This window comes from Hordeum vulgare, chromosome 3H (assembly GCF_904849725.1).
Source record: "Hordeum vulgare subsp. vulgare chromosome 3H, MorexV3_pseudomolecules_assembly, whole genome shotgun sequence".
NCBI lineage: Eukaryota > Viridiplantae > Streptophyta > Magnoliopsida > Poales > Poaceae > Hordeum > Hordeum vulgare.
In genome coordinates, this window is record NC_058520.1 from 292246180 (window position 1) to 292390358 (window position 144179).

Consider the following 144179-nt stretch of genomic DNA (forward strand, 5'->3'; position numbering starts at 1 on the left):
TATACCTATAATATCATATAGTCTGTCATGCTTGGTCTTTCTAGCATAAAGTCTAAATAATGAGCACCCTGGTTTCAAACCAATCAATTGATTCATACTTCTAACACGCTTCAGCATTTTCAACTTCACTATGAGTGTGAACCATGGATATAACATATCAGTGGAATAGAGTATGACGGTAGAGATCAAAAGGAGTCAAAGTGGAAAGAAAGTCACACATCAACTAGGCGTACTAATGGGCTATGGAGATGCCCATCAATTGGAGGAGTATGGATTACCATGCAACAGATGCACTAAGAGCTATACGTGTATGAAAGCTCAAATAAAACTAAGTCGATGTGCATCCAACTTGCTTGCTCATGAAGGCCTCAGACATTTGAGGAAGCCCGTCATCGGAATATACAAGCCAAGTTACATAATGAAAATTTCCCACTAGTTATGAAAGTGACAACTCATGAGACTCCCTATATGAAGAATATTGCGCTACTTTGAAGCACAAGTGAGGTAAAAGGATAGTAACATTTTTCTCTCTTTTTCTCTCATTCATTTTTTTCTCCTTTTTCCTTTTTTCTCTTTTCTTTTTTCATCTTTTTTTCCTTTGTTACTTTTTATTTTCTTGGTGGGCTCATTTGCCTCCCTCATTTTTTCATTTTTCGTCCAGAGTCTCATCCCGACTTGTGGGGGAATCTTAGTTCCATCATCAGTTATCAAGCTCTTTTTTAACTTTGGTTTCGATACACAATAAAGAAGAAGAAGAAGAAGCTTTAACGGTAAAAAATAAGTAGATAGTACCATATAATGTGCATATGTATGTTATATGGCACAATTGATGTGGAACCATCAGTATATGTATGCCCTCGTGGCAACATACGAGCAATATGTATGCCCTAGTAGTGAGGATTGCTGGAATCCACGCATGTTCCACCCTACGCTATCCATATTAAGGTGAGATGCTTAATACATTGTGAATTGTGCCCTCGTAGTGAATTGTGCCGAACCTAACCGCATCTTTCAAAATGTAAGTTTTATTGAGTTTTCAGCCACCTTTAAGTGGGAAATGATTCATCTTTGACTCACCATGGTCACTGCTGCAAAATGAGTAGTGAATAAAGTTCACTATCCATGTTAAAGGGATGCACATAGTACAAGGTCATCCTGTGAAAGTGATTGCAACTGCGAACACACTTTGTGTACTCGAGATAACTAAAGAGGTAAGAATAACGAGAACATGGGAGGACAAATACAATGTCTTGTGCAACCGAGGAGGCACTTGGACTTGGAGCCATAAACAATTTGAGATGTAAGAAGAACGTGAACTTGAGAGGACAAATACAAATCCTTGGAGGGTTGTGCATTTGAGGAGGCACTTGGAATGAAGGAAAAAATTGAAGGGATGTGATGGCGACAAAAATGAAGCGAGAAGGTGTCGACATTGTTTGCCCCCGTGTCTTAAATTGCACGATCCTTTGCACTTGTGGTGGGGGAACCGGTGCATGCCCCCCCCCCCCTTGATGGTAGTGGTGGATCAACACGAACACATGAGAACAGGATCAGTGCAAAGAGTGGGTTGGAGAGGCGGGGGAGTCCTCCTTGGCGGTTCGTGGGAAAGTACGGTGTGAAGGAGAGAGTGCACCATGGCGAAAGTGAAGTGGGAGTCATCCGGTTTCAAAGGAAATGGATCAAGTGAGAAGTGTCGTGCTATAGTGAGAAACAGAGAGAGAAGGCGATGGTGTGGCAGGAAAAGGAAAGAATGTGTCATGAGGTTTTTTTTGTGTTGGACCGTGTGTTGAAGATAACATGGCGGATAGTGATCTTCGTAGCTTCAATTCGAGATAAGCTCTACACAAAAAAGATGCACATCGATGTTGTGGTTCCATTTTTGCGATCGGTTCATAGTTCTGTCGATCGTAAATGGTTAATTTGACGTTCATGTTAGAAGTTGTTTTAGACAAATTTTGTCAAATTTATCGCGTATGGTTGACCGTTTGAAATTTTCTTTGACCGTCATCTTCATCACGCAGTTCCACACAACATTTGTGTTGCAAGTTTTCTGTTACAACGATCGTACTCCATCGTCGACGCAATTATGCACACACTATATTTTTTCTCTATCATCTGTCTCACAGCTGTAATGCCCCAAGTGTGTAACCTTCCCCTTTTGGAACCTTTTTATGTGGGTCCACCTTGTCAATGACAAGAGAGCTATCAATGCATGTGATTTCATGTGATGTCCCTTGTATTTCTTCCTTGCATGCATACATATCATATCATATCATGCCCATGTCTTGTGATGTTGCATTGTGTTCTTAGGAGTTGGTGTGATGACTTGTGATGATGTGCTGGTGATGAGTAGCTTGTGTGGAGTGATGCATGTGATAGTAATTTGATTAGGTTTCAAACCATCCTCACTCCCTCTCTATTTCTTCTCAATGTCAAGATTCACTCCTCCCTTTCCTGTTTTATAAAATGCCCATGGTTTAGCAGGTTTTGTGTTGGATATGGAGTGGTGTGTTTGCTATTTTTAAAACATGTTTTAAAGGTGCATATAATTACAAAACAGATCAAGCTAATGTTGTTTTGTGAAATATTTACTTGCTCCTAAACTCTTGTTTCTATTTTCATTAAATAGATCTTGATTTTTCATGTCCACGGATGTGCTAGTGTTATTTTTAGCACTTGTAGATTTCTTTGTGCTTTTCTTTTCTTTCCTGTCTTTTCTGTAATTGGAAAATGCCAGGGAGTGCTTTCCAACTATCTGCCGCCACCCTGTGGGCTCCCTCCCACATGGCCAGCCCATCTATCTCCTCTCTCGTGCACAGGAGCCCGGTAAACGTCCCTCTTCTTCCTCCCGGCGACGTCACCCTGTACAAACCACCCTCAGCCTCCCGATCTCCCTTACCTCGATCTTGCGGCTCCAGCGCTTCCCCCAAGGTTGATATAAGCTGCAACTCATCTCCCCCTGCAGCTAGGGTTCCTCCTCCCCCTCCTCTTCTCCTTCCAGCGCCGCCAGAAGCCTCCTCAATGTCCCCATCGCCATGGGTAGCTTCGGGTCGAGCTCGACACCGGCGTAGCGTCAACCTCGTCTCCTCCCCGTAGCTGCGCGAGCAAGAGGACCCACGAGGGGTTCCATTTTCGCGCGGAGCCATAGCACGGGCTTCCTCCTCGACGTCCACGATGAACATCGTCTTCTTCGACTCCGGCAGCTTCTTCCTGCAGCGGATCAACGACGCCTCTGCTTCCTACAACGTCGTCGTCCTCCCCTCTCCTTCCCCCTCGGTGAGCAGCGCGTAGACCCTTCTTTTCCCTCTCTAGCGCGGCATGGCCCCGATCCATCGACGAGGTTCTCTGTTCTGTTGCAAAGAACACGGTGCAGCGCAACGTTAGTGCAGTAGTTCGTGCTTGGTGCATGTTTGGGTGTGTGCTTGGGTGCGTGCTCGGTAGTAGTGAGGCAGCCTGTAGGCTAGTGAGGCATAGTAGTAGCAGTAGGGAATCGCCTTCCTAGCTCGGCGTAGCAGCAGCAGCACAGGATGCCCGGCGGCCTCCCTATCGCTGGCAATCCTGTGTAGGCAGAGCGGAGCTCATGCTAGTTTTCCTTGCTTCAGTTCCCTGTTATGTTAGTCGTTCGCATCGTAGCGCAGTGGTAACAACAAGTGTTTGTTCTCGAGAGGTTGTGGGTTCGATTCCCAGGGGATCCCTCCCCCCTTTTTTTCTTGATTTTACTTACGGTAGCATAGTAGCGAAGCAGAGCATATTTTCCTGTGTGGAGGCCCTCCTTTGTCGAGTGCATGGTTCCTAGCAGAGTGGTAGAGTGTACTGTGGTATACCAGGGGGTACAGGGTTCGAATCCTCCCCCCCCCCCATTTTTATTGTTGCTGTGCATTTTGTTCCTTTGTTGTTTTTCCTTGGATGTGTAGCTGGAGGTTGCACTAGTTGATTTGTGCCATTTATTTTTGCATCTATCAATAGCATGTGGCTCCTATTCCTTTTGCTCCAAGTCATTCTTTGTTGTTGCCTATTCCTTGTAACTAGTGGTGTAAGTAGTTGATGGTGCAAGTTGTGTTTTGTGGTGTGGGAGTGTGATGGTGATGGTAGATATGTGTGTGGTAGAACACATTGGAAGAGTGCTTGATATAGGTGTAATGTGGTGGAGGCCTTGTGCAAGCATGCGTATGTGTGTGGAAGGGTTCCCCCCTCACCACATATCATGTGTGTGAGTGAGTCCTATCTAGTGTCTATGTTTGTGTGTGTGACTGTGATCATGTGTGTGTATCTCACCCATGTCATGGCAAGATATGACTTGGGGAGCACATGTGCAAGATATCTTGTGTAGTGCAAGTGCTTGTGTGAGAGCTATGTAGGAGTTAATTCTATCTAGCTTGTCTAAGTGTAGTTTTGCATGTGCTAGTGTTGTTTGTGTGGGAATGGTGATGTGCTATGGCACACATGCATGGGTATAAACCCTCATGTCACCATTGGCCTTGTGAGATAGTGCACTAGCTTGGGTAGGAGTTGTTCTAGTGGTTTTCACATGCGATGATGCACTATTCACTATATAGGATTCTATGTAGTTTTTCTTTCTAATTTGTGCTCACTTGTTCCAAGCAAGTGCATATGTTTTATATATGTTTTTGGGGTAGAATCATCCCCTGAATCCATTGGTGAAATCATTTTTGCCATTGGAACATTTTCTGGAGATGACTTATTTCAGATTTGTTCCATGTTTAGAGCTTGGTTCCATGTGATGTGGTGAGCCCAAGGGTTTGTTTCTTGGTTGTGGTAGTAAAGGGTGACCCCCTCTACCATATGTTGGTTTCATTTCATGTTTAGGAATCCATATGTGCAAGTTGTGCCCAATCAACGTAGGCATGTGGCTGAAATTCCAGATTAGTGAAAATCTGAGATTTTCACAAAGTCTGATAATTTGTTTATATTTTCTTCTCCTTTTGATGAGGTTGTGCAGGTCAATGTGTTGTGATTTAGTCTTAGCTTTCAACTGGAAAGTTAAAACTTATATATTTTTCTAGCTCCCTGTAAATTTTCATTCCATTTGGAGTCCTGTAGATATTGTTTTGGCTGCTGTCAAAATGCTTCAGAGCATAAACAGATAGTGAGAATCTGGAATTTTCACTAAGTCCCTAAAATCTGATATTTTTGGGCAAGTTTGCAGCTCTGTAACTTTCTGTGTTAAACTCCTTTGTGGGAGATTCTTGCTTATGCTTGTAGTACTCTTGGATAGCTACAGCCACATATCTTATTTGGCATGTTTAGGTGATGTAGGTGCTTTGCATGTCGCTCACAAAGTGCTATGATGCAGTTTATGGCAGATTGTGTAGTTTTGGCATTTTGATGATTGTGAGTGCTTAGTTGATGATGTGGTGTTATTATTTGCTCCACCCCATCCATGTTGGTTTGTTTTATGTCTTGGCTACCTGGAAATACCAGAATTGAGCCATTGGAGTGTGTGGTGATGAATTTGACACGTAGGGCTTCATATCTTGTTTCGTTGATTCCCGTTGATCCGTAGCTCCGTTTGTAATGTTCTTTATATGCTTTTGCATTGTTTTCACGAGATGCATCTGATCACGTCATTCTAATGCATGTCAAGATAACTTAGGATGCATTTCTGTCCAGGAACATGTATATACGTCTCATGCTTGTGCTAGTGATAGAAATAGTGATGCATGTTCATATTCATCTCATGCATCGTGTGCTTGTTGCATCTTGAGGTGCTGTTGTTCATTGGATGTTATTCTTATGTTGGGTAGTACCGGGATCAGAGAACGAGTACGTGGATTCGGGAGAGTACGTGCAGGACGAACAAGAACAGTTCCAAGCTGAGGATATCACAGGCAAGATGATATGACCATGATTCCATCTCTAGACTTGTTATGCTAGATTATGTTTCCTTTGTAATATGCTCATTGCCTACAACTAAAATACATTGCCTCCTGATATGCCATGAAACCAAACACTTATCCCTTCCTAGCAAATCTTGAATGGCTAAGTAGGCTTGCTCAGCTACTAATGTTAGCGTTGCTAGTTGGAGGTGCTTGTCTCATGTGATAACATGAGTTTGATATCATTATGCTAAATCTGTTATTTAATTAATGCACCTATATACTTGGTAAATAACGGAAGGCCTAGCCTTTTGCCGGGTGCTTTGTTCCGTTATCGCCGCTATAGTTACCGGCTACCGGTGTTTGATTCCATATTGATCGCTCCTAACACGTTCGGGGTTGTTATGGGGACCCACTCGATAAAGCGCGTAGTGTTAAGACTTGTCCGGCAGGACCCAACATTGGTGTTAATTTGCTAATCACTTAATAATAATTTGCATAGGGAATAGCTACCCCGAGGAATTAATCAACAACCCGGGCCAGTGCTCCTCATGAGTGTTGGTCCAAACTGGGCAGACTATGGGGCCACCACAGGGCAACCTGAGGTTGGTATACCTATAGTGTGACTCATTCGTCGTGTCCTGAGACTGAGATACGCGGCTCTTATCAGGGTCGTCGACACGACGGGAGGTCCTACTAGTCTTGTCTTACCTTAGCGATATATCTTGCGTATAGGAATCCTGGTGAAGCTTTGGTTCTCCCCAGGGTTGAGGTTTTCCTCTAAGGAATCCGACGAGATCACGAGATTCGTGATAGAGGATTACTTTGCGGCCCGTGTATGTTTGTGATGGACTAGTTGGAGCACCCCTGCAGGGTTTAATCTTTCGGAAAGCCGTGCCCGCGGTTATGTGGCAACCTGGAATATTTTGTTAACATCCGGTAATAGATAACTTAAACATATGCTAATAAAATTGCCAACTGTGTGTGTAACCATGAGTGTCCCCTTCGATGATCTCTCTTCGATCGGGAACACGGTGGGGTTATGATTGACGTAGGTAGGCGTTCAGGATCACTTAGTGATCATCTATCATCGACCGCTAGTATAGACCACCTTCATACAAGTTCTACGTAAGCTAGCCACCATATAAAGCTTAGGATGTTGCAACCTAAATACTCCACCTTCCCAACCTCATAACTTGACTAGTTCTGGCACCGAGGTCATAGATTGTTGATTCCACGTGGCTCACAGATTCCTTCACAACACCAACAGGTTCAGGTACCCCCGAGACAGGTGATCTCGACGGCACGCAGCTGGCGTGGCAGTACGATGAGGAGAATGACCGCGTGTACGTGAACTATCCAGAAGATTGAGGCGTGGTCGTGATTGTGGGCTAGCAGGCATGGTAGCATAGTCATTTCCCATGTTTTGTAGTCCGTAGCGGAACTACCTTGATTGTATGCGTGATGTACTCTGATATATTTATGAGATGGCAATTGAATCCCTTATTGTCATTCTGTTGATATTATGTATGTGCTATGTTACCATGTTTGCGAAATGCTTAGATGCGCTCCTTTCCAATTCGGGGCCTCGATCCCCAGATCGGAAAGGACCGCATCTTAGTCGTTACAAGTTGGTAATCAGAGCCTTACGACCATAGGAGCCTTTGTGTGATCGTACTTGGCCGAGTCGAGTCTAGTTAAATGTTTTTAGTCTTAGTTATATCGGAGAGTAGGATTATTTTTTCTCCTCTTCCATGCTCTGGTGAGGTTCCCGACTTAGGAAATCTTAATTCTACTCCTTTTCTCGCTCAAAATTTTTTTAGGATCACGCGGGTATTTGTGAAATCTATATGATTTCAATGTGACGGAGTTCTGTCTTGGTGCCTCCTGCCTGCCTTGGTTTCTTCCGGGGAGTTGAACTCCAGGGGATTCTTGCACACATCGCCATCATTCAGATTTCTGAGTATCTAAGAACGAAGGATGTTCGTAATTGCTTCAATACTAGTAGTGGCGAGATAACCCCGATGTCCCCAGTACTGGTGCAGATTGTTCGGAGTACTGCCATACTTGGTATCGTTGTGATCACGAGGGTATGTTGTAGATGAAGGTCCGAGATGCTGGTTGTGTGTTGACGGATGTGATACAGGTGACGGGTTAGTATAGGAGTTGTGTGATATTACTCCTTGTATCCGTGTACCAGATTGCATGACCAGTGATTTCCAGAATTCATAGGTGGGATATCAAGTAGTATCTTATAGGACTATCTTCCTACAGATGCATGATGGAGGTTGGGATTCGATGTTCAGTGGGTGTGTTTGTTCACGGTCGTCTTACAATGGTTCTCGTTGTGTCTTAAAGAGTCCTTGTAGCTCGCTACGACTCGGGGATACTTCGTATGTCGTGTGCACTACCTTGCACAGGATGGCCACTGTAAATTCGAGCCCGTGCGATCTTATCCACGAAGATATCAGATGAAATCTCGATCATATGTTTGTTCCGAGCAGTTCTAGCTCATACTTGTTTGCAGTGGTCTTAATCAGAATTTTGTCGACCTTCACTTTGAGGAAGCATTCTTAATATTTTGTTCGAGTGCAATTTCTTTATTCCTGTTCGGAAATTCCTGTCTTTTTGATTCAGCAATATCTTCAATTTATTATGTGGGCTAATGTGTTGTCCGTCTTCAGGATGGCTCCACCAACTCGTCAGAACCCAGGGCGTGAGGATGTGCCGCCGCCACCTCCTCCTCCGGAGAATCCTCCTCCGCCGCCTCCTCCTCCTGTAGAGGCCTGGCAAGCGGTGATGGCTGCTACTAATGGAAACACCCAGATGCTGCTACAGTTGTTGCAAGAGAGGGCTAACCAGCAACAAGGCAATGTCCAGCATGGTGGCAATCAATTTGCTAGTCTGAGTCAGTTCCTGTCGAATCAACTAAAGACTTTCACTTCCTGTGACCAGCCATTTGATGCAGAGGATTGGATCCATGATATGAACAAGCATTTCGAGTGTAGCAATGTTCGTCCTGAGGATTTTTTCAAATTTGCAACATTCCAGTTGAAGGGCAAGCTTCTATCTGGTGGAAACAGTTGAAGGATTCTAGAGGCGCTAGAGTGATCACTTGGGATGAGTTCTGCCGTGACTTCAGGTCCCACTACATTCCTTCCAGCTTTGTGGAGGAGATGCGTGAGAAGTTCAGGCGTTTGAAGCAGGGTGGCAATTCCGTGTACAAGTACAACGTTGAGTTCCATGAGCTAGCCCGATACGCCTTGCATGATATCCCTGATCAAAAGAGCAAGATTTATCAGTTCAGAGCTGGCTTGAAAGAAGATTTGCAGTTAGCTCTTGCTTTGCACGATCCTGAGGAGTTCGACAAGTTCTACAACTTAGCTCTCAGGGCAGAGGCAGCCTTGCTCGGGGTGGAGAATTCTAAGAGGCGCTTAAGAGATTCCAACTCTTCCTCTACTCAGGTGGTTCAGAAGCAACAGAAGTTTTGGGTGTCTCCTCCTCCTCCTCGGCACTCGCAGTAGCTCAAGCACTCTGGTGGTCGTGGTTCTTCCCACCCACCCAACCCTGTCTTTCAGCAGAGATTCCAGCATCAGAAGCAAGGGCCTCCTCAGACTCAGTACCGGCAGCCAGCAGAGGTTACTTGTCACAAGTGTGGTCAGAAGGGTCATTATGCCAACAAGTGTACTTCTCAGCTCCGACTGCCGCCTCGTCCTCCAGGCAAACCTCCAAGCAATGCTCTTGTCAAGTTCAACCCCAGATCAGCTCGAGTCAACATGGTGAATGCAGCTGAGGCAGAAAACTCGTCAGATGTGATCATGGGTAACCTCCTCGTCAATGATATTCCTGCTGAAGTGTTATTCGATTTTGGTGCATCGCGTTCTTTCTTGTCATATCCTTTTGCGGCAAAGCATGATTTCCATCTTCAAGAGTTGGCTAGGTCTTTGGGCATTGTTTCTCCGGGTATGCTTATGAGTTCTCGTTGGGTTGTTCCGGATGTTTCTGTCAAGATGGGTGCTTATGCTTTTCTGGCATCTCCTATTGTCTTGGGCAATTCCGACATCGACTTGATCCTTGGTATGGACTAGCTCGCCATGAACAAGGCATCGATTGGTTGTGAAGCTAAAGAAGTGAAGCTTGCCCACTCTTCGGATGACGTGATTATATTCGCGGCACGCGATGATACAATCCATCTGTTCTCTTTGAATGAAAAGGGTGAGATTAATCCTATTTCGCAAGTCCCAGTGGTCTGCGAATATGAAGATGTTTTTCCTGAAGAGCTGCCAGGCATGCCTCCGCACAGAGAAGTTGAGTTTGTGATTGAGCTTGAGCCAGACACCGAGCCGGTGCGCAAACGGCCATACAAATTGGGTCCAGAAGAGTTGAAGGAACTTAAGAGGCAACTCGATGAGCAGGAGCGTTTGGGTTTGATCAGACCGAGCTCGTCTCCGTGGGGTTGTGGTGTTCTGTTTGTCAAGAAGAAGGATGGCACGGACCGGTTGTGTGTCGATTACCGTCCATTTAACAAGAAGATAATCAGGAACAAATATCCACTTCCGAACATAACTGAGTTGTTCGAACAGTTGAAAGGTGCTAAGGTCTTCTCCAAGCTTGATCTCAGAATGGGCTATCATCAAATTCGCATTCGCGAAGAAGATATTTCGAAGACTGCCTTCAGGACTAGTTTTGGCTCATATGAGTATACGGTCATGTCTTTTGGTCTGGCAAATGCTCCTTCGACATTCTGCCGATTGATGAACTACATATTCTCTCCGTTCAAGAATGACTTTGTCTTGCTCTATCTCGACGACATTCTGGTCTTTGCTGAAACTAAGGAAGAACATGAAGAACATCAGATTGGTGCTTGATAAGCTGAGAGAGTACAGGTTGCATGCCAAGTTTTCCAAGTGTGAGTTCTGGCTGAAAGAAGTCGTCTATCTTGGCCACATTATCTCTGCCGAGGGATTAAAGTTGATCCGTCCAAGGTGCAGGCCATTGTTGAATGGGAGCCTCCGCAGAACGTGAAGCAACTTCGAAGTTTTCTCGGGATTGCAGGCTATTGCAGAAGGTTCGTTGAGAACTTCTCCAAGATCGCCAAGCCGCTCTCAAGTCTTCTTCAGAAAGGTGTGAAATATGCTTGGTCTCGAGAGTGTCAGTTGGCCTTCGACACACTCAAAGAGAAGCTCACCTCCACTTGAGTCTTGGTTCCTCCGGATGATTCCAAGCCTTACCAGGTCTTCTGCGACGCTTCTCTCAAGGGTCTTGGTGTAGTCCTGATGCAAGACAAGAAGGTGGTTACTTATACCTCCACGCAGTTGAAGCCAGCGGAGAAGAACTATCATGTGCATGATCTTGAGCTAGCAGGTGTGGTACACGCTCTGATGACTTGGAGACACCTCTTGTTGGAACGTAAGGTTGAAGTTTTCACCGATCACAAGAGTCTCAAGTACATCTTCACTCAGCCTAACTTGAATCTTTGGCAAACACGTTGGGTGGAAATGCTCTAGGATTTTAATCCGAGTGTTGAGTACACGCCAGGCAAAGCTAATGTCGTGGCAGATGCCTTGAGCAAGAAGGCGTACTGCAACAGTCTGATTCTGCAACCTCTCCAGCCCGGTCTTTGTGAGTCTTTCAGGAAGCTCAACCTTCAGCTAGTACCTCAGGGATTTCTTGCAAACCTTCAGATCTCTCCTACCTTGGAAGATCAGGTCCGAGCAGCACAGCTTCTTGATGCAATGGTGAAGAAAGTCAAGATTGGCGTGGCAAAGGGTCTTCCCAAGTATAAGTGCTTCACTGTTGATGCCAGAGACACATTGTTCTTCGAGGATCGCCTTGTCGTCCCGAAAGGTGATCTCAGAAAGGTAATCATGGAGGAAGCTCATAACTATGTGCTCTCTATTCATCCTGGAAGCTCCAAGATGTACCACGACTTGAAACAGACCTTCTGGTGGACTTGTATGAAGCGTGAGATTTCTCAGTTCGTAAATGAATGTGATGTATGTCGAAGGATGAAAGCAGAGCATCAACGTCCAGCAAGTATTTTTCATCCATTGCCCATTCCCGAGTGTAAGTTCGATCACATTGAGATGGATTTTGTCACCGGGTTTCCGAAGTCCAAGAAGGGTAATGATGCCATCTTCGTCGTCATCGACAAGTTGAGTAAAGTGGCTCATTTACTTCCAGTCAAGGAATCCATTTCAGCAGCTCAGCTTGCAGAGTTGTACACCTCCAGGATTGTGTCCTTGCATGGTGTGCCTATGATGATCTCTTCGGATCGCGGAAGTATCTTCACTTCCAAGTTCTGGGACTCTTTTCAGTCTGCTATGGGCACGAAGATCCGCTTCAGCACAGCGTTCCATCCTCAGACTAGTGGTCAAGTGGAGCGAGTCAATCAAGTTCTTGAGGATATGCTGAGAGCCTCTGTTATCTCTTTTGGCATGAAGTGGGAGGATTGTCTGCCTTTTGCGGAGTTCTCGTATAACAACAATTATCAAGCTAGTTCTGGCAAGGCTCCGTTTGAAATTCTCTATGGCAGGAAGTGTCGTACCCCGCTCAACTGCTCCGAGACCGGCGAGCATCAGATCCTTAGGAATGATTTGATAGAAGAAGTTGAGGAGATGTGTCGAGTCATTCGCGACAACCTCAGAGCAGCTCAGTCCCATCAGAAGAGCTACTATGATAGCAAGCACCGTGACATGTCTTATGAGCTTGATGACTTCGTTTATCTCAAGGTGTCGCCTAGGAAGGGTATGCAACGCTTTGGCATCAAAGGCAAGCTTGCGCCTCGTTTCGTTGGTCCGTTCAGAGTGGTTGGCAAGAGAGGCGACCTTGCGTACCAGCTCGAGCTTCCGTCAAACTTTGCAAATGTCCATGATGTGTTCCATGTTTCTCAGCTTCGGAGGTGCTTCAAGACCCCCGAGCGCACTGTTCATCTTCAAGACATCGACCTTCAGCCTCACCTATCTTATCGTGAGCATCCAGTTGCGGTTCTCGAGGCGACTGAGCGCAAGACCTACAACAAGACCGTCAAATTTCTGAAAGTGCAATGGTCACACCATTCCGATAAAGAGGCTACTTGGGAACGCGAGGATCACCTCCGTTCTGAATTTCCGGAGTTCTTTCAGGCGTAGATCTCGGGGCGAGATCTTTTTGTAGTGTGGGAGAGTTTGTAATGCCCCAACTGTGTAACCTTCCCCTTTTGGAACCTTCTTATGTGGGTCCACCTTGTCAATGACAAGAGAGCTATCAATGCATGTGATTTCATGTGATGTCCCTTGTATTTCTTCCTTGCATGCATACATATCATATCATATCATGCCCATGTCTTGTGATGTTGCATTGTGTTCTTAGGAGTTGGTGTGATGACTTGTGATGATATGCTGGTGATGTGTAGCTTGTGTGGAGTGATGCATGTGATAGTAATTTGCTTAGGTTTCAAACCATCCTCCCTCCCTCTCTATTTCTTCTCAATGTCAAGATTCACTCCTCCCTTTCCTCTTTTAAAAAATGCCCATGGTTTAGCAGGTTTTGTGTTGGATATGGAGTGGTGTGTTTGCTATTTTTAAAACATGTTTTAAATGTGCATATAATTACAAAACAGATCAAGCTAATGTTGTTTTGTAAAATATTTACTTGCTCCTAAACTCTTGTTTCTATTTTTATTAAATAGATCTTGATTTTTCATGTCTGGGGATGTGCTAGTGTTATTTTTAGCACTTGTAGATTTCTTTGTGCTTTTCTTTTCTTTCCTGTCTTTTCTGTAATTGGAAAATGCCAAGGAGTGCTTTCCATCTATCTGCCGCCACCCTGTGGGCTCCCTCCCACATGGCCGGTCCATCTATCTCCTCTCTCGCGCACAGGAGCCCGGTAGATGTCCCTCTTCTTCCTCCCGACGACGTCACCCTGTACGAACCACCCTCAGCCTCCCGATCTCCCTTACCTCGATCTTGCGGCTCCAGCGCTTCCCCCAAGGGTGATATAAGCTGCACCTCGTCTCCCCCTGCATCTAGGGTTCCTCCTCCCCCTCCTCTTCTCCTTCCAGCACCTCCAGAAGCCTCCTCAACGTCCCAATCGCCATGGGTAGCTTCGGGTTGAGCTCGACGCCGGCGTAGCTCGACCTCGTCTCCTCCCCGTAGCTGCATGAGAAAGAGGACCCAGGAGGGGTTCCATTTTCGCGCGGAGCCGTAGCAGGGGCTTCCTCCTCGACGTCCACGATGAACGCCGTCTTCTTCGACTCCGGCAGCTTCTTCCTGCATCGGATCGACGACGCCTCTGCTTCCTACAACGTTGTCGTCCTCCCCTCTCCTTCCCCCTTCGTGAGAAGTGCGTAGACCCCTCTCTTCCCTCTCTAGCGCGGCATGGCCCCGATCCATCGACGAGGTTCTCTGTTCTGTTGCAGAGAACACGGTGCAGCGCAACGTTAGTGCAGTAGTTCGTGCTTGGTGCATGTTTGGGTGTGTGCTTGGGTGCGTGCTCGGTAGTAGTGAGGCAGCCTGTAGGCTAGTGAGGCATAGTAGTAGCAGTAGGGAATCGCCTTCCTAGCGCGGCGTAGCAGCAGCAGCACAGGATGCCCGCCGGCCCCCCTGTCGCTGGCAAGCCTTTGTAGGCAGAGCAGAGCTCATGCTAGTTTTCCTTGCTTCAGTTCCCTGTTATGTCAGTCGTTCGCATCGTAGCGCAGTGGTAACAGCAAGTCTTTGTTCTCGAGAGGTTGTGGGTTCGATTCCCAGGGGATCCCTCCCCCCTTTTTTTCTTGATTTTACTTACGGTAGCATAGTAGCGAGGCAGAGCATATTTTCCTGTGTGGAGGCCCTCCTCTGTCGAGTGCATGGTTCCTAGCAGAGTGGTAGAGTGTACTGTGGTATACCAGGGGGTACAGGGTTCGATCCTCTCCCCCCATTTATATTGTTGCTGTGCATTTTTCTTCCTTTGTTGTTTTTCCTTGGATGTGTAGATGCAGGTTGCACTAGTTGATTTGTGCCATTTATTTTTGCAGCTATCAATAGCATGTGGCTCCTATTCCTTTTGCTCCAAGTCATTCTTTGTTGTTGCCTATTCCTTGTAGCTAGTGGTGCAAGTAGTTGATGGTGCAGGTTGTGTTTTGTGGTGTGGGAGTGTGATGGTGATGGTAGATATGTGTGTGGTATCACACATTGGAAGAGTGCTTGATATAGGTGTCATGTGGTGGAGGCCTTGTGCAAGCATGTGTATGTGTGTGGAAGGGTTCCCCCCCTCACCACATATCATGTGTGTGAGTGAGTCATATCTAGTGTGTATGTTTGTGTGTGTGAATGTGATCATGTGTGTGTGTCCCACCCATGTCATGGCAAGATATGACTTGGGGAGCACATGTGTAAGATATCATGTGTAGTGCAAGTGCTTGTGTGAGAGCTATGTAGGACTTAATTCTATCTAGCTTGTGTAAGTGTAGTTTTGCATGTGCTAGTGTTGTTTGTGTGGGAATGGTGATGTGCTATGGCACACATGCATGGGGTATAAACCCTAATGTCACCATTGGCCTTGTGAGAGTGTGCACTAGCTTGGGTAGGAGTTGTTCTAGTGGTTTTCACATGTGATGATGCACTATTCACAATATAAGATTCTATGTAGTTTTTCTTTCCTAATTTGTGCTCACTTGTTCCAAGCAAGTGCATATGTTTATATATGTTTTTGGGGTAGAATCATCCCAGGAATCCAATGGTGAAACCATTTTTGCCATTGGAACATTTTCTGGAGATGACTTATTTCAGATTTGTTCCATGTTTAGAGCTTGGTTCCATGTGATGTGGTGAGCCCAAGGGTTTGTTTCTTGGTTGTGGTAGTAGAGGGTGACCCCCTCTACCACATGTTGGTTTCATTTAATGTTTAGGAATCCATATGTGCAAGTTGTGCCCAATCAAAGTAGGCATGTGGCTGAAATTCCAGATTAGTGAAAAAGTGAGATTTTCACTAAGTATGAGAATCTGTTTATATTTTCTTCTCGTGTTGATGAGGTTGTGCAGGTCAATGTGTTGTGATTTAGCCTTAGCTTTCAACTGGAAAGTTGAAACTTATATATTTTTCTAGCTCCGTGTAAATTTTCATTCCATTTTGAGTCCTGTTGATATTGTTTTCGCTGCTGTCAAAATGCTTCAGAGCATAAACAGATAGTGAGAATCTGGAATTTTCACGAAGTCCGTGAAATCTGATATTTTTGGACAAGTTTGCAGCTTTGTAACTTTCTGTGTTAAAATACTTTCTGAGAGATTCTTGCTTGTGCTTGTAGTACTCTTGTATAGCTACAGCCACATATCTTATTTGGCATGTTTAGGTGGCTGTAAGTGCTTTGCATGTAGCTCACAAAGTGCTATGATGCAGTTTATGGCAGATTGTGTAGTTTTGGCATTTTGATGATTGTGAGTGCTTAGTTGATGATGTGGTGTTCTTCTTTGATCCACCCCATCCATGTTGGTTTGTTTTATGTCTTGGATACCTGGAAATACCAGAATTGAGCCATTGGAGTGTGTGGTGATGAATTTGACACGTAGGGCTTCATATCTTGTTTCGTTGATTCCCGTTGATCCGTAGCTCCGTTTGTAATGTTCTTTATATGCTTTTGCATTGTTTTCACGAGATGCATCTGATCACGTCATTCTAATGCATGTCAAGATAACTTAGGATGCATTTCTGTCCAGGAACATGTATATACGTCTCATGCTTGTGCTAGTGATAGAAATAGTGATGCATGTTCATATTCATCTCATGCATCGTGTGCTTGTTGCATCTTGAGGTGTTGTTGTTCATTGGATGTTATTCTTATGTTGGGTAGTACCGGGATCAGAGAACGAGTACATGGATTCGGGAGAGTACGTGCAGGACGAACAAGAACAGTTCCAAGCTGAGGATATCACAGGCAAGATGATATGACCATGATTCCATCTCTAGACTTGTTATGCTAGATTACGTTTCCTTTGTAATATGCTCGCTTCCTACCACTGAAATACATTGCCTCCTGATATGCCATGAAACCAAACACTTATCCCTTCCTAGCAAATCTTGAATGGCTAAGTAGGCTTGCTCAGCTACTAATGTTAGCGTTGCTAGTTGGAGGTGCTTGTCTCATGTGATAACATCAGTTTGATATCATTATGCTAAATCTGTTATTTAATTAATGCACCTATCTACTTGGTAAATAATGGAAGGCCTAGCCTTTTGCCAGGTGTTTTGTCCCGTTATCGCCGCCATAGTTACCGGCTACCGGTGTTTGATTCCATATTGATCGCTCCTAACACATTCGGGGTTGTTATGGGGACCCCCTCGATAAATCGCGTAGTGTAAAGACTTGTCCGGCAGGACCCAACATTGGTGTTAATTTGCTAATCACTTAATAATAATTTGCATAGGGAATAGCTACCCCGAGGAATTAATCAACAACCCGGGCCAGTGCTCCTCATGAGTGTTGGTCCAAACTGGGCAGACTATGGGGCCACCACAGGGCAACCTGAGGTTTGGTATCCCTGTAGTGTGACTCCTCTGTGTGTCCTGAGGCTGAGATACGCGGCTCTTATAGAGGATTACTTTGCGGCCCATGTACGTTTGTGATGGACTAGTTGGAGCACCCCTGCAGGGTTTAATCTTTCGGAAAGCCGTGCCTCCGGTTATGTGGCAACCTAGAATATTTTGTTAACATCCGGTAATAGATAACCTAAACATAAGTTAATAAAATTTCCAACTGTGTGCGTAACCATGACTGTCCCCTTCGAATATCTCTCTTCGATCAGGAACACGATGGGGTTATGATTGACGTAGGTAGGTGTTCAGGATCACTTAGTGATCATCTATCATCGACCGCTAGTATAGACCACCTTCATACAAGTTCTACGTAAGCTAGCCACCATATAAAGCTTAGGATGCTGCAACCTAAATACTCCACCTTTCCAACCTAATAACTTGACTAGTTCTAGCACCGAGCTCATATATTGTTGAGTCCACGTGGCTCACAGATTCCTTCACAACACCAACAGGTTCAGGTACCCCCGAGATAGGTGATCCCGACGGCACGCAGCTGGCGTGGCAGTACGATGAGGAGAACGACCGCCTGTACGTGAACTATCCAGAAGATTGAGGCGTGGTCGTGATCGTGGGCCAGCACGCAGGGTAGCATAGTCATTTCCCATGTTTTGTAGTCCGTAGCAGAACTACCTTGATTGTATGCATGATGTACTTTGATATATTTATGAGATGGCAATTGAATCCCTTATTGTCATTCTGTTGATATTATGTATGTGCTATGTTACCATGTTTGCGAAACGCTTAGATGCACTCCTTTCCAATTCGGGGCCTCGATCCCCTGATCGGAAAGGACCGCATCTTAGTCGTTACAACAGCCCTCGTTCTCGTCCCTTTCGATACCGACATCGTTTCTCTTGACATTCTTGGCCGCATCCTACTACTCCGGAGTCGTCTCCGACGTCGGTCATTTTGGCAGACTCTCTCTCGTCCTATTGCAGTGACGCTGCCATGATGCAAGCACTACCTTTGTCCGCCTATGTCCACTTTATTTGTACGGACTATCTGTGCGACGACGAGGGTAGCAACTAGTTCGCAGCGTCGTCGACAGGGTCGCTCGCGCATGGCTCCGTGCATGTCGTGTTGGATGTGGCGCCACGACCACCTCTCAACCGCAATCGCCATGGCCCAACACACATTGCGTTTCTCCTCCCCCGTCCTGTGCATCAGACTCATCCGCATGAATTTCTGTGTGGTGGTGACGCTATAAACTAGTTCACCGCGGCGCTAAGAGAAACGCTCGTCCAAGACTCATGCTCGTCATGGCGGACGCGACGCCGCGGTCACCATCCATCACACTCGCCATGGTCCGACACACCGCATTTCTCCTCCTCTGTCCTCTGTCTCAACACTCCTCCGCATGGACTTTCTGTGTGGCCGCAACGCTAGCAACTAGTTCGTCATGTCGCCAGTTGGAACGCTCGTCCGGGACTCCGTGCTCATAGTGTCAGTCACGGCGCCGCAGTCACCGTCCACCATAGTTGCGAGGCACTGTGTAACTCTATGTATTAAGTACACGTGTTAGCTCTTAATCATATCCCGCGTATGCAAACAAAACACCGTGTAGTTGCATGAACCAAACCAATGCAGACAACCAAACACTATGCTAAAATTGATCTCCTACGGACAACCAAATGACTCTGTAACAGTAGACCTTCCCTTGCAACGGCACCAGAAGAATGCTGCTAGCACTCTCCGGCAATCGAAACTAGAAGAATGTTGTTGGCGGCCCACCAGCGCATGGGATCGTAGCAGTTTTCGAGGGTAGAGTATTCAACCCAAATTTGTTGGTACGCCTATAGGAGGTGAGAGGGTACTCTCAAGTATTAGCAGCCGAATATGTCAGATTCAACCACACCTGAAAGATTAGTATCTGCAAGCAAAGTATCAGTACCAAAGTAGTATGATAACAACGGTGTCAGAAACGATCTGTTGACAGGGCAGACTATTTCTAACGATTGTATCAATGGCGCCAAGTTGCCTCGTTGACGAAAATTGTCAGTTCTCGTCAACGACTAGTGAACCAAAATTGTAGCACATAGCAGAAGTGTAACGAGTAATAGCAGCGGCAAGGAACAACAATAGTGACAGCAGTAGCAACAGTAGCAAGCGACAGTAGTAGCAGAGCAAGACAAGTAACAGGAGTAGCAACAGTAGTAACAGCAGCAGAGCAAGACAAGTAACAGCAGCAGTAGGACAAACTCGTAGGCAATGGGTCGGTGATTTGTTTGGATGATATTCATCATGCAACAGTTATAACACGGAGAGATATGTGGCTTGCTCTCGTTCGTCAATGTGATGTAGGCATGCATTCCGTGTGTCGTCATACGTGCTTAGGGAAAAGAACTTGCATGACATCTATTGTCCATCCCTCCCGTGGCAGCGGGGTCCAAAAGGAAACTACGGGATATTAAGGTTCTCCTTTTAATAAAGAACCGGACCAACGCATTAGCACTTGGTGAACACATGAACTCCTCAAACTATGGTCATCACCGGGAGTGGTTCCGGTTATTGTCACTCCGGGGTTGCCGGATCATAACACATAGTAGGTAACTACAACTTGCAAGATCGGATCTAAAACACACATACATTGGTGACAACATAATAATTTCAGATCTGAAATCATGGCACCCGGGCCCTAGTGACAAGCATTAAGCATGGCAAAGTAGTAGCAACATCAATCTCAGAACATAGTGGATACTAGGGATCAATCCTCATCAAAACTAACTCGATTACATGATAGATCTCATCCTACTCATCACCGCCCAGCGAGCCTACGAATAGATTACTCACGAACGACGAAGAGTTCATGGAATTGGAGAGGGAAGAAGGTTGATGATGACGATGGCGACGATTTCACCTCTCCGGAGCCCAAAACGGACTCCAGATCTGCCCTCCAGATGAAGAACAGGTTGTGATGGTGCCTCTGTATCGCAAACGCGACGAAATCTTCTCTTTTTATTTTTTCTGGGATGAAAGTGAACTTATAGACCTCAGGTTGGGGGCGACAGAGACGTGTGGGCCCCACAAACTTGCCCACCGCCACCAGGGGGTGACGGAGGCAGGGCTTGTGGCCCACTGGCCCACCCCCTCGGGTGGAACTTGGTGCAGGTATTTTTCATATTTTCCAAAAAAGCTCCCCGTAAATTTTCAGGACGTTTGGGGAACTTTGATTTGTGCACAAAAATAACATCAAGGCAATTCTGCTGAAAACAACGTCAGTCCAGGTTAGTTCCATTCAAATCATGCAAATTCGAGTCCAAAACAAGGGCAAAAGAGTTTGGAAAAGTAGATACAATGGAGACGTATCAACTCCCCCAAGCTTAAAACCTTGCTTGTCCTCAAGCAACTGAGTTGACAAACTGACAGAGAAAGAAAAACTTTGACAAGCTCTGTTTGATCTTGTTGTTGCAACTATGTCTAACTCATAACCAGAATTTCAGCAAGATCACAAGTTAACCACATAAGCAAATGACAGAAAAGTCTCACGGTAAACTAATATCAATGGCATAATCAGCTAACGAGCAAATAATAATGAGTTTCAAATACCAACACTTCAATCAAAACAAGCATGAAGCAATATGAATAAGTGATATCTCGCTAGCTCTTTCTGAGACTGCAAAACATAAATGCAGAGCACTTTCAAAGATCAAGGGCTGACTAAACATTGTAATTCATAGCAACGAAGATCCAGTCATAGGCATACTCAATATCAATCAAAAGCAAAGCATAAAAATGACAGAGGTGCTCTCTAATTGGTGCTTATATAAGAAGAGGATGACTCAACAGGAAAATAAATAGACAAGCCCTTCGCAGAGGGAAGCATTGATTTGCAGAGGTGCCAGAGCTCAAGCTTTGAAAACAAAGATAATAATTTTGGGTGACATGCTTTCATTGTCAACACAATGACCAAGAGTTCTCAATATCTTCCATGCTACTCATGCTATAGGCGGTTCCCAAACAGAAAAGTAAAGTTTTAACTCCCCCACCACCAATCAATCACACTCCACGGCTAGCCGAATCCTCGGGTACCGTCCATACTAACATCAATCCGGGGGGAGTCTTGTTTTATAGTTATGTTTTCGATTTAAGCGTGGAATTGGGCATTCCAATTACCGGTCCCTTTCTCGTGAATGACAGTGAATAAACACATGTCGAGGATAACACTCCTAGCATGGAAGATACCAATAGCCCCATGTCACCACATGAGCGGTTCGGGCAAGCAAAACAGATTATTTCTTGAAGGTTTAGAGAGTGGCACATGCAAATTTACTTGGAACGGCAGGTAGATACCGCAAATAGGTAAGTATGGTGGACTCTCATGGAAAAACTTTTGGGTTTATGGAAGTGGATGCACAAGCAGTATTCCGCTTAGTACAAGTGAAGGCTAGCAAAAGACTGGGAAGCGACCAACTACAGAGCGACAACAGTCATCAAGATGCAATGAGTTGGACTAACATTGAATGCAATCATGAACAAGATATAAATAACCATGAACACGAACATCATATAGGCTATGTTGATTTTGTTTCAACTACATGCATGAACATGCGCCAAGTCAAGCCACTTGAAACATTCAAAGGAGAATACCATCCTATCATACTACATCATAGTCATTTCAAAATCTATGTTGGCATTCAAGACAAACCATTATAAGCTCTGAGCTAGTTAAGCATGGCATCGGAAACTATGATCTCTAAGTTGTCATTGCAAACATGGTTCTCTCACAACAAAGCTAAATCTGGGTCGACAAGCTAGTCATATTTACAAAAACAAAATAGATAGAGTTCATACCAGCTTTTCAGTCTCAGTCACTTCATCATATATCATCATTACTGGCTTTCACTTGCACGATCGAACGATGTGAACAATAATAAGAGTGCTCGTGCATTGGACTAAGCTGAATCTGCAGGCAAACACAAAGGAGAAGACAAAGTAATATGGCTCTTTTGAAAGCTAAACAGGTAAGCATGCAAGAACCACTAAACATTGAAACCAATATCTTCTACCTTGACCCAAAGAAAAAGAAAACTATTTACACGGGAAAGCTCCCAACAAGCAAAAGAAGAAAGAAAAATCTTTTTGGGGTTTCTCAAAAGGACACAAAACAAGAAAACAAGAAAACAAAAATAAACTAGCATGGATGATACACTGGCAAAGTGTGAACACCGGCTAACAAAGTGAAAGCATAAGTGTTAGAGCATATATATCCATATGTGGTTTTGGTAGTTGATGACAATTCCTATGGACTAATGATTGCCTTAAGTTATATTTATAGGATTTGTCCACATGCACTTCTTGAAGTCCATCTGTTGGGTTCAAGGAGTTTATATGATGACCAAGGTGATATTCAAGGTATTATCCAAATAATGGTCATAGAGACACAAGGTTGATCAATATCGTCAGACAAAGAGTAAATCAAGATGATCAACACACAAAGCGTACAAGATGTACCGAGAGGGATCAAGTGATCCCATGGTATGGTAAGCATTGTCCATTACGTATTTGTGTACTAACCCATGGTCTTCGTGAGAGTTCTATGTGGGGTTAGGTGTGTTTCCATGGGCTTGCGTCAAGAGGAAGATCTCATACAACCCATGGAGGATGACGTCAAGTGGTGGAGGATGGTGGCAATGAACTTGTGAAGATATGCTGAAGAGCGGCTCACCCATAGTGTGTATGGGGGAGCAATCAACTAGTATTCATCAAGCCAACACAATCAAGAAAGGTGGTCCATCTTGAGGAAGCCAAGATCATCGTCATCTAGCTCAAGAGGACGAGGTGCAAGGTATAGGTTTGCCCTTGATAGGTTTTCTGTTTGAGGATAGATTGTCGTACTGTCAAGGGGGGCTCTCAAGTGAGTAGCTTGATCGTATCGTTCGTTGAGAGCTCAAACCATTTGCATCCTTGCATCATACTTCTTGGTTCTTGTTTGGTGTTTCTCTTTGTGAGTTTTAGAGCTTATGGTCATCTTCATGACAAGCTTGAGTTCATAAAAAACGGAGTCCATATGCATCTTCTATGATGTTTTCGATGTTGGGAGTTTTTACCGGTCTTATTCGAAGAAGGGTTCTCACCATTTTCTTATGGGAATTTTCTCACTTGCTTCTTATTGATATTTCTATCAATATTGTGTTAGCCCATGTCGTTAGCTTTCCAAAAAACTTGGTTTCGTTGCATTCAGAGTCCGTATGTGAAAGTTAGAGCAGTTTCAGTATCCAGAGGTAGTACCGCTCCTGGTGCGAGCGGTAGTACCGCTCCTGTAGCGGTAGTACCGCCCCCGGAGCGGTAGTACCTCCCCGGGAGCGGTAGTAATTTTTTACTACCGCTAGGGCTCCAGGGGCGGTAGTACCGCTCCGTCGGACTGTTTTTTGGCATCCTTTTTGGCCTGGTGAACCTACCGAGCGGTAGTACCGCTCCCATGAGCGGTAGTACCGCTCTGTGCGGGCTGTGAAGCATAACGGTTGGATTTTCCTCACCTATAAAAGGGGGTCTTCTTCCCCATTGAACCTTATCTCTTTAGCTCGTGTTCTTCCCCCATTGTTGACCTTCTTCGAGCTTGCTAACTCTCAATCCCTCCAATGATTCTTGCTAGTTCTTGAGGGAAAAGAGAGAGGAGATCTAGATCCACATTTCCACCAATCACTTTCTCCTCTAAGTGAGGGGAACCCCTTGGGTATAGATCTTGGAGTTCTTCGTGTTCTTCTTCGTTCTTCCTCTCATTTTCCTCCCTAGCATTAGTTACTTTGGTGGGATTTGGGAGAGAAGGACTTGGGAACTCCGTGTGCCCTTTCCATTGCATTAGTTGCATCATTTGAGTTCTCCACGGTGATACGTGGAAGTGAAGTTCGAGAAGCTTATTACCTTTGGTACTTAGTACCCTAGATATTGTTCTTCATGGATGTTTTGGCGTCCTAGAAGCTTGGTGGTGTCTCGGAGCTCAATCATTGTGGTGTAAAGCTCCGGGCAAGCGCCGGGCTCTCCAATTTGGTTGTGGAGATTGCCCCGAGCAATTTTTACGGGTATCGGTGACCGCCCCCAAGGTTTGCCATTTGTACGGGTTCGGTGACCACCCTCAAGGGTCCCTTAGTGGAATCACGACATCTTGCATTGTGCAAGAGCGTGAGGAGATTACGGTGGCCTTAGTGGCATCTTGGGGAGCATTGTGCCTCCATACCGCTCGAACGGAGATTAGCATCCGCAAGGGTGTGAACTTCGGGATACATCATCGTCTCAGCGTGCCTCGGTTATTTCTTACCCGAACCCTTTACTTATTCAATTTACTTTGTGATAGCCATATTGTTTATTGTCATATATCTTGCTATCACTTAGTTGTTTATCTTGCTTAGCATAAGTTGTTGGCGCACATAGGTGAGCCTAGTTGTTGTAGGTTTTGTGCTTGACAAATTAAACGTTAGTTTTATTCCGCATTTGTTCAAGCCTAAACCGTAATTATTTTAAAGCGCCTATTCACCCCCCTCTAGGCGACATCCACGTCCTTTCAATAAGCATGAATGTAAAGTCGGTGAGAACACGTACTCCCCCAAGCTTAGGCTTTTGGCCTAGCTTCGTCTACTCCCATGGTGGGAAATCACCAGCTCCAGGATACTCCGGAGCAGACTGTGGATGCCACTGTTGTGTGAGCTCCTATGGCTCCCACTGATAAACTGGTGTCTGGTACTCAACTCGCGGCTCAGGCACGGGCGCCTGTGGTTGGGACAACCCCAATATGCGTGGATGTCCGAGGGCATAATAGTGTACCTGCCTGCATGAAGATCGAACAAAGAAGGAGCAGGCAAAGTAATAGTCTCTCGAGTACCCTGACTAAATACCAGGTTATAAATCATCCGTCTACTAGCATCTCTATCCAGACAATCATGGCGAACCATGCTGCCATAATCCAGATATTTCTCAGGGAGAAGCATCTCTCCTTCCTCTCCCAGTCTAATGGGTATCTCAAAGTGTCTGGCAAGACGGGCAGCGTAGATACCTCCATAGGCGACACCCTTGGAACGGATGATGTTCAACCGCTGGGCCACTATAGCACCTAGGTTGTAAGTCTTATCATTATAAACGCCTTCGCGCAAAACCGCAAGGTCTGGAGAACTAAGTGATCCAGCCTCCCCATGGCCAATCAAACATTTTCCCACAAATAGTGAGAAGTACCGAAGCACAAGAAAATGTATGCTAGCAATTCTAGCGCGAGACACTCCTCTCTCCTCTCCAACAGCAATAGTACCAATGGAATCCTCCAAGTCCCGTGGACGAGGGTCACGGATATCCCCAACATAAGGTAATTTGCATACATTGCAAAAATCCTGTAGTGTCATGCACCGGGGAACATCGTATATCATGAACTCAACCATGGGAGGATTCTTCCTCAGATAAAAGTTGAAGATTTGAATGAAAATATTGGTGAGGAGAAGGTATTGTGAGCACTTATCTGCAACGAACGCAGTAAGACCTGCATTCTCCACCAAGTACTAAAAGTCTTCATAAAGTCCGGCGGCGCGCAAAATTCATCACTTGGCCACTCGCACGCTCGAACTTCTGTGACTCGAGGGACTACGTACTTGGGGTGGTTCTTCTCATCCTCCTTGGGGTTACGGCTTGAAGAGCCTCTCAAGAACCTCCTCATCTTTTCCTTTCTCTAGCTCTGAAAAATTCTAAAATTTGTAGAGACTTCGAAAGAAAAGTGAATAAAGATTAACCCAACTTGTAGCAACTACTCCTACTAGTGCCTAGATACCGTATCACGCACTAAAACTACTTGGGACCAGCTAAAATCAACCTTTCTAGCTCAAGAACAGGGTTACCAAGGTAGCAAGAATACGCGAAGGATAAAGCACTAGAGCAAAAACTAATTGGACCAATGGAGGAGTCACTTACCAAGGAGTAATTTCTCCAAAACGGTTCGGAGAATGGTGCTTTGAGCAAGGAGATCGAAAATCACAGCCAAATGAGCAAGACCACAGGTTTGAGCTGCGAAGCAATTTTTTCTGGAGGTGGAAGAAGAGGCTGGGAGCTGGAATGAGTGGAGGGGGTCCCTGTGGGCCCCACAAGCTTGCCCTCCGCCACCGGGAGGGGTGGCGGTGGCAGGGCTTGTGGCCCACTGGTTTGGCCCCCAGGCCAGCTCTCAGGCCCAGTAATTTTCAAAAATTCCAGCAAAAATCATACTAAATTTTCAGGACCATCGGAGAACTTTTATTTTCGAGGTATTTTTCTCCGGGACGCTAAAACAGAAAACAGGAAAAACTAAACTAATTCTATCATTTTTCTTCTAAGCAACAGAAAATGAAAGCTCAAAACAGAGGTATGTGACTCTTTGATTCATCCGTTTCATGGTCATCGAAAGAAATCCGTCAATGGGGTTGATCAAGTGCTCATGAAAAAACCTTCTCGAATCGCAAGAGAGAACGGAGAATTTTCAAATAGCCACTAAGTCACCTCAATGGGGATATGTATCTCCCCAACAAGCAAATCATACTTCATCTTGACACGAGGAATAGGGCATTCAAAGCTCCCAATAAGAATTGATGAAGTCTTTTCGATAGCATTGATGCAATGTACTTGATATCGTTTCTTCGGAAAGTGCACTGTGTGCTCATTACCGTTGACATGGAAAGTGACATTGCCTTTGTTGCAATCTATAACAGCCCCTGCAGTGTTTAAAAAGGGTCTTATGAGGATGACAGCCATGGCATCGTCCTCGGGAATATCCAAGATAACAAAGTCTGTTAAGATAGTGGTGTTAGCAACCACAACAGGCACATCCTTGCAAATGCCGATAGGGAAAGCAGTTGATTTGTCGGCCATTTGCAGAGAAATTTCAGTGGGTGTCAACTTATCCAATTCAAGTCTACGATAAAGAGAGAGCAGCATAACACTAACACCGGCTCCAAGGTCACATAAGGCAGTTCTTACGTAGTTTCCTTTAATGGAGCAAGGTATAGTGGGCACTCCGGGATCACCAAGTTTCTTAGGAGTTCCACCTTTAAAAGTGTAGTTGGCAAGCATGGTGGAGATCTCAAGATCTGGTATCTTCCGTTTATTAGTCAGGATATCTTTCATGTACTTGGCATACAGAGACATCTTGAGCATATTAGTTAACCGCGTCTGCAGAAAGATGGGTCTTATCATCTCAACAAAACGCTCAAAATCCTCATCATCCTTTTTCTTGGATGGCTTAGGAGGAAAGGGCATAGATCTCTGAACCCATGGTTCCCTTTCTTTACCATGCTTCCTAGCATTGAAGTCATTCTTATCATATTTCTTAGGTTGTGGGTTATCAGGATTAACCGTAGGTTCAATCTCCACATCCTCATCATTGCTAGGTTGAGCATTATTATGAACATCACTGTCCATATTGTCACCAGGTTCATGTTCATCACCAGATTGTGTTTCTGCATCAGACGCAGAAATATCATTAGGTTCTTCAGGTGTGACAGTATTTGGTGAACTAACATGCATGCTTCTATCATCCTTCTTCTTCTCCTTAGGATGACTAGGTGTATCAGCATTGATTCCTTGACAATCTTGATCAATTCTCATAGGATGACCTTCAGGATACAAAGGTTCCTGAGTCATTTTGCCTCCTCTAGTAATGACTCTGACAGATTTGTCATTTAATTCATTGAGCAGGTCATTCTGAGCTCTAAGTACTTGTTCTACCTGAGTAGTAATCATAGAGGCATGTTTACTCAGAAGCTTCAGATCATTGACATTTCTGTCTACACAAGCACTTAAATGGCTAAGCATACGAGTACTTTGTTCCAAATGTCTGCTAACATAATCATTGAAACTCTGTTGTTTGGCAACAAAGTTGTCAAATTCATCAAAGCATAGGCTCGCAGGTTTGTCAAACGGAATATCTCTCTCATCAAACCTACGCAGAGAATTCACTTCTACTACTTGTATCGGGTTATCAAGACCATGGATCTCTTCGATAGGTGGTAGATTTTTGACATCTTCAGATCTAATGCCTTTCTCTTGCATAGATTTCTTGGCTTCTTGCATATCTTCGGGACTAAGGAATAGAATACCTCTTTTCTTAGGAGTTGGCTTAGGAGGTGGTTCGGGAATAGTCCAAGCATTATCGTTGATCAAGATATTATTCAGCAGGGTCTCAGCTTGTTCTACAGTTCGTTCCCTAAAAACACAACCGACACAACTATCTAGGTGGTCTCTAGAGGCATCGGTAAGTCCATTATAGAGGATATAAAGTATCTCGTTCTTCTTAATAGGGTGATCAAGCAAAGCATTTTGTAGCTGGATGAGCCTCCCCCAAGCTTGTGGGAGACTCTCTTCTTGGAGTTGAGCAAAGTTGTATATTTCCTGCAAGGCAGCTTGCTTCTTATGGGCAGGGAAATATTTCTCACAGAAGTAATAGACCATATCCTGGGGACTACTCACACATCCACGAGCAAGAGTGGTGAACCAGGCTTTAGCGTCATCCTTTAGAGAGAAAGGAAACATCTTAAGGATATAGTAGTGGTGGATCTTCTCCTCATTAGTGAAAAGGGTGGCTATATCGTGTAGTTTGGCAAGATGGGCTACGACCGCCTCAGACTCATAACCGTGAAAAGGATCAGATTCGACTAGAGAGATTATCTCATGGTCGACAGAGAATTCATAATCCTTATTGGTGATAAAGATAGGTGAAGTGGCAAACTTCGGGTCATATTTCATCCTAGCTTTCAGAGATTTTTCCTTCCACTTGATAAGTAATTTCTCAGCGTCATAGGCATCCTTACACGCAAGAAAATCCTCAGCTATCTCTCCCTCCATAACGTAACCCTCACGTATATCAGGCAATTCATATCTAGGAGAGCTAGATCTAGCAGGAGCAAAAGCAGGTTCTATCTCAATAGTATCGGCAGTTTCAGAAGCATCACGAGCATTGGCAGTAACTCTAGCAATATGAGCATCAAGGAATACCCCCAGTGGAACGTCAGGCAAAGCAGTATCAGGCATAACATCATCAGGCAAAATAGCATCTCTAGCATCATCAGGCAAAGCAGTATCAAGCATAGCATCTCTAGCAGTATGAAGCATATCATCTCTAGCAGTATCAGGCATAGTATCAAGCATAGCATCATAAGCATCATCAAGCACATGCGACATATCAAGATTTCTAGCAGGAGGTGATATCGCAAACTTACTCATAACTGAAGGTGAATCAAGTGCAGAGCTAGATGGCAATTCCTTACCTCCCCTCGTAGTTGAGGGCAAGAATTTGGTTTTTGGATCCTTCAGATTCTTCATAGTGATCAGAAGATGTAAATCCCAAGTAACTCAGAGAATATAGCAATACCTCCCCGGCAACGGCGCCAGAAAAATGCTCACTCCGTAACAGCAGACCTTCCCTTGCAACGGCACCAGAAGAATGCTGCTAGCACTCTCCGACAATTGAAACTAGAAGAATGTTGTTGACGGCCCACCAGCGTGTGGGATCGTAGCAGTTTTCGAGGGTAGAGTATTCAACCCAAATTTGTTGGTACGCCTATAGGAGGTGAGAGGATACTCCCAAGTATTAGCAGCTGAATATGTCAGATTCAACCACACTTGAAAGATTAGTATCTGCAAGCAAAGTATCAGTAGCAAAGTAGTATGATAACAACGGTGTCAGAAACAATCTGTTGATAGGGCAGACTATTTCTAACGATTGTATCAATGGCGCCAAGTTGCCTCGTTGACGGAAATTGTCAGTTCCCGTCAACGACCAGCGAACCAAAATTGTAGCAGGTAGCAGCAGTGTAACGAGTAATAGCAGCGTCAAGGAACATCAGTAGTGATAGCAGTAGCAAGTAGCAACAGTAGCAAGCGACGGTAGTAGCAACAGTAGCAGTAGAGCAAGACAAGTAACATGAGTAGCAACGGTAGTAACAGCAGCTGAGCAAGACAAGTAACAGCAGCAGTAGGACAAACTCGTAGGCAATGGGCCGGTGATTTGTTTGGATGGTATTCATCATGCAACAGTTATAACACGGAGAGATATGTGGCAAGCTCCCGTTCATCAATGTGATGTAGGCATGCATTCGTGCGTCGTCATACGTGCTTAGGGAAAAGAACTTGCATGACATCTATTGTCCATCCATCCCGTGGCAGCGGGGTCCAAAAGGAAACTACGGGATATTAAGGTTCTCCTTTTAATAAAGAACCAGACCAATGCATTAGCACTTGGTGAACACATGAACTCCTCAAACTATGGTCATCACCGGGAGTGGTTCCGGTTATTGTCACTCCGGGGTTGCCGGATCATAACACATAGTAGGTAACTACAACTTGCAAGATCGGATCTAAAACACACATATATTGGTGACAACATAATAATTTCAGATCTGAAATCATGGCACTCGGGCCCTAGTGACAAGCATTAAACATGGCAAAGTAAGTAGCAACATCAATCTCAGAACATAGTGGATACTAGGGATCAATCCCCATCAAAACTAACTCGATTACATGATAGATCTCATCCTACTCATCACCGTCCAGCGAGCCTACGAATAGATTACTCACGAATGACGAAGAGCTTCATGGAATTGGAGAGGGAAGAAGGTTGATGATGACGATGGCGATGATTTCCCCTCTTCGGAGCCCAAAACGGACTCCAGATCTGCCCTCGATATGAAGAACAGGTTGTGGCGGCGCCTCCGTATCGCAAACGCGACGGAATCTTCTCTTTTTATTTTTTCTGGGACGAAAGTGAACTTATAGACCTGAGGTTGGGGGCGCCAGAGCCGTGTGGGCCCCACAAGCTTGCCCACCGCCACCAAGGGGTGGGGGAGGCAGGGCTTGTGGCCCACTGGCCCACCCCCTCGGGTGGAACTTGGTGCAGGTATTTTTCATATTTTCCAAAAAAGCTCCCCGTAAATTTTTAGGACGTTTGGAGAACTTTGATTTCTGCACAAAAATAACACCAAGGCAATTGTGCTGAAAACAACGTCAGTCCAGGTTAGTTCCATTCAAATCATGCAAATTAGAGTCCAAAACAAGGGCAAAAGAGTTTGGAAAAGTAGATACGATGGAGACGTATCACCAAACAACACAAAGATGTTAATTTTTGACATACATTCCCTCAGCCAGCCCGCCTCTGGTGAGCCCAGCTTGCACGAGAACGGTCTGCCAAACACGCCCTGCCAACCATTTCCATTGTATCCTAAAAGAAAAACCCCATTTCCATCGTTAAGGCCTTGTTCGGTGCTGGTGTTTTTTCACACCCAATAGGCTTGGGGATCGGAGGGGATTTGGTGATCCCCTCCCCTCCACCAAATCCCCTCAATTCCCGAGTAATCCCCACCCCATGCCTTGTTTGGTACTAGAGTTTTCTAGTTTTCTGTGTTGGTACAACAACATAGCACAAGTTGCAATAGATGTCCTACATTCTGATAAGATGAAAAATAAAAATCAAAACTTTTAGCAATCCGGTCAGCTGTGCCAACGACAACAACAATGCACATATCAAAACGACACAACAACCACAAGTATAATTGGATAATCAAAATAAAAAAGTGATCTTTGCGGATCATCACATCAACAACTTAATTTTGCATGACTTAGAATCACTATCTCATCATAGCAACAATAGCCTCACAGTCATGGCACAATTTTGCAAAAGTGATAATGCAATCATTATGGAAGAACCCCACATTGTTTGCTCTAAACAAAACTTCAAAGTGTTTTTCTTCTAAATCATTTAAGCTTAGCACTCTCTTCCGCTCTAGTAAATGCATCAGTGAGCACATCAACGTCCCAATCCTTGGCATCCTCCTGCAAGGCAGAGATGTCAAGATAAGACTTAGCATCAAGGTCTAAAGCGCAAGGTAGGTCCAACCTTAGAAACTTATGCAAGCTGTGACTCTACCGAGTTAGACAAGGACACGTGTAAAATCAACGCAATAGAAAAGAGACAACTTTAGCCACAAGTTCGGGTTCTATACTTAACTTATGACATCATACTTACAATTAACACAGGTAATATGTTCTCCATCCTGGTGCTCTTTTCAAGGGCTTTACTTATTTCCTGATCTAACTATCTTAAACAATCGAAAACAGACTGTTGATCAGAAGTAATGCATGTCTGTGTTTTTTGAATAAGCCAGTTTGGACTCAGTGGCTGCGAGGCCATGTTCCAAGCTTAATAATAATAACACATTTGTATACATACATATTCCAAGACGGGTAAGAATGTTTCGACACTGATCACTAGCACTAGCTCAGGCAGAGAAGACTATTCCGAGGATTCAGGTCCTTGAATCTGTCAGTTTAAAATTGCAAGTGTTGTTTCTCTAGTGCTCCACTATGCTAGGGCTGGCGTACATGACCCGTTTGGAAGCACGAGGAGCACAGGTTCCAAATCGGAGTGGCATTCATCCTCCAAAGTCACTTAGAAATTTCTACCCTCAAACATATGTTTGTTGTCTGAATTTCAACTAGTACACCTATCAAATTCAGCTACTCATGGGTTATACACAACAACACTTTTACAACAGCAACAAAGCTAGCACGCCAAACAAGGACCCTCTTGGACGCGACTGCGAAACCAAACAAAAGACAAGCAACTGCAGTTTCCAGGCTTAGAAAAAATGTTTATAACATAAAAAATTGCACTACAACGACTTTAGAAAAATGTTTGTGACCGGTTTTAAGTCCAAATGAGAAATCACAGAATGGGACAGAAAAATAATGAGATCTGCTGGAAGGGGAGGAAATGCATGTTTACACCAAAATCAACCTGCGACATTCCTTTTAGACATATGAATCATCATGGAGATTAATTGTTGTTAAGAGTTATGAATACAACAAAAATGCTACCAGTGAATCAGTGGAATGGAAACAACCAAGAAATAAGATGAAAAGGACCATCTCATCATCATCTTCCTCTCTTCTCTTCCTAATATGATCTAGACCCCGTGACTTCATTTCAAAACTAATACCGAAGCAATCAAGAAACAATGACAAGAATTAGAAAGCTAACAAGAATTAGAGAGCTAACAAGCCCTAGTAAATACAAGGCATACCAAACTTTGACGTCTTAACGGGATCCCACGAAGGTGGCGGCTCGTCCACTCCCACTATAAACCAAGGCTCGGGTACCTATAAAAACCCAAAACAACTGGTCTAAGGTTTAGATAATCCAAGTACAACTATCCAAGGACAACTACAAATTGGAGAATGTTAATTCAGAATAAAACAGAACATCTCTACATTTTCCTTCCTTTTATTTGATGACAAAACATCATTATCAAATTGCACAGAACTTCTCTACATTTTCCTTCCTAAGAGTCCAACTAAATTGCTGTGTTGCAGCTTGGCTATTAACAACAACATCTTGTCCATGGGACTAAATTTGCATCACTAGTTGCTTGGCTATTAACATCAACATAATTGAGAAAGCATGTGTCGACATGTAAATATATAGCATCTTCTCTGACTAAAAGAAAGAGGGTGACCCTGGCAACACAAGTCTCAACTTGGCTTTGGTTTTTATTCGATGTATGTATTTGGAGAAATCATCACCTACAAACACAAGTACTAGAGCCACCTTGCACCCACTCTACAATAATCAAAGAAAGAGGGTGACCCTGGCAGTACAGACTCGAGTCATTTTGCACTGTAATGCATGTGAACTTGTCCTCCTCCTTCAACTCCAACATTTTAAAAAAAGCTGTTGTTGGTATTTCCATGGCTAACAAGTGGAGGATCTTGTAACCCATGCTTCGGTATGTACACCCAGCTTAAACTTCGACGCGTTCAAAATGAACCTGCTTCAGCTTTCACACACATTTCAGGGATCCTGCTCCAGCTTCCCAAGAGCCACACGAACGTGCTTCAGCTTCCAACAAAAAGGGATAAAAACCGCTGCAGATTAACTGTTCTCAACCCTGAATTACTCAGTCATATCATGGGTTCCAACGTTCAAAGCTTCACCTGAATTACAAATTCAATCCCTTTCGAGGTTCATACTACCATGCCTACAATAGCAAGAATGCTAGCATGCCAACGAGTGAAACCCTAGAAAAGGGGGAGGAGAGGGGAGGGATGAGATGGAACCAATCCTTACCGGCGAAGATGCCAGGTTACCGGAGCAATGAGTTCTGGCGTCGGAGGCGGCAGGGGCTGAGGAGGCAGGACCGACGGACAGGGTTGAGGAGGCCTGGACGAAGCCGACGAACGACGGACGGAGGGTGGAGGGCGGACGACGGAGAACGGAGGGCGGACGACGGAGAGGGGCGAAGGGGCAACGGTGGAGAGGAGCGAAGGGGCGACGACGGAGGGGGCAGGCGGCGCCGTCACGGAGGGAGGAAATTCGCGAGCTGCCCTTCGCGTCTGCTCTTACACGGGTATTGAGGATTTCAGACTTGTAAATTTAGGGATAGGCCGGTCTAATACCAGTAACAAACGGGCTATGAAGAATTTCAGAGATTTTTTTACCGAGCATGTAAAATACTCTAGATAAGGTGCAAATACCTGGGTAGCAAACGAGGCCTAAACGAGAGAACACGCACCGGCCAGAAGACACGCATCCAGCGAACGACGCATCCGAGGCAAACGCGCCACACGACCGCCGCGACCCTCGAGTGCTGCTGTCCTGCTGCGCACACACACATAAAACCCCACGCAACGCATCGCGACGAACACCGAAAACCCTAGCCTCCCCCCTCTCCCCGCGCCGTGGCGTTGCCCTACCACTCCCCGGCTCCGCACGGTAATGCCATCGACCTCCCGCTAGTCCCCCCTCCATTCCAGAAGGAATACCTCATCCAGAGATGGCCGCGGACTCTGCCGCGGCCTGCGTGGCGACGGCGATCTCCGCTGTGATGGACTGGCGATCCTCTCCCGACGCCCGTAACGCCGCCTTCGCCTATCTCGAATCGGTCCGTGCTTAGCCCCGTCCTCCTCCTAATCCCTGTTTCGCGCACATGTCTGCTTGTTGTTGCTTCCGTGTCTGTGGTGACGTTGGTGGTGCTGCCAATGCACATTTCTTCTGTTATTACTAAGGAAAAAACTTTTAGTACCCTTTCTAATCTTCCGTAATACCAAGAAAAAACTTGGTACTGTAGTGCTCCATTGCTAAAAATGTAATGCTGTTCGGGGCCAATGGCATGACAATGAGACCTGCCAATTGCAGGTAAAAAGTGGAGATGTCCGAGCGTTGGCGGGCACATCTTTTCTATTGGTTCGGAAGCATCAGGCTTCAGAGATCCGGCTGCATGGGTTTAAAATGTTGCAGGTGAACTCTGCATCATATAAATCGCGATCTTAGTGATTGATCTTGTCCTGACTGCTTTAGAAACCCAAACTATTCGACCATTTTTTTTTTGCTTCCATGCACTGTTCATCAGTCAGCATGCACTTTTACGTAACGGGGGCAATTGCATTCCTATTGCAGAAGTTAGAAATAGTGTATATGCAGACTTGGAAAACACACATTAATATACCATAGAAACATGTTAATCTATTAAAAAGTTGTAAACCCTTTCTATCTATATTATTCTTGCGTATGTGAGTAGATTTGTTGCAAGTGATTGATGTAGTAGGTGTAAGAGGAATAGTGTGATGCAGATTTGGCTAAGTGACTAGTGATCTCATATAATGCCGACAAGGCAAAATAGGAAAATATCTGCAGAGTATGTCATGAAATCGAAGAACTATCTTGAAAATATAGAATAATGGAATACCATTCTTGGGTACAAGAAGTTGTGCGTAAACTATTTAAATGCAGGACTATTGTAAGTTGTAAATGTGAATTCGTGCAGCTTTTACTACCCTCTGATGTTTTCTGATGGTGGTGCTGTAAACACCTGGTTCGGTAAATATTTACTTGGTAACAGTTTTTAGTGGCAAATATTCAAATGTTTGCACAATGAGCCAATAAGGTATGACTAAATTTGTGGATTTATCACTGTAATGCAATAATCTGGAAATGGTGTTGCTTTGAGTGTGTTCTGTTCTGATAGTCAAAATAACCAAGTGGAAAAAGCAATGTAGCATTTGACGTTTTAAGAATCGGTGTTCTGTTAGTGTGTATGCTGCCTTAGAAGCTGTGTATTGATTTGAGACATCAGAATTTCTTTGATTATAATCAAGGAAAGAACTTGACTCAATAGTTTACTTCCAGATATTATTTTATATTTCTGTGCTTGCTGGCATGCATCGTAACCAATGTTCAGGATATCGGTAACTGGTACCATACCGGTCGGGTGCTGAGTAGGGATTAATCGGTGAATCGGCCATTTAACTTAATTTATTGGTAACCCATTTATCGGGAGGTTAACTAGGGCCATATCTATATGCCCTAGTCTATATAGCAATATGCTGCATACTAAGTGTCTAGATATGCAATCCTAGGCTACATAGCAACAAGGAAAATTGTTGCCTTGATGTTCTGATGATGTTGTAGCTGATCTGGAAGGCAATAAACCTGCACATTGAAAAGCAGGGAGGGAACAAGTTACCTATTATTTGAAGTTAGCCGCCATGGTGAAATTGGTAGACACGCTGCTCTTAGGAAGCAGTGCTCAAGCATCTCGGTTCGAATCCGACTGGCGGCATTCTCACGCCAGTTTTGGGCTAAAAAAGTGCCTAGCAGTTAATTGGCCCATCCGATAATTCAGCCTGACAGCTGATAAATCGGCTTGTCAGACAAATTAATTGGACCTAACAGCTAATGGCTCGAATAGCATGTTAATTTAGACTCAAAATGGACGAATGTGTAATAAAGGGCATAAAATTTAGACTCATTGCTAGTGACGCGTGAGCCCCATGTGTTGAAAGGGCCTGACCTGACAACGTATGTGGCATGCTTCTGGCCCAGGCCCGGGGGCTAATGTCGGTACCGTGACGATTGGGTTCACGGACCCAACTATGCACATACCACGGTTGCCTCTGGACCAAACTGGTCCAGGAAACGCAGGGAGCCGCACATCACTGGTTCTCCAATCTGGACCCGTGGTGGTATGCAGATCTTCGGGAAGATCATGACAAACAAGACACACCAAGAAAAGCCTAGGCTCAACGGTGGCATGCAGATCTTTGTTAAGGTCTCCACGCTCGCCTGCCTGATGAGCCCGCTTAAGTCAAGGAAGAACCAAGATCAAAGAGCCCGACAACACCTCCCGCCGGCTAAGACTCGAGAATGGCCTTACCCGGCAACAACCACCTACTCCGGCCCGCGCTCAGCAAGTCTTCGACAACAAGCTATCGGTTCACCCACGCGCGACGCATCCGTTTTGCGCTCGCAAAGGTTTTGGGCCACGCGAACGTTGAGCAGGCGGACCGGATGTTGGACAAGACATGAGGGATGAATCACCCACCCTCGCTACATGGCGCACACCTGTGCGAAGACGTGTCGCGCCTTGTGCAGGTGTCACCATTGTAGGTGGTGATTGGACAGGCGTTCGTTCCTAGAAGACAGAAGGCATCGACACTTAACCCAAGCATTTAATGCACTCACCTGCCTAGATCAATCCGTGCTGCTTCCTTAGCCTTGAAGCCATTGTGGTACCCCTTGAGATATAAAAGGAGGACCGGGCTTGGGGGGAGGAAGGAGGAAAAAAGAGAAGAAGGTTGGACAGTTGGTAGAAGACCAATAAGATTACATTGCACTTCCCCTTCCCAGGAAGGACTTGTAGCCTACAATCCACCAGAGATTAACACACACAAAGCAGGAGTAGAGTATTACGCATCCATGCGGCCGGAACCTGGGTAAACCATCGTGTCAGACTCATCCATTGTAGTAGCGTAGATTCTCACCTTTGCGCCCCCAGCTTCGAATCATCAGGGGACATTTTCTTGTCCACGGTATCACGCGCTGCCGACATTTGGCGTGCCAGGTAGGGGGGCGTTTGTGCGGATCTACATTGAGCAAGCCGTCGACGTCCTTAGGGACGCGTGATTTATTGCCATCATCGCCAGCTCCTCCCTTCACCAACCAAGGATGGCTAGGGTCCGACTGCCTAAGGCTGCAGCCCAACGCCTTGGGCCTCCGCGGAAGCTTTGCCCTGTTGGTGAAAGGAGGGTGCCCTGCCTCGCCTTCAAAAGGATAGCTTGTCTGGCCGTTCCCGGACTGTGCGGTTCGCCCCCACAATAGGCAAGGTGGGACATCACTCGCGGTGTCCGCTAAGCTTCGGCTCCAAAGAAATGGTCTCGCGGTGGCTCAGTCCACATACATCTCGTTTTGCTACCTCAAGCAAAAGCCGGGCGAGCCGCTTTGAGAGTATCAAGAGTACACTCGACGTTATCGTTGGATGGAAGGTGCAATCCATGGTTTGCCTGCCACGTCCATCATAACGGCTTTCTACTTGAACGCCCGAAACGCTCGGGTGCACGAAGCAATGGCAGGTCACTTGGTGCACACCGTGGTAGAGCTCTATGACCATGTGTGCCCGAGCAGCGGAAGCCAACAACCTTTGGGGGGTTGGTGGATGTTGGCTCGCCTTTTCAAGACCCGAGATAGCACTGCCGCAGATGTTCATGGGGCCCGGATTGGTTGGAAGGCCGGCTTACCCGAAGAGCTGCTTTGTCATCAAGATTGGTCGGAAAGGAGATGGGTCTCACATGGTTAGTGTGGACCTGACTTGTCCGGCGTCTGATCAGCAAGCACCGAAGCACCTTGTTGGGCCAAGACCGATGCCATGTGTGTTGAATAAGCTAAGTACTTCTGTTAAAAAGCCATTACCTCATGCTAGTACGTGCCTAGAACGCTCGTCCCCGTGTTTGGAGTGTGACCATCCTGTTAAACCACGAGTCCGAAGAATTAGTATGGTTGTTGTATTTTTGGTTTTCCAAAATACCACATAGATCCGCGGCTTAAGTGGGGTGCACATCCTCAACACTCCCGTTTCAGTTGGATACTTTTTCTTTTCTGTTTATAGTTTAACTTGATGTGTCCCCTCTCTTTACCTCGGGTAATGATTACTGAAAGGGCCGTCCACTTCTGCATAAGCCTGTTTACAACCTCAAAAGCATCACATCTAAACGTTGTGTTCCTCCTCTTTCAAAGCATCGAGCGTGGATCCGGGCGACGTAACGTGACCAGTAGCACCTTCGTTACCCTTGTTGTCGAATCATGCTTCATGGCATGGGTCCTATGGGAACAACTCTACTGCAAAACTCCCCCTCAAGACACGTGACACCGCACGTTTTCGAAGAGGTGGGAGGTATCCTCAAAACATGGTGCGCTCGTCGTAATCCCGGGATCTAGTGCTCCCGACTTCGCCAATTGCAACACAATTTTGTCCTTGAGGTCTTCGCCTTTGTGCGATCTCAGGGATGAAGGACCATTCAGCTAGCTCTGGAAGCATTGTTGTTGAATCACGGGATTACGCCTCGAGCAACCCAACTTTTTGGTACTTCCAAGAGAATTGGAAGCTCGTTGCCTAGGAAGCCCGGGATAGCCGTTCGACCGAACATATGCCATAACCCTCACAAGATGGGTGTCTCAGCAGTTCGAAGGTAACGATGGAATGATACTAAAGCTACACCTATGTGCGTCTTCTCGGTGGAGAACGCCAGAAGATACGCAAGAAGGGTTTTTTGACGGGTCAAAGATGGCTATTGATGGAGCTTTCTTCTTATGAAAAAAGGCCCGATGAGACCACCACCCGAAGAAAGCCTGGGGGAACAAGCGTCGTATTAGTTCCCCCCAAGAATGCTATTAGTCGGCGCAGGCCCCGTTGCAATCCCAGCCCTCGTCGCCAAGCATGGTCTAGGCCACCTTGGTCAAATACCCCGTGCTATCGGGGGCTTCAGGCCTCAGAGAAATGCCGATTGCCTGTAGTGACCAAGGGTTGGGGCCTGTCATGAAAGCCACCGTCGGTTTGCAATCAAGTTCCGTAGGGGGCTGAGTCACTTCTGGTTCACACAATAGTGCCAAAACCTAGAAGAGTGCCCAACCCCCGAGTGACTTCTCTCTCAAATACACGGTAGGCGCCGATCTGATGAAGGGCCTGTTGCTCCAGGGTTCCTCGAAATGATACCCAGATGAGCAGCAGGAAAATACCCTCCTTGCTTCCTCCTGTGGAGCAGCAGAGGTAACCCCTGTCGAGCCTACGTATGGTCCTTCCTTAAGGTATTCGCCCAATGCTATATCGCGCCCGAGCAGAAGTGAACACGACGATGCTAACTTCCTTTAACGGGATCGTTCTCGGATTGTTCCCCGTGCACGTGCAACCATGCCTAACATGACATGCCTACTTGCTTCGCATGTTTTTGCGGATTTGGGGGGGGGGGAGGTGGTCCCGTCCTTCGCCTGAATTCGTCCGGAAGGAAAACAATGAGGCGTCACCGATACAGGAAGGCTCTTCCAGGGTAGCTTCCGGCACTAGATCGATCGTCGGGTCAATGGCCAACCAAAAGTAGCGAATTCGCACGCCCCCAATAAGGCATTGGGGGTTTGGCAAAACACCATAGAATTTCACCCAAGAGGGCTAACCGGATCCGTTCCGAGAAGCAAATATCAAGGGGTTTGGCAGAACACTATCTCTGCAAGAATTTCACCTGAGAGCGCTGACCGGATCCGTTTCGAGCAGCAAATATCATATTCAATCCCATGCTCGGAACCCGGGGGGACCGGAAATCAACGAGTTGGCCACTTGAAGGTTTCAGGAGGAAAGTGACGCAAACGAAAACAAGCGACTCCCGCCTTATTCCCGTCCTGGAAACGCTTCACGTGTGGCATGTGTCTGGCATGTGTCGCGAGCTGAATAGGGTCTTCCCGGAGTATGTAGTACGCACAACGTCCGCGGCATGGGTACAATAACACCGGGGGCACATGTGTTCCGGAGGGCGCAATCCCCACTAGCAGTGCCTAAAGACAACACTTCACAACTGGCTAGGAAGGGCTCCCTATACTCCTTTCTTCTTCACTTTGTCGTGGTTTTTCAATGTGGCTCGCCTTCAAGTGTATTTGGTTGTGCTGGGACTACCATTTACATTAATCAAAAGGGAACGACAATTACATATCTATTCTTCCGCTCTAATTTCACTTAGGCCCCCCTAGTTCCCTGTTGTTTGCTCTTGCTCAGTAGGACAAAAGGAGTGAGTACTACGCCGGTGCGCCTATATGGGGGCAAAGTCCCTCTCCTCCAAGCGCACCACTGCCTCCACCAGTGGGTACACCGCCCTCAACTCCCGTGTCCTCATCGCAGGTGCCAAGTCATCCAAGATGTCGGTCGTCGGGAGGAATGGATCCCTATAATGAAGATTGGAGAGGATTCAGGACGCTATTGCAATAACGGCCTGAATCCCCTCCCAGTGCATCACGTTCTTCACGATGGCACGAAGGCGCACCAGGTCTTCCGCGAGGAAGGAGAAGAAGGACGCCAGGTCGGACAACCGTCGCTCGTCGAAGTCAACGCAACGATCAAAGGAGTTCATGCCAAGGGCGGGCATGACCATGCTGGCCTGATGGCTGGCGTGGCGCAAGCGCTCCACCTGCGGACCTACGTTCAACAGCTCCTTGCCCAGGTGATCCTCGACCGCGTCCCGCCTGGCACGCTCCCGATCTAGACGCTGCAACATGGAGGTGACCTCTTAGTGGAGGTCCTCTGCTGCCTTCTGCAAGGCGGCCTCCGCCTTCTCGAACCTCTCAATGGAGGACTTGAACTCCCTCTTGAGCATCGCGTTCTCCTAACGGAGACCGCGGAGCTCATCGTTCGTCCTCCGCCTGAGGTCTTCAAGCTCCGCCTCCCGGGCCATAACCTCCCCGTCGACTGTTCGGAGCTTCGCCTGCGTCCTCTCCTTGAGCGATGCCAGCTCCTTGGCCCGGAGCTCTCTCCTATCGGCTCGGACCTCCTCAGCAAGCTGCTTCGCCTCAAACTCATTGCCGGCGCCGCCATTTGAGGAGGAAAGGGGCTGGAGGAAGATGCAGAGAGGGGACAGCATAAAGAATCCCTTGCCCCTCCTCGACATTTATAGCCTAGGAGGCAAGATGGATTGACCTCTTGGCCGCGACAATCTTTGGCCTCCCCAATGCTCCGTTGGGTTCCCAAGACGAGCCCAGACGGCGCGTCACATCTACTAATGGGAAAGCACTATCTTTACCCCTCCTGTCAATGCAAGAAGCGAGGGGACTTGACGACTGATCATTCACCTGCGCACGCTAGTCCCACAAGACCAGCAGTCAAAGCATCACCCCCCTGACTTGGTAGGAGCTGAGCGCCGTGTGTCAGAAGGACACCTCGGTCAAGTCACACAACTGTGCAAGCGTGGGGGAACACAAGGCTAACAGGGGCCGCTTGTTGCAGATATCCGCCCGTGTGCCTTCTAGGCTGTTGATGCCACGCGCACCTTCCCTTGCAGGTTTGATTTGACCAGGCGCTAGGGCCCCGTGTGTTGGAAGGGCCTGACCCTGATGGCGTATGCGGCATGCTTCCGGCATAGGCCCAGGGGCTAATGTCGGTACCGTGACAGCTGGGTTCACGGACCCAACTTTGCACATACCATGGTCGCTCTGGACGAAACCCAGGAAAAGCAGAGAGTTGCACATCACTGGTTCTCCTCTCTAGACCCGTGGTGGTATGCAGATCTTCGTGAAGATCATGACAAACAAGACACACCAAGAGAAGCTTAGGCTCAGTGGTGGCATGCAGATTTTTGTTAAGGAAGATCCATGCCCGCCTGACGAACCCTCTTAAGTTAAGGAAGAACCAAGATCAAAGAGCCTGACAACGCCTCCCGCCGGCCAAGACCCGAGAATGACCTCACCGAGCAACAACCACCCCCTGTGGCCCGCGCTCAACAAGCCTTCGACAGAAAGCTATCATTCCACCCACGCGTGGCGCACCCGTTTTGTGCTCGCATAGCTTTTGGCCCATGCGGCCGGCGAGCAGGCGGAATGAATGTTGGACAAGACATGAGGGATGAATCACTCACCCGGCTGTTGCATGGTGCACACCTGTGCCAAGACGTGTCGCGCCTTGTGCATGTGTCACCATGGTCGGTGGTGATGGGACATGCGTCCGTTCCCGGAAGATAGAAGGCATCGACACTTCACCCAAGCATTTAATGCATTCACCTACCTGGATCAACCCATGTTGCTTCCTTAGCCTCTAAGCCATTGTGGTACTCCTTGAGATATAAAAGGAGGACTGGGCTTGGGGGGGAGGAAGGAGGAAAACAGAGAAGGAAGAAGGTTGGACACTTGGTAGAAGACCAATAGGATCCCATTGCACTTCCCATTCCTAGGAAGGACTTGTAGCCTACATTCCAACTGAGGTAAACACACACACAAAGCAGGAGTAGGGTATTACGCATCCGTGCGGGCCAAACCTGGGTAAATGATCATGTCAGACTCATCCATTGTAGCAGCATAGATTCTCACCTTCGCGCCCCTAGTCTCGAATCATCGGGGGACATTTTCTCGTCCATGGTGTCACGCGTGTCTTCTGCACACGCGCGCCACCGATAGGAATTGGTTCTAGTTATAATCGACGGCAGCGGTGAGTAATTATTGTTAGAGGCGCTCAACATTGGGCAGCTTTGAACCATTAGATTTCATGGTTAGCCGGCTGAGATAGTGATTTGGATCCGCCCTTTCGTGCTTTTATAGGGGTAGTAGATACTTTATGTAGATGGTCAAAGTGTGTGTCAAAAACGAGGGGGCCCAATAAATCCGGATGGAGGTAGTAACACTTGTATACAAGTTGGTGTCTATAGTTTCCTTCTCTTTGCTTTTGTGTGTGCACGCACGAGTCATGAGGAAGGTCGTAGCTACTCGTTCCTATTGGCTATTGGTGCCTTGCTTTAGATTATTGATGAGGCAACTTTTAACAGAAACCATGTCAGGTCAAATGTGAACGCTTTGAGATCTCACGGTGGACATGTATTGGAAACAATTAGGATGAAATCCAAAGATCTAACCATGTATGTATTGGTGAGTTTGATATGGTCTAGGAGAGTGAGGTAACCAGAAGCTGTGTGCCTAGCCTATATAATTTTATAGTCCAGTTACACTGGCCCTAAATGATATTTTTTATGTAGCTGTAAGCTCAAACTAGGGAACTTTTCAGTCTGGGGCTTTTCTAGGATAATGAACTGGTATATGTTAAAGATTTATACCTATATAAAATATGAACGTCATTTTTTTCCCTGCACATATGTACTGTGAGCACATTTGTTGCATCTGTGGGGCATGGCAATAAGCTGTTGTCCCAACTCACAACTTTATCTTATCTTAGTTATGGTGTCAGGCTAGGAGCTTTTTTGTAGGGGAAAACCGCGTGTATGATCTTCTTAGTGATACAGAGTAAATATTACTCTAAATATGACTCAAACAGGCCCACTACAAGTTTTGCCTAACCTCATCAGTCATTTCCATTGCAATGATTGAATTAGGGACAGTTTCCACTGCAGTTTTTTTACATAGGAAGCTGTTTGTCTCTTGCAGCTATTCTTGTCTGATGGTTATCTCGTTGATGTGTACAGCACTTGGTGAGATTGAGATGGGAGGAACTCAGTGTTGCAGAACGAAATGAATTTGCTAACTTGACCATCAATTTGTTGTCAGAGGTTATTGGTCCTCATGAGGAGTGGGCTTTGAAGAGTCAAACAGCTGCATTAGTAGCTGAGGTTTTTCATGTGTTCTTTTCTCTTCTACCTTTGTTGTACTTCAGTTACTATATCTTAGCAATTATCTTATATCTGTAGGTAGTTAGAAGAGAGGGGGTTACTTTGTTAAATACATTACTTCCCTCTGTTGTTTCTCTGTCTAACACCGGCCCTGTTGAGGTATGTTTCTCAACAGTACTGCAGCAAAAGATTTGTGCTTTGACCACCCCATTTTTAAATTTGGATCTTGTAACTGTATTGTCTATAACTGGTAGGCTGAGCTATGTTCTATGATTCTAAGGTGGCTTCCAGAGGATATCACTGTTCACAACGAGGATTTAGAAGGTCAGTTTTGTCTTTTTTGGTTTCTCTGCCGTCCTTGTTTGAATATGAATATATGTATTTGGTTTCTCTGCCGTCATTGTTATATATATTATATATAGGACAAATGTTTCCTACCACCAATGATAGTTACCCTCACGTGAGTTTTGTATGTTGTATGTAGTATCTGTCAAAACCGAGAGTATGTACATGTAGTATCTAGTGTATAAGAATCTGTCAAAACCGAGAGTATGTACATGTAGTATCTAGTATATAAGAATATTTGGGTAACATATATCCTACTTTCTAGGTAGTATGTACTATGTTTTTAGTAGATTATTTTATACGTACAAATATGAAGGTATCTTCAAAATATACAAAAAACTATGGACTCACATACTGTTGAAGCGGTATGGGCCCAAGCCCATCAAGCTTTGTCACTTAGGGCCCAAGCCCATGTGGAGGTGCTGACCTAGAAGGGGCATCAGTCCTCCCGTTCCCATGAGAGGGGCCACACACACACAAGACATGAGAACTCGCGCGAGCTACCCGACAAGAGGCCTTGTCCCGTCTGGAGGTACTCCTCTCTCCCCCTCCCGATTCAACATGGTATCAGAGGCTAGGTCGCCGGCTGGTGGCGAGGTCTGGCGAGAGGGGCGATGACCTGTGTACGCGTGCGGGACCTGGTGGCTGGCTACGGCGTGCGGGACGTGGTGGCTGGCGATGACAAGGCTAGGAGGAGTCCCGACTGGCGCGGGAAGACCAGTGCGGCTGCGCGAGCTGCTGTTGGTGCGCGGGAGGAAGCAGACGAGCTGTGGCTGGCTACAGCGTGCTGGACGTGGTGGCTGGCGATGACAAGGCTAGGAGGAGTCCTGACTGGCGCGGGAAGACCAGTGCGGCTGCGCGAGCTGCTGTTGGTGCGCGGGAGGAAGCAGACGAGCTGCTGTTGCTGAGCGGGAGGAAGCAGACAAGCTGCTGTTGCTGGGCGGGAGGAAGCAGAGGAGGTGCGGCTGGCTGCGGTTGCTGAGGGCTGCTGCTGCTGACTCTGCTTTCCCCTCTCGGTTGCTGATTGCTGCAGATTGGTTGCTGCAGATTGGTAAAGGAAGGAGAGGTGACAAACTGCTGTTGTTCTGCTGGAGAAGGGTGTGGCTGTGGGGTGGTGGCTGGTACTGGTCTGCTGTGCTCACTGCTGCTGTTTGCAGAGGAAGGAGGAAAAGGCTGTTGTTGCTGCTTGCACTTGACTGCTGCTGTGTGATGTTGCGGCTGGAGCTGCTGCCGGGCATCTGAGTTGCTGGTTTTACTGCTGCTGAAAGTGGACGAGGTGTTGTGTGTTGGAGGTGCTGCTGCTGATTGTAGAGAAGGGCTTGAGGGGGAGAGCCTCATGCTCAAGGGGAGGCTCTTCCTGATGGAGCAGGAGGTCGGCAGGGGATGCCGTCTTGTGACCATCGAGGCACGTTTTGTAGGGGGCGATGGTGCTGCTGGCAGCGCCAAGAATGCTGTTGTTCTGGAGATGGGTGATACCATAGCTGGGGCTGGTGCTCACCATGCAGTCAAGGAGTATCTAGGGAATGATGACATGAGAAGGGGTGATGTGGAGCCAGAGAAGAGTGGTGAGGACAATGCAGAGAAGGCCAGTGCAGGGTCAGGGAAGGAATACAACATGACTGTAGCAGAGGTTGAGAGGCTCATGAAGGAATTGGAAAGCCTCAAGACGAAGGTGGAGGAAATCCAGGCTGGCAAGGAAACAACCGAGGGGGCGTGAGAAGGATGCTCAGACCGTTAAGTTCAGGGCTGAGTTGGAGGAGCTTCACGCTTTCATATCACAGCTCCAAACCGCAGGCTTGAATGCTTGCTTTGGAGACTGTGCTCACTGGACCTCCACTGATGAAGATAATCAGGAAAAGGCATCTCTTGTTGCTAATGAGAATGCTCCAGAATGGGTTCTAGACTCTGGAGCATCTAAGCATGTTGCGGACAAATCCTGCGTGTTCGAGTCTTACAATAAGCATCCTCCTCACACGGGCACTATACAAACTGCTGATGGCATGAAACAACCTGTCATTGGGGTTGGTACAGTAAAGTGTACTCCGACCATCTCCCTGTCCTCAGTTTTACATGTGCCAACTTTTCCTATCAATTTGGTCTCTTTCTGTGCTCTCATTGATCAAATAGACTGTTGTGTGATGTGATCCTTGACAAATTTAGTTGTGAGATTCAGGAGCGAGAGACAAGGCAGACGGTTGGGACTGGCACCAGGCGTAGGGTGCTCTGGTACATGAACCAGGGGTGCAGCCAGCCTTGGTTTGTGCTGCGACCATGGAGGACAAGAAGAAGCAGGCGATGATCCATCACTGTAGGATGGGACATGTCTCGTTTGATAAGATGAGTAGAATATTTCCGGATGTTATGTGTGGAATAGGCAAGGGCAAGCTGACATGTGATGCTTGCGAATATGCAAAACACACAAGAGCTACATATGTTAGTAAGGGGCTTAGGAGCATATCTCCTTTTCTGCTCATTCATTCGGATGTATGGAAGATCCTAGTTGTGTTAGTGAATGGAATGAAGTACTTTGTTACCTTTATTGACTGCTATACTCGCATGACTTGGATTTATTTGATGTGTCATAAGGATGAGGTGTTCAACTGTTTTCAGGATTTCCATGCCTTGGTAAAGAACCAGTTTAAGGTGCATGTGCAGGTGATCAGAACTGAAAATGGCACAAAGTATGTGAGCAACACCTTTGGTGCCTTCTTGTCTGACCAAGGGATTCTTCATCAAACTTCTTGTTCGGACACCCCCTCAGAATGGAGTGACAAAAAGGAAAAATCAACATATTCTTGAGGTTGCTCGGTCGTTGATATCTACCATGAATGTGCCGTAGTTTTTGTGGAGGGAAGCAGTTACGGCAGCCAACGTATATTGAAGTGGCTAGGACAAAGAAGGGAATATCTTTGTGCCAACGGATATACACCTTAGATCTCTTGAGTGACATGGGCATGATGGGATGTCGTGCATACCCTACTCCGATTGAACAAAATCATCAAGTGACAATACAATCAGGAGAGCTGGTGAATAAGGAAGATTATCAGAAACTGGTTGGGAGATAACTTGTGTCATACCAGGCTTGACATTACGTATGTCGTGGATGTGGTGTGCACATACATGCATGAACCAAGGAGTGGGCATCTTGATATTGTGCACAGAATTCTGAGATACTTGAAGGGGACTCCGGGTAAAGGGTTGTGGTTTGCGAAGAGTGGACATCTTGAGGTGGATGGCTATAACGACTCTGATTGGGCCAGTTGTCAAGATGGCTATAGCGACTCTGATTGGGCCAGTTGTCAAGATGATAGAAGATCAACTTCTGGCTACTGTGTGTTTGTGGGTGGAAATTTGGTGTCGTGGAGAAGAAAGAAACAGACGGTTGTGTCTAGATCAACAGCAGAAGCTGAGTATAAAGCATTATCTCAAGGGTTGTGTGAGATGCTCTGGGTGAAGTACCTACTGAGTGAGTTGAAACTTCTGAGAAAGGGACCCCTGAAGGTGTGGTGTGACAATCAGTCAGCTATAGCTATTCCTAATAACCCAGTTCAACATGATAGGACAAAGCACATGGAAATCGACCGCTTCTTCATTAAGGAGAAACTTGATGCTTGGATCATTAGCCTTACTCGCTCATGTCAGCTCTAGGCAACAGTTTGCAGATTGCTTGACAAAGGGACTGGGAACAAAGGATTGTAACTTGGCATGTGACAAGATGGGAATGATAGATATCTACCACCCATCTTGAGGGAGAGTGTTGAACCGGTATGGGCCCAAGCCCATCAAGCTTTGTCACTTAGGGCTCAATCACTAGGGCCCAAGCCCATCATGCTCTGTCACTTAGGGCTCAATCCCATGTGGAGGTGCTGACCTAGAAGGGGCATCCAGTCCTCCCGTTCCCATGAGAGCCGCCACACACACACACGAGACAGGAGAACTCGTGCGTGCTACCAGACAAGAGGCCTTCTGATTCAACACATGCAAATTTTTTGTATAACTTGCTTTGAAAGATGTAATATATGAACATATTTAGAATGATAAATTAGCATATATACTAAAAACCAAACAAACATGCTCATTTTACTTCTTATAAATTGCCACTTACATCCAACAGGTGATAAACGACGAGCACTGTTGCGTGGCCTTACTGAGGCACTGCCACAAATTCTACCTCTGTTATATTCTGTAAGTTTGTCTTCACTTTGTCTAGCAAACTTGGTGCACCATGTTACAGGGCATGCTAACTTAAGCATCTTCTGATTTCTCTTTTGTAGCTAGTTGAGAAACATTTTGTAGCCGCTTTAAGCGAGCACACGAAGCAGCAAATGGAGTTGGCTAAACATCATGTAGGGACAGTAACAGCTGTTCTAAATGCTATCAATGCATATGCTGAATGGGCTCCTGTAACAGATCTTGCCAAATATGGTTTAATTCATGGGTCTGTTGGCTTGAATATCTGGTTCTCAAGGTTTCATTACATTCTATCTCATTTATCTCAATTGCCTTCCTATTTTGCAGATGTGGGTCCTTACTTTCTTACAGTGATTTTCGCCTCCTTGCCTGTGAGTTCTTTAAAATAGTTTGTCAGAGGTATAGTAACACCGATGCATTCATAAGTACAAGTTCGTTCTATGGGTGCCTTTTGTGACATATTCTTTGCTCGTGCAATGCAACCTAGCTCAGAAAACGACCTGCAGATGTCGCAGTTTGCGAGTATGATGCAGCAATGAGCAACATTTTCCAGGTGTTGATGAACATCTCCCAAGAATTTTTAACCAAATCTAGGATGCAGCCCACTGCTATTGATGAAAGTGAATACGAGTTTGGAGTTTGTATTTGCGAGACAGTAGTTGCTCTAGGCTCTTCTAACATGCAGTGCATACTGGTTGATGGAGCTAGAACTTCACACTTCCTACAACAAGTGAGCATTTCCAAATTCACCTCTTCAAATGATTAGTTCTGCGTAGCATCTTACCTTCAAATTTTGTCCAAGTGCTAGCAGGCTTGTCACCAGATGACTAGTTGGAATTTGTATTGAATTTGTGCATGTCTTCAATACTCATCAACACGAAGATCTCCACATGTTACCAGTTGGTTATCACTGTTCACTTTCTTGTGTTTAATTTGTTTTGGTTCCAAACAGATGCTGGAATATTACCAACATTACAGGATTGCACTCCATTTCCAATCTTTGTTGTTTTGGCTGGTATACACCTGGTCTCTTGTGTAGTTCAAACGCGTGCCAGGTTGTTCTGTAACTCTGAAGAAGTTAACACAAACTTTATATAGGTGGCATTGAGGGAACCATCGAAAGCTAAGTCTGTTGCTCGTGTTTCTGGTGACACCTCACATGCTGGAAATTTGTCTTCTGTTGGTGTCAGTGCAACTGAAAAGGAGAAAAAAGGGGTGTCGTTATTTATTACCGATGAAATATACAGTACACTATTGGACGTTTCTTTCAAAAGAATGCTTAAGAAAAGTGCGAATTCATCTTCAAGTCTGTTAGAACTATGGAATGAAGAGCTTGAGGGGAAGAGTGACTTCAGCAACTATCGTACCAAATTGGTATGTCTTGTTTTCTCTTGGCATCTATATGGCCCTTGCCCCTTGCCGTCAACGATTTTCAGCATTACCTTCGCCGTATTTGTTGGGACAATTAGTTAAAATCTGATAGAAGTTTTTTTTTCTGTGTCAATTGTTAATATCACTGTGTACTGAAACATATTCACTTGGTTTACACTTATGTATGTCCATTAACCCCAATGGAGGATATTGTGGAGTCCATGGTACCACCACCAGTAGATAAGTTTGTGATTGTAACATCTATCCTCTGGGTAGAGGATGTCCTGGCCTCATGGGTGTCCAGTACTGTTGCTCGCACGTCGTTTTCTCCTCTTCTTCTCCACCTGCCATTCTCTCCCTCTACCCGCTCAACCACTGGCTCATCTGCCACCATATTGCCACCAGCCAAGCCATGATACACCACCTTCCTGTTTCCTTTATCTGATTTCTTTCCAAACCCTAGATGCAACTCATGCTCGACTGTAGCGGAACTGCCTTGCTTCTTCCCTGGTGCCGTTAATCCCCCTACATGCCCCCTTGCTCTGTTGCACTGTGGTGTATCACCTTCCAATAGATGCTCCCGTGCTCAGACCATCAATGTCCACACATGACTTCAGTCCTCTGGGTAGAGGATGCCATGGCCTCGTGGATGTCCAGTACTGTTGCTCGTACGTTGTGTTTTCTTCTTCTTCTCCGCCTTCTCCTCCTACTTGCTCAACTGCTGGCTCGTCCGCCCCCATGTTTCCAAGGTGCACCCCCTTTCCTATTTCCTTTATCTGATTTCTTTCCAAACCCTAGGTGCAACTGCCCACCTGCCATATCCTCCCTTTAATCTGTTGCAACATAATTTTTGACCTCTGCCCTTTTGTGGGCTATTCGAAGCTAAACAAATTACCAGGCGAAACCGAAGTTTTCTGTTTGAGAGCTGAATTTTGAATTGAAAATTTCGTAACCTAAAAGTCATTATTTCAGTTAAATGCTGAATTACTGCAATTTATAGTTGATTTGCTTGAGTTCAAAGTAAAACAATTATCTGGATGAAATCAATTCCATTTTCCTTTACGTTAGAAGTGCAGAATTTCTACAGTTGCAAATTGATCTGTTTATTATGAATGAGCAAATTCCTTCCATGTTAAAGATGGAGCTCAGGAATCAGAATTTATTTTTCATAAAATGAATGACGGGTGGCATGTTAGTGTCTTCTCATCGAGACACTTAACATAAGGTCATGGGTTCCATAGGATGCCTATTAAAAAGACATGGTTATTAATAGTTATCAGCTATACCTTGTACATATGCCAAGGCATGCTAGTTGTAATCATTTACCTTCGAGCATATCATATTCATTTGCCTACTGCCTTGTTATCGTTCTTCATCCTTTCAGCTTAGTCTTGTAATTTGTGGTAGCAGCAATATATTTGCCACAAGAAGTCTACTTACTGTATGTTCTGATAAAACCTGCATATGATGCTTTTTACTAAACAAGTATTTTGATTCTTCTTGCAGCTGGATCTCATGAGAGTCATTGCTTCTCAAAGGCCTGTTATTGCTGCAGCAAACATTGTACAGAGAATAAATGTTGTTTCTGGGGATGCTAATCAAACAACAAAATCCCCCCAGGTCGAATACCTGCATACATTTACCATTTCAACTCAATGATTTGTCTTTCGCCACTTTATGTCAAAGAAAGTAACCTTCTACTTAATGTTTTTATCTAATTATCTGTTTCAGGATCTTGACGCTATGGTAGGTGCCCAGCTGGGGCTTGAAACAGTTGTTAGTGCCATATTTGATGGCTCAGGTGATTATGCTAAGACTGACCAGGAGGCAAAATTCCAAATTCACAGGACTTTTGAAGGTTTGATCTGTGTTTTATGGTTGATTTATTGTTGGTTCTACAGCACTCTTACTTTCTTCTGCTTGTGAACCAGGCTTACTTCAGCAGCTTCTTTCTTTGAAGTGGACAGAACCTAGCCTCTCAGTTATTCATGGTCATTATTTGGATTCTCTGGGTCTGTACTTGAGACATTATCCAGATGCAGTTGCTAGTGTTGTGAACAAGCTTTTTGAACTATTGACATCTCTCCCGATTACAATTCAGGTACTTTGTCATTTTGGTCCTGGCAGTGAAATAAAATGAACTACCCTGATGTTGTTATTCGGTGAGGCTGTTATGCTGGATGTAAATCCTTCACTCAGTTCAATCCTAATATGCTGATGCGATATTGAGCTCAACAATTATCTCCACGTGCGACCATTTCATGCATTTTATCTCCCTTCTGTTCACCCTATTTAAATTGTTTTTACAACTCTATGTTTTAATTCCAGTTTTGTGTCATTTGTTGTAGCAACAGGGCGCATCGAATAATTCCCGGCAAGCTAGGTTACAGATTTGCTCATCATTCATTCGCATATCAAGAGCTGCTGATAAAGCACTTCTGCCTCATATGAAGGTTAGGCTCTGTTCACAATTGATTTCTATTACTCCCTCCGTTCGAAATTAATTGGAGTTGTACTTTTGTCATAAGTCAAACTTATTTATGTTTGACCAAGCATATAGAAAAATGCATCAACATATAGCAAATAGAACATTCATTATATTAGACTAGGGAATGCATCAGTAGTTAGTTTAACATGAGTGTGCGTGCGTGTGTGCTCTTAGGGTCAACACATACGATCATCACCTCATGTACATGTAGTATGTGGTCTAGCGCATGTCCTGATGATCGTGTGTGCCCTTTGTAACCTCTATATTATGGAAAAGCTGTGTTGGATCCTCTTCTCTGCTTTCATCGTATGAGACGACCAGACCAGTTCATGCACAACCCATTCGCTTTCGCTCCCATGGACTCCAACCCCGTCCTCTCTCCCACCTCCTCCCATGATGGCGACGCGGCTGCCGACGGAGATCTTCCTGCTGCTCCTGCAGCCGCCGGCGTCCTTGGCACCGGGCTTCTCTCTGCTGCACCCATCCGCGCGGTCGCTGCGGCGGCCCCGATCCGTGCCTTCCCTGCCTCGGTGCTGCAGACGATTGACATTTGTCATCATGTTCCGGTCGTCCTCGACTTCCATGCCGGCAACTTCTCCCAGTGGCGGCGTTTCTTCCTCACCGTCGTCGGCATGTTTGGCGTCCGCTGTCACCTCACCGCCGAGGCTGCTAGGCCTTCCCGCGACTCGGATTGGACGATGATCGACAACTGCGTCGTGCACTGGCTCTACGCCACCGTCTCCGTGGAGCTGCTCGACGCCGTCATGCAGCCGGAGGACACCGCCGCGACGGTTTTGGGCCGCAGTTACCACCATCTTCCACGACAACCAGCTGTTTAGCGACATCTACATCGATGTTGAGTACCACACTCTCGTCCAAGGCGATCTTACGATCATGCAATAGTGCACGCGCCTCAAGTCCATCGCCGATCAGCTAAGCGATCTCGGGCAGCCTGTTACCGAGACCCAGTAGTTGTTCAACATGTTGCGTGGTCTTGGGCGACAGTACCGCGGTGCTATACCTCACATCACCTCTCGTACTCCATTGCCCACTTTTCTGCAAGCCCGTTCCTTCTTGCTCCTTGAAGAACATCGTGCGGAGCAGGCGGCTCGCCAGCACACTGCTCATGCGCTTGTTGCCGCATGTTCGCCATTGCACGTTCCAACGCTTGCACCGGTTGCTGCCCCGGGCACCGACGTGTCGTCTCTCACGGGTCGAGGCCGTGGCCGCAAGCGCTGCCGCGCTGGCAAGGCCCCAACGCAGTCTTCCTTGAGCTAGCCTCCGGCTCCCCGCCCGCCGATGTTCACCGCCCCTGCACCAGGCGCCAACTCTTGAGCCGGCATGGTGCAAGCCTGGCCTGCCCCTGGTGCGGGCGTCCTCGGCCCGCGGCCTGGCACTCCTCCGTAGCAGGCTTTGCTAGCCCAACAGCAAGCTGCGTACGCCCCGTACGGCTACACCGCACCCTCGCCTGGGTTCTACTACGTCTCTCCGAGCGCCAGCTCCAGCACTGCGACCGCTCCACCACAGCTGTGGGGCGTGGTGCTGCTGCACACTGCCCTCCAGAGCGCCTCCGCCACGTCCGGCGCGCCGACCGGTACCTCTGATTGGTACCTTGACTCTGGCGCCACCGCCCACATGATGTCGAACTGTGGTAACCTTCGTGCTGTTTTTCCCTCTCCTCCTCTCATATCGTGGTGGGCGATGGTTCTTGCCTTCCGATCACCCACACAGGGGCCATGGGTCGCTCGTCACCACATCTTCTCCCCTCCAACTTCACAATGTCCTTATCTCTCCCAAACTTATAACAAGTTTAATATCTGTTCGTCAGCTTACTCGTGACAACTCTGTTTCTGTTGAATTTGACATGTTTGGCTTCTATGTGAAAGACCTCCGCACACGCCTGGTGATTCTCCGATGTAACTTGGACGGCGATCTGTACAGCGTGACTCTTGACTCGTGCACGTTCTTCCCGCAACACTTCGCCGGCGTGGCCTTCGTTGATCTCTGGCATCAACACTTGAGTCACCCCGGACATGCTGCGCTTCGTCAGGCCATGGAGCTTCTTCCCTTCACCTGTCAGTTGTCCGCCCCACATACTTGTACCGTGTGTCGCCTCGGCAAACACACGCGGCTTCCATTTCAAGCATCACATCATCATAGCTTTTTCCCCTTTCAGTTACTCCACTTAGATGTTTGGACCTCACCCTTGTAAGCGTATTTGGTTTTCAGTTCTATCTAGTGCTCATCGATGATTGTACTCACTATATCTGGACCTTCCTTTGCGTCATAAATTTGATGTTCTTCCTACACTTGTTGCGTTTTATGCCTACGTACAAACACAGTTTGAGCGCCCCATCCTTGCCCTTCAGACCTACAACGACTGCGAGTTCGGCAAACTTGCTGTTCGCTCCCTCCTCACCACCCACGTCACTGTGCTTTGCCTCTTGTGCCCCTACACCAGCCAACAAAATGGGACACCGAGCGCACTCTCTGCACGCTCAACGACAACATGCGTGCGCTCCTCTTCCACGCCTCCTCCATGCCACCTTGCTTCTGGGCCGAGCCCGTGAGTGTCACCACGCTCCTCATGAACTACAAACCATGCCATGCCAGGTCGCCGTGCACCCCTCATGAGCGCCTCCTCGGCGTCGTACCAGATTACACTCTTCTCCGCGTGTTTGTCCGTCGGTGTTTTCCTAACACCACCTCCACCTCTCGTTATAAGCTTGATCATCGCTCTTTCGAGTGTGTGTTTCTTGGCTACCCGCCTGACCACCGTGGCTATCGCTGCTACGACTTTTCCTCTCGCAGCGTCGTCACCTCGCGTCATGTTTGTTTTGATGAGGACATATTTTCGTTCGCAGCTCACCACCCTCCTAACCCCGCCGCTCCGCCTATGCCTTGGCTTGTTCCCGCTCCTATGCAGGTCTGTACACCTTCAGGTGGTGATGTTCCCAGCGCTGGTCCACCGTTGGTGCCATCGGGCGACTCGGGCGGCCCCGACTGGTCACCTCGACGCGTCATCGAGCATGGTAAAATGTCGACTGCTGGATCACCATCGGATGGTTCTACTTTAACTTCCTCGAGCGCGCGCTCCCGACTTTCCAGTGGTGCCGTTGCTTCCTCATGACGCGGCTCCACGCTCTCCACCGACTTGGTGCGCTGTGCTGCTTCAAGCTCGTCCGTTGCTGTTGCCTCTGAGGGCTCTTGCTCCTCATCTTCGACAACATGTGGCTCTTGCTCCTCATCTTCGACAACATGTCGTTCTACTCACCAGGTCGTCACGCGCGTGCGCGCTGGTGTGTTATGCCCTAGCAAACGTTATGACGACGACTACGTGCAAGCCGCGTCTACAGCACCCTCCGCGGCCATCTCGCCGCTGCCTCACTCGATGCACGCCGCCGTCCGTGACCCTAACTAGCTTGTCGCCATGCGTGAGGAGTTCGCGGCTCTCGTCAGCAACCGCACTTGGGAGCTTGTGCCTCGCCCGCCGTGCGCCAACATCATCTCTGGGAAGTGGGTCTTCCGCCACAAGACCCGCTCCGACGGCTCACTAGAACGCTACAAAGCCTGATGGGTCGTCCGCGACTTCCGTCAACGGGCCGGCGTTGGCTACAGTGAACTTCCTCATGACTCTCTGGTTGTGAAGTTCGCCACGATTTGCGTCGTCCTCACGCTCGCCGCGCCCCGCGCATGGCCAGTGCACCAGTTGGATGTCATGAATGCATTCCTCCACGACACGCTTGAGGAGGAAGTGTTTTATCTCCAACCCGTCGGCTTCGTCGACGTGACGCACCCCGACCACGTCTACCACCTTTCCAAGTCCTTGTATGGCTTGAAGCATGTATTGCAGGTGTGGTTCTTTCGGTTCGTCGGCTTCCTCACCACCATTGGGTTCGCGCCCACCCGCTCCGATAGCTCACTCTTCACATTCATCCACGATGCTGATGCTGCCTTCCTCTTATTGTACGTGGATGGCATCGTCCTCACCGAATCCAGCGTCGGGCTCCTCCATCGCATCATCCCCAAGCTCACTGGCGAGTACGCCATGAAGGACCTCAGACCACTGCATTACTTCCTCGGCGTGCGCGTGACGCACCAGCGCTGGCTTCTTCCACTTGCAAGAGCAGCACGTCGAGGACGTACTTGAGCGGGCCACCATGGACAACTGCAAAAGCTCTCCGATGCCCATGGACACCAAGGGCAAGTTGCCGACCGACGGTAGTTCCTAGTCGCTGATCCGATGGCCTATTGCAGCCTTGCCGGGGCACTACAGTACCTGACGATCACTCGTCCCGAGCTCGCCTACGCCGTGCAGTAACTATGTCTTCACATGCACGATCCCCGTGAGTCACATCTCAGGTCGACCAAGCGTGTTTTGAGGTATGTCTGTGGCTCCACCGCTCTTGGCCTCCATCTCCGCGCCTCTTCGACGTTGGACCTACGAGCCTACACCGATGCCGACTTGGCGGGTTGCCTCTGGGTACTGCGTCTACCTTGGGGATGCACTCATCTCGTGGTCTTCAAAGCACCAGGCCACGGTCAGGACCGTCTCACGCACAGCAACTACCTCCTACACAGTCAGGACCGTCTCACGCACACTCTGGTTGGAATTGGCCTTCGCCGCCATGATCTTATTTTTTCTCTTCCGCTGCCATCATCCCTAATCTAATGTGTGTTTTCTAGTTTTCTTTGTTTTCCGCTGCGTCCACCAAATCCGTTGATATTTTGTGTTTTCTCATGCCATGCGAGTCCACCATACCTTAGTCCGTCAGCCTTTTTCCGGTCCTGATCCTTTCTATGCAACTTTTGTGGCCTACTTGCCCTTGTTGTTTTCTATAGGATTTTTTGGACTTCTTTTGCATTGTCGATCTACGTCCATCGTGCCTTATCCGCCGAGCTTCTTTCGCCGACGGTTGTCGTGGACTATGATTTTCTGCACAATGCTTTATTCTCTTGATGTGCCATCTTCTTTTGACAACCCATCTTCTCTTGGTACTTATGTTGTATCTTCAAGTGATGCAGTGTCTTCCTCTGATGTGCCATCTCTTCGGTGTCTTCCTCTTGATGTGCTATCTTCTTTTGACAACCCATCTTCTCTTGATACTTATCTTGTATGTTCAAGTGATGCGGTGTCTACCTCTGATGTGCCATCTCTTCGTTCACTCCTTCGGCGACTCGACAAGTTTTGAAGACTCTTCATGTTACGATGACACTCTCAAGACGCGGATTTGGATTATCATTTTTTTTAGTATTACACTTCTTCAAATGCAATGCTATTGCATACGCTTTGCATTTGAGGGGGGGTGTTAGGAAGTATTAGTATTAGTCTAGGAGTCCTTATTAGTCTATTAGTCTAGGAGTCCTTATTAATCTATATTTACTTTCCTTGCACCTCAAGTCATGTGTAATATATATATGCCCCTTGGGCCTTCAATATAGACAAGTTGCTTTCCTAACACTACTTATAGCTGGGACACTCTAGAAAACATTTTTTAGGAGTCACCATTCTACTTACAAGTACTTACAACTAGAGAACTCTAGAAACAATAGGTAGGGCAAAGAAAAGAAAAGAAATACTCCCTCCATTCGGAAATACTTGTCCTAAAAATGAATATAATGGATGCATCTATAACTAAAATAAGTCTAGATACATCCATTTCTAGGACAAGTATTTCCGGACGGAGGGAGTACTACACTAGAGTTGAAGTATCTAGAAGTAGCCAAACAGACCTGGCATGTGATTTTCTTCTTCTTTTTCTTCATCTATTGTTCCTCATCATTCTCCCCTGGTTGTTTGGCACTCACCCTGGAGTTATCTTCATAGAGCGCTTCTTCTGGATGGTAGAGGGTCAAGTCCGCAACATTGAAAGTGTTGGATATACCCATGTCGCTTGGAAGGTCTATAACATAAGCATTTTATTTATCTTCCTCATGATAGAGAAGGGCCCATACTTTTGCTGCCTAAGCTTCCCTTTAACACCTAAAAGCAGCCTCTCTTTTCGGAGGTAGACCATTCACCTTATCACCAACTTGGAATCATCTTGGCCTCCTTTTGCAATCAGTAAGTTATTTATATTTCTGATTTTGTGCTTCCAAAACACCACGAATCTCTTCAAATAGTTCAATGTAATTATCAACAAAGCACAATGCTGATTATGAGCTTCCCCTTGATGGTAGCTTCACTAGGTCCACCACATGTGTTGGAACTTTAGTGTAGACAATGGAAGGACTCCTTTATGTGGATCTATGCTTGGAGTTATTGTAGGAGAACTCTCCAAGAAATAAAGCCAAATCCCACAGTCCCTTTCTTTCTCCACAAATGCAACAAATCAGATTACCCAAAAACTTGTTCACTACTTCCATTTGTCCATCTGTTTGTGGATGGGCTGTGCTAGAAAATTTCAATTCAGTGTTGAATTGCTCCCACAAAGTGAGCCAAAATGTAGCAAGAAACTTGCTACCACGCACGGTCCGAGACGATGGACCTTGGAACTCCATGAAGTCTTACCACTTCTCAAAAGAATAGGTTTGCTACATGATGAACATTCGTTGTCTTGCGGCATGGGATGAAATGAGCCATCTTTGAGAATCTGTTCACAACCACAAACACAACATCACTCACTCGTCTTGTTCTTGGCAAACCCAAGATGAAGTCCATAGAGATGTCCTCCCATGGAGCAACATGAACAGGCAAAGGCATGTATAACCATGTGTTCTGAACTTGGCCTTTGTAGGTTTAACATATGGGGCACCGCCGAACAAACTTTCCAACATCTCTCTTTAATTGGCGCATCCAACATGACCCACTAAGACCACTTGAATGGAGCTCTCTAACCAGTTTGTCATGTAGAGAATTTCTTGAAATGCACAAACGATCATTTTTGAAGAGATAGCCATCTTGCATCAAATAGTCATCACCTAACGGCCGGCCCCTAGTATGCTTTACCCAAACATGGGCAAAGTCTTCGTCATCCTCATACAACTCCTTTATTTGATCCATGCCTAGAAGTCCAGCCTCAAAAGACGTCAAGAGGCATGCACGACGACTCAAAGCATCGGCCACTCGGTTACTCGTTCTAGATTTATGCACGATGAGATAGTTAAACCTCCCCAAATATGCTGCCCATCTTGCTAGCATGCGATCAACATGTTTTTGATTTTTAAAATGCTTCAAGGATTGATGCCCATCTTGCTAGCATGCAATTTTTTTCGAGAAAACGCAAAAAGCATTTGCGTTTCGTTTCATTGAAAAGGAGTTCGGGTACAATCATCCTAGGACATGAATTACATTACGATCAGTGCACATCCCAGGTTTGTGGAATCACCATGCGGAGGCCAGGTGCCCCGGCGGCCGCCCAAGAACGGGCCTCGTCCTTGATCCTATGTAGAAGCGTATACATGGATGGTGTTGCACTGTTGAAGACGCAACTGTTTCTGTGCTTCCAAACCATCTAGGGCAGGCTGATTTCAGGGCCTTCTGGTGGATCCGTGGCGTGTTTTCCTTGGCGTGCATCCACCAGTCCATGAGTGATAGCTCACAGCTGGGATGCGGAGCGAGGCCAGGGTCGTAAGGTTTCGGGCTCTTGATCGCATAGGAGGCAGCGAGGATGGTGCTGCAGTCCATGGCGGGCCAACCTCTCGGCAGTCCAGCAGCAATCCTGGCTGGCCAACCAATGGAAGAATTTGACCCGCGGCGGCGCCCAACTTTTCCATATGAGCTTCCATGAGTAGCAAGCCGTAGATCCATGGAATGTGGCTAAGTAGCATGACTTCGTCAAGTAGATGCCGCTCGCTGTCCATTTCCATATCAACTGGTCTGGGCCAGCCGAGAACTCGATGTGTTGCATGATCTGCCAGAGCTGCAGGTACCGACCGATCTCGTAAAGGCCTAATGTTCCATGGATGTCGCGTGCTCATGAGTTGCCGTTGTGTCCGTCCGCTACAGATCTGGTCGTGCGTCGACGCTTGGGTATGCAGTCATACAGGTGAGGCATGAGCTCGCGGACGGAGCGACCGTTGATCCACCGGTCCTCCCAGAGCAAGGCGGTCGTACCGTTCCCGATGACCATGTAGGAGGATGCCCAGAACAGCGCATGCTCCACATGCGAGAACTGGAGGTCAAGTCCTTGCCATGTACGCTCGGGATCAGTTCTTGGGAACCATAACCAGCGAAGCCGCAGTGCGAGTCCGGCACGTCCGAGATCGTGTACGCCCAGGCCCCCAAGCTCGATGGGGCGGCAAACACGGTTCTAGTTCACGTGGCAGCGCCCATCGTTGGCTGCAGCGCGCCTGGCCCATAGGAATCCGCGCTGGATCTTCTCAAGCTGCTTGATGGTCTTTTTGGGGGGTGCGAATGCAAGCAGCTGGTGCACCGGTATGGCGCCTAGGACCGATTTTACCAGGGCCAGGCGCCCGGTTCTTGACATCAGCCAGGCCTGCCAAGTTGGGAGCCCCGCGGCAACAGAGTCGACCACGTGCTGTAGCTGGGCGGCCGACGGTCGACGTGTAGACAGGGGGATGCCGAGGTAGGTGATAGCCAGTTTCACCACCTGGCAACCGAGGTGCGCAATCGTCTCCGTGGCCGTCTGGTCGCCGTGCAAGACAGTGGCGGAGCTCTTGGCGAAGTTCACCCGGAGGCCCTGCCAAATTGGGCGAGGATCTCTTCGACCGCTATGACGTCGTCAGTCGTGGCATGGTAGAAGATCATGACATCGTCGGCGTATAGCGAGATCGTCGGGATGTGTCGCCGTGGATGCATATGCTGCAGCATGCCCGAGCTGTGGGCGCGTCGGAGGAGCCGACCAAGCGTGTCGACGGCAAGCACGAACAACTGCGGGGACATGTAGATACCCTGGCGGAGTCCCTGTCGGTGCCAAATGGGCGGTCCCGGCTCGCCGTTCATCATGATACGCGTGTTGGAGGATGATAAGAGGATGGCGATCCACTCCAGGAAGCGGTTCCCAAATCCGTATTGACGCAAAACGCAAAACCTCGAAGAAGAATGGCCAAGATAGGGAATCAAAGGCACGTGTGAGGTCGAGCTTAAGCATGACCCTTGGCTGTCCCAGCTGATGCAGCATCTTGAGCGACTGCTTGACGAGGATGTAGTTGTCATGCAAGCTACGTCTTACGATGAAGGAATTTTGGTTGCGGCTGACCAGGCGGTCCAGCTTGGCGCCCAGGCGAAGCGATAGCATTTTGGTGAATATTTTTGCCACAATGTGAATGAGGCAAATCGGCCTGTAGTCGCGTAGACCATTGGCAGCGGCATGCTTCGGAAGCAAAGTCAGCAACACTTGGTTGAGCTTGTAGAATCCCCTTCCACGTAATTCAAACAGTTCCAACATCAATGAAGTCCTGTCTCACAATGCCCCAGTAGGCGCGAAGGAATTCGGCCGTGAACCTGTCTGGCCAAGGCGCCTTGTGTGCAGGGAGGCGCTTGACAGCCTCCCAGGATCTCCTCAGCGCTGAACTGGCTAGCATGCGATTGACTTCCCAAGTTTTCAAAGCTCTAAAACAGCATACAGTTCTTGCTGATAAGTACTCCATTTCTATCTAGCTTTGCTTAACTTCTCACTAAAGAAAGCAATGGGTTTCCTTTCTTGAGATAGGACAGCTCAATGCCTACTCCACTTGCGTCACACTACAACTCAAAAGTCTTGTTGAAATCAGGTAGCACCAAGACAATAACTTGTGAGATTTTGCTTGATCTCATTAAAACTAGCTTCAACCGCTTCTGTCTATTGGAACTTTCCTTTCTTCTGGTGGTAATTGGTGCCATGATAGTGCTGAAATTCTTTATAAATCGCCTATAGAAAGTTGCAAGGTCATGAAAACTTCTTACCTCGGAAATGGTCTTCGGAGTTGGCCATTCTCGGATTGCTTCAACCTTACAATCATAAACGCGAATACCGTCACAGGTTACGATGAATCCTAGGAAAAGAAGTTGTGTTTGCAGGAAAACACATTTCTTCAAGTTGACGTAGAGCTCATTTTCCCTAAGTACTTCTAGCACCTTCTGAATGTGGTCAAAGCAATGTTCAGGATATCGGTAATTGGTACCATGTCGGTCGGGTGCTGAATAGGGATAAATAGGCGAATTTTCCAGTTAATCGGACGATAAATCAGTTATTCGACAGATAAATCAGTTAATCAGCTATTCACTGACCCACTGAGTAGCTATTAACTTACCGAGATACCGATTAACTGGCCGATATTTGGAACAATGGGTCAAAGTGTTCATCCTCATGCTTACTATAGAACAAGATGCCATCGAAAAAGACAACAACAAAGTGGGATTCGAAGGACTTGATTCATCAAGTGCATAAAGGTACTTGGCACATTTGAGAGTCCAAATGGCATGACTAACCATTTAAACAACCCTTTCTTTGTCTTGAAGGCTGTTTTCCATTCATCCCCGGGTCTGATATGGATTTGATGATATCCACTTTTTAAATCTAGCTTTGTGAACACTCTTGCTCCACTAAGCTGATCCAACGTATCATCGAGACGGGGAATAGGGAATCTATACCTTACAGTGATCTTGTTAATGGCTCTACTGCCCGTACACATGCGCCAAGATCCATCTTTCTTTGGCGCGAGCAGGGCTGGTACAACACATGGGCTAATACTTTGTCGAATGTGCACCTTTTGTAGCAAATCCTCCAAGATTAGGAAGGCTTGCTCCTGGAATTAAGTCAATTCTATGTTGAGTTCCTCTCGTCGGTGGCAGGCCTTGTGGCTCTCCAAGTATGTTATGAAATTATGCTAATAAGCTACGTACCTTTGCTGGAATTTCAACTGTTAAACTTCATGCACTAGCCAACGCAACCAAAAGATCGAACTGATGGAAAGGGCTAGTGCAATCCACATATACTGTAACACCCCCTCTCACGTGTGACGGGGAAGACAAGTCAACATTTGCAACCGGAAGAGAGCGACGGCGCGCGAAACTCACGTATGACTCAAGAGGCCTCTACGTGGACACACAGGGGGATTACCAGCAATTTTTTAAATAAATTGCGAAAGCCAGAACTTGAACTCAAGACCTTAGCTCCGATACCATGTTAAGCTTAAGCTTCATGCATTAGCCAACGCAACCAAAAGTCCGAACTGATGGAAAGGGCTAGCGCAGTCCACATATACTGCAACATCAACAACCGGATGCTCTTCTCCTTTTACAGTAAGTGTAGCACACAACTTTGTCTCCTTCAAGTCTTCCATAAACTCATTAGAGGTGTGGGAGATAGTTAACATACTTTTCCCCTCCTTAGAGATATTACCATCAGTTTTATTTGGTAGAATACTGATCCTTCTCTTGTTCCAAATGAAAGAGTAAGAATTTTCCTTCTCCTTGTGTGCAGTATCCACATCAAATTGCCAAGGTCTCCCAAGAAGAACATGGCTGGCAACCATATCAACTACGTCACACAACAAATTTGACCGGTAGTGCTTGCCCAAAGAAAGTGGCAGGTTGCTTTGTTTGGTGATCCTCATATTCACTCCTTTCTTGATCCACCCAATAGTGTAGGGGTTTGGATGATCATGAGTCTCAAGCTTTAAATGGCTCACTAACTTTTGGGAGATAAGATTCTTACAGCTGCAACTATCTATCACTAATTTACATACCTTGCCATTCACCGTGCACTTGCTCTCAAATATTTTCTTCCGTTATCTGTCGTCAGGTTGTGGTGTCGAACATAGGAGACGCTGAATCACACATACCACCTCTTCACCTTCTTCTTGACAAACCTCTTGTCCCTCTACATCTTCAGATTCATATTCTTCCTCATTGTCTTCACCATCATGGATAGTTGTGTTAACAAATTTCCTTCATGGGCAACCGCTGGATATTTGTCCCTCTTCACCACATTTATGGCATTTTGGGCCTTCATTGGATTTACCCTCTAGTTTGCTTCTGGATGGGTCGTTTTGCCTTTGGTGGAGCGGTCTTTTCTTCCACTCTGTTAGGCTGGCTCCTAGACGAGCCTTCGGTATGGAGATATGGAGGGTATGGAGTCTTAGTTTTCTTTCTCATCCTCACAAACATCTCGGGCTAGAGCTTGTGCTTGATCAGTGGACCAGATTTGTTGCATCATTGATCGATCTTGAATAGCATCATTGAGACCACTGATGTACCTTGCAACTTGTTGATCTTCAGCTTCGGCAAGGTTGCACCTCACTTGTAGCCTTAGAAATTCCTCCGTGTAATCTGAAACAGTCCTATTTCCTTGAGCACAATTTTGGAATTGGATAAACAGGATCTGGTCATAATCAACGGGAATCTCTCTTCCAAAAGACTTTTCATTTGCTGCCAAGTTCTCATACGAGGTTCTCCTCTCAGCCTGCGTTCTTCTTGAAAACGCGATGCCACCATGCAGCGGCTCCTCCTTTCAGCTTGTACGCGACCAAAGGAACTCTACGATCTTCCGGAACCTCCATGACCTCAAAGAAAGTCTCCACTTCGTATAACCAATCAAGGCACCATTCAATATCAATATTTTCATTAAAAGTTGGGATCTCAGCTTTCACCTTGTATGTATCCCTTGCATATGTAGAGTGGGTACTCAATAGGCCTTCTTGAAGTACGCTGAACTGCACGTTGTCATGGTGGTCTTGCTCCAAGATTACCCCCACCCCCTCTTCGTCGTTGAACATCTTCTTTTTTAGATGAATCTTCTTCATTGGCAGCACGGGGGACACCCTTATCATCTCAACCAGCTGGTCAAATCTCCGATTAAGATCATCACGCAGCTCTTTGATTTGTTGTTCTGCAGCATCCATCCTCTTCTCCAATTGCTCCATTGCTTGCGGCAGCTTGCTCTCAAAGAGAACAACAAGAACTTGTATCGATCAACGGGGCTCTGGTACCACCTGAAGCAGCACAAGGTTGTGGAGGAGCAACTTCACCTTGCTGCTACAATGTGCACAACACAAGTGTTGAAGGAACTACTTCAACGTGCTGCGCTTGATATCACTCTAAAGACAGAGATAGGGCTGATATGCCGACAGGAGTTCAATCCAATACTCCTAGAACACAAGATCTAGTCCAAGATCTTTAGATAGGAACAACAAGTTCTATTATAGATAGTGGGTACATAGTCTGGTCCCAAACTAGAGGTGAGGACCTCTATTTATAGGGCTTTGTGAAGCCTTCACATACTTCTACTTATAGCTGGAACACTCTGGAAAACATTTTTTAGGAGTCACCATTCTACTCACAGCTACTCTATAACATGTTTGTGAGGCTATGGCAGATTATATCTATTTGCGAATCTACGACGGGCTACTTACAGTACCATCTTGAAGTTGTTAATTGCACTTGTGTTGTTTGGATTAAAGTATAAATGAGGAAAACATGCTCGTCGTGTAGGTGATTTCTGGCGATTTCTGTTGATGGCCGCTCAATTTGGTATAGTTCAGTCGATTTGTAAAGATACACCATTAAATTATAGTGGTGCGAACCTTACCTTGTGGCTGCAAGGGGAGGTATACATACGGTATGATTGAAGAGTAGATTGATTCTTCTTGCTTGATTCCCTCAAATGTTACACAGCTGACACTACCACATCCTAATTTGACCTGCTGTATTATAATCAGGAAACCTCCTGAAACATGTATTTGATGCATGCTTCCTGAACTCTTCCCAAGTCATCTTTCCTAATTCTGTCTCTTAACTCATGTTCCTGATTCAGTTCGTCCACCTCCTGGACTCTCCTCTGGCTGACTCTTTCCTTGAGTCTCTTTACTCCTTGGACATGACATCACCGCATGTCTTGTGTGTTGTACGTCTTGCTGGCCGTCTGGCAGCAATTGAAATGTGGCTGCTTTGGTGCACTCTACAAGCATACAGAACATTTATAAGTCAGTGAACATTGTAGCCAGCCTTCAACTAGGTAGAAAAAAGTACATGAACTGGATTAGAATGATCTAGGCTCGCTTTCTAACCTATTTCGGCATGCATCATGTATATTTGCTTTACAGAATGCAGTTCACGGTCACATCTGCTTACTTCCAGAAATTTGGTTGCTAAGAGTGCTTTGCCAATGATGCAGAACATTGCCGATACCATGGCATACCTTCAAGGAGAGGGCCGCTTACTACGTGCTGAGCATGATCACTTATGTGAAGCGTTTCTTATTATGGCCTCCTCCTCTGGGTATTTCGCTGTGACACCTTTTTCACATATATTTTCGCAACTATGATAACATGATGTTGCTTCCACCATAATTTCATATATTTTAACATCTTTGTAGGATTCAACAGCAACAGGAAGTCCTGGCCTGGTTACTTGAACCTCTTAACAAAACATGGACCCAAGTGGAATGGCAAACTGCATACTTGTCTGACCCATCTGGTTTGACAGACATGTTTGCTGACACCCAATTTATGTGGTCAATTTATCACACGGTTACATTCTTTGAGAAGGCACTCAAGCGGAGCGGTACCAAAAGGTCTACAACAGCTCCACAAGCAGCCACCACCACAACAACAGCAACTGGTTATCTGCATCCGATGTCTTCACATCTATCATGGATTCTGCCGCCTCTCTTAAGGGTAATTTGACACATTGTTTTTATCAGCTTAGATAATAAGGACAAGGCATCAAGGATGGAAGTTTGATAATCAGGATCCTTTTTTAATTCTTCTGTAGCTATTATGAACTGAGTAATCTGATGACAGACTATAGTTTGGACTCGGTTTTTATTTGCCTCTTTTGTTGGATGATCTTCAGTATGGTGATGGCTGACTATACATGCTTTTCGCCTGATTTTCATTAACTTCTCTTTAGCCATTATACATAGGCTAATCTGATACTTTCTGTTTCCCTTTTGTTGCACAATCTTCAGCTGCTGAGATGTATACATGCACTTTGGGCCGAGCCATTTGCTCAGTCGCTGACAGGAGAAATCAAAGCGGCCAAAAGCATGACTATCTCGGAGCAGGCCAGTCTACTGGGAGAGACAAGTAAACTCACCAAGGGCCAGGTTGCACCTGCTGATGGATTACTGGATCTTCAAAGGGAGGGAGAGTCTAAGGAAAATAACATAAGAAACTGGTTACGAGGCGTCCGTGACAGTGGGTAAGGATTCTTAATTGGAGTACCGCAAATATTCACTTAGTATTTTTGAAGTTCTGTTGAATCCTCGTTCAATCTCAAAGAGCATTATTGGTACCACCTATATTGTTCATCAATTTGATATTCTGATAATCCTTGATGACTCAAGAACGGTTGAGCTACACTTTGCAGAAATTTTCATCTTGCATGTTAAGTAGTCATTGCTCCTGTAATCTATGTTTGACCCAAGTGAGAATACCATACTACAGGTACAATCTTATAGGATTAGCAGCTACTCTTGGTGAAGCATTTTTCCGATGCATAGATGGTTCCTCTGTCATCCTTGCTCTTATGGAGAATGTGCAAGTTATGGAGTTTCGTCATTTGCGCCAACTCATGCACCTTGCTGTTGTTCCTTTGGTTAAATATTGCCCTGCTGAACTATGGCAGATATGGACAGTGAACCTTCTGCAACCAATATTCGTTCACTGTCAGCAAGCTCTTGATTATTCATGGTCAAGTCTTCTACGTGAGGGCCGAGCTAAGGTTCCTGATAACTTCGGTAATCTTTCTGGGTCAGAACTTAAGGTTGAGGTGATGGAAGAGAAGCTGTTACGGGACTTGACTCGTGAAATTTGTTCTGTGCTTTGGGTGTTAGCATTACCTGGTTTGAATAGTGGACTTCCATCTTTGGAACAACTTGGACCTGTCAACCGGATTGATTTTTCTCTTAAAAGTCTGGAGTCATTTGCTTCCAGCTCTCTTACTGGGTACTGGAAAATTTTCCTGCCTCATATATGTGTTTACCTTAGTTCTTAAATTTCATCGAGTAACATCTCAACAAATGAACAAAGACTGACTGGTACTAATCATTCACAGATTTCTTATGCTTAATGCTGGCACTGCCCTGCCTGCTTTGAGAATAACTGTTGAAGTGTTCAGTTGGCCAGATAGTGAAGCAGTGACTAAAGTAATACCCTTTTGTGGTGCATTGATTCACCTTGCTGTTGCAACAAACCGGGCTGAGCTGAGGCAGTTTGTTGGAAAGGATCTATTTTCTTCTATAATACAGGGCTTATCTGTTGAATTGAATGCCGTTGTGAGTGCAGAGCTTATTGGACTTTGTCGAGAAATATATCTTTATCTATCAGACAAAGATCCTGCACCTAAACAGGTATTTTTTCTGAGATCATGACAGAGTATTTACTTGATGAAAATATGTTATTTGAGAATCATATCTTAGATAACTGTCCCTACCTCTCCAAGAGGTATTTAGACCCTGGAAGTGATTCTTATGCTATACATAACAGAGTGCTACCAAAGCTATAGCTAATTACGTGGTGTAAATAACCATGGTATATACTCCCTCCGTCCCAAAATTCTTGTCTTAGATTTGTCTAGAAATGAAAGTATCTAAATACTAAAATGTGACTAGATACATTCATATCTAGATAAATCTAAGACAACAATTTTGGGACGGAGGGAGTATAACTGTTGCTCTTATTTTGGATGACTTTGCTATTTAAATCTGATGCACCAACCAGTATAACCAAAAGATCGAACGGACGGGGAAGGTTGGGCAATCCACAAATAATTTAACACTCCCCCCACGTGTGACTCGATAAGGCCTAAACGTGGGCATAAAGAGGACTTTTTTAATTTATTTTAATTGCGAAAGCGGAGATTTGAATTGGGCTGTTGCAGTTATGGGTTGACTGTCTAATTGTCCAGGCTGTAATGATAGTATCTTGTATCTGTACCGGTGACTCACATTGTCTGCGCCCAGTAAAGTATGCTTGCTCTAATGACTTGTCCTTTCTCCCGTTAAAAGGTGGGCACCTTTCCCTAAATCTTCTCCCATGCATGCTGTTCTCCGGTTCTTCGTATTCCATCTTTTCCAGATCTATCTTAACCGAAGAAATAGAAACTTGAGAAGGAATACTGCTAAAAACCTACTTCTCTGTCAAATAAAACCTAGTTCACTCGCTAAAGCATCCATGGCTGAATGGTGAAATTGCCCACCAACTTGGAAAGGCAAAATTCTTCAAAAAGTTGCATGCATGGCTGAAAGTGAAAGCGTCGGCCAGCCTATAGTTCACTCGGTAAAGCATCCATGGTTGAATGGTGAAAGTGCCCACCAACCTAGTTCACTTGCTAAAGCATCCTTGGCTGAATGCTGAAAGTGCCCACCGACCTAGTTCACTCGATAAAGCATACACAATTGTTGCCCCGTATCAATCAGGGTGGTATCTGGTGGAAAATTACCACTGACCAACTATCCTTCAGCTGACCCGGTAGACGTCCTCCCGGTAATGCCAAGAGCTGTTGTTAGTAAGAGGTCCTTTTTTCCTTTTCTATAGAAGTTTTTTATGCTGCGCAGGTTTGACCCTATCCAAGATGCAAATTCTTGTATGTAGTTGCCAGTAAAAACTTAAGCTTGTTATTACGAGTAGTTCTTACGAAGAATCAGACTAATGACGTATACAATGCTGGAGTTATCGATGTTGAGTATATAAAGCAGATTGAGTAGTGAAGTCTTATGCTATGAATGCATAAGGAGGTCAAGAGTTCATATGTTGAGCTACTAAGTAAGCTGCTGCCTTTTATAGTAATGCGGAGTGATATAATCAATTAAATTCGATTGGTACCTCGAACTCCATTGGCTCCTTATCTCAACCCGGGATAAGAAGATAGATTGTACATTTCCTTGTTTAAACATGAGTTCAAACTCATTTCGCGTGCATCCAGCAGGAATTGAAGCCGCAAATTTACCACCAAGCAAAGCCAATGGTTTCTTGGTCATGACCAGCTAAAACGAAAGTGACATTAAAGAGTGTTTCCAAATCGAAAGTCCTTTATTTATATACAACACACACATATTCCTCTCTACGTGGGTAATGCTTGTTACAATAGAGAGAAAAAACCCTCCTCAAATCGTGAAAACTCACACTCACACTCTGACCTCCATCTTGATGTTGTTGTTGTTGGTGTTTGAATGTGGCTCGCGTTCATGGCGGTGCGTGGCTGTTCCTTGTGGGGCTCACTCATGCACCAAGCTAATAGGAGGTAGGGCTATGATGTGTTTGGATGTCGTAGGTTGTGGGGTGGTTGGCTGGTTGGTGCTGTAGGCGACAGAGTCGCTCGGCTTGCTCCATATATGGAGGTGGTGTAGGCTTTGTATGGGAAGTGGCTCGCGTGGTAGAGGGTGTCGTTGGTGCTTGGTTTGGTTGTGGTGTCCTGATCCGACAGGGTGGCCTGTCACGATGTGAGGTGTTGTGTTGGGGGTACGTGGCATTGACTCTGGCTGGTGACGTTGGAGGCTTGCCAATAGCGTCTTCACGTCGATCATAGTGGTTCTACTATCGCAAGGGCCGATCACTAGTAAACGAGTTTATTCGAGTCCCCTAGTGGAGATTCTTGAAGGCGATCGTCGGCTTTCATCAATGGGAGTTCAAAACCTTGCTTGTAGACCCGTGAAAGCTGGCCGTGCAAGGTATCATGGCTTGGGTAGTGGCCTTGGACTTCTCAATGCATCACCTTCTTGTCTCGCTTTGGTCTCTAGGTGGAGCCCCTATGGGACTCCAGGAACTTGAGCGACGTGCATCGATTAGAGCACTCCTTGCTTGCACCCCTGTGCCGCTATATCTCGGAGGCCCATTGGACCATCAGCCTTTCCAACTTGAGCTAGCATGCCCCTCCTCGGCTATGAATCATGGCGCAGGGGCATCGTCCGATGGGTCATCCTTCGTGTAGAAGGAGCGTTCGTGGTGTCTAGCTATTTCATTTCCTCCCCAAGGACCGCCAAGTCCTGCTAGCCTAATACACACGTATTTTTATTAGATTAATAGAGTTTAAGTTTTATCTTGGGATTCTTGTTGACGCATGAGCGTCTATCTAGTGCTTCCTCCTAGCCCCCGGGCCATCTGAGTGTAAGGCGCAAAGGAGATTTATGTTTTGGTGGTCCATGTTCCATGAGGAACGCGAGTGGACCGTTGTGGCTGCGATGACATCCCAAGGCTTCCATCTTTGCTTAATATACCTGATTTCGCTCCACGTCTAGTTTGCATGCAATACGTTTTACCGTGGTTCACTCTCAGCTATCTGAGGGGCGAGGACAATCATTGATTATATCACTCCGCATTACTATAAAAGGCATCGCGGCTCTTCGTTTTTTCCAGTAGGCGCCCATGATGTCCCTGTTAAAATATACCCAATTGCGCAAGGGTCGGCTTATTGTGTTTCTTTTGTATAAGCCGGATGTTTTTATCCTGGGACGAAGAGCATTGCAACTATTAGACTGGGGGTGCATATTCCTTCAGTGGAACCTCATGTTCCTTAACACATGTTAGCATTATTTGTTCGACATTATTTGTTCCATGACGTGTAACATGATCATCAACTTATACATGTGCTAGTCTAATAGTCATGTGTCCTCACATGAATTTGGCTGGGGACTAGTTTAGAATAATCACTCAAGCATAGGGTTTCACAAACAACTATGATCGCCTATTAAAGTTTAGAATAATCACTCAAGCATAGGGTTTCACAAACAACTATGATCGCCTCTAGGGCATAGATCTATCAACTGATATTATTCAAGGAACATCTAATAAACCGTGGATACTAGTAATATTATTCAATGAACATTCAATAAACCATGTTTACACTGAAATATAATCTTCTATGATCGCCTCTAGGGCATATATTTAACACTTGATATGTTCTATCGGCCATCTGAATTGTTTCCGAGTAAGTGGGATATATGTTTAATAAGCATCAAGGGAACCTGTAACATGCTTAGAAGCTTCTGAATCTATAATCCAGTCTACATGTGGCTGTATATATGTGGAAGCAAGAGCCTAAGCCTAAGTACCTTCACTCGCCTGGGCATAGTTGGCTTATCAAAGTGTTCAGCGGCTGTGGTTGCGCCCTGGGTACTACAGGACAACTTTCTCTTCCTGCCTTAGTGCCTCCGCCTCGCTCTGGACCTCCACCATCATCATCACACCAAGCTCCAAGAGTACATGGTTTCCAGTGTCTCCCATATTGCTGCTGCAGTTGTGTTGTCCTCCACCATCCTAGCGATAGATATGGTGAAACAGATACCATCCAGCATGCAACCTGTCAGGATCTAGCTAACTGACTGAAGAAGAAATGCTCTTTTGAGCCAAATTCAGAGATCGAAATCAGCTAACAGAGGGATTATATTGCTCTCAATTTGGGGAAAGTAGCTAGAGCACGCTACCGGCGGCTTACACATCTATTACATGCCCAAATGGACTGGAAAGTGAGGCATTTATAAGCCAGTACGCAATAAAGTAGCTAAAGCGAGCAAACAGCTGGTAGTGCGCCTTGTCAGAAAGCCAACAGCGACTCGGGAGCTTAGCTGGGCCGTCGGATGCAGGATCGACGGACGACGACTCCCTCTTCACCGAATCGGTACCTTCTTCCCTTAGCCGTTGGATGGATGATCTACCCTCCAGGATACTTCCGGCATGCTGGAACAGGGGAGCTTCTCTGTTCCTGACAATTCCCCCCTTTAAGCGGCAGCTTGCCCTCAAGCTGCAAAAGAAAGAATAACTTTTTGGATAAAAACTGAATCTTCCTAGGTGGTTTCCTCCACTGGCATATTCACCCACTTGATCAACCATCTCACCACAGGAACACTGATGTCCCCCTGCACTCTGGGAATTAGTTTCCTCTTCAATATGGCTTCAGGTTCCATCTTGATCAACCCATCTGGACCCACTAAAGGAAGGTTCTTGGAAGGCACTACTGATGGCCCAATGTGCTTCTTCAACTGACTCACATGAAAAGTATGGTGTAACTTGCAATCCTCAGGCAGTAGTAACTTGTAAGCATGAAGGCCAATTCTCTGAAGAACTCTGAAGGGCCCATAGAATTTGGAGTGTAACTTCAAATGCTTGTGGAGACTGAGAGAAGTGTGCCTGTAAGGTTGCAGCTTCAAATAAATCATATCCCCCACCACATATTCTCTTTCCTTTCTCTTCTTGTTAGCAAACCACTTCATCCTCGCTTGGGCCTTGATAAGGTTTTGCTTAATCACTTCCAAAGCTAATTCTTTGTTTTGGAGTAAATTGTCAGAATCCACAGAAATAGTATTAGGCAATGCAGACTCAGCTACCATGGGAGGAGGAAAACCATAGAGAGCTTGAAAAGGTGTCATCTGCAAGGAAGTATGGAAGCTAGTGTTGTACCACCACTCAGCTAAAGCCAACCATCCGTGCCACTTCTTTGGCTGCTGAAAGCACATACATCTCAGGTAGTTCTTGTTGGGGAACGTCGCATGGGAAACAAAAAATTTCCTACGCGCACGAAGACCTATCATGGTGATGTCCATCTACGAGAGGGATGAGTGATCTACGTACCCTTGTAGATCGTACAACAGAAGCGTTAGTAAACGCGGTTGATGTAGTGGAACGTCCTCACGTCCCTCGATCCGCCCCGCGAACAATCCCGCGATCAGTCCCACGATCTAGTACCGAACGGACGGCACCTCCGCGTTCAGCACACGTACAACTCGACGATGATCTCGGCCTTCTTGATCCAGCAAGAGAGACGGAGAGGTAGAAGAGTTCTCCGGCAGCGTGACGGCGCTCCGGAGGTTGGTGATGACCTTGTCTCAGCAGGGCTCCGCCCGAGCTCCGCAGAAACGCGATCTAGAGGAAAAACCGTGGAGGTATGTGGTCGGGCTGTCGTGGAAAAATCGTCTCAAATCAGCCCTAAAACCTCCGTATATATAGGTGGGAGGGAGGGGACCTTGCCTTGGGGCTCAAGGAGCCCCAAGGGGGTCGGCCGAGTCCAAGGGGGGAGGTCTCCCCCCCAAACCGAGTTGGACTTGGTTTGGTGGGAGGGAGTCCCCCTTCTTTCCCACTTCCTCTTTTTTTTTTCTCTTGATTTTTTTTCTTCTTGGCGCATAGAGCCCTTTTGGGCTGTCCCACCAGCCCACTAAGGGCTGGTGTGCCACCCTCAAGGCCTATGGGCTTCCCCGGGGTCCATAAATGGATCGCTGGAGCTTGCACACCTTGTTAGCATTCTTAGGATCGACAAAACCTTCGGGTTGTATCATATACAACTCTTCCTTAAGGAAACCGTTAAGGAGCGCCGTTTTGACATCCATCTGCCAGATTTCATAATCGAAAAATGCAGCTATTGCTAACATGATTCTGACGGACTTAAGCATCGCTACGGGTGAGAAAGTCTCATCGTAGTCAACTTCTTAAACTTGTGAAAAACCCTTTGCCACAAGTCGAGCTTTATAAATGGTCACATTACCGTCAGCGTCCGTCTTCCTCTTAAAGATCCATTTGTTCTGAATGGTCTTGCGGCCCTCAGGCAGTACCTCCAAAGTCCACACTTTGTTCTCATACATGGATCTTATCTCGGACTTTATGGCTTTCAGCCATTTGTTGGAATCTGGGCCCACCATTGCTTCTTCATAATTCGCAGGTTCATTGTTGTCTAACAACATGATTGATAAGACGGGATTACCGTACCACTCTGGAGCAGTACGTGGTCTCGTCGACCTGCGTGGTTCGACAGAAACTTGAACTGGAGTTTCATGATTATCATCATTAACTTCCTCCTCAACCGGCGTCGCAATGACAGAGGTTTCCCCTTGCCCTGCGCCACCATCCAGAGGGATGAGAGGTTCGACAACCTCGTCAAGTTCTATCTTCCTCCCACTCAATTCTCTCGAGAGAAACTCCTTCTTGAGAGAAGCTCCGTTTTTAGCAACAAACACTTTGCCCTCGGACTTGAGATAGAAGGTGTACCCAACTGTCTCTTTTGGGTAACCTATGAAGACGCACCTTTCCGCTTTGGGTTCCAGCTTTTCAGGCTGAAGCTTTTTGACATAAGCATCACATCCCCAAACTTTAAGAAACGACAACTTTGGCCTTTTGCCATACCACAGTTCGTATGGTGTCGTCTCAACGGATTTTGATGGTGCCCTATTTAAAGTGAATGCAGCTGTTTCTAATACATAGCCCCAAAATGATAACGGCAAATCAGTAAGAGACATCATATATCGCACCATCTCTAATAAAGTACGATTACGACGTTCAGACACACCATTACGCTGTGGTGTTCCAGACGGTGTTAACTGTAAAACAATTCCACATTGTCTTAAGTGAGCACCAAACTCGAAACTCAGATATTCACCCCCACGATCAGATCGTAGGAACTTGATCTTCTTGTTACGATGATTTTTCAATTCACTCTGAAATTTCTTAAACTTTTCAAATGTTTCAGACTTGTACTTCATCAAGTAGACATACCCATATCTACTTAAATCGTCAGTGAAGGTGAGAAAATAACGATATCCGTCGCGTGCCTCCACGCTCATCGGACCACACACATCGGTATGTATGATTTCCAACAAGTCACTAGCACGCTCCATTGTTCCTGAGAACGGAGTCTTAGTCATCTTGCCCATGAGGCATGGTTCGCACGTGTCAAGTGAATCAAAGTCAAGTGACTCCAAAAGTCCATCAGCATGGAGTTTCTTCATGCGCTTTACACCAATATGACCTAAGCGGCAGTGCCATAAAAATATGGCGCTATCATTGTTAACTCTAACTCTTTTGATCTCAATGTTATGTATATGCGTATCGCTATCAAGATTCAATATGAACAATCCTCACATTCGGTGCATGACCATAAAAGATGTTACTCATAGAAATAGAACAACCATTATTCTCTGACTTAAAAGAGTAACCGTCTCGCAATAAACAAGATCCAGATATAATGTTCATGCTCAACGCAGGCACTAAATAACAATGATTTAAGTTCATCACTAATCCTGATGGTAACTGAAGTGACACTGTGCCGATGGCGATTGCATTAACCTTGGAACCATTTCCTACGCGCATCGTCACTTCATCTTTCGCCAGCCTTCGCCTATTCCGCAATTCCTGTTTCGAGTTGCAAATATGAGCAACAGAACCGGTATCGAATACCCATACACTACTACGAGAGCCGGTTAAGTACACATCAATAACATGTATATCAAATATACCTGATTTTTCTTTGCCCGCCTTCTTATCTGCCAGATACTTGGGGCAATTGCGCTTCCAGTGACCCATACCCTTGCAATAGTAACACTCCGTTTCCGGCTTAGGTCCAGCTTTGGGTTTCTTCGTCGGATTGGCAACAGGCTTGCCGATCTTCTTCGAATTGCCCTTCTTGCCTTTGCCGTTTCTCTTGAAACTAGTGGTCTTATTCACCATCAACACTTGATGCTCTTTACGGAGTTCAGACTCTGCGACTTTCAGCATCGCAAACAACTCGCCGGGAGACTTGTTCATCCCTTGCATGTTGTAGTTCAATACAAAGCCTTTATAGCTTGGCGGCAGCGACTGAAGGATTCTGTCAATGATAGCTTCTTACGGGAGTTAAATCCCCAGCTCAGCTAGACGGTTTGAGTACCCAGACATTTTGAGCACATGTTCACTGACAGATGAGTTTTCCTCCATCTTGCAAACATAGAATTTATCGGAGGTCTCATACATCTTGATCCGGGCGTTCTTCTGAAAGATAAACTCCAACTCCTGGAACATCTCAAATGCTCAATGACGCTCAAAGCGACGTTGAAGTCCCGGTTCTAAGCCATACAAGACTGCACATTGAACTATTGAGTAGTCCTCCTTACGTGCTAACCAAGCGTTCTTAACATCCTGATCAGCCGTAGCGGGTGGTTCATCTCCTAACGCAGCATTAAGGACATAACCCTTTTTCCCAGCTTGTAAGATTAGCTTAAGATTACGAGCCCAGTCTACAAAGTTGCTTTCATCATCTTTCAACTTAGCTTTCTCTAGGAACGTATTAAAATTCAGGATGACTGTCGCGTGAGCCATGATCTACAACACAAATATATTCAAAGTGGACTTAGACTATGTTCAAGATAATTAGAGTTTAACTTAATCAAATTATTCGTTAAACTCCCACTCAAAAAGTACATCTCTCTAGTCATTTGAGTGGTTCATGATCCACTTACACTAGCTCAAGTCCGATCATCACGTGAGTTGAGTATAGTTTCAGTGGTAAGCATCCCTATGCTAATCATATCATCTATATGATTCATGATCGACCTTTCGGTCTCATGTGTTCCGAGGCCATGTCTGCACATGCTAGGCTCGTCAAGCTTAACCTGAGTGTTCCGCGTGCGCAACTGTTTTGCATTCGTTGTATGTGAACGTTGAGTCTATCACACCCGATCATCACGTGGTGTCTCGAAACGACGAACTGTAGCAACGGTGCACAGTCGGGGAGAACACAATTTCGTCTTGAAATTTTAGGGAGAGATCACCTCATAATGCTACCGACGTTCTAAGCAAAATAAGGTGCATAAAAGGATTAACATCACATGCAATTCATAAGTGACATGATATGGCCATCATCATGTGCTTCTTGATCTCCATCACCAAAGCACCGGCACGATCTTCTTTTCACCGGCGCCACATCTTGATCCGGGCGCCACACCATGATATGGCCTATGGGCTTCCCCGGGGTGGGTTCCCCCCCCCCCCGGTGAACTCCCGGAACCCATTGGTCATTCCCGGTACATTCCCGGTAACTCCGAAAACCTTCCGGTAATCAAATGAGGTCATCCTATATATCAATCTTCGTTTCCGGACCATTCCGGAAACCCTCGTGAAGTCCGTGATCTCATCCGGGACTCCGAACAACATTCGGTAACCAACCATATAACTCAAATACGCATAAAACAACGTCGAACCTTAAGTGTGCAGACCCTGCGGGTTCGAGAACTATGTAGACATGACCCGAGAGACTCCTCGGTCAATATCCAATAGCGGGACCTGGATGCCCATATTGGATCCTACATATTCTACGAAGATCTTATCGTTTGAACCTCAGTGCCAAGGATTCATATAATTCCATATGTCATTCCCTTTGTCCTTCGGTATGTTACTTGCCCGAGATTCGATCGTCAGTATCCGTATACCTATTTCAATCTCGTTTACCGGCAAGTCTCTTTACTCGTTCCGTAATACAAGATCCCGCAACTTACACTAAGTTACATTGCTTGCAAGGCTTGTGTGTGATGTTGTATTACCGAGTGGGCCCCGAGATACCTCTCCGTCACACGGAGTGACAAATCCCAGTCTCGATCCATACTAACTCAACTAACACCTTCGGAGATACCTGTAGAGCATCTTTATAGTCACCCAGTTACGTTGCGACGTTTGATACACACAAAGTATTCCTCCGGTGTTAGTGAGTTATATGATCTCATGGTCATAGGAATAAATACTTGACACGAAGAAAACAGTAGCAACAAAATGACACGATCAACATGCTACGTCTATTAGTTTGAGTCTAGTCCATCACGTGATTCTCTTAATGACGTGATCCAGTTATCAAGCAACAACACCTTGTTCATAATCAGAAGACACTGACTATCTTTGATCAACTGGCTAGCCAACTAGAGGCTTGCTAGGGACAGTGTTTTGTCTATGTATCCACACATGTAAATGAGTCTTCATTCAATACAATTATAGCATGGATAATAAACGATTATCTTGATACAGGAATTATAATAATAATTATATTTATCATTGCCTCTAGGGCATAATTCCAACAGTTATCGAGGCATTGATTCACCCTTTCAGTCTGCCCATCAGATTGGGGATGATAACTAGTACTCATGTGCAGCTTAATCTTCAGGGACTTAAACAGTTGCGGCCATAAGTTGCTAGTAAAGATTCTGTCTCTATCAGCGACAAATACTACTGGCATACCATGCAACTTGAAGACTGTTTCAGAGAAAGCCCTTGCCACTGATTCCACTGTGATAGGATGTTTCATGGCAATGAAGTGAGCATACTTTGTAAATCTGTCCACAACTACCAAGATTAAATCCTTGTTCTCAGACAGAGGTAGACCTTCCACAAAATCCATACTAACATGAGCCCAAGCAAAGTCAGGCACAGGAAGTGGTTCCAGCAGGCCTGGATAAGGGCAATGCTCAGCCTTATCAATTTGACATACTAGGCAAGCCTTGACAAATGCAATAACATCCTGTTTTAACCATGGCCAATGAAACACCAACTTTACCCTTTGATAAGTAGCTCTTTCCCCAGTATGACCTCCTAATTCAGAGCTATGGAAGGTTTTCAGTAGGTCTTTCTTAGAGCAGTTGCATTCCCCACTACCACCTTGTTCTTGAACCTGAGGATACCATTCCTATAGGAGTAGGAAGTAGTGTTATCCTTGTTCAGAGTGCATTGAGCAATCAACTCTTTGATCTTTCCATCTTGACTATAACTTTAAACCACTTCTATTACCCAGGTGGGAGTAGTGCTGCTTTGTTCTCTTTGCCCTTCTTGTATTCAATAGTGAAATTGTATCCCAGCAATTTGAGTAGCAACTTGTGCTGAATCCCCTAAGGGAGTTTCTGCTCCTGTATGTACTTTAGGCTTTCTTGGTCTGTTTTGATAATTAGAGCCGTGGCTAGGAAATAATGCTTCCATTTCTTTACAACCTCAATGATTGCCATATTTTCTTTATCATAGGTGGACAAGGCAGCAACTCTAGGCCCAATTGTTTTACCGAAATGAGAAATGGGTCTTCCTTCTTGCATCAATACATCTCCCAAACCATATCCACATGCATCAACCTCTAAAATAAATGGTTTGGAGAAATCAGGTAAGGCCAGGACTGGAGAGTGAGTGAGCCTGTCCTTTACTTCAGCAAAGGCCCTGTCCTGATCATTGCCCCAATGGAAAGCATCTTTCTTTAAGCAGTCAAACAGGGGCCTGCATATTAAGCCATAACACTGAATGAATCTTCTGTAGTAAGCCATAACCCTGAATGAATCTTCTGTAGTAGCCACTCAGACCCAAGAAACTCCTCAGTTCAGTAATGTTGGTAGGAGCTGGCCAGTCCTGGATTGCCTTGATCTTAGATGGATCAATAGCCACTCCCTCTTGGTTAATAATGTGGCCCAAATACTCAACTTCAGTTTGACCAAAGGAACACTTTTCCAATCTTGCATATAACTTGTTCTCTTGCAGTATATCAAACACTTGAGTCAGATGCTGCTCATGTTCTTCCAGAGAGGTGCTGAAAACCAGGATATCATCGAAGAATGTTACTACAAATTTCAGCATGCCAAAGAGAAAATTCATCAGGGCCTGAAAGCTAGGAGGGCCATTTGTAAGACAAAAAGACATGACCAGATACTCAAACAAGCCCATATGAGTAACAAAGGCTGTTTTGTAAATGTCCTCTTCTGCCATTCTGATCTGGTGGTACCCATTTCTGAGATCAATTTTAGAGAAATACTTAGCACCCTTCAGTTGGTCCAATAAATCTTCTGTGACTGGAATTGGGTACTTGTTCTTGATGGTAATAGAGTTCAGCTTCCTGTAATCTGTGCACAATCTCCAAGATCCATCTTTCTTTATGACTAGCAACACAGGAGAGTTCAGCTTCCTGTAATCTTGGCACGTCACACAAGACTAGCTCTATTAACCGGGCCTTCTCCGGTTGTAATGTAAACCGGTCATAACATCTCTCCCTGCCTGCGCAAACAACTCGTCCTCGAGCTGGAAGTCTGGAAAATGTATGCTCAACTCCTGAAGGGTCTCCCAAGTAGCATTCTCTTCTGGAAGACCGTGCCACTGGATCAAAAGACACCACACATCACGACTTTGTTGAACCTTCAACACCTGAGCTGGATCAGGAAGTAAGCTTCCGTCTAAGGTCGGTGGAAGATCTGGTTCGGCTGCCGGCGGCTCCTCATGGAAAGGCTTCAATAAGCCCACATGAAAGACATCGTGGAGACGAGCACTAGGGGGCAGCTGAAGGCGGTAGGCGACGCTGCCTATGCGTTCCAACACCTGAAAGGGTCCCGCATAGCGAGGGCCTAGCTTGCGCTTGGCGCGAGGGTCAAATGACCGCGTAGAACGGTGGAGAAGACACAGCCACACCCAATCACCCAACGCAAACTCAGCCTCGCGGTGGTGAGCGATGCTCATAGTACTTCTTGGATAACTGCTGGGCCTGAAGAAGACGCTGCCGCACCTCAACAGGGATGACATCGCGGTCGCGAAGAAGTACTTCGCCGCCTCAGTCTGCGCCGTCCCTGGCTGGAGAGGCAGGATGGCTGGAGGAGGCTGACCGTAGACGACCTCAAAGGGGGTGGCATGCAAGGCGGAGTGGTACGAAGTGTTGTAGCAGTACTCCTCCCACGAGAGCCAGTCCACCTAAGTTCGTGGTCGATCACCTGTAATGCAGCGTAAGTACATAGCAGTCACCTTATTGACGACCTCTGATTGTCCGTCTGCCTGCGGATGAAAAGCCGTGCTCAAGCGCAACTTGACGCCTGCCAACCGGAAAAGATCCCGCCAAACATGGCCAGTGAAGACCGGATCACGGTCGCTGACGATCGAAGAAGGAAACCCATGGAGGCGGACGATGCCGTCGAAGAAAGCCCGCGCTACAGAAGTGGCGGTGTAGGGATGGCCCAGTGCGATAAAGTGTGCATACTAGGAGAAACAGTCCACCATCGTAAGGATGACGGACTTGCCACCCACCTTAGGAAGGCCCTCGATAAAATCCATGGAGATGTCGGCCCACACCTGCGAAGGCACCTCAAGGGGCTGTAAGAGGCCGGCTGGCTGCAACGTCCGCGTCTTGTTGCGTTGGCACATCACACAAGACCGCACCCAGTCACGCACCAATGCTTGGTCCCCGGGCAGATAGAAGTCGGCATGGAGGCGGTGGAGAGTTTTCTGTGCCCCCTCATGGCCGACTGAGTGAGCCAAACGAAGAGCCTGGTGACGGAGATCGTCATGCTTGAGCACAAAGAGGCGTCGACCGTGGAGGAGTAACCCATCATCCAGTCGCCATGGCGCCGGTAAATCTCCCTCTGCAAGTCGCTGCCGAAGAAGTTGAGCATCCGCGACCGTCGCAGTGGCTCGGCGAATGTCATCGATGAAGACGAATGAAGGCCCGGAGCGGATGCAAATGGCAGTGCCCTCGGTGTTTGAGGCGCCATCGTCAGGGTCGGTGCCGCAGCGTGACAAGGCATCCGCCACGATGTTGAGGCGGCCTGGCCGATACTCAATGGTGAAGTCGTAGCCAAACAACTGCTGATCCATTGATGCCGCGGAATGGTGAGAGGCGCTGATCCAACAACAATTTGAGGCTGTAGTGATCAGTGCGAATCAGGAAGTGCCGTCCCCAAAGATATGATCGCCGGTGTCGTACAACTTGTACCAAACCGATGAGCTCTCGCTCGTAGGCCACGAGCTTGTGATGACGTGCGACGAAGGGTCGGCTGAAGAAAGCGAGCGGCCCCGCGCCCTGGTGGAGAACCGCGCCGAAGCCCACGCCTGATGCATCATAGTCAACCATGAACTGCTGCTCAAAATCCGGCATTTGAAGGACCGACCCTGTGGTAAGAGCCGCCTTGAGCGACTGGAAGGCGGTAGCTGCCTCGTCATCCCAGGAGAAGGCGTCGCGGCGCAGCAGCCGTGTGAGTGGCGCGGCGAGAAGGCGGAACTCCCGAATAAGGTGGTCCAATGGTGCGTTGCGGCCGAGAGGAACGGAGGCGGCGCCACGGTAGGGAAGAACGCAACAGCCGGCTGCTGCGCGTAAGGCCCCGCGAGGACCGATCGGATACCTGCGATAGCGTGGCCGAGCTCCAGAAGCGTGGATGTCATCTCCGCGGGTGAGAGGACGAGGCCGACCGAGATCGGCGGGGGCCAGCTAGACCGAGGAGGCCGGCGGCAGGGGGTTGGTGGCCGGCGGAAGGCTTGGGTTGGGTGGTGGTGTCAATATGGTCGATCCTGGTCTAGCTGATACCAAATTGGTAGGAATATGATACCTACCAGACCTAGATCGCAGGTCATATGGGTGGATGGGTGGCTGTGTGGCGATGGGCGTGGCTGCCAGTGGCGAGGTGCCGTTGTCGCGCACGTGAGAGAGAGTAGGGGCGGCTAGGGTTAGGGCATTGTCTCCTAGAAGGAGCCGATCAAAATAGATTGATCTTGCTTAATTCCAAAAGGTGTCCTTTACATGAGTATATATAATTTTTCTAGTCTAGCAAATATAATAAACTGGGCTAAGCCCCTAATACTATAAGATAACTGGGCCAGCTCTATTAACGGGGCCTTCTCCGGTTGTAATGTAAACCGGTCATAACACTTACATACTCCCTTCGTCCCAAAATTCTTGTCTTAGATTTGTCTAGATATGAATGTATCTAGTCACATTTTAGTATTTAGATACATCCATTTCTAGACAAACCTAAGATACGAATTTTGGGACGGAGGGAGTAGTCAACATTGTTAGGAATAAGCAACTTGTATTCCCATGAGGCCATAGGCCAGTATATATACATGTATAGGTGATGGACTATATGCAGGAAACCCCTTATATATCGGGATAAATACAAAAGGGTACATGACTTATATTATAACTCTAACAAACATATCGCTCTACAATTTCCATTCTGTTTTTTCTAAGTTACTGTTTGTTTTTTTATTACATGTAAATCTTCTGGTATATAAATACAATAATTATCGATATGCCATTATTGTCCATTTAGATCGTTTTTCTATATTTATTATTGGTTTAGTTCGAAGAGTTATGTGGATTTAAATAGTTCAATGTATTTTATAAAATATTGTTTAATATTTTTTGTATCTTCATACAGGACCACAAGCACGCACAATTATTGTGTATCTTAATTGTATTTTTAGAATACATAATTATTAAAAACCAACAACATTGTATTCTGGAAACTGTTCAATGTGTATTAAAAATTATTGTGTACAAATAATATATTATATAAATCCGTTAAAACATATTTGTAGAAATATAATAATAGTTTTACACAATAAATTTTAATACATGCTGAACATTGCATGAAATAGACGTTGTAATTTTTGGAATGCATTACAAACACTTTTTGGAAACACGTTTACAATTTGTTAATACACGGGAGAGTTTTCCGGGTTGATTTTTTAAAATGCACTAACAGTTTTAAAGTTTATGCCAGGTAATATGTTGAATAGCTCTCTCTTTTTCAAACGTGAGAATTTCTTAATATTTTTTTAATATCTACTCGGAACAACTATTCTTGTCGTAGTGGTTATAACATGCGTGCAGATTGTGCGTCCATTTACTAGGTTCGAATCCTGCCATCATTTTTTTCTTATTAATATTTCATCCCACATGCTGACATGCGGGACCCAGACATGGCATGTGGGACCAATGCAGTTTGGCAAATTTAGAAAAAATGTGAGGGCCTTTTTCAAAATTTATTTGAAGTATAGAGAGTTTTTTGAAAAACAACCATCACAGTCATCTCGCAGCTACCGGCATGTTGGCCTACCGGCATGTGGGCCAACGCAACGCTGGCACGTCATGTGGGCAGTTTCTGTGCCTTGATACTGGGCCAACGCAACGTTGGCACGTCACGTGGGCAGTTTCTGTGCCTTGATACGGACGGAGGCACCGTATTTGAACGTTCGGACAAGTTACGGCACTAGTTTCATGTATTTTACAAGTTTAGGAACCAAAGTGATCGCTTCGAACAAGTTAAGGCACCCGTGGTGTATTTATCTCTTTCTTATAAATGGGGACATTCGTGGGTCTTTATGAAATACAGGAACTACCTTGCACTTTTGAGGTTCTTGAAATAATAAATACTATTGTGAGTAAGCTGCGAGAGTTGTGTTTGTAGACCTTGCCGTGACACAAGTTAAACCTTATTAGAGGTTGATTATGTCGAAACAGACTCCGGTACAGTGTAAGTGAAAATATGCTGAATTTGGCATGTTCTTGTGCCTCGATTGGTACTACTTTTTCTTTCATTGCTTAGAGCATTTTAATCTTGTGACTGTTGAGCATTCAGACTAATAATAAGTACTTGCATGTAGGTTCTTCTATCCCTCTCAGACATGAAGCAGGAAGATTTGCTGGCTTTTGATGATTCTTTGAGCAAAACTGCTAGTCCAAAAGAGCAGAAGCAACATATGCGAAGCTTACTTCTGCTAGCTACAGGGAACAAACTAAAAGCTCTTGCTTCTCAAAAGACCACTAATATTATCACCAATGTTACAAGTGAGCAAACAAATTCACATGGTTTTCATTTTTATTGCATAATATTTGATGAGTCAATTATTTTTATCAGTACATATTGAAAAAACAGCACATTTTCTTTTCACTTTAGTAGTTTTTTAGTCTTGTTATTGAGAGTTGCTTTAATTGAACTCTTTTCTGTTCAATATTTCCGTGACTTGCTTTTTCGTTCTTCCATTTACACTAAGCATTTTTTCGCCTACTAGATTTGCTTGTGATGCTTCGTTGCGTTGTGAAATACTACCTCCGTTCCTAAATATAAGTCTTTCTAGAGATTCCATTACGGACTACATACGAAGCAAAATGATTGAATCTATGCACTAAAATATGTCTATATACATCCTTATGTAGTCCGTAGTGAAATATCTAAAAGACTTATACTCCCTCCGTCCGGAAATACTTGTCCTAGAAATGCATATATCTCGACTTATTTTAGTTATAGATGCATCCATTTTATTCATTTCTAGGACAAGTATTTCCGGACGGAGGGAGTATTTAGGAACGGAGGAAGTAAATCTAGAGCCGATTTTGAAAGTTTTTTCTGGCATGCATTGACAAAAATTGCTTTATTTCACATCCAGCTCGAAATCGGGGCACTGTAGCACACCATGGATCCAATGCTGAAGATGATGATCACATCGGATTAGCTGGACTATCATAGGAATGACCTGCTGAAGTTGCAGTTGTGTACAAAATGGTGAAAAGATGGTTCTAAACTTGGTACTGTGGTAAAGAATTGTCAAAAACCAGATTCTTGCAGCATTCTTTTTTTGAATATGCAAGTGCGTACCATATATTGAAGGAGAGACGGTGAAGAACCCATCCACATCAAAATGTTACATATGTCAATTAGGGCTGGGCATTCGGTTCCCCTGAACCGATCAGTTCGGTGCTTTGGGTAATTTAGAAATTCGATTTATTGAAATTGTAGACTGGTTTCCTCCAAAAGCAACAACCAAGACTTGGGTCCATCGGAAGTTTGGTTCGGTCCTCGGTTAAGACCAAGCAGAACTCATCTGCAAGAAAGCAATTATAAATTTGATGCTTTGTGCCCTCCTTGAAGTCGTTAATTCCCATTGCCCTCTCCAGTCGCCACCGCCACCATAGACGTTGCCTGCAACCTCAGCATGCTCCTTGATGAGTTCTGACCACCTCACTCTTGACGGCGAGATGGGGTGGTGAGGATTACAACAATAGTTAGGCGCCTGCTACGGATCAACCAACTGATCCTGGGCCATCAGATCCGGTGCCTGCCACTCGTGGGATTGTCCTTTTCCTCTCATCGCAGCGGGAGCAACCGAAGTGTGTTGGAAGCAAGGACGCCTTTGTTGCAGCAGGAGCCGTACCATCTTGCCACAACGCAGCCATGCTTCACCGTCCTGACCACCTCACTCTTGGCGGCGAGATGGGGTGGTGAGGATTACAACAATAGTTAGGCGCCTGCTACTGATCAACCAACTGATCCTGGGCCACCAACCAACTGATCCTGGGCCACCAGATCCGGTGCCTGTCACTCGCGGGATTGTCCTTTTCCTCTCACCGCAGCGGGAGCAACCGAAGTGTGTTGGAAGCAAGAACGTCTTTGTTGCAGCAGGAGTCGCACCATCTCGCCACAACGCAGCCATGCTTCACCGTCGATGACGCTTCATTGCAGCGCGAACAACGGCGTGGTCGACGCTCCATCGCAACGCTCGCCGTTGTAGGCAATCGAGACAATAACGATAAGCGATATCCTGAACAGTGGTGTAGAGAGTGACAAATATCCTGAACAGTGGTGCCATAACGAGCGACAGACAGGTAAAATAAAATGATAAGAAAAAACCTATCTCACAGATTTATCCTCGGATCCGGTTAATTACAGTAACATTTTTATCTGAATGGACGCAGGAAACAAACGTCACCACTGCTGTAGGACAACACCAAGAAAGACAATAGGAGGAAACCAAAAAATCAGTGGAACTTGTCAAATACAATAGAACCAAGTGTTGTAACCGAAGAGCAATCTTCACTTGAAATGATAAGAAAAAACCTATCTCGGAGATTTATCCTTGGATCCGGTTAACTACAGTAACATTTTTATCTGAAAGGATGCAGGAAACAAACGGCACCATTGCTGTAGAACAACACCAAGAAAGACGATAGGAGGAAACCAAAAAATCAGTGGAACTTGTCAATACAATAGAACCAAGTGTTGTAACCGAAAAGCAATCTTCACTTGACACACAAAGACTAGGAGAGATCCCACACACACTAATGACTAAAGAGGGAAAGTTGGACAACAACTATAAGAGATTGCACATTCGAAATGAAGTTCCATCGTTATTAACATTTTGGTTCATCAAACAGGAAAACGAAACAAACGGAAGCATCGACATAGAACAACAAGACAGTGGTGTCACCGGAGACCAAGAACAAGACTTCGAAAAAACAGACCCAGGAACTTCAGTAGACGAGGAAGAAGAAGCAAGAGTACAAGGCACAACTCAGCTGACAAACACTGAAGAGGTCAACACAACCAACCAACAGTTACTATTTCTACAACATTTAAAGAATAATTGGTGGTCAAAGAAGAAATACAGTCCTTAATAATTTCCTTTTAGTTTCAACAGCGGCATGAAACAAAGGATAGTACCGACGCTGTACACGTAAGCAAGCAACCATAAGACGTTGTACCGACGTTGTACATTTCTAGCTTACAAGCTAACAAACCTGTAACGAAATGTAGACTTGACTGAAAAAGAAACAACAAACAAGTCCAACAGAGATGGGCTCAAGCAGGTCACAAGATGAACACAAACAACAAGAAGAAAACATTAATGAGGTGACCTTCCATAACCAACTTACCCACATACAACAGGTCTAAACAAAATGTACCACAAAACTCACCATCTTTCATACCCACGTATTACAAGAATAGGAAATACTAGAGCATGCTGTGCAAAGCCACAGTCAAGAAGAAGTTGCTCCTGATACAGAGGTCGAAGCCTCAAAGATGACAGTTGATGACAAGCTCGAAACTATTTTTTTTCTCAAAAAGAAATAGAAGTGGACACAGAGACAAACACCACAACGATCGATGGACAGGAAAAAACAAACCACAAGAAAAATCCTATCTGGGAGATTTATCCTCGGATCCGGTTTATTATAGTAACATTTTTTATCTGAAAGGACGCACGAAACGAATGAGACCACTGCTGCGAAAGAACGACAAGAAAAAGAATAGGTGGAAACCAAAAATTTAGGGGAGCTTCTAAGTACAACATAATCAATTGCTGTAACACAAAAACAGCCTTCGCTTGCAACACAAAAACTACGAGATATCCGAGAGGCACCAATGATTATAGAGGTAAAGTTGGACAAGAGTTATAAGAGATCGCACATTCCAAATGAAGTTTTATCGTAACTTACTTTTTTGCTTCAACAAACAGATCAATTTTTCTAAAACAATTGGCATCCAAGAAAGAAATACAATCCCTAATAATTAGTTTTTAGCTTCAATAGCCATAAGAAACAAAGGAGATTACCGATGTTGTACACATACTGTAGTCACATCAATTCCAAAGAAAAATGAACCTCTAAACTCACCATCTTTCATCTCCACGTACTACAAGAGCATGAAAGATAACAGTCAACCCAGGTCGAACCCGGATCATATGATGAATCTAAGTCACATCAAAGCTACACTCAAGATGAAGTTGCTCCAGATACAGAGATACAAGCCTCAGAGATGGTAGTTGATGACAATTTCCTGGAACCTCTTTTACCTAAAAAAGAAATAGTAGTGTAGACAAAGACAAACGCCACAACAACCGACAGACAGGTAAAGTAAAACGACAGGAAAAAACCTATCTCGGAGATTTATCCTGGGATCCGGTTAATTACACTAACATTTTTATCTGAATGGGCGCAGGAAACAAACGACACCATTGCAGAAGAACAAGAAGAAACCAAAAAAAAATCAGTGGAACTTGTCAATACAATAGAACCAAGTGTTGTAACCGAAGAGCAAACTTCACTTGGCACACAAAAACTAGGAGAGATCCCACATGCACTAATGACTAAAGAGGTAAAGTGGACAAGAACTATAAGAGATCGCACATTCGAAATGAAGTTCCATCGTTATTTACATTTTTGGTTCATCAAACAGGAAAAAGAAACGAACGAAAGCATTGGCATAGAATAGCAAGACAGTGGTGTCACCAGAGGCCAAGAACAAGACCTGAAAAAAACAGACCCAGAAACTTCAGTAGACGAGGAAGAAGAAGCAAGAGTGCAAGGCACAACTCAGCTCACAAACACTGAAGAGGTCAATACAACCAACCAACAATTACTATTTCTACAACATTTAAAAAATAATTGGTGGTCAAAGAAGAAATACAGTCCCTAATAATTTCTTTTTAGTTTGAACGACAGCATGAAACAAAGGATAGTACCGGCGTTGTACACGTAAGCAAGCAACCATAAGACGTTGTACCGACGTTGTATGTATCTAGCTTACAAGCTGACAAACCTGTAGTGAAATGTAGATTCGGCTGTACAAGAAACAACAAACAAGTCCAACAGAGATGGGCTCAAGCAAGTCACAAAATGAACACAAACAACAAGAAGAAAACAGTAATGAGGTGACCTTCCATAACCAACTTACCCACATACAACAGGTGTAAACAAAATGTACCACAAAACTCACCATGTTTCATACCCGGGTATTACAAGAATAGGAAATACTAGAGCATGTTGTGCAAAGCCACAGTCAAGACGAAGTTGCTCCTGATACAGAGGTCGAAGCCTCAGAGATGGCAGTTGATGACAAGCTCAAAACTATTTTTTTCTCAAAAAGAAATAGAAGTGGACAGAGAGACAAACACCACAACGACCGATGGGCAGGTAAAATCAAACGATAAGAAAAATCCTATCTTGGAGATTTATCCCGGGATCCGGTTTATTATAGTAACATTTTTTATCTGAATGGACGCAGGAAATGACTGAGGCCATTGCTGCGAAAGAACAACAAGAAACAGAAAGGTGGAAACCAAAAAATTCAGGGGAGCTTGTGAGTACAATAGAATCTATTGCTATAATAGAAGAACATCCTTCGCTTGACACACAAAAACTACGAGATATCCCACAGGCACCAATGACTATAGAGGTAAAGTTGGACAAGAGTTATAAGAGATTGCACATTCCAAATGGAGTTTTATCGTTACTTACTTTTTTGCTTCAACAAACACATCAATTTTTCTAAAAAAAGGTAGCCAGGAAAGGAATACAATCCCTAATAATTAGTATTTAGCTTCAACAACCATAAGAAACAAAGTAGATTACCGATGTTGTATACATACTATTGTCACATCACTTCTAAAGAAAAATGAACCTCTAAACTCACCGTCTTTCATCTCCAGGTACTACAAGAGCAGGAAAGATAACAGTCAACCCAGGTCGAACCCGGATCACATGATGAATCTAAGTCACATCAAAGCTACACTCAAGATGAAGTTGCTCCAGATACGGAGATACAAGCCTCATAGATGGTAGTTGATGACAAGCTCCTGGAACCTCTTTTACCTCCAAAAGAAATAGTAGTGCAGACACACACAAACGCCACAACGATCGACGGACAGGTGAAATGAAACGACAAGAAAAAACCTATCTCGGAGATTTATCCTCGGATCCGGTTAATTACAGTAACATTTTTATATGAATGGACACATGAAACAAACGACACCTATCACTACAGGAATTAGCTTCTTTGCCGTCTGCCATCACAGACGGCAAAGAGTATATCACGGACGGCAAAGATAATATCACAGACGACAAAGAATCTCAGTGTCGGCAAAATTTCTGCGTCAGCCTACGACGACATTGTAGCTTCTTTGCCGTCTGTCTCACCGAAACGGACGGCAAAGAGCTTTGCCGTCAGCTTTTCATAAGAGCAGTCGGCAAAGTGGTCGAGACGGCAGCCGACACGCGTTGCCTCCGTTAGGGGCTAACAGAGGCTTTGCCGTCTGCCTCCCCTCTTCTGTGCCGTCTGCCTCCCCTCTCTTCTTTGCCGTCTGCCTCCCCCTCCTCCTCCCCCCTCCTCTGTGTCGTCTGCCTCCCCCCTTCTTTGTCGTCTGCCTCCCCCCTCTTCTGTGTCGTCTGCCTCCCCCCTCTTCTGTGTCGTCTGCCTCCCCCCTCTTCTGTGTCGTCTGCCTCCCCCTCTTCTTTGCCGTCAGCCTCCACCCCCTCCCCCTCCTTTGTGCCCTCTTCTTTGCCGTTTGCCCCCCTGGAAGAAGACGACAAATATACTATATGGCCAGTTGCTACTGCCCAGGTTGCACAGCTGGGCGCCACGTGGCACCTTTGCCGTCGGTCAGCTGATGGCAAAGGTCTTTGCCATGAGCTGGCAGACGGCAAAGAGCCTATATTGTCACATTTTTGTTATTTTTTCTATTTCACAACACATATACATATAATTCATAGCACATATATGATAAATAGGTCACAACACATATATGATATACATATAAAGCTCATCAATGCCATTTGTTCATCAACGTACATCCCATATATCAAAAGAACCAACACATAGAAAGTTTCATCCATATATACATACATATAGTTGCACATATATTGTTCATCCATATATGCATATACATATAGTTCCACATTGTTCATCAACTCAAATAAAAACGGAAACTAAAGCACTCCAATGCCAGCTTCCATGCATGTAGTACATCCAATCTGCAAAATGGGAATAAGAAAGTCAGAAGAAGAAGAAGAAGAACATATATATGACAAATAAGCTAAATTGAAGAAGAAAGATAAGAAGCAAGAAGAGAACAAGGAGAACAAAAAAAAGAAGGAGGAGGAGGAGGAGGAGGGGAAGGAGGAGGAGAAGAAGAAAAAAGAAGAAGAGAAGAAGAAGGAGAAGAAGGAGGAGAAGAAGGAGGAGAAGAAGGAGGAGGAGAAGGAGGAGAAGAAGGAGGAGAAGGAGAAAGAGGAGGAGGAGGAGAAGAAGAAGAAATAAAGAAGAAGGAGGAGAAGGAGGAGGAGGAGGAGAAGGACTAGAAGGTCCTTGGCCTTCTCCTCCTCCTCCTTCTCCTTCTTCTCCTTCTCCTTCTCTTCTCTTTATCTTCTTCTTTTTTGTTCTTCCTTTTCATTTCTCCTCTTCTCCTCTTCTTGGAGATAAATTAGTTAACTATGTCTTTGTGGAGCTAAATGGGCTAATTATCCCATTTTAGAGGAAAACAAGCTAAGTATATAATATTAATGAACTAACCAAGGTTCTTATGCCATTTTGAGCTTATTATGGCATTTTGGAGCTAAATGGGCTAATTATGTCATTGTTGGGGAAATTAAGGCAAGGAGAATATGAAAGAGGAGAAGAAAGAGGAGGAGGAGGAGAAGAAGAAGAAATAAAGAAGAAGGAGGAGAAGGAGGAGGAGGAGGAGAAGGACTAGAAGGTCCTTGGCCTTCTCCTCCTCCTCCTCCTTCTTCTTCTCTTCTTCTTCTTCTTCTTTCTTTTCATTTTCCTATTTCTTCTCCTCTTCTCCTCTTCTTGGAGTTAAATTAGCTAACTATGTATTTTTGGAGCTAAATGGGCTAATTATCCCATTTTAGAGGAAAACAAGCTAAGTATATAATATTAATGAACTAACCAAGGTTCTTATGCCATTTTGAGCTTATTATGGCATTTTGGAGCTAAATGGGCTAATTATGTCATTGTTGGGGAAATTAAGGCAAGGAGAATATGAAAGAGGAGAAGAAAGAGGAGGAGGAGGAGAAGAAGAAGAAATAAAGAAGAAGGAGGAGAAGGAGGAGGAGGAGGAGAAGGACTAGAAGGTCCTTGGCCTTCTCCTCCTCCTCCTCCTTCTTCTTCTCTTCTTCTTCTTCTTCTTTCTTTTCATTTTCCTATTTCTTCTCCTCTTCTCCTCTTCTTGGAGCTAAATTAGCTAACTATGTATTTTTGGAGCTAAATGGGCTAATTATCCCATTTTAGAGGAAAACAAGCTAAGTATATAATATTAATGAGCTAACCAAGGTTCTTATGCCATTTTGAGCTTATTATGGCATTTTGGATCTAAATGGGCTAATTATGTCATTGTTGGTGAAATTAAGGCAAGGAGAATATGAAAGAGGAGAAGAAAGAGGAGGAGGAGGAGGAGGAGAAGAATAAATAAAGAAGAAGGAGGAGAACGAGGAGGAGGAGGAGAAGGACTAGAAGGTCCTTGGCCTTCTCGTCCTCCTCCTCCTCCTTCTCCTTCTTTTCTTCTTCTTATTCTTCTTCTTCTTCTTCTTCTTATTTATTTTCATTTTTCCTATTTCTTCTCCTCTTCTCCTCTTCTTGGAGCTAAATTAGCTAACTATGTCTTTTTGGAGCTAAATGGGCTAATTATCCCATTTTATAGGAAAACAAGCTAAGTATATAATATTAATGAGCTAACCAAGGTTCTTATGCCATTTTGAGCTTATTATGGCATTTTGGAGCTAAATGGGCTAATTATGTCATTGTTGGGGAAATTAAGGCAAGGAGAATATGAAAGAGGAGAAGAAAGAGGAGGAGGAGAATAAGAAGAAGAAATAAAGAAAAAGGAGAAGAAGGAGGAGTAGGAGGAGAAGGACTAGAAGGTCCTTGTCCTTCTCCTCCTTCTCCTCCTTCTCCTTCTTCTCTTCTTCTTCTTCTTCTTTATTTTCATTTTTTCCATTTCTTATCCTCTTCTTGGAGCTAAATTAGCTAACTATGTGTTTTTGGAGCTAAATGGGCTAATTATCCCATTTTAGAGGAAAACAAGCTAAGTATATAATATTAATGAGCTAACCAAGGTTCTTATGCCATTTTGAGCTTATTATGGCATTTTGGAGCTAAATGGGCTAATTATGTCATTGTTGGGGAAATTAAGGCGAGGAGAATATGAAAGAGGAGAAGAAAGAGGAGGAGGAGGAGAAGAAGAAGAAATAAAGAAGAAGGAGGAGAAGGAGGAGGAGGAGGAGAAGGACTAGAAGGTCCTTGGCCTTCTCCTTCTCCTCCTCCTCCTCCTCCTCCTCCTCCTTCTTCTCTTCTTCTTCTTCTTCTTTCTTTTCATTTTTCCTATTTCTTCTCCTCTTCTCCTCTTCTTGCAGCTAAATTAGCTAACTATGTCTTTTTGGAGCTAAATGGGCTAATTATGTCATTGTTGGGGAAATTAAGGCAAGGAGAATATGAAAGAGGAGAAGAGAAACTTACCGTAGTGGTCATCAAGGAGGAGAAACACCTGGAGAAGGGTCGTGCGATGCCGCTCGGGAGTTATTCTGCAGAATAGATATTTTGCAATGTCTCAGTTAGCATGATGACACTCAATTATTAATACTAGTTTATAATGAAACTCATCGTGCCAATGGAAGAGAAGACGGGCTTCAACGGAGGGACTTGACCGCTCTTCTCGCACAGACCCTGAAGAGTGGGTCGTATTAGTTAGTGATGAAACATACATTACACACATGATTTGGCTAATGTGAAAAAAAACTTACCACAAAAAGCTCGTATAGGGCCCGTTGACCCGCCTCATTCCGGGATCTCTCCTCCTCAATCAATCGTGTCGTGGTCTGGTCCCTCTCATCAAGAGCAGCCTGACTTGCCAATCTCTCTTTCTGAAGAGCAGCCTGGCTTGCCAATCTCTCTTTCTCAAGAGCAGCCTGGTTTGTCAATCTCTCTTTCTGAAGAGCAGCCTGAAACACCATTCCTCGTTACCACAGTAATGATCTATGGTGACACACATAATGAAATGGATGAAAGTGTTCTTAGTCCGTACAACTAACCTCGATGGCAAGATCGACTGGCTGTGGACGACGTGTTATCTCAGGACAGCTGCTCGACTGGCGCGCCTTGATCTCCGGGAGAGTGAGTGGACAACGTATTATCTCATCTCCAATGGCTATCGAGCCATGGGGCCTCCCGCCACCAGATATCATCACCAGCTCTGGATGCAAAGGTTCCTCGCTAGGGTTAAAGTCATCCCCTTTCGTAGCCTTCCCCGTGTCCCTGTATGCCACGAGCTTGTGGTGGGATGATATGTTGGTGAAGTTATTGGGATCATCCAGGTCAGACTCAGAGAAGGCCTTCGCCTTCTTGTATGAGGCAGTATGGGACATGCCATAAAGGTCATACAAGTGTGGCATCTCCGTGTTATTGTGATGCCCTAAAAGAGAGGAACAAAATATTAGAATGAAGAATGAATTGCATGAATCATGAAGCAAATCACATACCCAGTTTCGCCCGAACTAAAGTAAGTTGGCGCTGCCTTGATGGTGTGGCACACCAACCATTTGGCTACGCCGATCCTTCGCATTCTCGTGGACGGCTCACCAGCTGCCTGTGCACCACTCATCAACCAACGCCTCCCAACAATCCATCTTATCCGCACACCATCTCGGGGGCACCTGTAAGTTATTAGAAAGAATTTTGAGCGCTACGCCTATGAATGAAATCAAGAAAACTACGTAGAAGGACTTAAGAATAGGTAATTACCTTCATGTATTGCTCCTTCTTCAGAAACTTTCCGCGGCAATCCTTCTTGTGCTTCTTAATACCACGCGTGGCGTAGTAGTCTCGAATAGCCTGTGGCCGAGCCTCGTGGCGTAAGTTCTGTAGTAACCGCCTACACTCGGCCTCGAGAACCCTGGCCGCCTCCTCCTCATATCCATCCTCACACCTATAGAAGGTCTGCAATCAAACGTGAAAACACCGATTAGTACAATAATTAGCTATATTGTTAATTTTAGATTGTGTAAAAGGATAATTTACCCAAAAGCTCTTGATCACCATCTCGGCCCTCGTGTGGCACAAGGCACCATCTATAATCTCCTCCGACGGGGCCTGCACAGCCTGGTAGTGCTCCTAGGAAAATCCTAGTGTAGGAACCTGATCCTCACCACGCAACGTGACAAACCCCGGGAAATTTGTCTGGCAAAGCACACCAAGGACGGAGTTCGCCCTGCAGACTCCAAGAGGGTGTACCCATCCCCAGCAGTATGATAAGGTCAATGCACTAGATATTTGAACAAACTTGAAGGCAAAAGCTAAAAAAAGGGTAAATGTACTTACCTATCTCCTTCAAGTTTAATCACCGGCCTCTGCTCGCGGGTAGCCGGCACGACCGGGAGACGTGTACTACCACGCTTGTAGACGGTGGCCCCGTCCACATGCACATCGCCCTCACTATCCGTAAGCTCATCCCCGCCATCCCCGCCCCCTGAGCCACCCGGACCCTCGGTCCAATCCGGCAACTCGGTCCAATCCGGCCAGGTCTCCCATCCGGGCCTCTACACGTCGGGTGAAGCCTCCGGAACCGTAGTCTCGTGGGCCGAATGTACCTCGACCCGAGGCTGATCCTGGACCGGAGTCTCATGGGACGAATGCCCGTCAACACCAGGCTCCTGGACCAGAGTCCCCGTAGCCTCCTCCGCAAACGGGTCGACCATAGTAGTCCTATGCTCGGGTGAATGAGCTGGTGGTGGTGGCGAGGACGGCTCAACAGTCCTCCTGGATCTTCCACAGCCACCACCTCTCCCTGTACCCTTCCCCTTCTTCCCTACCCGACCAACACCTCTCCCAGTGGGAAATGCCGCCGACGAAGAAGAACCCACGGGTGGTGTGAACAGACTGTTTGCCAAGGCTCTACGGAGACATAGGGGTGGAAGGGAAGTACCACCCCTCGTGCGGGGCGGCTGAGAAGAACCCGTCGAGCGCTCTGGACCAGAGCCCACCATCTTTCAACACTTGGTGACCTTCCATGATAAAGATTAAAAGAAATTAGTACAACATAAAAAATTGAATAACTGACATGAATAATAATATGTACATGAATAATAAAGATTAATATATATAATTTAAGTTGTGAATGTTACAAACTAATAATCATCATCAATAAATGCATCATCATCATCACTATCACGCATGTCTTCATGAATGACGTGGTCGTCGGGTTCAACGGCGTGAAGTTGTGAAAAGCCTTTCTTTAATCGTTGAAGCATTGACAGGTCATCCGCATCAGTAACCTCTACGAGTTCCAGGTCTTCTGGTTCCGGCTCAGGGGTGGAGTCGGATTCATTGTCGCAGTCTACTTCCATGTTCTTGGGTGAAGCACGGCGGTTCTTGAAACGTTTCTTGGAGGAATTCTCCATCATATGTGTCTGGGTTAATGTGAGGTTCATAATCCTGTTCATTTGGAAGAGGTGGTCTGACATGTGGCGGCACTTCATAAACAACGTACCAACCTTCCAGATTCTTATCCGTTTGGCATGCCCATGGTAGATAGAAAACTTGGGTCGCCTATTGAGCCGTAATATAGACATCGGGAACATCTAAATGGGTGTTTGGATTGATTTCGACTAGTCCTATATATTCATGAGTCCTTCTAGTCTCCTTCAGCAGAACCAATAACATTTGAAGACTACGACGTTCGGTGGGTTTTCACCATAGAATTGAAGTTCATAAATCGCTTCAACTCTTCCATAATACTCGATAACACCTTCGCCGATAGCAGAGACACCACAATTTGTAGATTTCCGGTCGGGCATAGATAGCTCTTTGCCAAAGGTACGAAAGAGATACCCGTTGATGTTGTATTTCTCAAATGAACGGACCTTATAGTCAAAACCATTAGCGACTTGTCTCAATTCGGCGTCCATAGACTCTGAATTAGCCTACAAGTTTAATACGAAACGATTGTTGCATTAGTCGCATGTTAGACCAAGAAATGAAATGGTCCATTATTGATAATTACCGTTTGTTTGAACCAAGAGATGAAACCGGGATAGCCGCCTCCTGTCTTTGACAGAAGCTCATACTCTTCGACTGAATCATTTTCGATCACCGCTCCATCCGAGAATTTGGCGACGTAACGAGTGTTTGAAATATCCGGGAATAAGAGTAGTTCAAATGAATTAGAAGTTACGGGAAAATGTGCCGAGAACTCACTCGATGTACGGCCGCACTTTTGTTAGGTTGTTGAAAATATACAACGAAATGTTCCGCCATTCTTTGACATCCAACATTATTGGTTTCGAAGTACCGGCTGGTGTGAGCTTCCCTTTGAATAGGCTGAGGTTGGACCCACCTTTTTTAGGGTCTGCATCATTGTGCCGAGGCTTCGGATTATGCAAATGATGATTTTTGGCTTCGTAGTGTGCTGTCACAAAGTTTGCCACCTCCTTAGTAATGAATGCCTCAGCCATCGATGCTTCAATTCTACGCTTATTTTTTACATTTAGCTCGAAGGGTCTTCTGCATCCTCTGAGTTGCATAGCACCAACGATCTTCCATGGGCCCACCCAACCTTGCCTCGGTCGGTAGATGTAAAATCAAATGCTGCATTGGATTAAAGAAGCCCGGTGGAAAGATCTTCTCTAACTTGCACAACAACTCCGGTGCAAACTCCTCCATGTCTTCTACCACGCTAGGCGACAATTCTTTCACACAAAGAACACAGAAGAAATAGCTCAGCTCCGCCAGTACTAGCCATTCATCCTCAGGAATAAAGCCACGTAACATCACCGACATTACCCGCTCTAGCCATATGTGCCAATCATGACTCTTGAGACCAAAGATTTTTATTTTTTAAAGACTCGCTCCCCTCTTTAGATTCGCTGCATACCCATCGGGGAACATCAAGTGCATTTTGACCCACAAGATAATTTCCCTCATAGCTGGCCTTCCAAGATTGAAGCAGGCCTTTGGCTTCGACCACTTCTGCTTTCCTTTGCCTTCTTGCATGTTTTGTAACGGTCTATGACATAGTGTCTCTTTATCGACTCTAGCCTTAGTATTATCCTTTGTCTTCCCATCTATGTCGAACAATGTACCAAAAATAGCCTCTCCGATATTCTTTTCAGTGTGCATCATGTCGATATTGTGTGGAAGAAGGAGGTCTTTGAAGTAAGGCAGATCCCAGAAGCATGGCTTGTGAGTCCAGGCGTGTTTTGAATTATACCCCTTGAAATACCCTGGACGCTCTGGATCAGGCTCGAGGGCGTTTAACTTATCCAGTATCTGTTGGCCTGTCAACGCAGGTGGTGCCAAGTTTTTGACAACTTTACCTTTGATAAAGTTCTTCTTGTCTTTTCTGAACTGATGGTCAGGATCCAGGAACTGTCTATGCAAGTCAAAGCAAGAATACTTCCGACCCTCCTGCAACCAATGAAACTGAAGAGCTTCCTTGCATTGGGGGCACGGGAACCTTCCATGCACAGACCATCCAGAGAATAGCGCATACGCTTGCAAGTCATGCATAGAGTACATGTACCACACATGCATTTTGAAGTTTTCTTTTCTAGCGGCATCGTATGTCTTGACCCCATTATCCCAAGCTTCTTCCAATTCATCCTTAAGCGGTTGCAGGTACACATTCATATTCTTCCCCGGATAATTGGGCCCTGGAATTATCAACGTCATAAATATGTTCTTTCTTTGCATAATCTGCCCGGGGGGGGGGGGGATTGAGTGGAATGACAAATACAGGCCAACAACTGAATTGGGTTGCCGTCATGCCGAAGGGATTAAAACTATCCGTGGCGGCGTAGACTCGAGGATTCCTTGGATCTGTCGCTTTATCCTGATGCAATCCATCGAAATGTTTCCACGCTTCCCCATCCGATGTGTGGACCACCATCTTATTCCCATCCGCATCTAGTTCGGTTCTTTTGCCTAATTTGTGCCGTGTCATCTGTCTGGCTGTCTCTTCGACCATGAAAAGACGTTGAAGTCTTGGTACGATTGGCATATATCGAAGAACACTAACTGCGATTTTGGTCTGCCTCTTCTCACCCATACCGTTGTCTACCACAAGATACCCGCAAGACTCGCAATTGGGACAATAGTCCAAGTGTGCATACTCCTTCCTAAATAAGACACATCCTTTCTCACATGCATCTATCTTCTCATAGGGCATCTTAAGTACACGAAGTATTTTGTCCGACCGGTACAGGTTTGCAGGCATGACATGGCCTTTGGGTAGGAAGCGTCCAAATAGTGTCATCATCGCGTCGTAGCATTCTCTTCCCAAGTTGAACTGAGCCTTCAGAGCCATTACTTGTGCAATTGCATCCAGCTGACAGAGCTCAGTGTGCTCATGGAGAGGACGTTTTGAAGACTCCAACATTTCATAAAAGGCCTTTGCAGATTCCTCCATCTCATCTTCCGAATCCCGAGCATCATCAAAGTCTTGCACCATGTCTTCGATCCCGGTACCATGCTCGTCCGTGCGACGACGGACCACCTCAGCTCTTGTGCGTTGTATAGACTCACCATGAAATGTCCACACTGTATAATTAGGCTTAAAACCCCTCCTCTGTAGGTGTTTAATCATTACAGCCTCTGTCGTCTTTTTATAGTTGTCGCATCCAGGACAGGGGCAACAGTTTCTTTCCTGGCCATTTGCGAATGCGGCTTTCACAAATTCCTTTGTTTTTACAAACCATTCTTTCGTCATCTCTTTCTGACTAGGGTGACCGGTATACATCCACGCACGATCACTCATCTTTCCTAGCTACTAAAGACAAAAGAAATATATTTATATATAATTTAGCATTTATATTCATCGATTAACCAGGTTCGCCATTTTTATTACGTCCAGGCAACCTACACGCTAATAGGTAAAGATATGTCCTAATCCCACCCGAGTATGTGTAGATTGGGTTCGTTTTCCCATGCTCTGCTCCGGATCCAACACAAAATTTCAGCAACACCTCCCCGCTGTTCTCCTGATACACGTCTCCGCAATAAACAGAGAGGATGTGCATCCGGAGAACAACAGGGGTCACTGACGAAATTCCGCATCGGATCCAGAGCACAACATATGGGAAAACGAACCCAATCTACACATACTCGGGCTGTCCATGGATAATGTTGGACAATTTGAAAGGATGGTGGTTATAAATATGCAAAGACATGCATATTTATAGATGTCTCCCTTTCGAACGGGAGATGCATATTGGTCACGCATACTGATAAATTAATTTAATTACCTAAATCTAGAAAGTTTCATGCGGAAACCGAGCCACAGTAAATGAAGGGGTGGGAGGAGATGAAATTTGTATTGACCCACGAATGCAGGGGCGGAGCTCGTACAATGCACGAGGAGGAGAAGAGGAGGAGGAGGAGGAGGAGAAGAAGGAGGAGGAGAAGGTATTATTCTTCTCTTCTTCTGTTCTTCTTCTGTTCTTCTTCTCCTTCTTATTTTTGTCTTCTCATCCTCCTCCTCTTCTTCTTCTTCTTCTCCTCCTCCTCTTCTCCTCCTCCTCCTCTTCTTCTTCTTCCTATTCTTTCTATTAAGCTAACTAACTAACTAACCTAACTAACCAAGCTAACTAAACCTATCGCTAAACCTAGATAGCACTAAACAGCAAAAAGATAATAAAAACAGAATCTACCACTAAGTAACTAAAAAAAATCTAGCTACCACTAAATACCAAACAATAAAAAATCAACTTCTTCTTCTTTTTTCTCTTCTTCTCATTCTTATTTTTTTCTTATTCTCTTCTCTTCTTCTTTACTTCTTCTCCTTCTTATTTTTTTCTTCTCTTCTTCTTCTTCTTCTTCTTCTTCTTCTCCTTCTTATTTTTTTCTTCTCTTCTTCTTCTTCTTCTTCTTCTTCTTTTTCTTTTTCTTATCCTCCTCCTACTCCTCTTCTTCTTTTCCTCTTCTCGTCCTCCTCCTCCTCCTCTTCTCCTCCTCCACCTAACTAACCAAGTTAACTAACTAACCTAACTAATTTAACAAGCTACCACTAATTAAAAAAACAAAATCTACCACTAAACTACCTACTAATTAACAAAAATAATGCGGGTGCGGGGGGGGGGGGTGGGTGGGTGGGTGGGGTGTGGTGGCTCATCGGGAGGGGCGGCTGTGGCGGGGCCGGGGCTGTTGGGGGTGGCGGGGCGGCGGCGCGACGGTGGTGGGGCAGCGGCAGCGGGGCTGAGGTGGCGCAGCGGCGGGATGGTGGTGGTGGCGCGACGGTGGCGGTGGGGGCGACAGGGGCGGCGGCGGGGGCGACAGGGGCGGCGGTGCGACGGTGGTGGCGGTGGCCGGTGGGCGTCGGGGATTGGGAGAGAGAGAGGGGCGCGCGGGGTGAGCCGTTAAAGAGAGAGAGAGGGGCGGGGTGGGGGGGGGGGGAAGGAGCCGTTAACGGAGTTAGCTCTTTGCCGTCTGCCTTTGGACTCTTTGCCGTCCGCTAGCACACGGCAAAGAAGGGACTCTAGTTTGACCTAACCACCCCTCGGTCAGGTGGGCCCATCTACATCTTTGTCGTCCGCTGTGAGACTCTTTGCCGTCTGCTAGCTGACGACAAAGATGTCCCTGATGGCAAAAACACTCTATGCCATCAACCAGTGCTTTGCCGTCTGCTTTGTTGAAGCTGACGGCAAAGACACTCTTTGCCATCAGCTAGCACACGACAAAGACCAGGGAGATGGCAAAAAACTGTTTTCCAGTAGTGTATGCTACAGAAGAACAACAAGAAACACACCAGGAGGAAACCAAAAAATCAGTTGAACTTGTCAATACAATAGAACCAAGTGTTGTAAGCGAAGAGCAATCTTCACTTGACACACAAAAACTAGGAGAGATCCCACACGCACTAATGACTAAAGAGGTAAAGTTGGACAACAACTATAAGAGATCGCACATTCGACATGAAGTTCCATCATTGTTTACATTTTTGGTTCATCAAACAAGAAAAAGAAACGAACGAAAGCATTAGCATAGAACAACAAGACACTGGTGTCACCGGAGACCAAGAACAGGACTTGGAAAAAACAGACCCAGGAACTTCAGTAGACGAGGAATAAGAAGCAAGAGTACAAGGCACAACTTAGCTCACAAACACTGAAGAGGTCAACACAACCAACCAACAATTACTGTTTCTACAACATTTAAAAAATAACTGGTGGTCAAAGAAGAAATAGAGTCCCTAATAATTTCTTTTTAGTTTGAACAGCAGCATGAAACAAAGGATAATACCGACGTTGTACACGTAAGCAAGCAACAATAAGACGTTGTACCAACGTTGTACGTATCTAGCTTACAAGCTAAGAAACCTGTAACAAAATGTAGACTCGGCTGGACAAGAAACAACAAACAAGTCAAACACAGATGGGCTCAAGCAGGTCACAAGATGAACACAAACAACAAGAAGAAAACAATAATGAGGTGACCTTCCATAACCAACTTACACACATACAACAGGTCTAAACAAAATGTACCACAAAACTCACCATGTTTCATACCCACGTATTACAAGAATAGGAAATACTAGTGCATGCTGTGCAAAGCCACAGTCAAGACGAAGTTTCTCTTGATACAGAGGTCGAAGCCTCAGAGATGGCACTTGATGACAATCTCGAAACTATTTTTTTCTCAAAAAGAAATAGAAGTGGACACAGAGACAAACACCACAACGACCGACGGATAGGTAAAATCAAATGACAAGAAAAATCCTATCACAGAGATTTATCCTGGGATCCGGTTTATTATAGTAACATTTTTTATCTGAATGGATGCAGGAAACGAATGAGACCACTGCTGCGAAAGAATGACCTGAAACAGAACAGGTGGAAACCAAAAATTCAAGGGAGCTTGTCAGTACAACAAAATCAATTGCTGTAACAGAAGAACAACCTTCGCTTGACACACAAAAACTACGAGATATCCCATAGGTACCAATGACTATAGAGGTAAAGTTGGACTTGAGTTATAAGAGATCGCACGTTCCAAATGAAGTTTTATCGTTACATACTTTTTTGCTTCAACAAACACATCAATTTTTCGAAAAAATGGTAGCTAGGAAAGAAATACAATCCCTAATAATTAGTTTTTAGCTTCAACATGCATAAGAACAAAGGAGATTATCGATGTTGTACACATACTGTAGTCACATCACTTCCAAAGAAAAATGAACCTCTAAACTCACCATCTTTCATCTCCAGTTACTACAAGAGTAGGAAAGATAACATGCAACCCAGGTCGAACTTGGATCACATGATGCATCTAAGTCACATCAAAGCTACACTCAAGATGAAGTTGCTCCAGATACGGAGATACAAGCCTCAGATATGGTAGTTGATGACATGCTCGTGGAACCACTTTTACCTCAAAGAGAAATAGTAGCCTCAGATATGGTGATTTCATAATAATGGCTAATGTGATTACCAACATCGGAGATGCTGCCAGAAGCTTCGGAGATGGTAATGCGGTCAACAGTACAATCATCGAGCCCATGTTACTGCTCCTACAAAATGAATTCCAGGGCACACGGGGGAAGATCCTAACACTAAACAACAATGTAAGTCAAAATCACGACACAATTTCATGTTTTATGTAAATGAATATCAACCTGTGTACATGTGGACTGACAATTTTTTTTGTATGTACGCATATCAAAACAAGCAGCATGCAATACACTAAGCCAATAGCAAAGATCCATTGAACTTAGAGACTACAATGACAAAAAGATAAAACAAAAAATTCTGCTTTGAAAGCTTAGGAAGTTTTTCGATATTAAAGAAGGAGAACATTTGCAAGATTATGACATGGTAAACAGAACAAACTACCAAATCTAAGAACGACTACAAATGTTTACATTTATGTTACAAATGTTTATGTTTCATTATTGTCCTTTTTGTAGTTTCTTCTGCCAACTGCCATAGGGGGGTTCACGAAAGATAAAACTATCGGTCACTACATGACCATAGCACTCAATATGAAAAAACAACGCTTCAACGTTGTAGCAAGAAATTTAAAGAGGATCTGGAAACAACTAAGCTCAAAGGTTCAACTTTCACCAAGTAACATTGACCATTTCAAGAAATTCAACGTGGACGTGCCACTTGAGGGACCAAACACGTAAACACTTCTAACATCCTTGTTAACATTTATTTCTTCCAAACCTAAAAATAGCTCGTCGTGACAGTTTAACATGAAAAACATAGAAAGTATTTTCATACCAACGGGCCAGCAATATTAACGAATCATTTTCCCAACTCGCAGACTAGACTGTGCGTTCTACATGTACATGAACCTCAAGCACTACTCCCAAGAAGGAACAATCATCTCACTGACAGAAGAGCAAGTCCGTGAGTTGAGGAAGAGAATTCTGTATCATTTAATGAGCGAACAAATGGGCAATACAAACCTAGTATTGCTAAACTGTACGACATGTTCGTCTTTCAAAAAAAAACAAAAAACTAATTCTCTACTGAGAGGTAGTTTTTACAAGCAAAGCCTCATGCTTATTACCTGTTTGTTTTGGTCGGATAGATATGCTCAAACATAAAGTTGTAATCAAAGACACAGAAATGAAACAAGTCGAATGCGGCATGACTGAAGAAGAAACTCCTCAATCTCCCAAGGAAATTGAGATATGCACTTGAGAGACACAAGTTATTGAAGTGGTGGACAGTGAAGACAAAGAAGACAAACAACACAACAATACTTGCAGTCAAGAGAAAGGACTTAAGCAATACAACAAGGAAACTTACACAGAGCAACATGAGCAACAAGGTGCTGATTTGCAGAGGGAGCATGAACGCAAGGATCCTCAAATAAAATCAGATCGACCCTCCGTCCAAACCGAGGAGATGGCTCAAAAAGAAAATGTCAATGAGAAGATAAAGATATCTGAAGGGAGGATGATTGAACAACGGAAACACGATGCTGCCATGTCTGTTTCTAAAGAAGCAAACAAAGGTGTCAAGAGAAAATTGAAAAAAACAGCAGTAAGCAGCACATCATGCACATGCTAGTCTTTGGGCTTCTTACTTCCAAAACGCTAGACCCCGAAGAAGAACTGACACACTTTCTTAATGGCCTTAGACCTACTCAACTAGAAAGTTACGATGAACTTGTAGTTTGAGGAGAAATGAATTTTCAAGATTTGAAAACAACGTAAACCATGGAAAATGAGGATAAATTTAACAAGGAACATAAGGAGTGCCTGTCAAGGTTGTAGTCGGATTCCCCAGATACCTCAACACGTCAGTCATCCGAGATCACACCGGCAAATATAATATCTATCAAGAGGCTGATAAAACGGTCAACCGGGCTCTACGGCATAACTAACATTCCAACATTTGAGCATCAACACTTCATTTACATGGACAAAGCCAAAACCCTTTATGACTATCTAATGACCAATGAAGGGCTGGAGGAATATAGAAAGTAAGTAGCCTCTCGGCCCTGAAAAAAGAAAGAGAAGTGAAGCTACCTAACGAGTGACTTTTTTGTGTGTAAACCTTTTTGCTTCGCAGAGCAGCCCTGTATAAAAGCGCAAACCGTGAAGATTGTATTACCGGAGAACTCATGCTGGACCAGCTCCAGAAAGGAACAAAGGGACAAATGGAGGCCACCATGTGTAACTCATTGTTCGAAGAATGGACAGAACAAAAATAGTACAACACAAGCGAAACATCTATACTCATATTAGAATTCGCAAATGTCTATAGAACCCTCTTCCACGAAGTTACTTCCATCACATAATCGATCGAAAAATGTTTGGCTAAATGAACACTCCTTATTTATTGCAGCTTATACTCGACCTCGAATATGAAGATGGAGGACTAAAAGAGTTCAACAAGGATGAATTACTACAACAATTCAAAACAATCGTGAAAGAAAAAAACCTTCTAGATAGGAAGCTGGTAAGATCACTTCACATCAGTTATTCTCCTTCTTAAGCCCGCATGTTCACATGACATTTGAGTCTCTGTGTCACCCAATGCAGATCATGATACCTCATAACACCGCTTCACGCCACACGTTGTATGTCCTGAACAAGTATGAGAATAGACTTGACAATCTGGACTCGCTAAATGACAAGTTGTATAGTAAGATGACATGGAGACATCACCAAAGAAGCCATAAAGAACTGGTATGTGGGTCTTAAACCTTGTTAACTGTCTGCTGATAAGACGGTAAGACTATTTTGCTTAACAACAAAACAAAATGAAATCACAGATTGAAAGGATGTATGTACTACTGAGGAGGCATTTCGGGGAAGCAGCACTAAAAGCCCATGACGAACCAAATTGGGGACAATTAGCAGCCATGCCTAAAAGAGTTTCCACACCAAAACAAAGGGATACGCAATGCGATAATTCATGGTCCAATTTGGAAAATACTGGAACGGCCAATCACTGGTGAAGGACGATGACGAACTCCATGTAAGTTAACAATAGAACAATTTTATTTATTTTCAGCATCATAGTTTCCATGAAAGTAATAAGTATTCGGATATCATGACTGCATCATAGTAAGGTGGATGACGAATGGAAACTATAGTTCCTATTCACAATGATATTCAGTAAAAGCAACAAGCTAAAGTGGGACCAACTGCCTGCACGAATACAAGATTTCAGACCAACGGATTCAAACTTTTTTCAACCAAGGAAGGTAAGATGAATTTTCTGGAAAGACACACGCAGACAAGCTATGACCAGATGGTTTGGCATATATTTTTTAGCATAGAAACAATGACCATTAATTTTTACCTACTTCGAGAGAGACAAGTAGAAAAAACAAGGGCAAACAACGAAGCAGCGTGACATATCCGGAACATGAAGCACAACGCTTCGAGCACACAAACGATGCAGTAAAGCTGCTGCAAATAATCATGAACAACAATTGGTAGAATAAATTCAAAAATTTACTTGTTTACTCATGCACGCAGAAAAATACCTCAAGATACTTTTTATAGACCGCCCCACAACAATATTTTTTTCTCCCACAGCAAAAATCTATATAAGCGGAGGCATGGAGACTTCGCAGAATCAATTTTAACTGGAGCGCAACTGAAGGCAACATTTGGACCAACACCAGGACAGAACAAAGCCTGCATTGAAAAGAGGGTGCTCAATGAAATAGCACACATCTGGGAAGTAGAAAACCTTCACAAGAAAGTGATGAAGCCAAAATAATATTAGGCCCTTACTTTGTAGAGGTAAATTTCAATAAAGAACGCACATCCTTCTAAATTTGCACGTTTCATGTCGATAAGAGTTTATTTATTTTTGGTGGAGCATATACTGAAAATAAAGAATCACACTCTAGGCATTAGCAAGTTTAAAGCTGAATTGGATAAAGAGAAGAAACAATTGATTCCCGTGTACCTCAACGAACATCAATAGAAGAAGCTCTCAACAACAAATATGGTAAAAGCCCTCTCTCCAAGACGTAATCAAAATATGTGTTTAAGAAAATTCCTTCATATAGCATTAAATAACAAAAAAAGTTTAGTGTTCACATATATTCTTAATAACGGAGAAGCAAAGCCATTATGCCGCACATATGCTGGACAAAGACACGAACAAAGTCCACGTCATCGATCCTCACGAAGTATCTTGCAAGGAAATACAGGAAGAAAGTGATCCAAACTTTAACAATTTGACCGATGAGGAAGCAAATAAGTTGCTTGACATTTTTATGCAAGAAACAAGAAAAGGGAAAGAGACTCTGATACCTACCACAACCACAAATTGAAAGTTGTAAGTATCCTAAATACAAAAATATCCAATTCAAAAAATTCCACTTGTTGATTTCTTCAAACCAAAAAAAAAACTATACTTGCAGGTACCTAGGTTTAAAGCAATTTTTGACGTGGTACATCATAGAGATATGGAAACCAAGGAGAAGGGTAATTGGAAAGTAAAGTTCGTAGAAGACATTCCAATGGTTGTCAAGGGTGAATCAGCATATGCTGCTCTGAAGCTTGCATTCTTGTAGAATGGCATAAAATTCGTTGAAGACATTGATCATTTTGACGTAAGTTTTCCCTCACACTGTACACTGTGCTAGGAGCATATAAAAAAACTGGAATAATTTTTACTTATGCACTAGTGCCAAGATTACATATTATTTATTTATTCTTGGTGAATTTTCATCGGATGAACTAGAAATCTGGAAGGCGGAAGCAATATACATGCTACTACTCAGTGAAGAAAATGAAGTCAAACCTGATGCGATGGGTCAACAGTTTCGAAAGATCTTAAACAAGCATGAAGAGTAATACTTGTCAAACGACACAGTGAAACTTTCACCTTAGGCGTTTCCCAATGTAAACATGTAAATATGTAATTGAAAGCATGTAAACAAAGTCCATCTTCATTTGTATATGTAAAAGAAGACTCGTGAATCGTTTATCTAGAAAATTCACGCACGTGGCTGTGTGAACGGCTTGATCCCATGCCTCTGCAAGAATATGCCTTTGGAAGATTCACACACATGACTCCAGAGACTCATGAATCATGTGTCTGGAAAATTCACACACATGCCTCTCTCGACTCATACACTGTATGTCTAGGCGATTGCACCGCTACACGACCAACACACCCGTGCTCTACACAGCGAAGCCTATACATGCACGATATTGAAGCCTCTACAACCATGGGTGTGAATCCTCTACACGCACAGGAGTGAGGACTCTACAATCACACACGTGGGGTTCTCGAGGCACCAGTATCAACACCCTCTGCATACACAAAAGTGTGGTAGCAGTGGCATGCGTCAGAATACTTAGTTAGAAATTTTTAAAGTCTGTACATGCGTGGGTGTGCAGCCCCTACATGCACGGGAGGGAAGCCTCTATATACACGGGAGTGAGGCCCCTACACACACGTTTGTGCAATCCCTATAGCCACCAGATTGCAGCCTCTACACGCATGGCTGAAGCCACTACAGACACGTGAGTGATACCCGTACAGCCACAGAACTGAAGCCTCTCTAGACGCGGGAGTGAGCCCCCTAGAGGCACGGGTGTACAACCCCTATAGCCATAGGATTGCAGCCTCTATAGGCACGTATGTGAAGCCCCTATAGCGACGTGATTGAAGCCTCTATAGGCACGGGAGGGAGGACCATATAGGCACGGGAATGCAACCCCTATAGCCATGGGAGTGAAGCCTCTACAGGCACGCGAGTGAAGCCTTCACAACCACGGTATTGAAGCCCCTACAGGCACGGGACGGAAGCTTCCACATCTGCGAGAGTGAAGCCTCTACAGGCATGGGAGTGAAGCCTTCACAACCACGGTATTGAAGCCCCTACAGGAACGGGAGGAAAGCCTCCACATCCATGGGAGTGAAGCCTCTAGAGGCACGGGTGTGAAGCCTCCACAACCACGGTATTGAGCCCCTACAGGCACGGGGGGGGGGGGGGGAGACAAGCACGCACGTGGGGTTCTTGAGGTAATGGTATCAACACCCTCTGCATACGCAAATGTGTAGTAGCAGTGGCATGCATCGGAATACCCAGTTAGAGAGTTTTAAAGTCTGTACATGCACAGGAGTGTCGATGCACTAGAGAGTGGGGTCCCTTGTGCCCCAGACTTGTGCACGGGCACCGACAACGTCCCTGGCGGCAACACACGAGGAAGACTGGCAGGAAGACAAACCAAGACCCACCGAGGCCACGCCCCCTCTTCGAGGGCGTAGAGTACAAAAGCTCCAGATACAAGGCCACAACAAGCCCTCCTTGCCGGGAAGATTCGCAAGGCCCCAGCAAGCCCTCCTTGCGGGGAACACTCCCAAAGATTCGCAAGACCCCGACATGCCCTCCTTGCCGGGAAGACTCGCAAAGACTGGCAAGGCCCTGGCAAGCCCTCCTTGACGGGAAGACGTTCAAGCCCCCGGCAAGCCCTCCTTACCGGGAAGATGATCAAGTCCTTCGACAAGGACGCCATGCCAGCAAGATCCATTCGCTTGCCAGGTGTCCTCCCCTATTTCTACCACAATTCCACCGCTCCAGCTTATCCCACATGCGCCAACACAAGACCCAGGTGTCAATCCACATGGGTACGTGTCGCGGCCACCTCGTTGCTGGTCAGGGGTCAGACAAGGCATTTACTGCCCCTGACACCACCGTAGAAGATAAGCGATGAACCTTGTTCACTATGCAACCTGTGAGCACACTGTTGGTGACCCCTTGCCTATAAAAGGAGGCCCAAGGCTCATTCTCTAGGGGTTAGACTTTTTGGGATTTGAGACTCCCTAATCATCAGCTAAGTTACAATAGCAAATCACCCTACAGTAAGCCCCCAATACAAACTAAGCAGGAGTAGGGTTTTACGCGCCAAGCGGCCCGAACCTGGGTAAATGACCTTGTCGGTGTTGATCGCTAGCTCTGCTCTCGGTGCCACCTCTCTCCGTCCCTCGAACGATCAAGGGACCCTCCGAGCTTCCCGTAGGCGTCGATTTCCCCGACATCTTTGGCATGCCAGGTAGGGGGTCGAGGTCGCGTTGATCTGACCTAGTCATCAGCGCACCAGTTCCTCTTCATCGCCATGGCCCCCAAGAGGAGGGATGCCGCGGCGACCGACATACCCGCACCCAATGCTCCTTCCCCGGGGCGGGCAAGCGAGGGTGCGGGCGCAGGACAAGAAGGCGGAGGGCCCGAACTTCTGCAACACTCTGGAGAGCTGACCCGGGCAAGTGGTATCGTCCATGACCGCGATGACCATCCACGCGCCGGGCCGTTGGAGGATGCAGCTGCGCAGCACACGAGTGGCGCCGCCACTTCGAAGGATGTGAGGACATCCTCCAAGACGACGACATGGACATACCTGCCCCGGCCTTCCCAGGGCGCGTGTGGTGGACCACGCTAAAGCGGTGGCGATTCGCTGCTCCCATGAAGGACCCCGGGGCCTCGTTACCATGACTCGCAGAGCCGACCCACACGCTTTGTGACCGGCGAGGGTGGCGCACCACCGCGGGACCAAGGGGGCGCTCCTTTTAACATAGTTAGAACGGACAGTCTCAAGGAGTGGAGGGCTACCATCCAGAGCCTCCTCGTCCTCACCAATGGGGATGTGCCCCAGCAGGCGGGGACGTTGAGATGACCCTCCAGCAAACGTGCCCACGACCGTACCGAGAAGATTGGAGCTGCCACCGCCACGGTGCACTCTCCTCCATGGCGGCGACAAAGGGTCGTCGTCTCTGATGATTCGACCGGGTCTTCCGACCCACGAACCCGCCGCGATCAACGTGACGTTCTTTACGAGTGGCGCAAGGAGGATGTGCGTACTCTCATCGAGCGACAACGAGAAATGCACCATGAATCAGACATACGCACTGGAGTCGCTGCAGACACTCCTGCATCGGGGCACCCTGGCGACCTAGCTTATGTGGTGGGCTATCCGGCATTTACCCACGAGTTGCGGCAGGTCCAATGGCCCAGCTCCCGTACCTTCAAGTAGAAAATCCTGGAGAAGTACGACGGCAAGACCCACTCGTCTGAGTTCGTAAGCATCTACACCATTGTGGTGCAAGTTACTGGGGTCCAAGACAACAAGATACTAGCCAACTACTTCCCGTTGGTGCTCAAGCCCAACGTCAGGTCGTGGTTGATGTACCTTCCCAAGAACTCCATTTCCTCCTGGAAGGAGTTGTGCCAGGACTTCGTTGGCGCCTCCACGAGCGGCCACCGGGCCCCTGGCTAGGAGAGCGACTTGCACACCATCCCCAGAAGGAGGGTGAGACTCTGCGCAAGTACATCCAGAGATTCAGCCGCATACAACATAACTTCCCGCATGTTCACCCAGCCGCAGTCATCAGCGTGTTCCATCAGAACGTGCGAAATCAGAAGATGCGCGAGGATCTTGCGATGAACAAGGTCCGCGATGTCGCCGAGCTTTATGCCCTGGCGGACAAGTGTGCACGAGCTGAAGAAGGGAGGAGGCTTCCCGGCGAAGATGCCGGTGCATAGGCAGACTTCGAAGACGAAGACGTCGATGTCCCCACGAAAAAGGGGAAGCGACGCAACAAGAAGCGGAAGGGCAAAGCCGTGTTTGCCGTCAAGACATCCGGCAGCGGCGACACCTCTAAGAAGGTGAAGGTTGAGGCTTCCGGCAAAGAGGCTGCCGGGTGCGGCTCTTGCGAAGCCTTGGCGGCCGTCGACAAGCCGGAGGGCTCCGACGCCCAGTACTGCAAGATCCACCGCACCAAGGGTCACGACCTCCAGCACTGCCGACAGGTTGAACAACTTGCCGAGAAGCAGAGGGCGGAGTACCGGAGATGCGACAAGGAAAAGGTCCGAGACGGTGGCGAAGGATCAGGAAGGAAGAAGGATGGCCAAGGCCCCCCCAGAAAGGTCAAGAACAAGAGGGTGAAGCCCGTGCCGATGCGGGAAAGAAAGGATGAGGATGAGGATGAAGACTTCCTCGACGACCAGTCCAGCTACCACGAGTTTCAGAAGGCAACAAATATGATGTGCCTCGACGGAGGAGCATTGCTTCACTCTTCCCACCACCAACTGAAGAAGTGGGCGCGTGAGGTGAGCACGGCGGAGCCCTCCATCGGCACTCATAGGCCCTTGAAGTGGTCACACACACCGATCATCTTCGATTCTGAGCATCATCCAGACCGCGTTACAGTGGTCGGATGTTTGCTGTTGTTGGTCTCCCCAACGATTCGCAACCTCAAGAAGGCGAAGATGTTGGTGGATGGCGGGTCGGGTCAAACCATATCTCCCCCGACGTGATCCGGGGGTTGCAGATTCCCGACGAGGATCTCGAGGAAACAGGAGCTTTCCAAGTGATCAACCCAGGGAAGATTCAACCAAAGGGGAAGATCACACTGCCGGTGACCTTCAACAGCGACCAGAACTACCAGACGGAGAAGGTCGTCGTTGACGTTGCTGACAATCCATTCGCATACAACGGGATCCTCGGGCGCCCTGCACTGGCCAAGTTCATGGCGGCTTCGCACTATGCCTACGACACCCTAAAGATACCCGGGCCGGTCGGCGTTATCGTCATCAACGCCGAGAAGAAGGACACACTCGTGTGCACCAACCGCCTCTACCAGGAGGCATTGGGGGCGCCTGCTGCCAAGGCACCGCCCCCGGAGAGAAGAATCCCGACAAGAGGGCTTCCCACGCTGATCCCGGCAAGCACACTTCTCCAGAGTACTTTGCTGCCGCCGAGGACGTACCGGAAAGCTCCACTGCCCAGAACAAGAACAGAGACCAAGAAGGTACCCGCCCGAGAGGACGGCACGGGTGGAACTTTCACTATAAGTTCTGCCCTTGACAATAATAGGAAAGCGCGCTCATCGCCTTCCTGCGGGTGAATCTCGATGTTTTTGCATGGCAACCATCGGATATCCCCGGTGTTCCCAGGAAGGTGATTGAGCACCACCTCGCTATCTGCCCCCACGCGCGGCCGGTCAAGCAGAAGGTGAGGAAGCAAGCCCTGGAGCGACAGGAGTTCATTGCCGAGGAAATCAAGAAGTTAGACACAGCGGGACTAGTCAGAGGAGTCATCCATCCCACATGGTTGGCCAATCCGGTTGTAGTGCGCAAGGCAAATGGGAAGTGGCGGCTCTGTATCGACTTTACCGATGTCAATAATGCTTGCCCTAAAGACCCTTTTCCCTTGCCGCGCATCGACCAGATTGTCGATTCCACCGCTGGCTGTGACCTGCTGTCCTTCCTTGATGCCTACTCAGGGTATCACCAAATTTACATAGCCGATGAAGATGGAGAGGAAACCACCTTCATCACCCCCTGTGGAACGTATTGCTTTGTACGAATGCCCTTCGGGTTGAAGAATGCCAGCTCCACCTTTGCAAGAGTGATCTAGATTGGTTTTGAGCCCCAACTCCACAAGAATCTGGAAGCCTACATGGATGATATAGTGGTCAAAACCAAGACAAGTCAACAGTCGTGCAAGATCTGGAAGAGACATTTGCCAACCTGTGCAAGATCAACCTAAAGCTCAACCCCAAAAAGTGCATCTTCAGTGTCCCATTGGCAAGCTCCTCGGGTTCTTCGTGTCCCAATGCGGGATCGAAGCTAAGCCCAACAAGATTAAGGCCATCGAACAAATCAAGGCACCGAAGTGCGTCAAGGATGTGCGATGCCTAGCCGGCTGTGTAGCCGCCCTGAGCAGGTTCATCTCCAAGTCTGCCGAACGCGCCGTGCCATTTTTCAACTTCCTGAAGAAAGCGGGACCGATGGAGTGGACCGCCGAGGCAGAAACGGTGCTACAAGACCTAAAGTGTTACCTTTCCTCCGCACCAATCCTGGTAGAGCCCAAACCACAAGAGCCACTACTCCTGTACCTAGCGGCAACCAAGCAAGTGGTTAGTGCCCCTGGTGGCGTAGAGGGAAGACGACGGAGATACACCGGAAAAGGCAACACCATCAGATGAGTAAGCGCACACCGGCAACCAGGGACCCCCGACAGAGTCCAGGGGCGATCAAGAGGAACCCTCGCCGACAGGCGGGTTAGTGCAGAAGAAGAAGATGGTGCAGCGTCCGGTCTAGTTCGTCAGTTCCCTCTTGCAGGGGGCCAGATCGAGGTACTCCGGGGTGCAGAAACTGATTTTCGGCCTCCACATGGCCTCAAGGAAGCTACGCTAGTACTTCCAAGCACACGAGATCACCGTCATCACCCTCTTTCTGCTACAAAGGGTTTTGTGTAACCTCGATGCAACTGGCAGGATCGTGGAGTGGGCGTTGGAGTTGTCCATTTTCTGTCTCAAGTTCGAAAGCACATCAACCATCCAAAGCAGGGCTTTGGCGGAATTCATTGCCGAATGGACCCCGATGCCAGACGAGGAAATACCAGAATCAACCCTTGTGGGCAAGGAGTCCAACCAAGAATGGATCATGTACTTTGATGGAGCGTTCTCACTACAAGGTGTTGCAGCCGGCGTGCTGCTGGTTGCACCTACTGGAGAACACCTCAAGTACGTAATCCAGATGTACTTTCCCTGGGAGAAGTCCACCAACAACACTGCCGAGTACGAAGGGCTGCTTGCCGGCCTTAGGATCGCGGCAGATCTGGGGATCAGAAAGCTCATCGTCAGAGGAGACTCACAGCTAGTAGTCCCGTAGGTCAACAAGGACTACCAGAGGAAGTGAGGAAGTTGGAAGAGAGCTTCGATGGTCTACAGACAGAGCACGTCTCCCGTGCCGAAAATACCGTCGCCGACGACCTGTCGAAGCGCACAACCCTTAAGTTATCCGTGGAACCGGGAACTTTTGTGCTACGACTGACTCAACCTTACGTGACACCATCCACCAAGCCGGAAAAGAGTAGGAAGCTAAGCTCCGGCAAGTACTTTTCGGCGGACCTGCCAAGGAGCCCCGGCAAGGATCTTGCAGGAAAGGAAGCTGTCGGGGGAGATACATAGCCTGCCGGGAGAGACACCATCCCGACAGAGGATATGCATTTACTCCTTGCCGTCGAACCTCAGGCTCCGTCATGGGCGCAACACATAATCCGGTACCTCAAAACTGGGGACCTGCCCGAAGAGCAGGAAAAAGCGGAAAGAGTAGCCCGTCAGTCTAGCATGTACCAATTCGTGGATAATGCCCTATACAGAAGGCGTCTGAACGACGTGAAACTGAAGTGCATCCCCCAAGAGGAAGGACCGAAGCTGTTGGCCGAGATACATGGAGGGATATGTGGCTCACACATAGGGTCAAGAGCCCTTGTCGTCATGGCGATCTGGCAAGGCTTCTTCTGGCCCACAGCCCTCCAGGATGCGTCTGCACTAGTAACCAAGTGTGAAGCGTGCTAGTTCCATTCAAGGAAGCTTCATCAGTCAGCTCAAGCTCTCCAAACGATCCCTCTCTCCTGGCCATTCTCGGTTTGGGGGCTCGATATTCTCGCCCATTTCCCTCGCGTTGTCGGGGGCTTTGAGTACTTGTACGTCAAAATTGACAAGTTCACAAAGTGGCCAGAGGTGGAACTAGTGAGGAAGGTGACCGCCCAATCAGCCGTCAAGTTCTTCAAAAGGAATTGTCTGCCGTTTTGGGGTCCCAAATAGGGTCATCACGAACAATGGCACCCAGTTCACGAGCCGTGCCTTCATGTAGTACGCCCAAGACGTCGGCAACAAAATGTGCTTCGCTTCTTTGCCCATCCAAGGAGCAATGGTAAAGCTGAAAGAGCAAACACCAAAGTACTCCGAGGGCTCAAGACAAGTACTTTTGACAAGCTGCAAAGGCATGGAAAGCACTGGATTGATGAATTGCTGACGGTTCTTTGGTCGATCAGAACGACGCTAAATCAAGCCACTGGCCAGACACATTTCTCCCTGATCTATGGGGCGGAAGCAGTTCTTCCCACAGAACTCATTTATGGGTCACCCCGAGTGCTCTCTTATGATGAGCTTGAGCAAGAGCAATTGCATCGGGACAATGCAGTGCTCCTCGAGGATACCCGGATTCAAGCAGCTGTGCGAGCCACTCGCTATTAGCAAGCTTCACGTCGCTATCGTATCCGCAAGGTCTGAGCCAGAAGTCTTGAGGAAGGCGACCTTGTTCTTCGACACGTTCAGTCGGCCAAGAATTCAAACAAGTTGACGCCGAAGTGGGAAGGCCCATATCGGGTAGTACGAGTCACCAGGCCCGGCGCTGTCTGCCTGGAGATCGAAGATGGCACACCGATGAGCAATTCCTGGAACATTGAACATCTTCGAAAGTTCTACCCGTAGGGAGAGGTTGTCGGGCCTCCCGGCGGCCACCTTTTGTACAAGTCTTGCCGAATTTGCATGTAATCCTTTGTACAAAGCCAGGAAAAGACCGTGTGCGCAGTTAAGTAAAGCATGCATTCCACATCATCATTTAGATTTCCATGTTAGGTCATATGCATGCATAATCTAAAATTTTGTGAAACACCTGAGCTAATGGACTGCCAAGGTCCCAACACGCATTTTTTCTTATTTATTTTTATTAAAAGACAGATGCAACCCCGCGCACAAGTTTGCAGGGGGTGGGGAGATAGTGGGGACGCCCACGGCATCGAAAAGGACAAGGATGATCTACCCAAGACAGAAAGAAGAATCGCAACCTAAAGATAAGTTGCAAAAAATTCAAGTAAGTCTTTGGGCAGATACAACCCTCCCCTTTATGTGTCACTGGCACATTTGTATGGAAAACCTGTGGGCGAGGGAACTCCACCGCAAGCCTCCTAAACGTTGTCTCAGAGCGTGCTCGATAACTTAAGCGACCCACCTAGCGTGCCCTTCTGCTTAAAGAGCGCGCTCAACAACCTATGGGAAAACCCAGAGGGAGGCAAGGCACCTTGCTAGAAGTGACGACTCCGACAAGAGCCACCCGTCAGAAGCGCTTGCGGCAAAGCCAATTGAGCCGGCAGACCCTCAGCGAGACACAAGGAAAAAACCATGCAAAAAGAGCAAGGGAGGAAGGTATTGCTTATCAAGAACATCTAGTATATCACAATACTAACAGTCATAAACAAGATACAAAAGCAGGAGAATGAGAAGAATTAATCCCGGCGTGGACCTTGCACCCTCTTGATCTCATCCACCTTGTCGACAATGGGCATGACCAGGTTCTCAAGTTCCTTGAGGTTTGCCTCTTTTGGCACATGCCCCAGGGTGAGGTTGATGTCGGGATTCTTGGACGCTAACTTGGTGAGGACCTTGAGAAGGGCGCCCCGGCACAATCTTCGAGACTCGTTCGCCAGGCGCCACCTTGCTGGCTCGAATCTGCTTCAATGCATCAATCACACTTTCGAAGAACAGGGTCAGCTTGGCACTTGGAGACACCTCCGGGTCTGGAGAATAACCGAAGCCTTGGAGATCCATAGAAGACATCTGCATGGCGATCCCTTCCGCGACGTTGACAAGATGTTCAGTCCACAACTCCACGCCACGTGTATAGCCCTCGCGGGCGGCGGAGGTGGCCTCGATATGATTTGTAACGCCAAGGAGTTTTTGAGCCAAGACCTCCTCGCGGGCCTTGCTTTCTTCAAGGGCCCGCTTCAGAGGAGCCAGTTTGCCCTGCAAGGCGGCAAGGGAGGCGTTGGCGGAGCAGAGTTGAGCACTCTTGTCGGAAACGGCAGCTTGGGTCTTCGTCAAGTTGGAGAGAGCCTGCTCTTTCTCAACTGTGAGGGTGGAGATCTCCTTGCTGAAGCCTTCAAGATCCTCTTCCAGCTTATTCAACTTGCTGGCAAGCTCCTCCCTGCCAGCCTCGATGCTGGCAGCCTTGTCGGCGACCTCCTGCAACTTGCCGGCATGCTCCAAAGCCTGGGCGGCAAGGGCATCCTTATGCTGATCCATGAGATCTTGGGTACGCTGCGCCACAAGTTTCACAACTTCTTTGTCCTTGGCGTGGAGCCTACCGTTGAGCGCCTTCTCGCGATCGGTAAGTTCCTCCATATGGGATTCGAGACCAATCCGAAGCGCATTGAGGCGGGTGTCTTCGTCGGAAATACGTCGTTGGGCCTCTTCCTCCTCCTTTCGGATATCGGACGACTTCAGAAGAAGCTCGTCCTACTCGGCCCTCAGCTTTTCGCGATCAACCTTCAACTCCTCGCGAGCCTTGACGAAGTGGGTCCGCGTCTCCTCGAAGCGCTTCTCGAAGGCCTCCTCTGTTGCCTCGACAAACGCCAACCAGGAGTCTAGCTTCTCCTTTCGGGCCTGATAAAGGGCCTGGAGCTAGCTGACATTGTCCCTCATGGATTGGAAGAGCTGATCTTCGTTGAGCTTCCCGCCGCGGGCCTCCGACCCCCATGATCTCGAGCCCAGCACTGGCGGAGACTTCAGCATCAAAGCTCTCCCCTTCCATGGCTATCCTGGTGCGGCACACCCCTGGCGGGTTGATGAACCGACCCTTGCCGGTGTGAACGTACTCGCTGGCTGGCGGGGGGCCAGACATACGAGGTTGTTCGCCACCAACATGCTCACTGGCTGGCGGAGGCCCATACATGGGAGGATGGTCGCCACTAGTATCCTCGCCGGCAAGAGGGGGGGGTCCTCGTCTAGTACTGCCCCCTCAGCCTCGACAGCAGGAGAATCACCGACGCATGCTCCGGGTCCCCCGGCGGGCTCCTCCGCCGGTTCTCGGGTGGCCCTTTCTCGTGCCTCCGTAGTAGACTCGCTCGCGGCAACCTTATCGGCCTCAGCAGCCGCGTCCTACGCGGTCTCCTCGATGACGGAGTCGACATTCATCTCCACCGCAGGGGAGAGGCCTGAGGTACAAGACAAAGAAGAAGATGGTCAGAACGAGATGGGCATCCAAGAAAATAGAAAGACGTCCTTTGCGGGGATGCTCACCCTCGTCAAGCTGATGAGGGGTAGCCGTCCCCTCTCCGACAACATCGGTTGCCGGTGGCTCGTCCTCAGGAGTCGCACGCCTCGGCGACTCCCGCTAGGGGCTCTCCCGGGGGCTCGGCACCGGGGCGGTGGAAGCTGCCGGCGGCGCCTCTCAGGCACTCGCCGAAGGACCGCCGCCTGCCGTCACCTTGGCCCTCTTCTCCGTCCTCTGGGCCAACGTCTTCGTGTCCCTGAGAAGAAGAACCAGTACCCGATGAGTAAGAACACAAGGCAAGGGGTTTGAAGAGGGTAAGGAGTCAGGCGCGTACTCTCCCTCCTCCCCGAGCTAAAAGCCAAGAAATCAAAATCTACACCCCCCTCAACATCCGTCGGAGGAGACGCGGCCCTGGGACGCTTGATGGGCACGACGAGGGGAGCTTGCCGGACGGGGAGATTGGAGCCAGCGTGCCGAAGCACTCGCTTGGACCTTCAGTGGGCTAGAGGCTCCTCCTCTTCCTCCTCCTCCTCTGTGCCGGGCGCCCGTTCCTCCGAAGGGCCCCCGGTTGCTGAGCTGTTGGGCACTCCGGCGAGCTCCTCCTCCTGCAGTGCCTCTTCATTGGACGCTCCCTCGTCGTAGAAGCCGACGCTCCCCGCCGCTTCAGCAAGGGCCCGCTCCTCGACACGGCTGGCAATGTATGCCACCACCTGATTGGTGGTCTCACGGACGAGGCCAGTCCCTTCCCTAATGGGTTTCTCCGACAAGCAGTCAAAGAAGGACAAAACATCCTCCTCGCTGGGCTCGATCCAAGTTTCGACCACACCGTGAGCGTTATACTCTGGCATTATTGCTGTGAGTGCGGTCATGGCTGAATTGTAGCACAAGGGTACGACACTATGCGGCAACCGAGGCCTCGTATCTGACTTAAACAACTTCTGAAATATGAAGGCATGCTCCATCGTCGTCAGATTATTGTTCAAGCTAGTCTGCAGCCGCATGATCTCCGCAACATTCACGAAGGCTGAGGCTAACCTTCCTACACTATTCTGGAGGGAAGCAATGCGCCTGCGGATGAAGCCGACACCCACCATCTCCATCGTCAACCCTGCGGTCCTGAGACACAGGATCCTGTTGACGGCGACAGTCACCTTCTTATCATCCGGGTCGAGATCGCTCCAATGCTTGTTGCGGGAATCGATCTTGGCGGTCCTGGGCTCCCAAAAGGGCAGATACTTCTCTTCGTGGATCCAACACCACTTCCCGCGCCATTCTTCCCACTTGTCCCGAAGGGCCCCATCCGGATACATCTCCTTGCACCCGGACCTCGGAATCTAAGTGATGGAGCCCGAAATAGCATCCCCTCCCTGGATGCGAGGGATGAAGTAGTGGCGGAAGAGGGCGGTGTTGGGGGTGATCCCGATGAAATTCTTGCACATATGCGCGAATATAGACATGCATGTCACCGCATTCGGCGTGAAATCCAGAAGATGGAAGCCGTAGGTGTACATGATGTCGATGAAGAACTCAGAAAAGAGCGGGCAGAGCCCGTAATAAAAGTAATTAGCAAAGAAGGGATACTTGTCTGGAGCATGGATAGCTTCTCCCGGGGTCACACAAGTGGCCGGATGCGCCTTCGTCTTGGCCGCCCACATGTACTAATAGCGCTGCTTCAGGAAGAATGCGTCGGGCCCCGGGGAAAAATAGGCGGACTCCTTCCGCATCTTTGCCAACTCCTTCTCTGCAACAACAAGTTTCCCCTTCTTGCCTTTGGCTCCCTTAGGCGCCATAATGACGACGGAAATTGCGGCCGCCCGGAGCGCGACTTCGGAAGTGAAGGTGGGGGAGGGGGAGAAAGCTTCAGCTCGAAGAGGGAGACGACGACGGTTTCGAGATTGAAAAGAGCTGGGAAGGGATGAGGGCTTGCGCGCTTGCGTTTCCCCTCTTACGTGGAGGGGGGTGGACGCACAATCTGACCCTTGCGTTTCCAACCAACGGATCAGCGCGCGCTGGCCACCTTGGCCACTGTGCGCACGCCTCTCCACTTCGCGCGTTCAATGCGCGACGTGGGGAAAGTCTGCTCACAACGGCTCCAAAGCAAGAGAGTACCCTGTCATGGAAGCCCATGCACCACCTTGGGCCTGGCCCAACAACGCCTCGCACGCGTGCGTGGCCCAGGCCTAAGGGCTCCTGTCGGTGCACTAGAGACTGGGGTCCCTTGTGCCCCAGACTTGTGCACGGGCGCCGACAACGCCCGTGATGGCAACACATGAGGAAGACTGGCAGGAAGACAAACCAAGACCCACCGAGGCTACGCCCCCTCTCTGAGGGCCTCAGTACAAAAGCTCCAGATACAAGGCCCCGACAAGCCCTCCTTGTCGGGAAGATTCGCAAGGCCCCGACAAGCCCTCCTTGCCGGGATGACTCCCAAAGATCCGCAAGACCCCGACATGCCTTCCTTGTCGGGAAGACTGGCAAGGCCCCGAAAATCCCTCCTTGACGGGAAGACGTTCAAGCCCTCGCCAAGCCCTCCTTACCGGGAAGATGATCAAGTCCTCTGACAAGGACGCCAGGCCAGCAAGCTCCTTTCGCTCGCCAGGTGTCCTCCCCTGTTTCTACCATAGTCCCACCGCTCCAGCGCATCCCACATGTGCCAACGTAAGACCCAGGTGTCGATTCACCTGGGTACGTGTCGCGGCCACCTCGCTGCAGGTCAGGGGTCAGACAAGGCATTTACTACCCCTGACACCACCGTAGAAGATAAGCGGTGAATCCTGTTCACTATGCAACTCGTGAGCACACTGTTGGTGACCCGTTGCCTATAAAAGGAGGCCCAAGGCTCATTCTCTAGGGGTTAGACTTTTTTGGATTTGGGACTCCCTAATCACCAGCTAAGTTACTGTAGAAAATCACCCGATAGTAAGCCCCCAATACAAACTAAGCATGAGTAGGGTTTTACGCGCCAAGCGGCTTGAACATGGGTAAACAACCTTGTCGGTGTTGATCGCTAGCTTCATTCTCGGCGCCACCTCTCTCCCTCCGCCGAACGATCAAGGGACCCTTCGAGCTTCCAATAGGTGTCGATTTCCCCGACAGGGAGTGAAGCCCGTACATGCACGCCAGTGAAGCCTCTATAGATGCGGGAGTGTGGCCCCTATAGGCACGGGTGTGCAGCCCTATAGCCACGGGATTGAAGCATGTAAAGGCATGTATGTGAATCCCCTATAGCCACGGTATTGAAGCCTGTACACGCACGGGAGTAAGGCCCCTACAGGCATGGGTGTGCAGCCCCTATAGCCACGGTATTGAAGCCTTTATAGGCACGAGAGTCAAACCCTTAGAGGAACGAGAGGGAAGCCTCTATAGACACGGGAGTGAGGCCCCTATAGGCACGGGTGTGCAACCCCTATAGCCACAGTATTGAAGCCTCTATAGGCATGGGAGTGAAGCCCCTACAGGCATGGTAGTGAAGCCCCAATAGCCACGGGAGTGAGGCCCCAATAACCACGGATGTGCAACCCCTTGTAGCCATGGGATGGAAGCCTCTACATGCACGGAAGTGAAGCCCCTTATAGGCACGAGAGTGAGGCCCCAACAGGCACGGGTGTGCAAGCCCTATACCACGGGATTGAAGCCTCTACAGACACGGGAGTGAAAGCCCCTACAGGCATGAGAGTGAGGCCCCTACTGGCGCTGGATTTAAGCCTCTAGAGGCACGGGATTGAAGGCACGGGAGGGAAGCCTGTATAGTCATGCTTTTGGGGTTCTCGAGGCACTGGTATCAACACCCTCTACATACACAAAAGTGTGGTAGCAGTGGCATGTGTCCGAATACCCAATTAGCAGGTTTTAAAGTCTATATAGCCACGGGAGTGCATCCTCTATAGCCATGTGAGTGAAGCCCCTAACAGGCACAGGAGTGAAGCCCCTACAACCACAGGAGGGAAGCCCTTACATGCACGGGAGGGAAGCCTCCGTAGACACGGGAGTGAAGCCCCTATATGCACAGGTGTGCAACCACTATAACCACGGGATTCAGCCTCTACAGGCACTGAGTGAAGCATGTACATGCATGGGAGTGAAGCCACTACAGACATGGGAGTGAGGCCTCTACACCCACCAGATTGAAGCCCCTACAGGGATGGCGGGGAAGCGTCTATAGCCATGGGTTAGAAGCCCCTACAAGCACAAGAGTGAACCTATACCGGCACGGGTCTGAATCCCGTATGGGCACCAGAGGGAAGCCTTTACGGGCACAACCGTGGGGTTGTCCCGGCACTGTTATCAACACGCTCTCGATACATCTAAAAAAAGCTTATTGCCCGCTGATGACGTGCCTCTGCTTCATTGCAAGCATGTCTCGTCCAGCCGTCAGTCCATTGCGTCGAAACTAGTCTCATTAATAGTTTTATGTATACATACGGTACTTCGAAAAGAAAAGGGCGATATCATAAAACCCTAACACTCTTTATAGATCCACCACACACAGAGCTTCAGTGGAGGCGTCGCGAACACCGCAACGGACATGGAATCGGCTGCCTCCAGCAGCAAGAAGACAAGGTTCGCACCACCATGGAGGTCGGTTGTACATCTGCCGAAGAGGAGGGCAGAGTGTCCTTCAACTAGATGCAAGGACAGGAGGCGAGAGTGTACGCTCCCTAGGAGCATGGACAGGTGGGTCGAGTGCACAGGTGGATCATAGCAATAAGAAGGTGGATCTGAGCAACAAGAAGGTGGATTTTCTAAGGACCGCATCAGCGACCTCCCAGATGCCATCCTTGGGGAGATCATCTACCGTGTGCCTCTCAAGGATGGCATCCGCACCCAAGACGTGGCCTTTCGGTGGCGAAATCTATGGCGCACCGCTCTGCTGAACCTCGACTGCATTGATATCCCGATCACTCGTGTCTTTAACAGTCTGGAAACAATCATGTGTGAAATTATCTGCATTCTACCCACCAAGGAGGTAGCACAGTCCACTCACGTCGAAACTCAATTCCAATCTCTCGGCATAGACTACCGTTTAGAATTTGCCGCTGATGATATTATCCTTCTTAGAGCCATTCTCTCGGGCCACGAGGGGTCCATTCATCTCCTCTGCATCCCGATGAGCTACCTCCAATCCCAACCCAGTGCCGTCGTTGAGTTTCTCCAATCCGCAAAACTGGACAAAATCTAAGTGATTGAGTTCTACCATCTCTTCCCAAAATTCGTCCATCGGGCCGTTAGCCAACCACACCGATGCCCTTCATATATGCCCTGAACACCGATGTCCATCTTGAGATTCTACTCCTCCCTCCACACGGTCACGTTCACCCTGTGAAAATTAGCAGACAATCTAGTAGAAAATATTCGTCTCCCAGTACTCAAGAGACTTTCACTAGTGGAAGTTTACATATCGGAGGTCTCATTACACAACATGATCCACTCCTGTTGCCCTACCATACAATACCTGCTGCTTGTTTGCAACAAGGAATTCCGCTGCCTACGAATAAACTCACCTAATTTTATCAACATCGCCATTCGTTGTGACAGAGGGAAGCTCAACATCGAGGATGCACATTCACTTCAAATATTGTTCCATGATTCCGTAGATACATGGTTGTAAATAACTATTATTTCTGCGCCTAAACTGGGCACCTTGGGGAAAATTTCAGATTTATCTAATGAATCGAAGATCGTATTGGGTTCTACAGTTATTCAGGTACTGGTATTCCACAATACATTGTGCTGCATTCACTTTCATAAACACAAATTAATAACATAATCTACTATGATCAATGAAGGGTCTGTCCATACTCAACATACCAGGAGTGATGGATTCCGTCAAGACCTTATATATCTCGCAGACATGTTTTAAACTGGATGAGGTTGTTGGATTGTTGTGATGCTTCAGATGCCTGTAGAACCTATTTGTCGAGGTGATCATCGAACACACAATGAGAAACCATACCATAGTAGCATACATAGTATTCTATGGCTTTCATATGCATGGTATCCCATCGGTTTCCCCATACATTGAAGTAACACAATAACAGTTTTAGTTGCTCTTTATATATATATATATATATATATATATATATATATATATATATATATAATTTAGTCTTTTTACAACCAGTGAACATTCTTGGCGGCATTTTAGGTGCTTTCCAGACATTAACTGTTTTTCAGTTCCCCTGTATATCTAGGCAACTGGATGGGATCAGATAGGTTTAACAAATGAATAGCGCCAAAAGCACCAGCTGTTTATGAATAGTCATGGGATTTACTTGAAGACAATAACACTTGAAGAATATGAAGACACAAGGGCAAACATTGAGTTTATGACATTCTTTATTCAGAATGCAAGCATACTACAAACCATCAAGCTCAAGTTCTGCTTGCACAAATATTTCACGGTTAAATTCAACAAACAACAAGCAAAGGTGCTTCAGATGCACAAAAGGGCTTCTAAGTGTGCTAGTCTTGAACTAACAACAACTTGCGATCATATGCATATGGATTTAGCAAACACACACCTCGAGTGTTTGGAATTGTCAAATCCATTAATTTGCAAATGCTGAAATCATGGCCTGGGAGATGCAGTTGTCATCTTCTAATTACTGAGTAAAGCATAGAGGTCTTGTGTAAAACTTGTCAGACTAATAGTTTGTGTTTAGTAGCATCAATAATTATGACATCAATACTGTGCTTTTTCTTGTAATGTTCACTATGTGTTCGTTTAACCATGGAGGGCTTAACAAAAAAAGGGTTGAGCATGCTAAAAAACAAACCTAGTTTCTTATCTTCTTATTATCAGTGATTTAGCATCTAATTTTGACGCGCTGCCGCATGTGGGGGAATATGATGTTATTCTTGCCTCCGCATCTCTCGTGGCTTCAAGCCTATGCCTACGACACTCAAACTAGAGTGAATGGATAGAGTGAACAAAGACACAATACCGTGCCTCTGTAGTCCATGCCTCCTCTCATTAAACTTGCCGTTAGACAAAATATCTCATTCACAGGCGCACGAACGTGCTTTACCCAAAGTCAGATCCGTGCTCCTGTCTCTCTCACTGAATCCTTCGTCACGGGAAAGATTTAAGGAAACAAACGGAACACCATGCGTGTGCTTCATGCAGTCTCATGCCTCAACTAGGGCGTCAACAGACCCTCTGATACTCCACCAGTCAATTAAAACATTTGCAACTGATTCGCACAGATGTGCCCCCTTAGTTTGTAAAACCGTGACCATGTAAGTGAATGTTCAACCAGAATATCGAAGCACAAAGGCACGACCGTGATTCGTGAGGCAACTGAAGCTTTCTACATGCAAATCTAAAACCTCACGATTCGCTTTGGTGGCCCCAAGTACAACCCCCTCGTTACTGTAAAAACAATATCTGACTAACCCACTGTACAACACTCTCTATTCCTCTCTCGCCCTCTCTTCTCTTTCGGTCCTCAAACTCACTCTACGATTCGTACCTTATCTCTCCATTTCCGCATCAATTTTTTGTATGATCTGTTCCATCAAGGAGATTTTTGTTTCTTCGTGTTGTAAATTGATAGATCTGTGCTATTACGATTAAAATTTTGTGGTGATCTCATACAGACCCGCTGAATGCCAGGACAAAGCTTTGTACGCCGTCAATATCCGACATCAACGACCTTGTCGGAGTAGGAGAAAGTTCTACAACCGGCAACGAGGTACGACGTCCCAGATGTAGGAGACAAATAAACTCCAACATTGTGGGCGGATGTTAAAGGTGAAAGTTAGAGAAAACCTACTAGCTCTGTCACTAGAAACGGTGTGGGCGGAGGTGAAAGGGGAAAGTGGAGGAGGTGTTGCGCGGTATATCTTACCGACAACTGTGTGGTGAGAGTGGCCCTGGGGGCGTGGATGACACTGATAGATCATTGGTTCAGGAAGGTTCTAGAATTAGAAAGGAGATCCGAGCCTCTTGATGCAAAACTGATGTATTATTAGATACAGATGTGTGTAATACAATGCAACTAGCTAATACCATACATAATTACTTAGATAAGTTTTCCTGAAAAATATATTTCGCAATGGTACTTCCATAACTAGCTGGGCATACATCTTTGCATTAGCAACAATGTAAACACTAGTTTCCTGTTATAACTGCTGCACGAAGTGAGCTCTCATAAATCAAGTCATTGCACATGTATTTTTAGGACTTTGCATCTAAACATCTCTTTACTCTAACATGCTTGTGTTGATAATTTCGTGCATATCAAAATTCACATGTAACTTCTTATACATTTGCTATATATTTTGTAGGATAATTATGACTTGCAAAACCTGAAATAATGTCAACTGCCCTGGATTAGAAACAGGCGTTCGATGTACTATAATAGCATTTCACTTGCCGCTGTGTTACGAGACATGCAGTGTAAGTAGAAAATTTTGGCCCGACATGCATATAAATTACTACCATGTTACGTTTCTCACGGGACGAACTAGAAGTGTCTCTGATTCCATTACAAGCAGATGTGCAAAATCGACGAAATGATTGCATTTTTCAATGCACATCTTTTACCAAACCCTAGATTACTGCGTGAAGCATTTTTTATGAATCAGAAAACCCTACATTTTAGCTGATTGAAGAATTCCTTCTTACTGATTGAAGTATTTTAATTTTTTTGCAGTACATACCATGCTAATGTAGGTAGCACATGGTTTCCTTAGTGAACCAATGGAAGCAACGAGCTCTAGAAGAAGAAAGAAAAATTAAGAACCCCGTGATTTTGACAAATGAAAATCTCTCATATGAAGTAAACATCACTAATGAAATTGTCAAGTCTAAAATTCATGGACCTCGCTGGACAAAGTTAATGAGTGATTATGACCTTCGCCAACAAGATATCATCATCATAAACTTAGATGGCAAAGGTCTCTCTATTCGAATTGATCTGAGACTCAGTGAATGTCGAGGAGGTCACAGAGCACAACCAAAACCATCAGTTGGTATGGTTTTCATCTACCCCTACAACAACTTCTGATCTACGATATGATTTTTATTTTGGCAATGTACCTTGTTTCAATTAATATTAATGCTCCTACCCCTTTGTTTAAATTTCATATACACAAAACTATTCAGACAACTATTCAAAGCTACTTGTGATTTTAAATAAAACATTAGCAATACTATCACCTATGCCTTTAACTGCACTAACTGAATCCAAAGATTCTCTCTCGGTATAACTTCTTGTACTTTTCCACGCCATTATTACTTTAAGCAAATTGGCATAACAAGTTTTTATTTATTTAGATCTAGATGAACTTAATGCCTGGGAGAAAGAATACATCAACATGATAGTCCATACACCAGGGTTAGAACTGTCATATAGACAAATGGGAGACCTTATTTACTTTCTCTTCAACGTCCACGACTTCCCAACAATACCATTTGTCCATCGTCTCAACGTCACAAATATCACAACTGGCGGGCTAGTAAGTCATTTTTATTTGTTTTGACCTACTTCTAATTTTCACTAGTAATTAAGTTGTTTTGTGTGTGTGCTAAAAAAATGCTGCTTCTCCATCATAACAATCTGCACAGAATTCCATCACCTATTGTAAAAACAATGAAGGCCAAGATTCTCTACCTTGCGCCAAGAAGTGCTGTAAGCCTTGTACAGATCAATGATGAAATCGATGTTAAGACGACTTACTCGATACAAGCTGATGGAAGAATGAAAGTAACAGGGTTTTCGGATTTTGTAGAAGAATCTCAACTGAGGGTTGGCTCAGTTGTCCTGATCACGATTGAAAAGCACTAGCCAAGAATGCGATATATGAGCTTACCGCGCCTTATAATCAATGATCTCTCCTGAATAGTGTCCTGGTAGTGTCCTACCCAGCAGACTGCACGATGCGTTTTACTATATAATTATGATAGGAGGTGGTAATATATACTAAATATATTATCATGTCCAGCTAGACAGTGGTTTAAATTCAGAGTTAAAAATGGTCTAATGTTTATGTTCATCACTTTAGTAGATATAACCGTGTTGAATTACAAATGTTCATTTCAGTTGTTTTCTGCACATTTGAGTGATGCTTCGGCACCATCTCATGACTCTATTACAAAAATTATGTCGACAATTTGATCTCACAACTAAACTCATAAGTGCTATTGTCACTATGTTGAATGACAATGCTTCTGCGCAAAGACAAAGCAGTGCTCATTGTTCTTCTCCTATGCCCGTGCACAATCACTGTTAGTATTGTAGTAAACGGCCGTGGCTTTGGTACACACGGAACCGTGCCTGTACAGCCAACGCACGCATGGAAACAGTGTCACATCACAATGATATCCAACACCCTTCCCATTGAAGAAGCGTGCCCGAGAGGTCTGAAGATCAATGCCCCCGTTGAGTTTCACCGATGAAAGACGTGCACCATGGGAGAGCCACGAATGCCGCCTCTCACCTAAGATAAGAAGGTAAAACCTATTATTGTGATAATGCTTGCAAAATTGTGCACGCAGTGGCTACAAGCCCGTGCACAGCCACTTCTAAAATTCTAGTGCACGACCATGACTTTACTACAAATGGAACCATGCCTCTGCAGCTCAAGAATCTCCATCACACAAGGGCACGAAAATGTGTCAATCCAAACATTAAAAAAGCATAGTTATATAACTTTTAGCTGTCCGGATCTGCCGTAGTGAAGACCTAACCATCTGTCCAGATCCACACCGTACAGAGCGCTTCTCGTAGGTGACGCGAACCAAGCAATGGAGACGGAGATGGAGATTCAGCCCAGTGCCCCGAGCACCAAGATGGCGAGGCTCGCGCCACCGGCGACACGCTCCTCTGGGGTTTTGCGGTAGCGGTTGGAAGCGGCGTGGGTGCCCTCGCTGGAACCGAGGATCAGGAAGAGGAGTCTGGTCCGGACCGCATCAGCGACCTCCCGTGTGATAGCCCCAATGCTTTTCCTTCCCTCTTTGTACTCCTTTCCATCTTTTGCAACCTTGTGATGCAATATGAACGGATGAGAGACTTGGTGATGTTGTCATTTCATGTGCATCATCCATCATGCATGTCTTATTCCTTTTGTTTCTTGTTTGATCTTGTGTGGTGGTGCCAACTTGGTGGTGTGTGTGATTGCATATGTGTTCGGGTGATCTTGCAAAATGTGGTGTGGGTGCAACAAGAGCCCTTCAAAAAAACTTCTTGCACCATGGACCAAAAACCCCTTTCTTTTCAAATACCTTAGGCAGATTTGAAGTTTCTGTTTTGGCCTTTAAAAAAATGTTCAACGCATTTTTCCTTTTGTTTTATTTTAAAATAGGGCCACATTAAAATTAAACATGTTATTCTTCTTTACGCTAAAATGCCCCCACCTATTTTTACAAATAGGAGGAACATTTTAGAGGCTTATTTTTATTTTTGTCTTCATTCTTTTTCTATTTTTCCTACCCTCGCCTTTAATCCAAAACTAGTGGCTTTTGTCGGATTTCGGGCTCCGCAAAACCCTAAGGATTCAAGCACAGGCGCGTGTACGGCGATCGCTCCCGGCTCGACCTTACCTAGCCCGCTACTCGATGGAAACGGCAAAGGACTCACTCGATGGGGTGGGGAACACAGAACGCAATAGTTTACCCAAGTTCATGCCGATGCGAAGCGTAAAACCCTACTCCTGCTTTTGGTGGATTGTCTCTCGCAGAGGTTGGTGGATGAACTAGTACAATGCTCGCGAGCCTCCGGAGGCCAAGTGGCTAGGTGTGTTGCCCTATGGTTGGAATGAACTCTCCTCGTCCAGTCTGATCCCTCTCTCAAGTAGCCTACCCTCTCTATTTATAGTGGAGGCCCGAGTCCTCTTCCCTTATCGTTGGCGGGAAAGGATCCCAAAACGGCCAGTTTCGATGGGGGACAAGGGAACATGCTTCCCCTGTCAAAAGTGGTCTTCGCCTGCAAAGTAGCTGCCAACGCTGTAAAGGTGGGCGCAGGGATGACGCCCGTCCTGCCGGCGGGCGGCCGTGGTCTTCGCCTGCAAAGTAGCTGCCAGCGCTATAGAGGTGGGCGTAGGGATGACGCCCGTCCTGCCGGCGGGCGGCCGTGGTATTGTTGCACCGGAAGGAAACCTTTCGAAGATGCCATTGGGGCCCTGGTATGCTCCCATCTCCTTTGCACTAAAGGGGAAACTGTCCAGTCCTGCCATCTGCTGCCCGCCCGTTCTTCCCTGGCGTCACCCTTGACTCCTGAGGCCCGACCTTGCCTCGGAATATCCGCAGCTCCGGAGGGGTCATGAGGAGGCCCCCGGTGGGTCTTGATGTCGCTCTTCCTCGCGAGGCTCAGCCCCTCGCGAGGGCCTTGTCCCGGTTGGTGCCGTTCCAATCGATTTTGTGTTGATGAAGTGGGCCAGCCCTCGGCCGCAAGCATGCATGTGTGGGTACCCCCATTTCGAGAATGCCGACACCCTCTGTACGATCCTCTCCCCCACCACTAATGCTCCCCAGCCAACATCATACAGCCAGAAGCGTGGGGATGGGGCTATTTAGGAGCCCCTATGGACTAGGGTTGCATGCTCTTCCGCCTTGCTGCCGCCATCTTCTCTTCCCTCCTTCTTCTCCCTCTGGTAAGTAAGTTCAGAGAGGGGGAGCTTAAGTAAGTTCAGAGAAACAGACTTGCTTGTCACGTCCCCACCGTCTCCCTCGTTGCGGTAGCTCCTTTGGGGAGTTCCAAATGGCCGCGAAGTTGCCGGAGCCTCCCTCGACCCGTTCCCGCCGGTAGGGTGGCCGGAGGGCCATCACCCCGAGGAGTCCGTGCTCGGCCCCGTCGGACACAGAAGGGAACCTGCACATAGCTGCAGCGTCGAACCGCTTCTTCTCCATGCTCGATGTCCTCTTCGACCCACCTCGGTGAGCACCTACCCTTCCCGCATGTGTTCCCCTGAGCATAGCCTCGCCGTAGCCACCGTAATGTCCGCATCGCCTGCCAAGACAAGCTCTGCTCGAGCTTGTAGCCTCCAGTGTGCCCTGCTCCTTAGGGTCTCGTAGCCCCAGGAATGGAACCCCCGAGGGTTTCCTCACCCCCGCCGGTAGATCCTCGCCACCGTAGACGCCTCACCTTTCGCCGGCGTCAACTCCTTCCTCCTCTGCGGTTCGGTGTGGAGGTAGGAGAAGGCTCGTGGCCTGAGCATAAGGGGAGACGAACCTATTTGATTTCAGACCTCCCCCTCCTAGCTCAGTGTTGTGAGCACCGCGCCGCACCAGGGGGTCATGGGTTTGAATCCCCCTTGCCCCTTTTTATTTTCGTTTTATGCCATAGTGTAGCAGTGGCATGGCTCAGTACATGAGGCCTTCGGCCCCTTCTAGAGAAGCTATACTAGTGTAGCGCAATGGTAGTGGTATGTGTGTTTTGGCTAGAGATGCAGGGTTCAAATCCCCCCTGCACCTATTTTTGTTGAGGTATTTCCAGTGTGAGTGTGTTGTGTTGAGTGTTGTGTGTGAGTGTGTGGCTGACAGTGGGCTATAGGGGCGCACATGTCATCCAGTGATGGGCCCCAGGCCACTTCCAGGTGGGTCCCCCAACTTATCATATATTTCCTGTTATTTTTTTATTGGTTGTGTAACTCTTTGTGTTAAATAGGAATATTTCCATTTCTAGAAATGTCCACATATGGACTTGCCAAATTGGGCAGGCCCACGAACAACCCTGTTCTCAATATGTTGTAGTTTGATCTGTGCTAATTTTTCTTTCATTGTTTGTGATGTTTTTCTGAATGCAACATGGGTAGTATGATATATGGATTTGGGGTAGAAAATCCCAAGGAATCCAATGGTGGTACCGGTTTTTTGTTTTGAGCATTTTTATAGAAAGTACCCTTGTGGTGAGGTAGCAATAGTTTTATCGGTGTAGGGTGGTTCATGTGCATGGTTAGAGGTAGTGCATGCTTGCATCATTATGTCCGTGGCATCATCTTCTTGTTGGTATTTATTTCCTGCTTGTTTTATTTTGGGTAGCTATTGGGACCGGAAACGAGTTCGAAGAGTCCGGTGAGTTCGTGCAGGAGGATCAGGATCAGTTCCACTCTGAAGAAATCACACGCAAGATGATCATGACCTTGACACCGCTTCTAGCTTTGTTTTGCTTAGTGTTACGCTTTCTTCGTTTCATCTCCGCTGCCTACCACATGATATATAGGCCATCAAACATTGCCATGAAACCTCAAACACCTCCGCTTCTAGCAAATGTTTTTTTTGGCTAAGTTATGCTTACTCAACCGCTGATTGTTAGCTTTGCTAGTTGCAGGTGACAGCTGTTCCATGTGATAACATGGGCATTTGTTATCATCATATTTAATTTCTATGTAATTAATGCACCTATATACTTGGTAATAACGGAAGGCCTAGCCTTTTGCCTGGTGATTTGTTCCGTTGTTGCCACCTTAGTTTCGGCTACCGGTGTTTTGTTCCATAACTGAGCGCTCCTAACATGTTCGGGGTTGTAATGGGGACCCCCTCGATAAATCGTTTAGCGTTAAGACTTGTGTGGTAGGACAAAACTTTGGTGCTCATTTGCTACTAACTGAATAATAAAAAATATAGGGAATAGCTACCCCGAGGAATCTAATCAACCCCCGGGCTAGTGCTGCTCATGAGCGTTGGTCCAAACCAGAGCCACTTGCGGGGCCACCCGGGCAACTCGGGGATGTCTATCTGGCCAGTGTACGTAGTGCTCATCCGTCGTGTCCCGAGAACGAGATACACGGCTCCTATCGGGATCGCCAACACGTTGGGAGGTCTTGCCGAACTTGTCTTACGCTAGCGATATATCTTGTGCATTAGGATTCTGGTGAGACTTTGGGTCTTCTCAGAGTTGAGGTTTTCCTCTAAGGAATCCGACTAGATCACGAGTTTCGTGGTAGAGGATTACTATGCGGCCTGTGGTAATTTGTGATGGACTAGTTGGAGCACCCCTGCAGGGTTTAATCTTTCGGAAAGCCGTGCCCCCGGTTATGTGGCAAACATGAATATTTATTAATATTCGGCTCTAGACAACTTAAAGTAATTCAAATAAAACTTGCAAACTGAGTGCGTAACCGTGACTATTTCTTTCAGAGATCCTTCTCTGATCGAGAACACGGTGGGGTTATGAATGACGTAGGTAGGTATTCAGTATCACTTAGTGATCATTCTAGTCTTCGACCGTCTTACGTAGACCACCACATGTTTATTCTGTTGTTCGTATGATAGCCACCATGTATGCTTAGTTTGCTGCAAACTCAAACACTTAACCTACCTCACCCATTTAAATTGGTTAGACTCGATACCAAGGTCATGAGATTGCTGAGTCCTCGTGGCTTACGGTTTACTACAAACACCCACAGGTAGAGGTACCCCAGATGCAGGTATTCCAGAGGATACCCAGCTGAGGTGGGAGTTCGACGAAGACAGTGGCATGCTGTATGTGACGTATACCAAGGACTAGAGGCACATGGTCGTGATCATGGGACTAGCAAGATGGGATAGCATGTTTTGCCGTTTATCTTGTCTGTAGTCGGACCCTGTCTTATGTATGAATAATGAATGCTTTGCGTGGATTGTAATCTAGCATGTGGCGAGTGTAAGCCGAATCTTATACTCATGTCTCTGTTTATGTATTGGCAATGTTATCCTACTTGCGATATGCTTAGATGCGACCCTTTCCCCTTTTGAGGCCTGATACGTCTCCATCGTATATACTTTTCCGAACTCTTTTGCCCTTGTTTGGACTCTAATTTGCATGATTTGAATGGAACTAACCTGGACTGACGCTGTTTTCAGCAGAATTGCCTTGGTTTTATTTTTGTGCAGAAATCAAAGTTCTCGAAACGTCCTGAAAATTTACAGGGAGCAGTTTTGGAAAATATCAAAAATATCTGCGCCAAGTTCCACCTCAGGGGTGGGCCACAAGCCCCTGCCCCGCCACCACCCCCTGTTGGCGGTGGGCAGGATTGTGGGGCCCACACCCACCTGCCGCCCCCAACTCCAGCTCTATAAGTTGCCTTTCGTCCCAGAAAAAATAAAAAGAGAAGTTTTTGTCGCGTTTTCGATACGGAGGCGCCGCCTCCTCCTGTTCTTCATCTGGAGGGCAGATCTAGAGTCTGTCTTGGGCTCCAGAGAGGGGAAATCGTCGCCATCGTCATCATCAACCTTCTTCCCTCTCCAATTCCATGAAGCTCTTCGTCGTTCGTGAGTAATGTATTCGTAGGCTCGCTGGGCGGTGATGAGTAGGATGAGATCTATCATGTAATCGAGTTAGTTTTGATGGGGATTGATCCCTAGTATCCACTATGTTCTGAGATTGATGTTGCTACTACTTTGCCATGCTTAATGCTTGTCACTAGGGCCCGAGTGCCATGATTTCAGATCTGAAATTATTATGTTGTCACCAATATATGTGTGTTTTAGATCCGATCTTGCAAGTTGTAGTTACCTACTATGTGTTATGATCCTGCAACCCCGGAGTGACAATAACCGGAACCACTCCCGGTGATGACCATAGTTTGAGGAGTTCATGCGTTCACCAAGTGCTAATGCGTTTGTCCGGTTCTTTATCAAAAGGAGAACCTTAATATCCCGCAGTTTCCTTTTGGACCCCGCTACCACGGGAGGGATGTACAATATATGTCATGCAAGTTCTTTTCCCTAAGCACGTATGACGACACACGGAATGCATGCCTACATCACATTGACGAACGGGAGCTAGCCACTTATCTCTCCGTGTTATAGCTGTTGCATGATGAATATCATCCGAACAAATCACCGACCCATTGCCTACGAGTTTGTCCTACTGCTGCTGTTACTTGTTTTGCACTGCTGCTGCTGCTACTACTGTTGCTACTGCTGTTACTTGTCTTGCCCTGCTGCTGCTACTACTACTGTTGCTACTACTATCGCTTGCTACTGTTGCTACTTGCTACTGCTGTCACTACTGCTATTCCTTGCCACTGCTATGGCTCGTTACACTGCTGCTACCTGCTACACTGTTGGTTCACCTACCGTTGATGGGAATTGACAACTTCCGTCGACGCGGCAACGAAGGCGCCATTGATACAATTGTTAGGAATAGTCTGCCGTCAACAGATCGTTTCTGACACCGTTGTTATCATACTACTTTGCTGTTACTACTGTGCTTGCAGATACTAATCTTTCAGGTGTGGTTGAATCTGACAAATTCAGCTGCTAATACTTGAGAGTATACTCTCACCTCCTAAGGCTTATCAACAAATTGGGTCGAATACTCTACCCTTGAAAACTGCTACGAACCCACGCGCTGGTAGGCCATCAACAACATTCTTCTAGTCTCATTACTGGGGAGTGCTTTCAGCATTCTTCTGGTGCTGTTGCTGGGGAAGGGTTGTTGTCATAAGCATTCGTCTAGCTAACGTCAGAGATTGCGGGATCAACATTTTTCTAGCGCCGTTGCCGGGGAGGTATTGCTATATTCTCTGAGTAACTTGGGATTTATATTTGCTGAATACTATGAAGAATCTGAAGGATCTGAAGACCAAATTCTTGCCCTCAACTATGAGGGGAGGTAAGGAATTGCCATCTAGCTCTGCACTTGATTCACCTTCAGTTATGAGTAAGTTTGCGACATCACCTCCTGCTAGAAATCTTGATATGTCGCCTGTGCTTGATGATGCTTGTGATACTACTGCTAGAGATGCTATGCTTGATACTATGCCTGATGATGCTATGCTTGATACTGCTAGAGATGCTATGCTTGATACTGCTAGAGATGCTATGCTTGATACTGCTTTGCCTGATGATGCTAGAGATGCTATTTTGCCTGATGATGTTATGCTTGATACTGCTAGAGATACTCCTTTGCCTGATGTTCCACTAGGAGTGTTCCTTCATGCTCATATTGCTAGAGTTACTGCCAATGCTCGTGATGCATCTGAAACTACCGTTACTATTGAGATAGAACCTGCTTTTGCTCCTGCTAGATCTAGCTCTCCTAGATATGACTTGCCTGTTATACCTAAGGGTTACGTTATGGAGGGAGAGATAGCTGAGGATTTTCTTGCATGTAAGGATGCCTATGACGTTGAGAAATTACTTCTCAAGTGGAAGGAAAAAATCTCAGGAAGCTAGGATGAAAAATGACCAGAAGTTTGCCACTTCGCCTATCTTTGTCACCGATAAGGATTATAAATTCTCTGTCGGCCCTGAGATAATCTCTCTAGTCGAATCTGATCCTTTTCACGGTTATGAGTCTGAGACGGTCATAGCCCATCTTGCCAAACTATCCGAAATACCCAACCTTTTCACTAATGAGGAGAAGATCCGCCACTACTATATCCTTAAGTTGTTTCCTTTCTCTCTAAAGGATGATGCTAAAGCCTGGTTCACCTCTCTTGCTCCTGGATGTGTGCGTAGTCCCCAGGAGATGGTCTATTACTTTTGTGAGAAATATTTCCCTGCCCATAAGAAGCAAGCTGCCTTGCAGGAAATATACAACTTTGCTCAACTCCAAGAAGTGAGTCTTCCACAAGCTTGGGGGAGGCTCATCCAGCTACAAAATGCTTTGCCTGATCACCCTCTTAAGAAGAACGAGATACTTTATATCCTCTATAACGGACTTACCGATGCCTCTAGAGACCACCTAGATAGTTGTGCCGGTTGTGTTTTTAGGGAACGAACTGTAGAACAAGCTGAGACCCTCTTGAATAATCTCTTGATCAACGATAATGCTTGGGCTATTCCCGAACCACCTCCTAAGCCAACTCCTAAGAAAATAGGTATTCTATTCCTCAGTCCCGAAGATATGCAAGAAGCCAAGAAATATATGCAAGAGAAAGGCATTAGATCTGAAGATGTCAAAAATCTACCACTTATCGAAGAGATCCACGGTCTCGATAACCCGATACAGGTAGTGGAAGTGAATTCTCTGCGTAGGTTTGACGAGAGTGATATTCCTTTTGATAAACCTGCTACCCTATGCTTTGATGAATTTGACAACTTTGTTGCCAAACAACAGAGTTTCAATGATTATGTTAGCAGACATTTGGAACAAAGTACTCGTATGCTTAGCCCTTTAAGTGCTTGCATAGACAGAAATGTCAACGATCTGAAGCTTCTGAGTAAACATGCCTCTATGATTACTACTCAGGTAGAATAAGTACTTAAAGCTCAGAATGACCTGCTCAATGAATTAAATGACAACTCTGTCAAAGTCATTACTAGAGGAGGCAAAATGACTCAGGAACCTTTGTATCCTGAAGGTCATCCTAAGAGAATTGATCGAGATTCTCAAGGAATCAATGTTGATACACCTAGTCATCCTAAGGATAAGAAGAAGGACAATAGGAACCTGCACGCCAGTTCACCAAATACTGTCACACCTGAAGAACCTAATGATATTTCTGCGTCTGATGCAGAAACACAATCAGGAGATGAACATGAACCTGGTGACAATATGGACAGTGATTTTCATAATAATGCTCAACCTAGCAATGATGAGGATGTGGAGATTGAACCTACGGTTAATCCTGATAATCCACAACCTAAGAGATATGACAAGAATGACTTCTCTGCTAGGAAGTATGGTAAAGAAAGAGAGCCATGGGTTTAGAGACCTATGCCCTTTCCTCCTAAGCCATCCAAGAAAAAGGATGATGAGGATTTTGAGCGCTTCGTTGAGATGATAAGACCCGTCTTTTTGCAGATGCGGTTAACTGATATGCTCAAGATGTCTCTGTATGCCAAGTACATGAAAGATATCGTGACTAATAAATGGAAGATACCAGATCTTGAGATCTCCACCATGCTTGCCAACTACACTTTCAAAGGTAGAACTCCTAAGAAACTTGGTGATCCCGGAGTGCCCACTATACCTTGCTCCATTCAGGCAGTGGCTATTCAGGCAGTGGCTACAGCACTCCCGTATAACACCCATTATGACTTTGGGTTTCGCCAGGATCATCCATGGGAGTAGACCAAGCTAGGCCAAAAGCCTAAGCTTGGGGGAGTATGTGTTCTCACCGACTTTACATTCATGCTTATGCTTTCACTTTGTTAGCCGGTGTTTACACTCCGCCACTGTATTATCCATGCTAGTTTCTTTCCATTTTCTTGTTTTCTTGTTTTGTGTCCTTTTGAGAAAACCCAAAAAGATTTTTCTTTCTTCTTTTGCTTCTTGGGAGCTTTCCCGTGTAAATAGTTTTCTTTTTCTTTGTGTCAAGGTAGAAGATATTGGTTACAATGTTTATTGGTTCTTGCATGCTTACATGTTTAGCTTTCAAAGAGCCATATTATTTTGTCTTCTCCTTTGTGTTTGCCTGCAGATTCAGCTTAGTCCAATGCGCTTATTATCGTTTTCATCGTCCGATCGTGCAAATGAAAGGCAACAATGATGATATATGATGAAGTGAGTGAGACTGAAAAGCTGGTATGAACTCTATCTATTTTGTTTTTGTAAATATGACTAGCTTGTCGACCCAGATTTAGCTTTGTTGTGAGAGAACCATGTTTGCAATGACAACTTAGAGATCATAGTTTCTGATGCCATGCTTATTTAGCTGAGAGCTTATAATGGTTTGTCTTGAATGCCAATATAGATTTTGATATGACTATGATGTAGTATGATAGGATGGTATTCTCCTTTGAATGTTTCAAGTGGCTTGACTTGGCGCATGTTCATGCATGTAGTTGAAACAAAATCAACATAGCCTCTATGATGTTCGTATTCATGGTGATTTATATCCTGTTCATGCTTGCATTCAATGTTAGTCAAACTCATTGCATCTTGATGACTATTGTCGCTCTCTAGTTGGTCGCTTCCCAGTCTTTTGCTAGCCTTCACTTGTACTAAGCGGGAATACTGCTTGTGCATCCACTTCCATAAACCTAAAAGTTTTTCCATGAGAGTCCACCATACCTACCTATTTGCGGTATCTACCTGCCGTTCCAAGTAAATTTGCATGTGCCACTCTCTAAACCTTCAAGAAATAATCTGTTTTGCATGCCCGAACCGCTCATGTGGTGACAGAGGGCTATTGGTATCTTCCATGTTAGGCATGTTATCCTCGACATGTGTTTATTCACAGTCATTCATGAGAAAGGGGTCGGTATTTGGGATGCCCAGTTCCACACTTAAATCGAAAACATAACTGTAAAGCAAGACTCCCCCCGGATTGATGTTAGTATGGATGGTACCCGGGGATTCGGCTAGCCGTGGAGTGTGATTGATTGGTGATGGGGGAGTTAAAACTTTACTTTTCTGTTTGGGAACCGCCTATAGCATGAGTAGCATGGAAGATATTGAGAACTCTTGGTCATTGCGTTGACAATGAAAGCATGCCACCCAAAATTATTATCTCTGTTTTCAAAGCTTGAGCTCTGGCACCTCTGCAAATCAATGCTTCCCTCTACAAAGGGCCTGTCTATTCATTTTCCTGCCGGGTCATCCTCCTCTTATATAAGCACCAATTAGAGAGCACCTCTGTCATTTTTATGCTTTGCCTTTGATTGATATTGAGTATGACTATGACTGGATCTTCGTTGCTATGAATTACAATGTTTAGTCAGCCCTTGATCTTTGAAAGTGCTCTGCATTTATGTTTTGCGGTCTCAGAAAGAGCTAGCGAGATACCACCTATTCATATTGCTTCATGATTGTTTTGATTGAAGTGTTGGTATTTGAAACTCATTATTATTAGCTCGTTAGCTGATTATGCCATTGATATTAGTTTACCGTGAGACCTTTGTGTCATTTGCTTATGTGGTTAACTTGTGATCATGCTGAAATTCTCGTTATGAGTTTGACATAGTTGCAACAACAAGATCAAACAGAGTTTATCAAAGTTTTTCTTTCTCTATCAGTTTGTCAACTGAGTTGCTTGAGGACAAGCAAGGTTTTAAGCTTGGGGGAGTTGATACGTCTCCATCATATCTATTTTTCCAAACTCTTTTGCCCTTGTTTTGGACTCTAATTTGCATGATTTGAATGGAACTAACCTGGACTGACGCTGTTTTCAGCAGAATTGCCTTGGTGTTATTTTTGTGCGGAAATCAAAGTTCTCCAAACGTCCTGAAAATTTACGAGGAGAAGTTTTGGAAAATATCAAAAATATCTGCGCCAAGTTCCACCTTAGGGGTGGGCCAGTGGGCCACAAGCCCCTACCCCGCCACCACCCCCTGGTGGCGGTGGGCAGGCTTGTGGGGCCCACAGGCACCTTCCGCCCCCAACTCCAGCTCTATAAGTTGCCTTTCGTCCCAGAAAAAATAAAAAGAGAAGTTTTCGTTGTGTTTTTGATACAGAGGCGCCGCCACCTCCTGTTCTTCATCTGGAGGGCAGATCTGGGGTCCGTCTTGGCCTCCGGAGAGGGGAAATCGTCGCCATCATCATCAACCTTCTTCCCTCTCCAATTCCATGAAGCTCTTCGTCGTTCGTGAGTAATCTATTCGTAGGCTCGCTGGGCGGTGATGAGTAGGATGAGATCTATCATGTAATCGAGTTAGTTTTGATGGGGATTGATCCCTAGTATCCACTATGTTCTGGGATTGATGTTGCTACTACTTTGCCATGCTTAATGCTTGTCACTAGGGCCCGAGTGCCATGATTTCAGATATGAAATTATTATGTTGTCACCAATATATGTGTGTTTTAGATCTGATCTTGC

General features: G+C 46.2%; 1 protein-coding gene across 2 annotated transcripts; it reads left to right on the forward strand.

Moving 5' to 3' along the window:
* The first annotated feature begins 34957 nt into the window (after positions 1-34957).
* LOC123443675 (protein HASTY 1) lies at positions 34958-87493 on the forward strand. 2 transcript variants are annotated; one of them, XM_045120170.1, is made up of 22 exons: positions 34958-35257; positions 35512-35613; positions 44808-44951; positions 45030-45110; positions 45206-45275; positions 49411-49481; positions 49571-49734; positions 49815-49886; positions 49980-50217; positions 50440-50502; positions 50586-50861; positions 52365-52478; positions 52590-52716; positions 52790-52959; positions 53207-53311; positions 67404-67507; positions 67605-67905; positions 68199-68431; positions 68677-69177; positions 69287-69581; positions 86344-86527; positions 87127-87493. In XM_045120170.1, exons 1-22 carry the CDS (start codon positions 35150-35152, stop codon positions 87204-87206), a joined length of 3603 nt encoding a protein of 1200 aa, XP_044976105.1. In that variant the 5' UTR covers positions 34958-35149; the 3' UTR covers positions 87207-87493. The 2 variants fall into 2 exon arrangements, with proteins under 2 accessions (XP_044976105.1, XP_044976106.1); XM_045120171.1 differs by having other exon boundaries at positions 53213-53311.
* The last annotated feature ends 56686 nt before the right edge of the window (positions 87494-144179 follow it).

What these genes read in the sequence shown, in the direction of transcription:
- LOC123443675 (XM_045120170.1), top strand. Translation starts at nt 35,150, where the DNA reads ATGGCCGCGGACTCTGCCGCGGCCTGCGTGGCGACGGCGATCTCCGCT. An exon ending in CCTTCGCCTATCTCGAATCG is followed by an intron (nt 35,258 to 35,511) that starts GTCCGTGCTTAG and finishes TGCCAATTGCAG; the next exon opens with GTAAAAAGTGGAGATGTCCG. An exon ending in TCACAACGAGGATTTAGAAG is followed by an intron (nt 45,276 to 49,410) that starts GTCAGTTTTGTC and finishes TACATCCAACAG; the next exon opens with GTGATAAACGACGAGCACTG.